This window comes from Scyliorhinus canicula, chromosome 18, assembly GCF_902713615.1.
Source record: "Scyliorhinus canicula chromosome 18, sScyCan1.1, whole genome shotgun sequence".
NCBI lineage: Eukaryota > Metazoa > Chordata > Chondrichthyes > Carcharhiniformes > Scyliorhinidae > Scyliorhinus > Scyliorhinus canicula.
In genome coordinates this window covers 92,890,947-93,035,125 of record NC_052163.1, presented here as the reverse complement: position 1 = coordinate 93,035,125, position 144,179 = coordinate 92,890,947, and the positions used below count along the sequence as shown (strand labels likewise).

Genomic DNA, 144,179 nt, shown 5'->3' with positions numbered 1-144,179 from the left:
TAACATCATTGGGGGGGCCGCCACATCACCAGTGGGTGAGGCGTGATGTAGGGGCCCTGTAAAGAGGGTGAGCTCGGGCCCCCCCCAAGTATAAGTCCACCTCTGCCTCTTCTATGTAACTGAATAGTGATCTAACCCTCCTAGTCAAGATGTGATAGTTCCTGTGTAGGCTCCTTGTTTTGCTGTGTGGCCAACATGCATAAACAGAACCCTGTAGAACATTGCTTGTTGGAAACTAACAGAATCAAACTGTTGGTCCATTTTGCGCCACACTGGAAGAGAGTAAATTGCCAGGATGTAAAATGAATGGCTGATCCCATTCCTGTCTCTATGGATAAGGTTAAAATTAGAACTCTTGCGAATATTGACAGGCAGAGAGATCTGGACATGCATGTCCTCCGATCACTGAAAGTGGCAACGCATGTGGATAAGGTGGTCAAGAAGGCATATGACATGCTGGCCTTCATCGGTCGGGGCACTGAATATAAAAATTGGCAAGTCATGTTGCAGCTGTACAAGAGCTTCGTTAGGCCTCATTTGGAATATTGTGTACAATTCTGGTCGCCACACTACCAGAAGGCTGTGGATGCTTTGGAGAGGATACAGAAGTGGTTTACTAGTATGGAGGGCATTAGCTATGAGGAGAGGTTAGATAAACTTGGTCTGTTCTCATTGGAACGACGGAAGTTGAGAGGTGACCTGTTGGAAGTTGACAAGATTATGAGTGGCATGGACAAAGTGGATAGTCAGATGCTCTTTCCTAGGGTAGGAGAGTGAAGAGTGAAGTACTAGAGGACATAGGTTTAAAGTGCGTGGGGAAAAGTTTAGAACAGATGTGCGAGGCAAGTTTTTTTACACAGAGGTTAGTAAATATATGGAACACTCTGCCTGGGGAGGTGGTGCGAGCAGGTACAATAGTTGCATTTAAGGGGCATCTAGATAAATATACGAATAGGGTGTGAATGGAAGGATAGGATTCCGTAAGTGCATACGAACATAGAACATACAGTGCAGAAGGAGGCCATTCGGCCCATCGAGTCTGCACCGACCCCACTTAAGCCCCCACCTCTACTCTATCCCCGTAACTCAATAACCCCTCCTAACCTTTTTGGTCACTAAGGGAAATTTATCATGGCCAATCCACCTAACCTGCACATCTTTGGACTGTGGGAGGAAAACGGAGCACCTGGAGGAAACCCACGCAGACACGGGGAGAACGTGCAGATTCCGCACAGAAAGTGACCCAGCAGGGAATCGAACCTGGGACCCTGGCGCTGTCAAGCCACAGTGCTAATCACTTGTGCTACTGTGCTGCGGTTTTAGTTTAGGCAGGTACCATGGTCGGTGCAGGTTTGGAGGGCCGAAGGGCCTGTTTCTGTGCTGTATTGTTCCTTGTTCTTTGTTCTACTGTCTATTCCTGAAGCATGCCATACTACTGTACTGGTTAGTGCAATGACACAAACAGTTTAATTGCATTAGAGTATACACGATATCGATGCAAAATGTACAGCACTAACAGGTTAAGGTAAAAGTTTGAAAAATGTGAAGTAAGGCATACTTGAATAAATATGGAAATATGTCACAAGTGATGACTTACTAGAAAGATGGTATGATAAAGGGAGATACTGCTTAAAATGTAATATACTCAAACTAGACAGCTATAGAAATCAGACAAAGACAAGCAAATGCAGATAAGATAGAAAATGACATAAAATTAAATGTTTGAACATTACCAGAAAGAGAAAATAATTTGGATGCCAACAGGAGTACAAAGAAGTAACTCTGAATGCAGCCATAACAGATAACCAGAACAATCCTCAGCAATAGATGAGATAATGACCCAAGACAGCGAACATTTGCAAGCTGACAGATAAAATAGATGTAGGACAAGGAAAGGCAGAAAAAGGCGACAGACACGGCATCATTTCCAGCATTCCAGACAATACATGATGCAAAGTTGAATTGGCACAAAAACTGCCAATTTAACAAATTCATTTGTGCCGTTTTATTTAGCTTAATCTTTCAAAGCATCACTTAAAATGACATACAATACCAATGCATTTTTGAATGAAGACTTTGGCTCAAACCATGAACTGCCCATCAAAATATATTTCAAATAAAACAGATTGGTGAATGAGTGGAGGATGCAAGTGACATCCCAGAAAAGCTGTAAATCAGCAATTGGCCGGGAGGACAGGAGCTCAGGAGAATTACAATCACCGGGGAAGTGGTGTTTCCCGAATTGTTGGATCTGTGGGTTGACGAGCCCTGGGTCCTGATGGATTTCACCAGAGGGTGTCAAAATAAGTGGTTTATTGATGTGTTGGTTTTTAGTTCCAAAGTTCACTAAATTTGGGGACGGTTTCATTAGATTGGAAAATAGCTAATGTAGCTCCTCTACTTGAAAAGGGAGGTAGACCGTAAACAGGAAACTATAGGCTAGTTAGCTTAACATCTGTCACAGGGAAAATGCTAGAAGCTATTATTAAAGATGTTATAGCAAGGTACTTGGCTAAATTCAAGTTCAGGCAGAGTCAACATGGTTTCGTGAAAGGGAAATCATTTCTAACCAATATATTGGAGTTCCTTGAGGAAGGAATATGTACTGTAAATAAAGGGCGACTGGTGGATGCACTGTACTTAGATTTTCAGAAGGTATTTGATAAGGTGCCTCATGAAAGGCTATTGTGGAAAATAAAAGCTTATAGTGTAGGGGGTAACATATTGGCATGGATATAATATTGGCTAGCTCATGGTAGTGCACTAGTTAGCTCTGTTGCTTCACAGCACCAGGGTCCCATGTTCGCTTCTCGGCTTGGGTCACTGTCTGAGGAGTCTACACGTTCTCCCTGTGTCAGCGTGGGTTTCTTCTGGGTGCTCCAGTTTCCTCCCACAAGTCCCGAAAGACGTGTTGTTAGGTAAGTTGGGCATTCTGAATTCTCCCTCAGTATACCCGAATACTCAGTATGCCGGAGTGTGGCAACTAAGGGATTTTCACAGTAATTTCATTGCAGTGTACTGTAAGCTTAATTGTTACACTAATAAAGATGATTATTGTAATAACAGGAAACAGAGAGTAGACATAAGTGGGCGAATTTCTCGTTGGCTAGATGTGACAAGTGAAGTGCCATGGAGAGCAATGCTAGGGCCTCAACGTTCTACAATTTATACAAATGGTTTGGATGAAGGGACCAATGATATGGGTGCTAAGTTTGCCGATGAGACAAAGATAGGTAAGAAAGTAGGTTGTGGATAGTACAGAGGAAGATAGGCTAGGTGAGTGGATAAAGATCTGGCAAATGGAGTTTACTGTGGGATTGTCTATTTTACAGGATGAATAAAGAGGTATATTATCTAAAAGGTGAGAGATTGTATCGCTCTGAGGTGCAGAGGGATCTGGATGTCCTTGTGCATGAATCCTAAAACGTTAGTATGCAAGTGCAATAAGTAATTACCAAAGCTAATTGTTATGATCCCAGGTGATGTTATAACCAGATGGGAAGTTCTCAAAATGGAACCCTGCATCAAAAGACCGTAACTTTTACTTTTTCTGAGAAAACATGGAGCAACATAGTCACAGGCCTTTGATTCGTTTTAACAACAAGAAAAAACAATATTTATTAAACGTAGACAGGTTAGATTAGGCTACAATATGGGTTTACTCCCCCCTGTCTTAGTTAAACAAGATGGGGAGATAGGGGTCCTGGATTCATTCCATATGTTATCTCTCTTCCATGCCCTGTTCCCAGGGAATCAAGCATAGTATTGTGTTATTAGTTTTGGTTAACATCTGTGTTTATTGGTCTTTCTCTCTAAATTCCAATTACCCTTTATGATTGTCACCACGTGTGACTCCCCCATTTTTTTTCAATAATAAATTTTGGAGTGAGACCAGAAATGCAAATCTAAAGTGCAGACGTCAGTGTTCGAGTATCTCACAGCTTGTGTGGTCGATGTTTGGAGTGGGCGGATACTTTCTTCAACCAGTCTCCATCTTAAATCTCAACCATGGGAGATTTTACCAGCCATATCTTAGGGTGGCTGGTTTTATATATTTCTTAGCCGCACTCACATTTGGCTTGGGGTGTAACTAGCATATGGAGTTGGTGTTGTGTAACTGAAGAAGAGAGGAAGAAAGAGAGAAACAAAAATGAAGTGGCATTGCTGAGGTGTCCTTGCCATGGCGGGTAAGCGCTCACAGTGTGCATGGGGCAGCTGGGACCTTCTAGCTGTTGTTCTCTTTCATATCTGGGGGCTGGTCTAGCTGGTAGTGGGGGCCTCCTGCAATCTCGGATGAAGTGTCCTGACTGCCCACAGTTGTAACATGACTCCCATGACGTAAGGTGGAGCAGGCTCTCTGGTGTATTGCTTCCTTGGGTATGGTTCCCTGGGATATTGGACTTCTCCTCTGCCCTCATTTATCCATGCGAGTCCGTGACTAGTCCTAACGGAATGCATGGTAGCTTCCTGGCCATTCTGTTGTATCTGTTCCTGCAGTGACTGTTCCCATGCCCTAGATAAATGTCTCAGTACCCATACTTCATTGTGTGCCTGAACTGTGGGATCAAAGTTTATGCAAGCCTTTTTACCTGCTTCTGTGGCGTGGGAAACTAAAGTGCGGGTCCACTTGGTAGCGTCTTCAGCACCTAGGTTAGCGCGGTTTAAATCCCCAAATATTGCCTTAAAATGTATCCAGAGGCGACCGGCAAAGGCAGTCAGATGTTCCCCTTTCCTCTCTCTACATTTGTTCAAGCCCTCCAGGATCCCCTTTATTGTATCAGATAGCGGCTAGTATGGCGTCCTTCATTTTATCTAGGGTCCCCCACCTACATTTTGGAGTTCTGGCAAAGCTGATCATACCGACTGGCTGAAGCTCATTACAATCAATTTTACTTCCTCCCTCTCATCGAATCTGCACATAACTTTTTGTTGACGCACCTCCTCAAAGAAGCTGCGGTGGGTTGAAATGGAGTAATTTTCCTGCAAGCGTCCCTTAACTAGGTTACCGAAAGTGGGGTGATGTAGGTTATATCTGGACCTACTTGATCCCTTATCCTTCTTTCTGTAGTGACTGGATTCATGGGTGTTGGGGCAGCTGTGGGGGTTGGTGCGACCTGTGCAGCCGGCGTTGCTGGTGTCTTTCTTTTTGGGATGCGTGGCGGTTGCTTCTGACTCTCCGTTCTCCCTACATACATGTGCGGGCTTTCTTATAACTCTTCCCAATCTGCCATCTCTTCTTCATCTGTCTCGTCTGTCCTGGAGGTACACATAAAACCATTCTGAACGAAAAGTAACGACTGGAGCTGATCTATCTTTCGCTGGCATTTAGCGTGGTCAACGGTGCTCTGTCTTTGTTCTTTAGTGGACTGGTGGAGTGCTCGTAAAGCTGTCTGTAAATCGGCGCATTTCTTTGTTAATTGGGTGACCTGGTGTTCAGTCTCCTCTCTTATCAAGACAGCGCGCTGTGTCTCTTGACAGGCTTTGTCGTTTTGGGTCTGGAAGCTGCTAAGGTTTACAATGCAAGACTGGTTGGTGCGTTTAACATCGGCGATTCCCCTTTTGCGGCTAACCTCTCCCGGAGTTCCTCAATACTGTTCTCACTTTCTTTACTGTTTCCCTCATTCTCTTCCTCCTTCTCTACTGACTGTCTGCGGAGCGTCTCGACGACCTCCTCAGTGCCTCGCAACTATGCCAAGCAGCACACTATTGCCATTGGCTTTCTGAACATTTTTCTTATATATCCCACGCAGATTCTCCCACCAAATCTTTCCTATCTTACCTGGACCTATCTCGGTGTTTGTACAAAAATTTGACCAAAGGGGCCATCCTTTCCCCTTTAAATACTTTCTCAACACATCCTCCCATATGGGGCACTGCTCTGATTTGTCGACTACTGCGATCTCAGATTGCTGCTGTGGATTCTTCATTCTCTCTATCATCTGCGCTGCCATCTCTTCTCTACTTAAAATTTGGTACGGGGTGGGGGCGGAAATAAGGAGTCGATCGAACAATGGGTGTGCCTTACGATTATATTCCGGTTCACAATCCCTCTAGATTTGCATGCAAATCTGATGAGTTTACCTCACCCTTCCCTGTTAGTTACGCATGGGGTTAGTGCACATTTCCAAAATTCGGTTATTTGGTCGATATGAAACTTACTCTTATGGTTCGTTCTCTTTCCTCAATTTAATTCAAAGTTGTGAGATTCCTCGGAGTAACTTCTAATTGAGGTCCCGGTGGAGTCGCCAATAAATGTTGCCTTTTTACCCTTTATGTGAACCACAGTTGTTTCTTAGATTGACCAAATGACCATACAACCAGTATGTTAGCTCAAAAACGTTTTTTGATAACACAAGACTTGTATCTCTATGGAACAATACACACGGCTCCGTACGAAACTACACCGAAAAACTAAGATGACCTTTACTTAACTTCGAGTGACCGTGCGAGATAAGGCCTTTTTCCGGGTCCACGTGGTCGGTTGGAAGTTGTTGGGTTCGTCTCGGGTGGCTCGTCCTTCAGGAAATGGTTACGGGTCCTTAAACTTGGTTGTTCTGCTACAGTTGGTTGCGCACAAGCCGGTCCCAAAAGAGACAAAAATCATGGCTACATTGTCTTTTAACTGGCTTGAGTTTCCCCTGCCCCTTTTGTGGGCAGTTTCTGGGTTACTGTCAATCAATTCCTCAGGGTTCCACCATCTGATTGGTCATATCCAATCAGGGGCTGCGACATCACTTTTGCGGTGGGCACTCAGTGGCCAATCCTGGGAGGGTTCTGAGCAAGAGATCGGTGCCACCTAGTCTGGAGAGTGACTTGAATTGCCTTGAATGGCCCAGTTGCATGTGTGAATTCCTGCATACTTCTGGGCTGCCTTTTGCAAAGGTACAAGCTGCAGCTTGTCTATGTCCCAAACCTGACCACAACTCCCATCATTCTTTGCGGGCAGCCATTTTAGATGGCCACAACCCTCAAGTTAAATCACCACCAGTCAGCTCTCGCTCAAAAGGGGAGAGCAGTCTATAGTCCTCGGGGACTACGGTAGCTTTCACTTCACTTCACTGAAAAGGAGCTGTTTAGCACACTGGGCACTAAATCGTTGGCTTTGAAAGCAGACCAAGGCAGGCCAGCAGCACGGTTCAATTCCCGTATCAGCCTCCCCAAACAGGCGCTGGAATGTGGCGACTAGGGGCTTTTCACAGTAACTTCATTTGAAGCCTACTTGTGACAATAAGCGATTTTCATTTCATTTATTTTCATTTCATTTCATTTTTCATTTTCGCACTGTTCACAATTGCTTTAACTCTTCATTTGCAGACTCTATTAAAATAGCATCAAACTTTTAATTTACCTCTGATGTCTGCTTTTCCACTTTAATTCTGGGTACCGCACTGTCCCTTTCACTGGCAACACTTTGCCTGTTTCTCCCTTGAATTCTCCTGAACAATACCTCAGTCTCTGTTCTCTTCACTTCAGTCTTCTTGAGACATTACTTCTGTCTCAATTTCCTGGTTATCTGGTTTGTATTTAATTCTTTGGGAAATCTGCCTCCTTGCAGCTCCCTTGACCTGTCCAACTTCTCCTCGCAGAGATATTCACTCCCTGGTGTCCTGTCTTCAACTGCAAATACATTCAGCTAAAAACTAAAACTCAAAAGCCTTACAACCATAAAGGGCCCCCAGTTGCTAAGCCACAATCACATGCTTCTGCATTTTATTTACTCTTCATGCCATAACCCTCTCTAAGCACAATAGAAGCATGGTTTGAATTGAGCAAACCTCGACACAGACAAACACCTTTGTCCAGCATGAATCTAACTACAGGTTTTACCCTTCCTGCCACAGAAACATTAAATTAAACCCACTTAAAATTATATCTTACTTCTAATGTTTACCCATACAAATATGAATCCCTTACACCTACTTTTGTTTCCCTAACATAATAGAAAGTTATTGTTTATTGTAAACGGATTCGAAAACAAGAGTAGGGAGGTTATGTTGCAGTTATACAGGGCATTGGGAGACCATGGGCAGGATTTTCCGGTCTCTCATCTGCGTGTGTCTCGGCGGCTCACCATTTGCTGATGGAAGGATCCTTTGTTCCCTCCATTTGTCAATGGGATTTCCTATTGAAGGCATTCCAGGCCGCCGGGAAACCCACGGGCGGGGTTGCGCTTCCGGCAAGAACAGAGAATCCGAAGGGATGTAGAATTCCGGCCCACATCTGGAGTACTGGGCGGGTATGCCATGTCAGATTTCTGGTGCGGCATGCCGTCGGGATTCCCATCGGGGGGCGGTAAACGGTAGTCTCCAAGGTACTGGGGGGCTGACTCTGAAAAGACCCGGGGTTGTTTTTAGAGGATAGTGCGGGGCTAGCTGTGAGGAGTATGGGGGGGGGGGGGGAGGAGGTGGGCATTGCCTTGGAGTGGTACTGGGGGAGTCGATTCGGGGGAGACCGGGGTGGGGGGGTGTATGATGACTGCAGGAAGTACCAGGGGAAGACTGTCAAGTGTGAAAAGCATTCCTATGATTGCCTTCTGCTGCGAGGCCATGGGCCTCTTGGAAGAGCCTTAAAAAGAGAAGAGAAGACTGAGGTAGTGGACTGATGGTTCCATTCAAATCTGGCTGGAGCAGAGAGGTTGGTGCCTTTTAGCAAGGCTACTGGAAAAGCATGTAAATGATCATTAGCTTGTTGCAGTTGACACCGTACATCTGTAAGTTAATGGACATATTTGGAGTAAACTAGTCACAAAATTATGCTCACTCAAGCATCATTTATGTGTTTGTGCCACTGATTGCTGCTCAGCATTTAACCCTTGGCACACTGAGTTCCAAAATGGTTGCCAGCCATGTAGAGACTCTGGCTGAAGGAGTAAGCAACTACATTCTCTTGGAGAGTTGGCAATGACACAATGCCCAAGAGGAGAGCACCTATCCTGTGTGGTGTGCTGAGGTGGATACTGACAAGTGCCCAACCATAGACCAAATTGAATGCAAAGACTTTGGAAAGAAGCTTGGGACCTCAGGATGCAGTAGTGTGACTAAAGCTGTGACCACTTGGTCATATGGTGTGGGGAAAGGGTGGTGTGAGGTGTTGCCAAAGCAGAATGCAAAGTAGGGGCTGGCCATCAATGTGGTGGCCAGGACATGAGTCAATGGGTTTGGAGAGACAGCTTCAGGCGAGAGGCAATTAAAAGTCAAATGATGACCATAAAATTAAAAGTCCAATGATGACCATACCATTGTCGATTGTCCTAAAAACCCATCTGGATCATTAATATCCTTTTTGAAAAGAAATCTGCCTGCCATACTTGGTCTTGCCTACATGTGTCTCCAGACCCACAGCAATGTGGTTTACTCTTAAATGCCCTTTGAAGTAGCCTGGCAAGCAATCACTGGAAACAGCAACGGCAAACCCAGCCCTGCCGACCCTGAAAACCCCTCCTTACTAACATCTGGGGGCTTGTGCCAAAGTTGGGAGAGCTGTCTCACAGACTAGTTGAGCAATAGCATGACATAGTCATACTCACAGATTCATACCTTACAGACAATATTCCAGACACCACTATCACCATTCCTGGAAATGTCCTACCTCAGCGGTAGGATAGACTCAGCTGAGGTGGTGGCACAGTGGTAGACACAGTGATACGTGCAAAGACTCGCAAAGACTCGGGAGAGGGTTGCCCTAGGAGTCCTCAACATTGACTCTGAACCCCATGAAGTCTCATGGCTTGAGGTTAAACATGGGCAAGGAAACCTCCTGTTGATTACCATGTACCAGCCACCATCAGCAGATGAATCAGTACTCCTCCATGTTGAACACCACATGGAGGAAGCACTGAGGGTGGCAAGGGCGCATAATATGCTTTGGGTGGGGGACTTCAATGTCCATCATGAAGAGTGGCTCGGTAGTACCACCACAGACCAAGCTGGCCGGGTCCTAATGGACATAGCTGCTAGACCAAGGCTGCATCAGGTGGTGAGGGAACCAACAAGAGAGAAAAGCAGACTTGACCTCATCCTCACCAATCTGCCTGCTGCAGATGCATCTGTCCATGACAGTATCGGTAGAAGTGACTACCGGGAATGTTCCCTTCCAGTCGGGGAAAACTTCAGCCTTCAAGGGCATTCAGCCTCTGATCTTCGGGTAAGCGTTCTCCAAGGCGGCCTTCAGGACGCGGGACAATGCAGAATTGCCGAGCAGAAACTGATAGCCAAGTTCTGCATGCATGAGTACAGCCTCAACCGGGACCTTGGATTTATGTCTCACTACATGTAAACCCCCAACATGTGGCCTGGGCTAGCAAAATCCTACCAACTGTCCTGTCTTGAGACAATTCACACCGCTTTAACCTGTGATTATCCCTCTCTCCAGTCGCACCGTCTGGACCTGTAAAGACTTAATTACGTGCAAAGACTCTCAGTCAATGTATCATCTTGCATCATTGACTTTGTCTATATATGTCCCTGTGGAACCCACCTCTTCACTCAACTGATGAAGGAGCTGTGCTCTAAAAACTAGTGATTCCAAACAAACCTGTTGGACTTTAACCTGGTGTTCTAAGACTTCTTACTGTGCTCACCTAAGTGCAATTATACATAGGCATGCAAGACAATGAGTCTCAGGCTCCTTACATTTACTCTTGGTGGCCTTGCAGGAAGCTCAGTCCTGTTCTTACCCAATGCCCATGTTCAAGCATTTTCCAGCAGGGGTCACTCATGAGAAAATCAGCAGCTGATTTTTCTTCCCTTGTCAGCCCTTGAAATGCTGAAGTCAACTTCAATGTCCTCAGTTGATCCACAGCTCGCCTGGAATCCTCTGGACCCATCAGCTAGACTTTTGGAAAACATTTGCACAGTTCACCCCAGAAGGCAAAAGGATTAAATATCTTCTGAAATATATGATGTTGTATAAATGAGGTGACAAATCTCGATCGCAGTTTAATATGAAGGTGTTAGGTTTTTTAAATCTAATTATATTCATTCCACGCTCTGTTGAAATCTGGTGGGCTTGTAGTAGAATGTGTAAATACGGCAAACCAGTAAACTAGCTTTGTAAATGTTGTCAGATTTGCAGATTCCCTGTTGTGAATTCCAAAAGAGTCGACTTCAACATCAAAGCCAGGACAAAATTTCATTACATAGCCAGTACTCGGCACAAGAGATAACTCTAAAGTCCATTGAGGCCAAGCTCCAGCAGATAGGCGACGTAAAGTTATATTGCTGCAAAGCACACTGAAATAAAATAATTCTATTGTTTGAAGGATAATAAGTAGCTTGAGATAAATGAAAAATGACTGGCGAGTTCAGACGTTTGCAGTGCTCACCCAATTTAAAAAAGGTTTTAAGATTGATGGTGGCCTTATCTGTTGTGCAAAATATTCAGGGACCACAGAAGTCATTTTGATTGAGCGCTTCAACCAAAGGAATTATAAAAGTAGCAAAATCATGTAATTATGACAGCCAGATTACCCAAAACAATTTGGAGTTTCAATAATTTATAATCAGTACGAAGAACAGACAGTTGTCGAGCTCAAAAGGAATTATTAATTCTCTTGCCAATGCACCCTTGTCTGAACATGAAATATCTCTTGTAATCCTCTGAATGTCATCCATGTTTCAACCTTGTGGCCATTCATTTTCTACATTTTCTGTATTGTGGAATAATGTGAAAACTTTGCAACTGAGCCAGGCTCTGTCTCACCTGAATTTCTGATTAAGCTTTCCAATAAACCACTTAGTATGCCATCATAGGACCTAAACTCAGTACTTAAAGCAAGAAAATAAATGCATAAAGCAGAAAACTGGTCACTTTCCCAAACCCTAAAAGGAAAACTATAGGGCGGGATGGTCCAGGCCCTCTACAGGGTTTTTCTGGTGGCGGAAATGGCTCGCTGTTGGCTGTCGGAGGGACCCTCAGTCCCACCAAAGTCCACGGTGCGGTATTATCATAAATGTAAGAACTGCAAGAGATAATGAAATGTCTAGTTCAGCCACTAGAGGGAGCTAGAGTTACAAGTGTATAACACATTGATGCTAAGCCTTGTGGGGAGAGAAGTGAAGGAGTTAGCTGGAGCATAGACTGAAGCAAAGATAGTGTGAGTAAGAGCAGATCATAGTTTTATAATAGTGCAGAGATTAGTTGTAGGTGAATGTAGATCATATGGTAATTATCAACTGCGTATTATTTAGGAGTGTGTATCAAATCCAAATTAGTTGTGTTAATAAATTTATAGCTTTGTTCAAGTTAAAGCTATTTTGTGGTCTTTATGAACATTACGACAACCATCCTGGATTTAGCAACGCAAAGAACACCACAAACGGCATTTTGCGTGGCTTGCCCATCCAACGGCAAGTAACCCACAGTGGGTGGTTGCCTTCGGCGGGACTGGAAGATCCCGCCGGTGGGAGTGGCTGGAAAATCCCCCCTTCTTTTCTTCTGAATATCTCAAAGCAATTCATAACCAATGTTAAAGTACAGCAACCAATCTGCAGATAGAACATAGAACATTACAGCACAGAACAGGCCCTTCAGCCCTCAATGTTGTGCCGAGCCATGATCACCCTACTCAAACCCACGTATCCACCCTATACCCGTAACCCAACAACCCCCCCCCCCCCTTAACCTTACTTTTATTAGGACACTACGGGCAATTTAGCATGGCCAATCCACCTAACCCGCACATCTTTGGACTGTGGGAGGAAACCGGAGCACCCGGAGGAAACCCACGCACACAGGGGGAGGACGTGCAGACTCCACACAGACAATGACCCAGCCGGGAATCAAACCTGGGACCCTGGAGCTGTGAAGCATTTATGCTAACCACCATGCTACCCTGCTGCCCCAGGAAAGCTCCCATAAATAGCAATGTGATCGTGACCAGACAGTGGTTTGGATTTTTGGGAGCTGTAGAGACTGCGTGGTATATCCAAAATGGTGGACCAACACTAGATCTGGAAGTCTCGCAGCCATATCCGTCAGACACCATTTTCCCCAGTGGGAGGAGGAACACGTGGAAAATTCAAACACAGCAGGGCCATTTGAACTCTGAACTCAGTGCTGAGTTCTTGAGTTCAAGCAGATCCCATTTTCACTGCAGCAAAGGCTGTGGGAGTTATGCATCTTTAAATCAGAAATGTTCATTGAGGGTGGTCAAGGTCCACAGAACTGTCAAGCTCTCAAGTTATTTAAATGGCCAGTCCTGTAAGAATGAAATAAAGCTGCTTGCTTGTCAGAGAGTTAGAGAGTTATAGAGTTTTGCAGCACAGAAAGAGGCACTTCAGCCCATTGTGTCTGTGCCAACCATCAAACACATATTATTCTAATCCCATTTTACAGCACTTGGTCCACAGTCAGGTATGCTATTGCATTTCAAGTGCTCCTCTAAATGCTTCCAAAATGTTGTGTGTTCCTGTCTCTATCACCTTTACAGGCAGTGATTTCTATATTCCCACCACTCTCTGGGTGAAAAAGCTTTTCCTCAAATCCCCACTAAATCTCTTGCTCCTTACCTTAAATTTATACCCCCTGATTATTGACCCCCTGCTCAAGGGAAACGTTTCTTTCCATCTACCCTAGCTATATCCCTCATAATTTTATATACTTCAATAAGGTATCCCCACAGCCTTCTCTGCTCTAAGGAAAACAACCCCAGCCTATCCAGTCTCTCTTCATAGCTGAAGCGCTCCAGCCCAGGCAACATCCTGGTGAATCTCCTCTGCATCCTTTCTAGTGTAATCACATCCTGCCTGTGGTGTGGTGACCAGAACTGCGCATAGTACTCTAGTTGTGGCGTAACAATCATTTTGTACAGCTCCATCATAACCTCCCCCCCTTATATTCTATGTCTCAGCTAATAAAGGCAAGTATCTCATATGCCTTCTTAACAACCTTAAGTGGCAGCTGATTGGTGCCATTTCCCCAATTATAGCATTATTAATGTGACTTATAGTGATTTCTGTATATGTATATACATAAAGGGCTAATGTGTAGTCAGTACAGTCAGATGATCACTGGAGGGAAACACGAACAGGGGCTATAAATACAAGCTCAATCTGTTTTCCAGCTCTCATTGGGTGTGTTGTGACTAGAGAACAGAAGTTAGCTCAGAGTGTAAGTATAATATTCATAGTTAATCTAATTCTATCTTGTTTAATTTAACTGCTAGTAAATGTATTGACGAATCAAACTCATAAGTTAATTGATTAGTTACTCAATAAATTATTTGTTATCACTGGACGACTTTGAGTATTCATCATCATCAAAGTTAAGAACTTCTCGGCACCAACAAATGAAGCACATAACATGACTAAAAAGGTCTTGTGGTGCAGTGGATAGCATCCCTGCCTCTGAGCTAGAAACTCTGGATTCAAACTGTATTCCAGGACTTGGTGACCAAAGATGAAGTATTCATAATGTGGTCAAACAGGTATCAACATGCAAATTCTTCCAACACAGAGCAATGATAGGCAGTAAAATTGGGTGAAGTTCTGGTAAGCCATGTCATGGAAAGAAATTAGAGCCCTTACCATCACTATCCATTTCGCCACACTATAACAAGCATGTAAAACTGTATGTTGCCATTGCAACTGAGACTCCTTAGTGAACTCAGTTGGATGGTCTGCTGGTCTGGGCCAGATTAGTATCAACAGCATGTAGTTCGATCCCTGTCCCAGCTGGGGTAGATTTGGGACCTGGTTCCTTGCCCTAACTGTGGTGGAGGTTGTGACCCTATGGGTCAGACCGGCCCTCAGGTAGAGATCCCAAGAATAATGTTTGACTGCTTTACACATGCAGCCTGTCATTATTGCAGTGAAGGTATAAGTTCACAGTTTGATTGATAGCTCAAAGATGTTATTTAAGGATTAGCTTTCTTTGATGTGGGGTTATGGATAAAAATGCGTGTTATATGAGGGGTTAAGTGCTAAGAGGGGATTTAAATGTATTCCGTAGGTTTTCATGAGTGAGAGCATTCTTTTCATATATTGAATTCTGTAATACATACTTCAAACTTTATTTTATTTCATCTTAGCATGACTCCTGAAGTCTGCCTATGGTGGATACTGGGTAAATGGGGATGGAGAGTGTAAGGGAAAGGGGTGATTGGTGGGGTGGCATGAGTTAGTATGAGTTGATACAGGAGCTATAAGAGGTCAAAGGGGTGGACAAGTGGCATGAGTTGGCATGGGGTCAATAAATGTCCTGGGATGGGTGGAGGTCAAGGGTTGACATGAGTTGCCATTTTTGAGCATTGAGAATGAATGGGGGGGGGGGGGGGGTGACAGGGTGTCAAAAGTGAGGGCTAGAAGGCATAATGTTTAAGAAAGCAGCTGCAGCAACAACCCAGTGTACCGAGACTATCCAGTGGCTCCTGCTGGAATGCAATCTGAGGACAACTTTCAGCTCAGCTGTGATGTATCACATGGTGAATATCATGCTGATTCACACTATTTTGATATATGTATGAAAAATGGCAACCAGTGCCTGTTTCATTCTATGCTCATAATGAACAGTGAGAAAACATCCCAGAATAGCTAATACATTCTTTGCATTACACTTTATGGGAATGCTGCAAACCTGGAAGAGAACATAGAATCATACGATCATATAATCCCTGCAATGCAGAAGGCGGCCATTCAGCCCATGGAGTCTGTACCAAACCTCTGAGAGAGCACCCTACAAGGGCCCACTCCCCCGCCCTATCCCGTAACCCCACCTAACGTTTTGGACACTCAGGGGCAATTTCAGCATGGCCAATCCACCTAACCTGCACATCTTTGGACTGTGGGAGGAAACCGGAGCACTCAGAAGAAACCCATGCGACACAGGGAGAATGTGCAAACTCCACACAGACAGTCACCCAAGGCCGGTATTGAACCCGGGTCTCTAGCGCTGTGAGGCAAAAGGAGGAACATAAGGAGGTTTAAATTTAAATATTGAACAAATCCATGGAATCAGAACATTATTAATGCAGAGTAAGAAAATATTAATTCAGGAGATTGAAGCCATCATGGCAGTAAGCAATTTAATTGACCTCGCATACTTTAATGAAGGAAAGCAAAATATGCCAGATTACCTGCTAGAAGTTAGCACGTGTGGACATACATTGAAAATAGGAATTAGCCATGCTGTGATACAGGTTGCAGCTGTAGAGTCAGTCAGCATTCGCTGTCGAGATTTACAGATGAAGAATGACCACTTAGCGAGCTACTGAAGCACCTAGACACATGAAAGCGTATCATAGTTGTGGAGCCATTGCCCTCTGGAGTCCAGGTCAGCAAATGATGAAAAAATGCAGGAGGTGAAGGGGAAAGACTGAGATTAACCGAGACCTTGTTCATTTTACAATTAACACATTTACTTCTACTGTAAAACTCTGGTTGATTTGCTGCATTAGCTGTGCAAATTATTTCTTTATTGTGGAATTGATTTGTGAAGTCGCAACAAACATTGGAACTTATCTTTTGCACCAAAGAGAGCAATCACACGCACTGACCAGATGACCCAGCCTAGAGATTCTCGGCCGGCTCCTTTTGCTGGTGGTGGGATTCTATCTTACTGCTGCTTGTCCATGGGATTTCCCATTGAAACCACCTCACGCCGCTGGGAAACCCACTGACGGGATGCGCTGCCAGCGGGAAAAGTGAATCCCAACGAATGGAGAATTCCGACCATGAGCAGGATTCTCTGTTTGGGAGGCAACGGGCGGGATTCTCCATTTCAGAGCCTTGTGCCGATGCCGGGTCTGAATCATGGGTGCTCTATGGTCCCAATGGAGCCACCAGTCCCGGAGCCATTCAGGACTTGCTAATGGGCCAGCATCAGCGCCAAGTGGAACTGGTGCAAATCCAATGTACATCGGCATGTGATTTTCCAGGGTCAGGGTTGAAACTCGAGTCAGGGGCAGCACAGTGGCACAGTGGATAGCACTGTTGCCTCACGGTGCTGTGGTCCCATATTTGCGTGGATTTCGCCCCCACAACCTAAAGATGTGCAGGGTATATGGATTGGCCACACTAAATTGCTTCTTAATTCGAAAAAAAATTGGGTACTCTAAATTTATTTTAAAAAATAAATTAATTAATTAATTAAAAGGATTGACAGTCGAGAGTTTGCCAAGCGGTAGCTGCATACAAGCACTCTACTTCCCACACACTCTTATTTCAGCCATGGTGATGCCACCCCAAAAGCGGCACTGAGGTTCGCCGATGGAGAGCAGGGGACACTGCTGGATGCCATGGAGGAGAGGTGGGACACCTTGGGCGGGATTCTCTGATCCTGAGGCTAAGTGTTGATGCCGTCGTAAACGCCATCACGTTTCACGACGGCACCAACATGCCCTCAGGAGCAGCGATTCTGACCCCTACAGGGGGCCAGCACGGCACTGGAGCAACCCACGCCGCTCCAGCTGATAATCCCGGTGTCAGATGGGCATCGCGGGTCTGCGCATGCGCAGTAGGACTGGCGTCAACTCGCGCATGCGTAGTGAGACCGACGCGATTGGCCGCCGGTTAAGAGCACACATGGATGCCGCTGGCGGGACTCGGATTTTTTGCGTGGCCGCTCGGCCCATCCCGGGCGGAGAATCGCCTGGGGGGGGGCCTCGTAGAGCGGCCCCCGACTGGCGCCGCGCCGACTGCACCAGAGCCAATGGTGCCGATTCTGCGATCTCCGGAGACTCAGTGGACCGGCGTCGGGGCGTCGTCGCACGATTTTCACCCGTCCTGGCGATTTTCCAACCGAGCCTGGGCTAAGAGAATTCCGCCTTTTATTCCTTGGGGTGGGAAGGAGGCTGCCAACCACCAATGGCAACCGGGCCGCGGTGTAAGTGTCAGAGGCTGTGAGCGCCATGTGCCCCACCACCAGTATCAGGCAGTGGTGCAGGAAGAAGCTGCACAACCTCCTCAGGGTGGCCAGGGTGAGACACCAGCTCCGAGCCCTTGGCACCACTCCGTCCCATACTCCCCACACAGACACATCTGTAGCTACCACCACCCACCTAGAGGGCAATCAAACCCCACCTGCCAGCAGGCCACTCGCATCCCACCCCACACTACATGCCAACAACCATACCATCCACCATGGCCAGGTGCCCTGCACACACAGGCCACTAGCCGCGAACCCCCTGCACTTCCTGCATCTGAGTGTCTCTCATTGTGTATTATCTGTCCCTCCAGGAGAAGCCTGCTCACAACTGCAGGGAATGGAAGAAGACAGGAGGGAGCTGGCTGGATCTGCAGCCCCTCACTGTCACAGAGCAGAGGGCGATGGAACTGATCAGTGGGGTTGGAGAGCAGGTAGTCGCAGAGGCGGAGGTCACCATCGGAGATGCAAGTGAGCCCCCAGTGAGTTATGATGTCCCTATGGCACGTGTGGCACCCCCCCCCTCCCCCCCTGAAAAACAGTAACAAGTATTGTTATTTTGATAATGGTCAGGTTAGTCAGGAATAGTAGTCCATGTAGGGTTGTCCTTACACTACTAAAAGTATTTCTATCTCAACTGGGCAGCACAGTAGCACAGTGGTTAGCACAGTTGCTTCACAGCTCCAGGGTTCCAGGTTCGATTCCTTGCTTGGGTTACTGTCTGTGTGGAGTCCGCACGTTCTCCCCGTGTCTGCGTGGGTTTCTTCCGGTTGCTTCAGTTTCCTCCCACAGTCCAAAGATGTGCAGTTTAGGTGGTTTGGCCATGCTAAATTGCCCTTAGTGTCCAAAAAAGGATGGTTGGGGTTACTGGGTTGTGGGGATAGATTGGAGATATGGGCTTGAATGGGGTGCTCTTTCCAAGGAGCGGTGAAGATTCGATGGGCCGAATGGTCTCCTTCTGCACGGTAAATTCTATGATTCTATGATAAATTTCTTTCCCAGCTCCCCACATCCACTCCCTGAGCTTTGTTTTCTCCTGCTCATCTTAACTTGTATTGCTGAAGGTTTTCTCTGGGTATTGTCCCATTCGCCTTTGAATCTGGCATCATCACCCCTTTCTTCAAAGAAACAATGAACCCTTTCTGTCTTTGCACACTAATATCCCATCTCCAACTTCACTTTCCCCTTTAAAGTCCTTGAATATATTGCTGTCTTCTAAACCTGTGCCAAATAGGAACAACTTATTTCTTCTGGTTTGAAGGTCATTGGTGAGGAGATCATCAATTTAACATTATTACTTAGAAAATTAGAAGAAATATTCGGAACGTAGGAGCAGTAATACATAATTTAGCCCCCTAAGTGTGTTCTGACAGTCAATGAGATTATAGCTGCTCTGTGACCCAACTCCTTATACCAGCCCATATCGCTTAATATCTTTAGTTAAAAAAGATCCATTAATGTCAGTTTCAAAATAAGTTGATCTAGAATCAATGGCAAAATGGGGAAGAATGTTCTAACCTTCTGCCACCCTTCTAATAGCGCTTCTAATTCCAGTCCTGAAATATTTGTATCTAATTTTTACATCTTGCCCCTGAGTCCTAGAGTCATCAACTAATGAATATAATTTCTCCCAATCTGCCCTATCTGTTGCCTGTCATATTTTGGAAACTTTGATCAAATCATTCCTAAATTCTATGGAATAAAAGCCAAGTTAATTTGATCCTTCCTTATCATTCAACCATCGGAATCCAGATATTGTTCTGGGTAAATCGACGCTGCACTCCCTCTAAGGCCAATTCAATCCTTACTATGGTGTGGTGCCCAGGACTGCTCAAAATACTCCAGTCTAACCAGAGCTTTGTATATCCGAAGCATGACTTCTACCGCTTTGTATTCCATTTCCATAGACATAATGGCCAGCATTCTATTAACCGTATGATTATTTTCAGTCCCTGTTCATGACATTTTAATGATCTAAGTAAAGTGCTGTAACCTGCAAAGCTACGGACCAGGTGCTGGAAAGTGGAATTAAAATGAGCGGCTAATTTATTTTTTTCCCTTTTTTGGCCAGCGTAGACATGATAGGTTGAATGGCCTCTTTCTGCAACGTATGGTTCTATGGAGGATGCACTGCATTGATAGAGATGCTGAGCTGGATTCTCCAGGCGGCGGGATCCTCCATTTCGCCGGCAGCATACTCACACCTGTGGATTTCCCAATGGCGTTATGTTATTCTCGAAGTCTGAATAAAGATTGTAGACTTCCAGTTAACACAAATACTTTATTCAGAGGGTTCGTTCTGTTTCCAGAGCTCAACTAGATGTAATACAGTCAAGAGGTATGACCAGTGAAAACTAAGGTAAGCTGCCTATGCTGAGCTGTCTCTGTGTGCTGCTGCTCACTAGCTCTGTGCTTCTAAAAGAGGTGGATCCTCCCTTGGATCGGGCCCTTTATACCCGTCTCTGATGCTGCCCTCTAATGATGCTGTGGCTGTTACATCTGTGCTGTAGTCCCTGGTGTATGTGCAGATGTACAGATCACTACAGGCGTGAGGAGTCCACATTGGAAACCCCATTGGTTAGCTGACGGGAAGGAGGATCCTGCTGCCGGAGGGGGCATGCCGCACCAGAAAATGGTTGAGGCGGGATGGAGAATCCCACTCGTTGTCTTTCCAATGAGTTGGTTTACTCAGTGTAGCAGATTTATCTCCAGGATCCAGGCCAATACTTATCTCTCAATCAACATCACAAGAAACAGATTATCTGGTCATTAGTGCATTGCAAGGGCAGCACGGTGGCACAGTGGGTTAGCCCTGCAGCCTCACGGCGCCGAGGTTCCAGGTTCGATTCTGGCTCTGGGTTACTGTCCGTGTGGAGTTTGCACATTCTCCCCGTGTTTGCGTGGGTTTCGCCCCCATAACCCAAAGATGTGCAGGCTAGGTGGATTGGCCACGCTAAATTGCCCCTTAATTGGAAAAAAATAATTGGGTGCACTAAATCTATTTTAAAAAAATTAGTGCATTGCATTTCTGGGAGTTTGCTATATGCAGATTAGCTGCTGTTTTTCCCGCATTGCAGGAGTGACTACACTTTAAAAGTACGTCGCTGGCCAGAAAGTGCTTTTAGATGTACGCTGTTCAAGGAAAGTGTTACATAAATGTAAGTCTTCTTTTTTTTTGTCTTCAAAGAAAAATCAGCTTTTCTCGATAGAAGAGACATGTCTTTTACAGAGTTGATTGTTGGAGCCAACTTCACCTTTTAAAGTGAAGACATTTGAAGCAGATGCAAAGTACAAGGCTTGGGGAGTAAGAGGAGGGCAATGGGATTGGATCTTGGTTGCCCAAGCAACAAACCAAACCAGACACACTGGGTTCAATGGCTTCCTTCTTCTTATTGTGAAACCAGACTTGAGATTTAAAATATTTTTTTCAAATTTACTGTCTATAAACCCCTCCCAGTAACTTCAGACCACAGTCAAAATAGCTGCATATTTGCATGACTGTCCCTTCTACACTCCAAAAAGCCATCCTGAGTGGATTCTCTTTCTTTCTCTCTCTCTCTCTCCATCCAGCTGGCAGGATATTTTAACCCAGTCTGCTAATTTTGACTGTCCAAGTACCATAGTCAGAGATTTTTCAAAATAACTCAATCCACCACCCTTTTTCTCTCGAGGAACAAATGAATCATCTGCATACATCTTTAAATTACCTAAACAGTGTAAACAACAAGACCATCATCATCCTGAAGTGTATATATGTGTGTGTGCATTGTCTGTTGTGTGTGTATGTCATGTCAGCGAGGGGGAACTCTTGCAATATTTTATGCTCTTCACCATTTGCGAATGCGGGTGCACAATTAGAGTCCAGTAAAATTGTTTTGTCACTTGGCAGGCTTAAGGCTGAACGAAGTACTCCTGTTGCTTTTGGCACGAGGTGTTTTAAATGTGTAAATAGATGATTTATCTGTTCTTCTGGAGACAACGGTGCTGGGTTGAATTATTTAAAAAACTTATTCTACAGTCCCTGAATAGTCAAAATCAGGAGATGGGGTTCAGAAAACTCACAAGGTGGAAGGAGAGAGATAGAGAAAAAAACAAACCAACAAGCCAACTGAGGGATTTGTTGCTTCAGCACCTTAGGTGCTTATCCTATCCTGCAGCTAAACTAGATACTTAAAACACAGATAAGGTTGGTTTGACACATGATCTTCTCTCTTCAACTGCCCAGTGATGCGAATAAAGTCATGGTTAGTGTAATTAAATTGTAACTTGATTAGATCATAGTTGGGAATTCCTATCTCAGCCAGGGTCCCCTGTCCAAGTAATTATGTCTAATGGTTTGTCTCCATCCAGTTGAGTACCCAAATAATTGTCTGGGTGCTATATGAATGAACAGTAGATGGTTCCCATTCACCCTCTTTCAAGGCCATTGCCCCAGGTGAGGATTTGAATCCTTTTGAATGTTTTTTTGCATGTAGAAGGGACAGTGATGCAAATGTACAGCCATCTTTGAACATGATCCCAAGTCATGGGAATGTGGCTTTAGTCTTGAAAGAAAATAATTCATTCAAGATTTCCAGTCAGTAAATACAAAAATCATTATTCAATATGAAGAATGGTTTCTCAAAACCACCACACCAAATGAAATGAAATGCGATGATGTTAGCCTTTCATTGCAAGATTGTTAAAATACATAATCACCCATTCATGCTCAATCTTCTCAATCTTACGATGTCACAGCTCTTCATTGTATGAGGTCAAAATTCTCATTGCCCTCTTTGGATGAGGAACGGTTATAATAAAATCAGTTTTGCTTTTAGAGTCTGGCTTAAGGAAGGCGTTCATTTCAGAAATCTGGTGCCTTCTAGCTTTTTTCCATTTCAGTTCACGTTAAGTATCAACTTGGGGGTTTAGATTTCTCCAACATCTGGTGGTCAAGCTCTGGGTATTTTAATACTAATAGCCATACAGTTTTTTGTAAGTTTTAGATTTAGTGGAAATTCAAGTTTGAGTTTTTGAGGAAGTTGAATCTCTCAATCTGCTGTGGAGACAATCTCTTGACTCCCACGCTTGTGCTCTGCAAGGTTTCATGACTGAATCGTTGCCCTGCCTGGAAATAATATTATTCTGTAATTGTTGTGTCCAAAACCTATGGTTTTAATGCTTCTGTGTCTGGCATATTGAGAAATGTTGAGCGGGATTCTGCTTTTCAGAGACTAAGGGCTGGATTCTCCAATCACCGACGCCGGAGAATACCTTTTTACACTAGAATCGGGGATGGCGCCGTTTTTCGAATGCTCCGCCGCCTCAAAAATGGCGTACTTGAAGAGTACTCCACAGGCCGTCAGGACAGCCTCAGTAAGTCACCTGAGGCCTTCCCCCCGATACTCCGCCCCTGATTGGCCGACTTCCTGATGGCGTGGGACATGTGTCCTCACAACTTTCGGGGCATCGCATGGCGCTGCGGACTGTGTCCAGCGGCGCCGCAGTCATTGGGAGAGCAGTTCTGCTGACAGGGGGTCTTCGGCAGAGGATAGGAGGACTGGTGGGTGGTGTTCGGGGGGTGGCGAGGGGAGTTACAGGGGGGCAGTTTTTGGCAGGCCAGGTCCATGCATAGCAGGCGCCATGTTGTACGGCGTGGCCGCTGCAGGCACCGCTGTGTGCATGCACGGCCATGGACGCGGCCATTCTGCATCCATATCTCAGGTAAAGCTAGGGGCTTTACGCGGTGCAGCTGCTAGCCCCCTACCGGGCGGAACATCGTGTGGGGACGGCGCTGACCTTTTGCTCGTAAGACCAGAAGGATCCTGCGGACATAGCCGCAAGATCGGAGAATCCAGCCCTAAGTGTTGACGCCGGAACAGAATTGGTGGACTTCAACGACAGCAAAATTGGTGTCAGTCCCAGAGAAATTCCGAAACCGTTAATGGGCTATGAGATGCACTACATGGAACATCCAGTGGGAAATGGTGTCGGATTCGCCGGGGTCAGGATTGGCACTCGAAAGCTGACAAGCTGCAGTAGCACATACACATTACAATCTGGAGGCAGAGGGTACCTGTGGGAGTGCCCTCGGGTGATACCCATATGACCCGTGGCCCAAGGTTCACAGTGGGCAGTCAGCGATGTGCGCAGCTACGTGGCTGCCTTGCAGGCTGCGTCAATGAGGTTCCGTGCCCTCCTACCCCGACCTGACGGCCCACCTCCTGGCTTTCCCACTACTCCCTCCTGCCCTGGCAGAAGCACCTAGCCAGCAGCACAACTGTCACCACACCATGGTGATATTGGACACTTTCCGTACCCCTCTCTCTCCCTCAGCAGCCATGGCACCTGTTTCCTGATTTTTGAAACCACAAGTGAAACTTGCCATTGGTAATTCTTCCTGGAGGCCCCAGAGAAAACCAGGTCAGGCCCGCGAATGGTATGCCAAATGACATTCATTGTTCTTGCAGATAGAACGCACTGACTCTGCTGTCGAGGCACAAGAGCATGGCATTCTGTCAGGCTCCTGGTGCCATTCACGATTTTTGTCTCACGCGCTATTTTCCGCCCAATCTTGTTCCCAATTCCAGCATCAGCCAACGGAGAATCTCGCCCATTGTTTCAGGGATGTTATCACACCCTAGGCTAGTGTGCGGTCAATTCCAGCCCCACTTGTCCCGGAACACCACACAAGTGAATTAAACAATAACCTTTAGAAAGATACCCGAAGGCTTTGGCCCTCAGCTGCTCAATAATTACAGTCGCCAGGTTTGTAAATGTAAACACAATTACTCCTTATTTATAGCAAGAAATATATTGAAATACACAGAAAATACAACTGGTTAACTATTAACAGATTCTTGACTACCCACTTTAACTTCCACCCCCCCCCCCCCCCCCTCCCCCCCCCCCACCCACACACACACACACACAAGGCAGACACAACAGACAAACATGGAGGGGAAGAAAGGGGTACAAATGTAAGTAAAAGAGAAAAAATGTATTTGGTTTAAATGGTTGTTTCCAGTACCCTGCTTCTCTTAAACCTTTCTTTAAGTTTAACGTTTTTATTGTAGGTTCATTCAGTTCTCTATAGTTTCATTAATACAGCACCCACAGCTTTTCTGGAGAGAGTGCGAGAGAGAGAAATAGAGAGAGAAGGTCGTGTCTTGGCCTGCAGTCTATAATAATTTTCCTGTAGATTCACTCATTCAGGGTCACTGCAGCCACAGGAATACAGCCTTTCTGGAGGAACACGGAGGGAAAAAGTAGAATCTTGTCTCTATGCTGCCAGGAGTCAACGTGAAACCCTCAGGTCTCTGAGAACAATCCCACTGGGATAAGATCCAATCACCACATGTTACCAGGCAGAGTACAACCTTTTGGGCCAATTAATTGGCCCCAGCCAATCAAAAAAACTGAATCCCAGCCCATCTCTCTGCCAGGTGCCGACAAGTCTGGAGTCTCCTGTTCAAGCCAGCAGGAACTCGTATTCTCTCCTGTAACTTCTGAATTCTGCTGCTTGCCTTAAAAATACATGCCCATTAATCATCCATGAATCAAACATAATAATGGCAAAATAAAATAAAGGGGAAATAAGGAAATAAAGAGGAAGGAACCTTACATGGATGACAGCCTGTCGCTATGCTGTGCTTGGATTTTCAGAAAGTTAATTGTGTGAAATCAAAGCTCATGGTGCAGATGGTAATATATTAGGTGGCAGATTGGCTGGCTGGCAGAAAACAGAGTGTATTCATAAACCTGTATTTTTCTGATTGGTAAGATGCGACGAGTGGAGTCCCTCAGGGGCTGGGGCCTCAACTTTTCACAAATTTATATCAATGACTTAGATGAGGGAAGCAAATGCATGGTAGCTAAATTTGCAGATGACACAAAAATAGGGAGGAAAGTATGTTGTGGCGAGGACATAAGGAGATTGCAGATGGCTAGGTTGAATGAATGGGCAAAAATCTGGTGGATGGAAGATATTGTGGGAAAATGTGAAGTTGTTCACTTTGGCAGGAAGAATAAAAAAAGCAGAGTATTACTTAAGCGAAGAACAACTCCAGAATCCTGAGGTGCAGAGGGATCCAAGTGAGCTGCAAAAAAGTCAGTATGCAGATACAACAAGTAATTAAGAAGCCTGATGGAATGCTATCCTTATTATGAGAGGATTTGAACATAAAAGTAAGGATGTTATGCTTTAGTTATACAGGGCACTGGGAGACAACGGGTGCGATTTAACAACCTCATCACACCTAACTTGGTGATGCGACAAGGCCCTGCCACTCACGCGATTTGTGATGCTTGGAACACCTCATGATATCTAATGAGACCTCATGAGATGTCATGTTCTGGACCTCCCCCTGGCTGCGTGAGATCCAGATTAACATATTTAAAATAGCCAATGAGCTCATTTAAATATCTCAGGGCCCGATTCTCCCAAAGCCCGGGAACAAACAGTCTCGCCTGGGAGACCTCATGATGGCACCGTTTAGCACTGGTCCACACAAACGTGGACCAGTTGTAATGGCACCAGGCCACTGGAGACCTCCTGTGGTTGGGCTCTGGGCAGGGTGGTAGCCTGGCATTCCTGCTGGCAATCAGGCACCTTGGCACTACTGCCCGGGCACCCTGGCAGTGCCACCCTGACACTGCCGTGGTGCCTGGGTAGCACTTACAAGGCTGGCAGGGGTACTGCCAGGGTTCCAGGCTGGCAGTGTCAAGGTGGTTGGGTGCCAGGTTGTCCATGTCAGGGATCGGGTCCATTGGTGTCCTGCCCTTAAGAGATTGGGTGAGGGGTGGCCTAAGGACCCCTTAAGAGGTATGTTGGGTCAGTGGGAGCAGGGGTTCAGAGGCCACGGTGGGTATGCCGAGGAGGGTTCGAAAGATTGGGGTGGTATTTTAAAATAGCTCGTCAGTGCAAGAAAATATGTAATTGTGGCCCGCAGAGGCCAAAAAAAATCCAGCAATGTACCATGAGATACAGGGGCTGTTCTCAGCACTACACCCCGCTATGTGTGCCCAAAACGGGACTCTTTTTTTTTTCATTAAACCGCGTCCGTTCAGTTTTGATCTCCTCGTTTAAGGAAAAATGTTAATGCATTGAAGGCGGTTTCGAGGAAGTTTGCAGGATTGAACTCTGGAATGAGCAGAGAGAGGACGGGAATGTGAAATTAGAAACATTAACAGTTCAGCTACGATCTTAATGAATGGCAGAGCAGGCCCGGGGGGCCAAATGGCCTACTCCTACTCCTATTCCATATGTTTGTACGACAGTGGGTGGTAAACGTTCTTAAATCTCTATAGGTTGTCTGGGTCTCCTCCTGTACATTGTTTTCAATGGCTCGAAATCTGGATTACTAGGATTAGTCAGAACTGAATTTTGGACCTGACTATTTGATTCTGCAGTGCCAATTTCACACTGAATGCACTTGTATTTCTAATGTGGTCTTCCCAAGTGCAGTTGATCTTGTCTTTTTCCATTATTTTAGGGATGGATTTTCTTCCAATCTGTCCCAAATCCCCCTGGGATGCTCATGCCCACGGGTGGTTGGTCATCGTTTGCTGCAATCCAGTGTGACTCCTTGCCTTGTTGAATTGTCACACTGGATTGCAGGATGGGCCGATTTCCCAGGCCTTTACGGCTGTTTTCACAAACTCCAACACACCTGCTCTCACAGTTCGTGAAAACGGCCGCAAAGTGCCGTTCTGGAGAACCATGCCACCGATTGGCACGGCCGCACCACAGCGGGTCCGAACCCCGTGCACCCCTTGGCCTCGTCTGTTGGCCAGTTTGGGAAAATTTATGGCCCTTATTTAAATCCTGGATGAACGTTCCTGTCGACTATGCCTCGGGTGCATTTCCTTGAACCTCTGGTGCTTCGCTTCCAGCATTTCTGCTTTCCTGTGTCTCAATAGGGGTCTTTTAAAATCATATGGGCTCAATCCTGGCCCCTTTAACTCCACAGGCTCTACCCTGGTCCTTTGAAATTCTATTGACTTTCATGAAGCATTTTTTTTTACAAATAAAGAGTACCTAATTATTTTGTTTCGTATTAAGGGGCAATTTAGCATGGTCAATCCACCTACCCTGCACATCTTTGAGTTGTTGGGGTGTACCCCACGCAAACACAGGGAGAATGTTCATGTAACCTTCTTAATCTCTAGAAGATCTCGCTGTTGGCCAATGGCGGCTTGCCTCCCACTGACAAGAAACACGCCACGGAGAGTCCAGAGAATTTTGGCAATTACCTTGACTGTGGCGCCTCCTGTGGGTGTTTTGGCACACCAACAGTTCCATCTTAGGCGTCCAAGCTTCCCACACTGAGAACATACCGGGGGCGCGATTCTCCGCAAATGCGGACAGTCGTGAAGGCTGCCGTGAAACTGGCCGTGTTTCACGGCAGCCTCCGCGCCCCCTCCCGGGACCTGATTCTGCTCCCCGGTCGGGGCTAGCAGCGGGGCCCCGTGAACCTCGGCATCGCAGGCTTAGCGAACTTCGCTAAGCCCGCGCGCCAAGGTTAACGGCGGCTGACGCAAACGATGACGTCAGCCGCGCATGCGCGGATTGGACAGCTGCAATCCGCGCATGCGCGGATGACGTCATCATGCGTATGCGTGAAACCCGCGTATGCGTGGGCCATTATGCCCCTCAGCCGCCCCGCGGACTGATCCAGCGGGGCGGCGGAGGAACAAAGAGTGCGCGGGGTTCGGACCCGCTGTGGTGCGGCCGTGCCAATCGGTGGCATGGTTCTCCAGAACGGCACTTTGCGGCCGTTTTCACGAACTGTGAGAGCAGGTGTGTTGGAGTTTGTGAAAACGGCCGTAAAGGCCTGGGAAATCCGCCCATCGGCTAGGGAAGAATCGCTGCTCGCCGCAAAAAACGGCGAGCAGCGATTCGTGTCGTGGGGCGGCCGTGGGGGGCGGAGAATCGTGCCCAGTTCTTTATTTTGAAAGTAGAATGACCTGTTTTTCCTTCATTGCTCCCCATTTCTATCTGTTCATCTATACATTTTCCATGTCTCCCTCGCCACAGAGAACTACCAATTTTGTGTTTGGGGTCGTTATGTTAGTTGATAGTTGTCTGATCTGATGGCTGCCTGTCTGGCCTTCGGAACGTTTTGTTCTTTCAGGTAAATCTTTACAGGAAGGGGAAGGAAGTTTTTGAACTCCTTGAGGAGAGTCACATCTCTGAGGTTTTCACAGTGTGAATCTATCTATTGGTTGAAAGCAAGTTTCATAATTGTTTGCTACTCGATGTAATTTGTTTGAACCATTTTCAGAAAGTTTGAACTGGTTGGCCGTACGCTTCTAGTACCAACTCAGAGGATTCAGTATTGCATTTTTGCCCATCTCATAGGTTTGATGAACTTTCATTGGACAATAGGGAATAAATCTCATGGGTTTTACTGTTTAAAAAAAAATTTAGATTACCCAATTACCCGCAATTTAGCGTGGCCAATCCACCTACTCTGCACATTTCTGGGTTGTAGGGGCGAAATCCACGCAGACACGGGGAGAATGTGCAAACTCCGCACGGACAGTGACCCAGAGCCGGGATTCGAACCTGGGACCTCAGCGCCGTGAGGCAGCTGTGCTAACCATAGCGCCACCATGCTGCCCCGCGTTTTCACTGTTAAGCAACTTTGCGGTAGAAGGGTCCAGATCTCTGCTGGCTATTTTTGCTGCTTTGCAAGCTTTTCAAATGAGACAAAAAATACATCCATGTTCCCCTCATTAAATTTTGGTAACAGTTATGAGTATTTCAGGAGCTCAACATTTGGTCCAGAGTCAGGGGAAGTTACCTCATTAGTGGTGTCCTTACTGGTACAGTGGACCTTTCCCTATTTGGTCTAAGGTGATTTAATTCCATTTCTTGCTCTTCTCTCTGGAAAGCTCATTTTTTCTCGCATTCGTGAAATTCCATCTCCTCTCTCCATTCCTGTCTCACCTTTTCTTGGAATTTTCCCTTCCTTTCTCTTGTCTCCTGGCTTTGGTTTGGCTATTTGCCACAATGGGCAACTTCTCCATCATTGTTAAAAAGCCAGAAATGGTCAATAATTATATGTTCCATCCCCGGACCTGGCTTCACTGGGGCAGGACTGGAATCAGTCTGGGCTTACATATACATGATTCACGGATGCAGCTGACCATTTAAATCACCAGCTGCCTCCAGGGAAGTCAGATTTTGGAAAAACAAGGGTGTAGAACCTTGAGTGCGCAGATCAAAACAGGTAAGAGGAGGTCTGAACTTGGTGGATTATTGTATATTGCTAGGGTAGCACTTTGGAGAGGTAAGATACCCTTTGGAGTATGAATAGGGATCCCAGACAACATTTTGAGTGGTAAGGCACCTTTCGCAATTGTTAAAATTGAACATGCTTATGCACTTTTTACACACAAACTCTTTGGAACTGGCTAGCTGTGACAGAGATGTTCATTGTCAAGGAACAATCTAGCTTTCAAGGAAACAAGGAAATGTCCAGCTGTTAATAAAATGCCTGGTTGTCAAGGAAATGTTAAGAAGCTGTTCAGCTGTCAAGAAAATGTCCATCTGTCAAGGAGTTATCCAGGAACTGTCCAGCTGCTAATCAAGTATGAAGGAGATGTCCAGCTGCCAAAGATCTCCAGCAAGTGTGAAATCTGTCGAAGGTACCCAGCAAGTGCCACAGATGTCAAGGAATTGTCCAAGTTTACAAAGTGATAGAGGAGGTATAGAGGGTAAAGGCAAAGGTAGTGGGTAGTGATATGGGTTGGCACTAAGTTCGTTTAAGAGGTATAAGGCCCATTTGGGAGGGTGGGGTGAGGAGGTTTACAACAAGTTTTTAAAAATGGGAAGTAGGTGAAGTGAACCCACCAGGTGCACAGGTTAGGGGCTGGTTTAGCACAGGGCTAAAGAGCTGGCTTTAAAGAGCATGGCAGGCCAGCAGCACGGTTCAATTCTCGTACCAGCCTCCCCGAACAGGTGCTGGAATGTGGCGACTAGGGGCTTTTCACAGTAGCTTCATTTGAAGCCTACTTGTGACAATAAGCGATTTTCATTTCATTTTATTTCTTTTCAGGTATAGCACCCGGGAGGAGAGGGACATAGCCGGGCAGTATTCTGATACTGCCCCCTGGCAAATTGGTGCTGCCCTGGATCTTTGGCACTGTGGCCTGGCATCCTAGCAGTGCTGGGGCAGTACCAGGGCAGTGACAAGGGGAAGCCTTTGGGTGTGTGGGGGTTTTCTTCTTGCATGTATGGGAAGGGGTTCCCCTTTGCGTGAGGTGGGAGGTTATAACCCCTTTCCATAGGATGTCCACCCTGTTTGTGGGGGTCCCCTTTGCATGTTGGGAGGGTTTGCCTTGTGTGTGTGTGGGGAGTTTCTCCCTGTGCCCATGGAGAGGATTTCCCTTGTGAATGCAAGGGGGTCCCTTGTGTTTGTGAGGAGGTATCCCGTGTTAATGGAAGTGTTTTCCTTATGTATGTGTTGGGGTGGATTTCTCCTTGTGTTGGTATGGAGAATTGCCCGTGTTCATGGGAATGTCCCCTGTGTCCATGGCAGGTGGGTTTGCTCTTGTGTCTGAAGGGGGGAGCGTGGGGTCAGGGGCAGGGGAGTCTTCATGTGCAGGAGGGGCCGGATTCCTGTTTTTTTCTGTTGGAGATTGGGGCGTCCTTTTTTCTGGCCCACCCCACCAGCGTGATGGTAGATGGTGTGGAACACACCTGCAGTGATTTGCAAAATAAACAAATATGAGATAAAACCTTGTCACACAACGAGAGCTTCAGGTCTGGAATGCACCGTCTGAAAGTGTGGCAGAGGCAGGTTCAATAGAGGCTTTCAGAGGAAATTAGATGATTACTTGAGTAGAAACAATGGGCTGGATTCTCCGACCGCCGACGTCAAAATCGCATTTGGCCGGAAAATAACCAGTCGTGCTGGCTGACGGCGACGAAGGAGGAGGTAGGGGCCGGCGTGGGAAGGGGGGGAAGTCAAAGATGCCCAGATGGCACCCAATGGCAGGGGTGCCATTGTTGGGTGCGTGGGGCCCCCCAGGGCCGGGGGAGTGGGGCAGTGTTGGTGCTGGTGTCCAGGGGGGGGGGAGGGTTGGGCCAGGGATGGGGGTGGGTCAGAGCCGGGGGGGGGGGGGGGGGGGGAGGGTCGGGGCCGGGGACAGGGCTTGGGAGGGTTTGGGGGGGAGTGTTGAGGGGGGAGGGTTGGGTTGGGGGGGGAGGGGCTGGGGTGGGTATGAGGGATGGTCGAGGGGGGGGGGGCATGGGTGGCTAGGCGCCAACTGGTAACAATTGTGACCATGTAGCCCATGGCACATGGTTGTGGAAGGGGGCATGTGAAATGATGACATTTCGTCTACTCCCACCCCCTGCAGACCGCTATGTTTGGCCATCACCCAGCGATGTTGGCCGGCATGGCGGGGGACGCTGCCCTGCACGAAGCCCTATGGGAGCTGGAGCAGGGACATGAAAGGGAGGCGATGGAGACTGCTGCAGAGGAGTGTGCCGCAGAGAGCACGATAATGAGGAGGAGGAGACGGTGCCACGGCGCCAGAGGCGCCCAATGAGGCGCCCAATGAGGCGTCGTGTGTACCAGCTCCGCATGTCCTTCCAGGACCTCATGGACTGGATGTGCAGGAGGAGACTCTAAATGAGCCGGAAAACTGTTGCCCATATCTGCCACCTGATGGCACACATGGCACCGTGTGTAACTGGGGGGTGGATATCCTCTTCTGGTGGCCCTGAACCTCTACGCGACAGGGTCGTTCCAGTTGCCGAGTGGGGACCTCTCCGGCATCTCCCAGGTGTCGGTGCACAGGTGCATCCGTGCAGTGACCAATGCCCTGTACGACATTGTGGACCGCTATATTCGGTTCCTTGTGGACCGTGCCCACCAGGATGCCCGGGCAGCAGGCTTTGCCGCAGTTGCCAGGATTTTCATGGTCCAGGGTGCGATCGATGGGGTGCACATTGCCATGCGGCTGCCATCGGATAACAGGGCCGTGTTCATGAATAGGAAGGGGTCTGATTCCATGAACGTGCAGGTGGTCTGTGACCACCACATGAGAATCCTGCACGTCTGCGCCCGGTACCCAGGCAATGTACATGACTTGTTCATATTTGTTCATCCCGGAATGTTCAAGGGACAACACCCACAGCTGCAGGGTTGGCTGCTGGGTGACAGGGGTTAGCTGTTGCGGTCGTGGCTGATGACGCCGCTCCGGAGGCCACAGAGCGACACGGAGAACCGCTACAATGAGGCCCATGCAGCGACCCGGGGTGTGGTTGAGAAGTGCTTCGGGCTTATGGAGATGCGCTTCAAGTTCCTTGACTGCTCTCGCGAGGCCCTCCAGTACCCGTCGGAGAGGGTCTGCTGCATCCTCCTGGTCTGCTGCATCCTCCACAATATAGCCCAGCAGAGGGGGATTGTGCTGGAGGCAGAGGAGGAGGGGTAGGGAGAGGATCACGATGAAGGGCAGGCCTGCCCAAATGAGGAGGATTTGGAGGGGAGGGGCAATGTAAGGGACAAACGGGCTGGACAGGGACGGGAGGCTGCCCAACGATACCGGCTGGGCCAGCTGGCACGAGACGAGTTGATAGCCGCACGGTTCACAGTCTAGGGGAGGGGGAATTCGCTGAGCATGGGCACAGACGGCACAGTACGGCACCACCCCATCACCCTCACCCCGCCCACCACTAACCACCCGCATGCACACAACCTCTCCATTATACATCGACCCGCGGCACAACGGGCAGGGCTCGCACGGTCGCCAGTGGAAGTGGGTCTATTGCATGCCATGGAGGATGATGACAACCCGCTCTGCGATGTGCTCCGGGCTTTACAACGTTAGACAATGTCTGACTCATGGCCACAGTAACACCCTCCACCTGGGTGGTCCCCGCATGTGGCCTGGACACTGCATCGCACTGCCCTGTCGCCTAGCTGGGGGCGGAGTGGTGTGTGCGACCCAGGGGGGGTGGTGGGCGCACGCCACAGTCACCGGAGCTCAACGTCTCATCACCCCTCACACACATCCCATCCCACCCCCGCACGCATCGGACAGAACACAAAGGCAGCTTCCTGCCGTGACCGTCAATTCACTCGAGACACGAGAGGAAGTAAAGTGTGGCTTTAATAGACTTACAACTGAGCCTGCCTGCGACCAGAAGAACTGAGGGCAGACTCACAAGCACTTTATACTTCTGGTAGTGGGAGGGGCCATGGGCAGAGCCATGGGCAGAGCCAAGGGTGGAGCCCTGTACAAGCTCCTCATCTCCCCCTGTGGGCAGAACCGTGCAACGGCTCACAGACAGAGCCCACAAGGACACAATGATATATAGTGTGAATTAAGCATTATACATTCACCACATTCACCGCCTGTAAAAAAAAATCAAGTCCGGCGGGGGTGACGGATCTACAGATTGAGCTAGTCCGGTGGCCGAGTCGTCCGCTGGGATCGGCAGAGCACTGTGGTTGCAGCCGCTTTGGATGGCTGTGTGCTGACGGGCGGTGTGGATCTGCGGGTGGACTCCGGGGGTGGTTCGTTCAGAGCTGTAGGGAAACCTGTAGGTGTGGGGGCGCAGGGTGTGAGGGGTCGGGTGGGGTGTAGTGTGAGGGGTACCTCGGCGGTAGTGGGAGGGGCCATGGGCGGAGCCAAGGGTGGAGCCCTGTACAAGCTCCTCATCTCCCCCTGTGGGCAGAGCTGCGCAATGGCTCACAGATGGAGCCCATAGGGACACAATGATATATAGTATGAATTAAGCATTATACATTCACCACACTTCCATAGGTGTTAAAGTGTGCTTAATTACAAATGTTGCATACACGTGCACTAGCCCCATAACTAGTCTGTTGCCCTGCACCCGTGCCACTTTACTCAGTGGCTAATTTTCTGGCTTAACGAGCCCGATGATTACGTCTAGGTGGTTCCCCTGACGTTACAGCAAAAGTGGAGGCGGAATCCTGTCATTCCGGCCGTGTGACTAGGGTCCCCTTTGGTGGTCGTTTCCTAGGGCGGGCCGGCCTGGATGGGCCAGGCTGCGCCTCGGGCGACCGGGATGGCGTGCTGCCACCCTGTTCTGCCCATTGCCCACCAGATGCACCTGGGACGGAAGGGGGGGGGGGGGGGGGGGGGGGGGGGGGGAGTCGAAGGTGGCGTGGTGTTCCGGGACATCCCTTGTCCAGAACGGGCCCCAGCACCTCCTCCTCCCTCGGGGTGTCCTATGGCCCCCGGGGCTCTCCATGGATGGAGGTGCGATCGGATCCAACACCCAAGGCACCCCCGGCACCAGGCACTGCCAGTCCTGGAGGCCCGCTCTGGTATCGACCAGGGTCTGCAGGTTTGCAGCCATGGAGCTCAGGGAGTTGGCCATCCCTGTCTGGGTCTGTGTGACGCTGGCCAGCACCTGGGCAATTGCGCTAATTCTCTCAGCGATGGCCTGCTGAGACTAGGCCACGGTGCTGAGCACCGCTGCGATCAGCAGCTGTCTCTGGCTCATAGCTGCCTGTGAGAGGGCAGCCATGTCCTGGGCCACGGCCCCACCTGCACAGAAAGCCCCAGGCCGTGCATACTCCGACTCATGTCCATCACCGTCACCCCCTTTGCCTCCACCGCGGACGCCACCCGTACAGTTTTGTCCTGAGTGGCACGCATGACCGGCACCACTCCCTGCTCCTGCATGCGGTTGGACTCCTCCACCTGCACCTGCAGGTGCTGGAAGCCGGCCGTCACCCCCCTTTACTCGTTCCTGGGTCCCTGACTGCATCGGGTCCATGGGTGGGTATGGGAACTCCTGGAACCCGGGACCCGTCTGGGCGGCAGCAGTTTGCTGAGGCTAGTCTGTCCTCCGACCGTCCGAACCCCTCAGCTGCTTCTACCTCTACCTGCTGTACCGGGACGGCTGTGTGGTGCGCACCAGTGAGTGTCCCAGATGCCTCATCACTAAAGTACCCAATTGAGGTGACAGTCTCTGCGATGGTGGAGGGTATAAGAGACAGCAGTGGCGTTATGTCAATGTCCTCATCGGACCAGAAGTCCTGGATCCCTGGCGTGGTGTCTCCTGTCTGTCCGTCCCCTGTGTGGGTGCCCTGACTGTCTGTCCCCTGTGTGTGGGTGTCCTGACTGTCTGTCCACTGTGTGTGGGTGTCCTGTCTGTCTGTTCCCTGTGTGTGGGTGTCCTGACTGTCTGTCCCCTGTGTGTGGGTGTCCTGTCTGTCTGTCCCCTGTGTGTGGGTGTCCTGACTGTCTGTCCCCTGTGTGTGGGTGTCCTGTCTGTCTGACCCCTGTGTGTGGATGCCCTGACTCTCTGTCCCCTGAGTGTAGATGCCCTGACTGTCTGTCCCCTGTGTATGGCTGTCCTGTCTGTCTGTCCCCTGTGTGTGGCTGTCCTGTCTGTCTGTCCCCTGTGTGTGGGTGTCCTGTCTGTCTGTCCCCTGTGTGTGGGTGTCCTGTCTGTCTGTCCCCTGTGTGTGGCTGTCCTGTCTGTCTGTCCCCTATGAGTGTGGATGTCCTGACTGTCCGTCCCCTGTGTGTGGCTGTCCTGACTGTCTGTCCCCTGTGTGTGGGTGTCCTGACTGTCTGTCCCCTGTGTGCTGGTGTCCTGGGTTGTTGTGTCCTGTCTCTCTGTGTCCTCGCTGTAGGTCCCCTGTGTCTCCGTCCCCTGGGTTGTGGCATCGTGACTCGACTAGGCCGGAGGGCTCTTGCTGTGGTTGCCCTCCCCGTCGCGGGATGAGTCCCTGGGCTGTTGCCGCCCTGGCACTGGCAGGAGGCGGGCTATGCCTGATGGGCCGGGTCAGTCCCTGGGCTGTTGCCGCCCTGGCACTGGCAGGAGGTGGGCTGCAGCTGTTGGACCGGGTCGGTCCCTGGGCTGTTGCTGCCCTGGCACTGGCAGGAGGCGGGTTATGCCTGATGGGCCGGGTCAGTCCCTGGGCTGTTGCCGCCCTGGCACTGGCAGGAGGCGGCTATGCCTGATGGGCCGGTTCGGTCCATGGGCTGTTGCCGCCCTGGCACTGGCAGGAGGCGGCTATGCCTGATGGGCCGGTTCGGTCCCTGGGCTGTTGCCGCCCTGGCACTGGCAGGAGGTGGGCTGCAGCTGTTGGACCGGGTCAGTCCCTGGGCTGTTGCCGCCCTGGCACTGGCAGGAGGCGGCTATGCCTGATAGGCCGGTTCGGTCCCTGGGCTGTTGCTGCCCTGGCACTGGCAGGAGGCGGGCTATGCCTGATGGGCCGGGTCAGTCCCTGGGCTGTTGCCGCCCTGGCACTGGCAGGAGGCGGGCTATGCCTGATGGGCCGGGTCGGTCCCTGGGCTGTTGCTGCCCTGGCACTGGCAGGAGGCGGCTATGCCTGATGGGCCGGGTCAGTCCCTGGGCTGTTGCCGCCCTGGCACTGGCAGGAGGTAGGCTATGCCTGATGGGCCGGTTCGGTCCCTGGGCTGTTGCCGCCCTGGCACTGGCAGGAGGCGGGCTATGCCTGATGGGCCGGGTCAGTCCCTGGGCTGTTGCCGCCCTGGCACTGGCAGGAGGTGGGCTGCAGCTGTTGGGCCAGGTCGGTCCCTGGGCTGTTGCTGCCCTGGCACTGGCAGGAGGCGGCTATGCCTGATGGGCCGGGTCAGTCCTTGGGCTGTTGCTGCCCTGGCACTGGCAGGAGGCGGGCTATGCCTGATGGGCCGGGTCGTTCCCTGGGCTATTGCCGCCCTGGCACTGGCAGGAGGTGGGCTGCAGCTGTTGGGCCAGGTCGATTGTCATGTGGTCCTGCAAGACACAATACAGCATGCATAGTTAGACACACAAATAGGGCTGAAGGGGTCGGTCGAGGAGGTGGGTGAAGACGGAAGGGGAGGGCTGAGGGGGTGGGGGAAGGGGTGGGGTGTGGTGGGGGAAGGGGTGGGGGATAAGGTGGGGGAAGGAGTGGTGGGCGGAGGTGGGGGGAGGGGTGGGGGGAGAAGGTGGGGGCCAGGCAGTGGGGTGTCTCACTTGGTGGTGAGCCCCGATCTCGGCATCGGCAACCTCCGGTCTTCGGGTCCGCCTGCACTGTCCAGTGCACTCTGTTCATGCACAGTGAGAGGGCGCAATTCAGATGGTTCCCTCCGGTCCTGGCACGCTCCCGGTTGTAATGGGAACGCTTCTCTTGGGGGTGGAGCACAAAAAGATCAGCAGTGTTTGGCGGACAAATACATGCAGCCCAGCGGTTGGGTCTATGTTGGCATAGGTTCACAGGCCATCCTGTCAATGCAGCTGGCATGGGTGGGTGCAGCCATGTGGGTCACAGCTGGGGTTGTACCGTCCCCCATGCAGGGGAGGGGGCAGTGCCACATGTGGGGGGGGGGGGGTAGGAGGATTGGTGCCATGGGCACAGTGCTGTTTACCCACCCTGGCTGCCCTTACTAGGTCATTGAGCTTTTTATGGCACTGGCTGCCTGTCCTGGGTGTAATCCGTATTGTGCTGACTGCTTCACCGACCTCCCTTCACAGACGCTGGGGCATGTTGGTTGCTGCCCTGCGGCTGTGACTAGGGTACAGGGCCTCCCTCCTCTGCTCTACGGCGTCCAAGAGCGTCTCCATATCTCGGTCCTGGTACCTCAGCGATGCCCGGCGGGCGGCCATCTTGCAGCGTCGGCCTGTGTGTGTGCGGGTTGCGCCTATTTGACTGCAGCGCCGCGTCGATTATGCTGCGCGTGTCTGTGACGCCGTTCTAGGCTGCACCATCGCGCTTCCTATCACGCCTGTGCTAGTCCCTCCCGTTGTGCAGAATAGGCGCACTTTTTTACCCATCGACGCCGGCGAGGGTCGCTCCAGTTTTTACACCAGCGCCAACACTTGGAGAATCAATATTGGAGAACCCCGGCCCACAACATTTTTCCTAATTTCCTTTAGGCTGGGTTAAGTACACGAGAAGCTAGCCTCTTTTCTTTCTTCAATAAAACCTGTCTGATTGTGGGAGGAATTCTCTGGCCATTGGGATTCTTTTGTGGTCGCAGCATGTAAACAGTTAAACGTTCAAGAAATTAGAAAATATAGCAATTTTTTTTGTCAAGTGTTGTGGTCAAACAAGGGAAAGAAAAGCGGGGAACTATTTGGCACCTTAACTGATTATAACATTCTGTAAATGTCTGCAGTTCTGTGAGAATCAAATGATATCTCTAAAATTAATCATCTCCACGCTGCTTATCAATACGTCAGCATTTTGTTTATCCAACCAGAATCATTTAACACAATTTTTCTGCATTTATGAAGCTTCAGAGCTAAAAGATATTACAGTCCCTTCATGACAAATGGGAAGATATAACTGACAACAAGCATGAAGTGATGAGTCATGAACTGCAATCTTGTGCATGAGCAAAATAATTGAGAAATTGGCACATATATTTCAATCTTAGTGAATGCAAATCATACAGTTTGATCAGGGCAAAATTAATACGAATCAAGTTAGTCAATGTTGGTTTGTTTAATTCCAGGATTTATTTCAATATTCTGAGTGACTGGAACACTACCACTGAACAGAAACAAACTGAAATTGAACCATAGTCTTCTGATCTTAAAGATACTTGGCCGGTGGCTTCGAGCAGGCAGCAAACACGTGTTTTACAATAGCCTTCCGGGAATGAATACAAGGACAAATTATAGCTGAGTGCTTTAATAAATAATTTTGCAAGGTCCTTCCTGAAGTAAGGCAGGTTTCCTTTGGTTGAAATTATCTTTTGAGTCTGTATTTCAAAACAAGGTGACAAGATGCAAAATGGCTTTCACTGTTTCATGTGTGTAATGGACAATTGACTCCTCTACCTCAAGATAGTTCCATAGTTGAGGAAGTGTAGCATTGCCTGAAATGGCAGAGATTGAATTGAAATTTGTCTGGACTTAATGCTGGCTTCTCATTTCAGCTGCTCAGTGCCGGCTGAAATGGAGAATTCCTGGGCGTTTTAGAATGGTGAAATCGGTGCCGAACCTTCACCGATTCTGGGACCGGTGAGGGGCTAGCTACGGTGCCGGATAAAACTCCCAGCTCCCATGCCAAAAACAGCCAGAGAATGGCTGGGTCTGTGGCCGCACATGCGCATGGCGATGACTTGCAGCGGTCATGCCATACAATATGGTGCCAGCTTTGCGCGGACACAACCTGCCAAATACGGCTCCACAGGCCACCCCCTGGCCACCATTCACCAGCCCCCCCTACCCCTCGTGGACGCCGCCCCAGCCAGCGTCACGGCTCCTGGCTGACCGCGGCGGCGCAAAACACAGTCCGCGGCCGGCACGCGGGTTCCCGACCGCTCAGACCACACGTCAACTGCACGGTCGGGAACTCGGCCCATCAGGGGCAGAGCATCAGGGGACGGCCTTCTGATGATGCGCCAATGTCGTTCCAACGGCGTGCTGCGCACGACACGTGACGTGGTGATGCCATTTTTCAGGGGGCGGAGACTCAAAAATTGGCGTCAAAGCACGTCGCCCCCGATTTGGGCATCAGAAGGGATTCTCCGCCCAATCACCGATTACGATATCGGCGTCAGGTTTTGGAGAATCCCGCCAATATATTTGAAACAACAGGTTGCTTTAGATTTAAATTTAAATTTAGACTGAGATTTGTTGTCACATGTACCGAGGTACAGTGAAAAGTATTGTTCTGCGTACAGTCCAGTCAGATCATTCCATGCATTAAAAAAACATACGATAAATACACAATGTAAATACATCGAGATAGACATCGGGTGAAGCATACAGAGTTCAATGCTACACAATAGAAAAGATGCGTAGAGAGATCAGTTCTGTCCATAACAGACTCATTCAGGACTCTGGTAACAGAGGGGAAGAAGATGTTTTTGTGTTTTTGAACCTGTTAGTGCGTGTCCTCAGACTTATGTAAGTTCTGCCCGATGGAAGAGGTTGGAAGAGTGAATCAGCGGGTGGGAGGGGTGTTTGATTATGCTGTCCGTTTTCCCAAGGCAGCTGGAGATGCAGACAGAGTCAATGGATGGGAGGCGGGTTCGGGTGATGGACTGGGCTGTGTTTACTGCTCTCTGTAGTTTCTTCTCCTTTATTTTGTTACAATTGGCCTGTTTCTCTATTAAATGTTGATCACTTTGTGTCCCCCTAAAACCTGCTGTAATATCCCACATGGGACGTATGGGGTGGGAATAATGATCTTGCCCGTGGCCCTCTTGAGCTCCCGTGCTGAGGGGCGGGGAACTCTATTCACCATTGTGTAAAAGGTCAACCTAGTTGTTATTGTACTCGGTGTGGACTCCCCTTGCCCTTATTAAACCTGCCACTGATCGTTCATATTTTTGATTGAGGTTTGAATTAGTAACAACTGTCTCCAAGGTGATTGGGTAGCCCCCGCCACAAATTTTCAATAAAATTAAGGTTGTTCACCCCCCAGCATCGAAGATTCGGCTTACATTTGATAGGCGTGTTCATATTTACGAAAGGTTTTGATAGAATATATAAATAGAATTGTTTCCAGTGGAGGAAGGTTGGGCAACCAGAAGACACAGGTATAAAGTAATTAGCAAAAGAACCGGAGGCAAAATGGAGAGGTTTATTTCCATTCAGTAAGTTGTTAGGATCAGGAATATGTCTGAAAGAATTGTGGAAGCACGTTCAAAAGGGAATTTCATACATTTTTGAAGGTATAAATTTTTTCTGAAGGCTGTGAAGAAAGGGCAGGAAAATGGAACAACAAGCCCTTTCATTGAGCTGGTGCAGTCAGGATGGGCCAAATGGCCTCCTTCTGTGCTGTATCATTCTATAGTTGTAACGCAAGTCCAGCTGAATACATTTATTTAATAATTTATTACTTGTGAAGCGACCTGGAATACTGTCAACAACTTTGGTCTCCTCATTTAAGGAAAGATGTACCGGCATTGGAGGCAGTCCAGAGAAGGTCACTTGTTTGACCCTGGGTACGGAGGGATTTTCTTATGAGGAGAGGTTGAGTAGGTTGGGCCTGTACTTATTGGTCTAGAAGAATGAGAGGCGACCTTATTGAGACATATCGGATTCTCAGGGGGCTTGACAGGAGTTGTTTCCCTTTGTGGGAGAGTCTAAGATCAGAGGACATAATTTCAGGTTGAGAGGTCGCCCATTTAAGTCAGGGATTAGGAGGAATTTCTTCTCTAAGATGGCAATGAATCTGTGGAATTCTTTACTGCGGAAGGCTGTAGAGGCTGGGTTGTTACGTTTGTTCAAGACAGATTTTTAATCAGTAAGGGAATCAAGGGTTATAGAATCAGAGAATCATACAATCACTACAATGCAGAAGAAGACCATCGAATCTCACCAACCCTCTGAAAGAGCACCCTACCTAGGCCCATGCCTGCACCCTATCCCCGTGGTTATGGGGATAAGGCAGGAAATTGGAGTTAAGGGTTATCATATCAGATCAGTCATGACCTCATTGAATGCTCCTAAGCCTTAATAATAATAATCTTTATTAGTGTCACAAGTAGGGTTACATTAAAACGGCAATGAAGTTATTGTGATAATCCCCTAGTTGCCACATTCCGGTGCCTGTTCGGGTATACAGAGGGAGAATTCAGAATGTCCAAATCACCTAACAGCATATCTTTCAGGACTTGTGGGAGGAAACCAGAGCACCTGGCGGAAGCTAATGCAGACACGGGGAGAACGTGCAGACTCCACACAGACAAGTAATCCAAGCCGGGAATTGAATCTGGGTCCCTGGCGCTGTGAAGCAACAGCGCAAACCAATATATCACCGTGCCGCCCACAAACATTTTGAATCACAGTGGCTGCGAGCAGGGTTCGAACCTGCGCTGGGAAACCCCATTGGAGTTCAAGTCCAACGCCTTAACCACTTGCCATCACAGCTGGTATTCGTGGTCTTGAGATCAATGTCCATAGTGCAGGACAAAACCGAGATCAAAGTGTTTGCTATAAGAGAAATTAGATCAGGAAACAATGGTTAAGTGACATACAGTTTGGCATTTAAAAACTTGCATTGTCGGACGAAAGGTGGTGGATGGAGGGAAGGAGTGACACAGGTTTGAAGTCTCTGAAGTAACGAGCAGGTGATGGTTGTGGTGGTATGATTAGCATAGCTGCCTGCCATTGGTGCAGAACACCGGCTTACCATTGGCCCTGGTCGGTCATGTGCCTCTTGACCGGTTGGTTGAGACCAGTCATGTGACGGCTCCCCGATTGGTCGAGAGGCTGAGTTAACCCCGCCTCCAGGGTGGGGTATAAATGCCCAGTACTCCCGGCGGTCGTCCTTCTACTGTAATCGACCGCAGGGTTAACATCTAGCAGATTAAAGCCATACTTTTGTTCAGCAACTCGTCTCGCGTTCAATTGATGGTACTTCAATGGTGTGATGAATTGAGAAAGGATTTAAATGTAAGGAAGAAGATTTCGGACATAAATTTGGAATCAGTGAAGGGCAAGGGTGAAACGTTTAGAGGAGCAAAGGCCCCAGCGGTATCAATAAAACTACATGAAATCTTGCATGAGCAGAGATTTTTATTCCTTGACTTGGGGAATGCAACAGAAGAGTTGACCCAGATACAGGAGCAGTATTCAAGGCTTGGGGGTATGGAGAGTTGAGGGATAATGTTTGGCATGAATGAAGAAATGACGTTGTCTGGAGGGAATATAAAATACTTGATTTCTGAGCTGCCACCATGTTCTGAGATTGTGTCATGGATTCTAGATTAGGATTTGGTTCTGCGACAGACTGTGGATATACTCTGGCATCATGTGGCTCTCAGGCATGATTCCAATCTCTCTTTTCAAAGTCTAACACACAGTGTCAGCGGTACATCTTCATCTACGTCATACATTAACATATCCCGTCTGTTAACGCTTTATACTACAACAAAAACATCATTTGGGATTAATGGAGATTAAGGTGTGGAAAATGACTGTATTTCCTTCATTACTGTTTAATTACAGGCTCGTTAGATTAGATATTGCCTAGGTCGTGAAGCATAATGATGCTTATTGAATTGGGTCCAGACATGCCAAACAGTAGTCAGTACTGAGCCAGGGAGAAGTCAGAATGATAACACTAACAAAGAAAAAAAATGATAATATATTAGTGCTGAAAGCAAGGCCACATACATTGCTGTGGTAACAGTGATCACAAGAATTGTGATCTTTAATATTCATAGAATTAACTCACATAAATAATAAAATAGGGGCATAAATAATGGAACAAATGTTCAGACTTATGTCACTGATAGGGGGACCTCTAGTGCATGGGGAACCTGGTTGCCGCTGGAGCCAATTTTGCCACTCTCCACTTCTAGGTTTCTTGAATAGTCCAATGATGGTTGGGGGGGGGGGGGGGGGGGGGGTGGTTGGAGAGGAAGCTAATTCCAAGAAGGATTTCCAGTTAACCGGATCCAGGCAGGTATCAGAAAGACTCACCTTGGATTCTTAATGCTGCAACAATCACAGTACTCGAGAGGATCTCTCACTCTTACCTCAGTGTTCTGCTGCTGTTTCTGAAGGACTGCAGTGAGGTAATCTTTCCCAAGGATGGGTGGAATAGACTAGACTCTCCAATCCAGCAGGTGTGTATGGAAAAGACCAAGCAGGCCAGTAACAGGAACAAGGCCCATCCAGTGCAGTAAGTGGAGAGACAGTGAATCAAGAGGATCAAGAAGCCCAGGGTCAGATGGTGAGGCACATATTTTGACGTGTGAAGCCCCAACAACTGCCTTTCCCAGCATTCCTCTCTGAACTGATCACTTTGCAGCTCCATTCATTCTTCTCCCTCTTGAAGCATCTCCTCACATTCCAAATTGGACAGCCAAAGTTCAAACTCACCATCATCGTATTGCCCTCTCATAACCACTCCTTCGGCCTTGTGGTGCAATGGGTCATGTTTCTGCCTCTGAGTCAGAAGCTTTGGGTTCAAGTCCCACTCCAGAACTTAATGGCCAAGGAAGGTACGTTCCTTTTGGGCAGCACGGTAGCATGGTGGTTAGCATAAATGCTTCACAGCTCCAGGGTCCCAGGTTCGATTCCCGGCTGGGCCACTGTCTGTGCGGAGTCTGCACGTCCTCCCCCTGTGTGCGTGGGTTTCCTCCGGGTGCTCCGGTTTCCTCCCACAGTCCAAAGATGTGCGGGTTAGGTGGATTGGCCATGCTAAATTGCCCGTAGTGTCCTAATAAAGTAAGGTTAAGGGGGGGGGGGGTTGTTGGGTTACGGGTATAGGGTGGATACGTGGGTTTGAGTAGGGTGATCATGGCTCGGCACAACATCGAGGGCCGAAGGGCCTGTTCTGTGCTGTACTGTTCTATTCTATTCATACCACAGCCTAACTGATTAAATATCAACCTCTCATCCTGAGTGGCACAATGGCGCATAGATTAGCATTGCTACCTCATGGCGCTGAGGACCCAGGTTCGATCCCAGCCCCTGGTCACAGTCCGTGTGGAGTTTCCACATTCTCCCCGTGTCTGCGTGGGTCTCACCCCTACAATCCAAAGATGTGCAGGGTAGGTGAATTGGCTATGCTAAATTGCCCCTCAATTGGAAAAAAATTAATTGGGTTCTTTAAATTTCAGGAAAAAAATCCACCTCTAATCCTTCCAACACCCGCCAATGGTAGGCAGTAAGAATGGCACAGGTTGCTGGCCAGCCATATGATGCAAGAAAGTTGGAGCCTCTACCATCACTATCCGCATGCTTGGAAAAGTGCATGTTGCTTCAACAACCCGGACTCCCTAAGTAACACACCCACACCTTACAGTCAACCTCCACAAATACAACCTCCACCCCTCCTCACGCAATCCACTTCTGATATTCATAACTCTCTGTCTTCTCTTCTTTTTGAAGACAGTGCGTGCTTGGGGAAGGCAGAGCCCTGGGGAGTGGAGGGAGGAGATAGGTAACTTTTCAACAATAAGCATCTTGACAACTAATGGCAATGTGTGACCACCTGTCTACTTGCACACGAAGGCCACCGATGTCAGCAATGACCTGCCATGGGAGTCAGAACCCCTTGAGGTACTGGTGTCGAGAGAGCTGATGAGGTAGACTGAGCTGGGGATGTTGCTTCCTTGGAGTTGGGTTTCTGTACTATACCCTCTGCTCTATAGAATGGCTCGGGGCTGAGGAGAAGGCAGCTGGTGCTCCTGCTGCTGTTTCCAATGGTGTTGCTGCTCCTCTTGTCTTGTCTCTCATCAGAGCTGCAGTGTAGAACTGCGTAAGCTCCTCCCATATCCTGGTGAAGGCTGACAGCAGAGAAATGTAGTTTGAGGTGAGTGAAACGCACAAGAGGTGAATTAGTTCCGAAGAAGTTGGCAACACCCGTCAAGCAGTGAAAGCACAATCTCAAAGTAATGCTTTCACCTGGAATGACTGGAGCTCTTCAGTTCCATTGCCTGAAGGTTTCCTAACCAGCCAGTTTCACTGGAGAAACACTCCTCGTTGTGAAGTTGCCTCAGTGATGCTAATGGGCGTCTGACAACTCAGGAAATAGGTTGTTAAATCCAGAATGGTTGAGTGAGACAGGAGATAATGAACTACCTGCAAATGACTCGCCAGCTTCAAGCGGACCCTCACTCACTGCAAACCCACCCAAATGAAACCCGAATGACCTCGGCCTCCCAACCGGACATTGAAATAATTCAGAGGGGGCTCAAATGGGAAGAGGCTGTGAGATCTTTTCAACCAGTTGGGGATTCTAAAATTCAGGGGTCGGGGGGGTCGAGGGGGACAGGGGTGGGGGTGGGGGTGGGGGGGAGTCATTCCCTGGAGAAGGGATGAATTATTTAAGGCTAAGATGAGGTGAAATCACTTCAGTCAAAGGGTTGTGAATCTTCAGAATTCTCTATCCCAGGGGTTGTTTTTGCTCTATCATTGGATATATTTAAGGCTGGGATAGACAGGTGTCTGGGGCGGGATTCTGCATTTGCTGACTCCAAAATCGTGAAATGCGATTGGGCAGAGAATAGGTTCCGATGCTAAAATTGAGGCAGGTGCCAAATAGCAATTCTCTGTCACTTGATAGCAGCGTCCATGCGGTTTGGAACACACGTACAGTAAACACCATTTGCATATCATTAGCGGGCCCAACCCGGTATTCTCCGAGGCCTCAGCGATGCTCCGTCTCCGATGGGCTGAGCTCCCAATGGCGTGGCTCACTTGTGCTTTTAAACATCATGAAACCGTTGTTGTGGCTGCTGATGAAGAGAGAGGTGTTATGGAAAGAGTCCAACATTGCCATAGTTTGCTGACAGTTGTACCGCTGGCCGGGGGGGGGCTCCGGGCTTCTGCTAGGGCCAGGGGGAGAAGTGCGGGGTGGCCATAAGGTGGGCTGTGTGGTCGGGGTGGACAGGCATGGAACACCATTGCCGCAGCCGGCAAGCAGCCATGCAGCTGCACATGCCGCTAACAGCCCACTGTCAACGTGTGATCACGGGTTTAAAAGGTGTGTCCCCCCCCCCCCAGGGCACCGCCCTAGGTGCCCCGTGACCCCAGCCAACCCATCAGCTATATGAGCGCGCTCCTGCATAACCAGTGACACCTTGTTGGCGGGTATGATTGTCTGTGGGGATTGTAATGTGTCTATGCGGCTGCAGCTTGTCGGCCTCCTGAATGTTAATCAAGGACCCGCGAATCCTGCACCATGTTTCATTGGCATTGATTCTGTTCCATGTGGCGCCAGTACAAGCCCCTCCACAGTTCCTGAATCAGTCCAGGTTCAGCTCCAGTTTTCCTGTTGTGAAAGTCCACAAAATCTGCGTCTGTGTCAACACTTAGGCGCGATTTTCCGTTGCCCGACGGCATATCGTAATCACCGATTTGGCGGAGAATTCCTATTTATGACCGAATTGTGGGCGGTGCCTGTTTTCAGATGCTCCGCCACCACTAAAACGGCGTCATTGAGGAGTACGTGGGACACGTGTGCTTTCAGTTTTCGTGAACCCGGCTTAGTGGCTGCAGCATGTGTCCAGTCAGGGGGTGGGGGGGGGGGGGGGGGGGGGGTGGAGCCGTGATGCTGGCCGGGGCGGGAGGAGCCGTGATGCTGGCCGCCGGCGGGGGCGGGGGGGTTTAGGTGAGGGCTGGAGGGTCCGGTGGCTGTGGCCCCAGGGTGATGAGGGGATGCCCAGGGAGGAACTATCTGGCAGGTCGGGTCCGCGCATGACTGCTGCAGGTGGTCGCCGTGCGCATGCGCGGCCACGGACCTGGCAATTCTTCAGGCGTTTATATCGGGAAGTTTGTGCGTTTTATGTGTTGCGGCTGCAAGCCCCTCACCAGCCAGAGGATCAGTGCTAGGGCCTCGCCGATTTTTTCATCGTAAAACCAGACGCTTCCTCGGGACGTAGTCTCAAAATCAGAGAATCCAGTCCCCCATTTTTAACTTTGCAGTCTTTCAGAAGTGAATGTTATTGAATAATTGCGTGTTTGGTTTCATAAACATCCTGCAGGCCGATTCAAAAAATACTTAAATTTTGTACCATTCATTTGTCCGAAAATAAATTACTCTACATTTCCAGCAGTTTATCATAGCAGCACAGGTTCAGATGCCGGGCTGTCTTTGCTTTAAATAAATTCCTTCACTATCAGCAGTTCTCTTAAGTAAACTTTAATTAAATGCAAATGGCTGGTTTGAAGATTTGATATGACAAACCCACACCATACCACTGCTGAAAAGCGAATTAAATGAAAGACTTCACTTTGTGTTTCTCTGTGGGTTTCTGGTTGATAAACCAAAACTGATTAAGTGCTGGAACCATTATTCCAACATAAATGTGTTGTATCTACCACTATTAACCTGATTATCAGTGACTCGCCCACGATCAATTTCAAGGTTTATGATTAGTTTAGTTTTGAGATAAGACGCTCCTTGTGAATTGAGCAGATAAACAAAGTTCATGGAAGATCAATATTGGCCTGGATTTTGCGGCGTCCCTACAAGCGGGACCAGCCATAAAATATCAGCCGATGAATTTGAAGCTCAGAATGTCCTGTTCTGTAAGGTTCACTTAGAGACAGGCTTTGCTCCCTTGAAGATATCCTGGGCGGGATTCTATCAGCCCACGCCCGTTCGGAGAATCGGCGGGCCGGGCACGATTCATGCACCGCCACCGTGACGCGGGTCCGCCGATTCTCCAGTCACTGGAGAATCGGTTTCATTGGCCCCCCTGAGTGGCGGCCAAAAAAGCCTGAGTCCCGCCGGCGCCGTTCACATCTGGACTTACCTGGCGGGACTTCGGCATCCATCCTGATGGGGGTGGCCTGGTGGCGGGGGTGGGGGGGGATGGAGAGGGAGTCCGGACTCGGGGGGAGTCCTCCACCGTGGTCTGGCCCGCAATCATAGTCTATCGATCAGCGGGCCAGCCACTCCTGGTGGGGGCCTCTTTTACTCCGCGCTAGCCCCTGTAGCCCTACGCCATGTTGCATTGAGGCCATGCAGAGAATGAAGCTACCGCGCATGCGCACATGCCCGCCGGTTCCAGTGTCCACGTGCGAATTCACGCCGGTTGCAGCTCGCATGCACAGACCCCGGCGTCCATTTGACATCAGTATCGGCCGCTGGAGCGGCGTGGGTCGCTCCAGTGCCGTGCTGGCCTCCCTTCGGGCAGAGGATCGCTACACTTAGCGATCCGATGATGCCATTGTTAAACTCTCCAGTTTTCACAACGGCGTCAACACTCTGCCGTCAGATGGGAGAATCACGGCTCCTGTTTCTTCCTGGTGTCATGGGTTGGGTAGTGGTGATTTCCCATGGGTTATGGCCTTGGATCGCAACCTTGATGTGATCGGGTTTTATTATCGGAAATATTACAGTTACTTTTCAGGGAAGGCTAATTACAATTTGGGAGAGGCCAATTCCTTTGTCCAGCAACTTGAGCACATAATGAGGAACACAGGCAAGTGAGTGAAAGTGAGATGTGAACTGTACAGTATGAAATTGTTTATCAAATATTTATTTCTATAAAGAAATAAAATTGCATTTTACACTCGTAATTTATCTATTATAATAATTTTATATAATTTAATACATTTAAGTATTAGAAAAATATCAACAATGGAATGAAATATGCTTTACACTTTATGCAACTGGCTGACTTTGTTATAGTCAGACCCAATCATTTTTCTGATTAATCTTTCATGTGGCACCAGGTAATAAAATCAATGAAACATGCAAACTAGTGCAAATCTTCGACCAACTTTACTAGCCAAATTTATGTCACTTTCGGCATTATTCAGCATTGTCCTCCTTTGAGGAGCTGATGCTTGCTACAATGTTGCTCCTCAGGAAATGGCACAAAAGCTATCATGACTCAATATGAGTGGACACACAAATATCTATCTGGGAGGCTGGATAGTGATCTGGAGCTACCGTAGCTGACTTTTGTCCTCCTTATATTGGAGAGGCTTAGGTCAAGTGTATTATCTCTGCTGCCACCCCAGTATGGTTCAGTGCCAGATCAGGCAGTGCAGACAACCAATTTCATTGTCATTTGGTCAGTCACCATAACGATTAAACTCAAACAATAGTGAGGCTTTTTACTTGCTGATGCGTTAGTTGAAAGGGTTGGTGGAAAGTCTATGTAGGTGAGACACCATCTGCTGGTGACGGAATTCTCTACTCCCACTGCTTGTCAATGGGATTTCCCATTGAAGCCCGTGGGCTGCTGGCAGGACCAGAGAATCCCAATGGCTGGAGAATCCCAGCCACGGTTTTAACTCCACCGCTTGTGATGTTTTGCTCTGACATTTTCCAAGCCCATGTGTCAGCTTGACTGATGGGTTTGGTTTTGGGCTGGGCACAGATCACTTTGGAGGGGGCCACAGGACTGGGTAGGGCTGATCTCCAAGCACAATGAGGGGGTTTGGTCTCAAAGAGGATCTGATACTTGATCCCAGAGGGAGTGACCAATCCCAGGAGGGAGGCTCCCAGTTCTAGCTGCCAGTTCTTTCTACAGCTTTGTTTACTTTTCTCTGGGTCCACACTCATGCTTAACCAATCAAGCACAGTGAGTATAAATAGTAAACAGCCTCACATCAAACACAGAACAATTGAACCATTGAACGTTACAGGTTGGAGTGTGTGATCAAGGGGGAGTTTGGGGGCAGGTAGCGATTGGGATGGGGGGGAGAGCAATTGACTCGCTTGGCCCATAAGAAGTACTGTGGGAGTGCTTGCCGCTTCCCTGGGCTGCCTTCACCCTGCTGCAGTGTTGGTTCTTCAAACCTGTCCAGCCACATTTAAACTTGCAAAGCAGGTTAAATCTGAAGCTTCCGGTCTGATTAATGTTCAAAGTGCCAATCTGCCTCCTGAGGGTGCGATGGCTGCCTGCAGCTTGTCCCACCTCAGTAAAACTTAGAAATCAACATGTTGGAGCTGATTTCCTAACACACTGAGCATTTTATTCATATACCCCTTCCCTAACTGCGCCCAATCCCACCTGCTCATCCATATTAATATTTGCTCCACTGTGTCAAATATGTTTTTCATTCGAAACAATTGATATTGAGCAGGATCATCGCATCATCTTTAAACATAATATTCATACATGTCTCAATAACTATTATTTCTATTAATAGAGAAATCAAAATGTGCTGAAAGTATTTCCTTTATTAGTAAACAGTCAAGAAGCATCTGTTTCATTTTGTGAGATCGAATTTTGACAGTAACTAAAAAAGAATGTGACAGAGCAGTAATAATTAGCCCAAGCTCAATGCACATATAACAATGAAAGGACAGTTTTGTGTCGGAGGATTGGAAACAAGCTGAACGGGTGAAAGTTAAGTTGGCAATGTTACATGTTCAGCTACTTAATGGAATACAGACATTGATGCTATCATGTGGGACCTGTCTGATTATGCAAACTACACAAGTGAAATAGGATTCTTAAATTCTCAAGAGAACGCACCTGTAAAATTGTGCTACCGCTATCCTTTTGAATTATTTTCTTTCAAATAGCTTTATAGCTTTGCCAGTCATCCATTCCAGGTCCTGGGAGCACAAAATTGTCCTTTGGGTTTTCAGGTCCTTGACACAAGTAAGATCCACATTTTTGAGAGCATTAACATATGATAACTGTAGTAATATGTAGGACATAGTAGCTTCAAATATCCCTGACTCCAGCAATTTCTGAAGCATTATCAGTCAGATTTAATTAGGTCTGTGGGATTTTAGAAATAGTGATTGAAAGGCCGTCGGTGTGGTCTGCAGGAAATGTATTAGTTTGAGTCCATTTATGGGCCAAAGTTCTGCAGCCATTGCAATTCACTTTTCCCAGAGAAGCGCTCCCCAGCCTGTGGGTTCCCTGGCAGCGTGGGGTGGTTATAATGGGAAATTCCATTGACAAGCTGTGTGAGTATAGAATCCCGCTTCCAGCGAATGGCGCGCTGCCGAGAAACACGCGACTGGGGAATCCATTCAGTCCATGAAATGTTAAAGGAACAGAACAATGCTATTTAATTATCTTTTTATGAAACTATAAGCCAGACTACCTGGCAAAGTGTTTTGCAACCACTGTACAGAAAGCAAAAGTAGATTTGTTTCTTTCTCTATCTTGCTGTTTTCTGTCAAAACTTGTGATATGGGCCAGAGTTCAGAAAACTTTGCAGTATATCATGGAGTTCACTTCACCTACAACTGTTTATTAATTTTGGTTATGAAGAGCACCAGGGCCTATCTTTCAGGTGTTATTCAACAGAGGCCTGAAGCACCTTTAATCAAAAACAAAGTTTATTCTATGAATTTAGTTAACATTTTTGTAACACACACAGTAAGCATTTTTATCAACTACCAACATAAATACCCCTCACAGCTGCAGTACTCTATGTATAACCCTTAATACATTTCCCCTTTTAAACTGTTCCAATTTAGTAACAAGATCCCATAAACCAGAAAGACCTATTCAAAGGTATGGCCCAGCACCCAGCACTCAAGACCTGGGCCGGGATTCTCCCCTACCCGGTGGGGCTGGGGGTCCCGGTGTGATGGAGTGGAAGTCTCCGCACCTTTAGAGGCCAAGCCCTAACATTGAGGGGCTAGGCCCGCGCCGGTGGGGGCTGCCGACCGGCGCCGAGCGATTCCCACCCCAGCCAAATCTCCGGTGCCGGAGAATTTGGGACATGGCGGGGGCGGGATTGACGCCAGCCCCCGGCGATTCTCCGACCCGGCGGGGAGTCGGAGAATCCCGTCCCTGGTATACACTCTTGTTTCCTTTACAAAACATCAGGCTTTTTGTTCAATCAAACAAAGGTAATTGTTTATTTAAGCACTCACCCCAAACATTCTTGCATCGCTCCCACAATCACGCACACACACACACGCACACAAACACACACATAAGGCAAGTACAGTGAGAGAAAATAGTGCACTTTTATTTGATCAAAGTCATATACAGACTTCAATTGAATGAAAGTTTGTTTCCTTGTTTTCCATTAATTCCCCAGACTGACTCACTGACGGGCCCAAACTAGCTTTAGTTACACTTTTCTGATTTAAATACATGTAGAAACTCTTACTATCTGTTTTTAAATTGCTAGCTAGTTTTCTCTCATACTCCACTTTCTCATTCTTTGGGCGGGATCTTCCGGCTGTTCAAGCTGGCGGAGTCTTTGGGTCCCGCTGATGGCGCAACTTGGGATGGATTCAATGGGAAATCCCATTGACAGCAGTGGGACCAGAAGAACTCGGTGCTGGCCAACGGAGAGCTGCCTCCCTCCACCGAGAATCACACTGGGGGGGAGGCAAGAGAATCTCACCCCTCATTTTGTGTTGCCATTTTTGCTGGTTCTTGAAATTGCACCAAACTTCTGACTTAGGTAAGACCTGGCTTCTCAATGGCTGACCAGGCCACCCGACCACCTGCAGTATGTGGTGAATGTGTAACTGGTAATTCACACTGTAACCTTACTGTTGTCCCTGTGAGCCCCATCTGTGAGCCACTGTGCGGCTCTGCCCACAGGGGGAGATGAGGAGCATGTACAGGGGTCCGCCCGAGGCTCTGCCCCCCTTTAGGGAGTATAAGTGCTGCAGTCCTGCAAGACCGCCCTCAGTATCGTGCAGTGGCAGGTAGGCTCAGTTGTAAGCCAATTAAAGCCACAGTTTACTCCAACTCGTGTCTCAGAGTGAATTGATGGTCGCATCACAGTAATAATGTCCATGAGGTTTGTTTCTTTATGCAACTTCCTGTCCTTTGCCTTTGGTTTATAAGGCAATATCTTCAATCAGACCATCCAATTGAATTATTTTTTATTTTAAAAATAAATTTAGAGTACCCAATTCATTTTTTCCAATTAAGGGGCAATTTAGCGTGGCCAATCCACCTAGCCTGCGCATCTTTGGGCTGTGGGGCGAAACCCACACAAACAAGGGGAGAATGTGCAAACTCCACACGGACAGTGACCCAGAGCCGGGATCGGACCTGGGACCTCGGCACCGTGAGGCAGCAGGGCTAACCCACTGCGCTGCCGTGCTGCCTCCAATTGAATTATTAGCCCCACCATGGTCATCTAGGATCACCATTACATGATCATATCCTACCCTCAGCAGGACAGTTTTGCCAGGTACATACCAACAATGGGTGCGGTCACTGCATCTTGGCACAGGAAGAAGGTCATTCGTACCTTCCCGAGAGGCCATTCTAGTTCAGATTCTGTAGATGAAGGGTGGGATTCTCTGAGCCTCCGCGCCGAAATCGCGATCGGCGCGGGGGCGCAGAATGGGCGTCAAACCCGAGACCGGGTCTGATGCCGCTCCCGCCATACTCCGGTCCCCGAAGAAACGCCACCAATCGGGCGAGCGCGGTCGACGTGGCACCAGTTGAGGGCCATTGAAAGAGGCCCCCGTGGCGATTCACCGAGTGCAGCTAGCTGCGTTACCGACGGCGTGGTTCTCTCATGGTACCACCCGGCGGGAACTCGGCGTGGAGGCTGCGGACTCAGTCCGCGGCCACCCTGGTGGGGGACGGGGGGGGAATCATTCGCGTGTGTGGGCCCTCCAGGATGGCCAGGCTACCGATTGGGAGCCACCAATCCGCTGGCACGCGCAAACTGGGGGGAGGGCCTATCTTCTTGGTGCCGGTCCGTGGTGTGGGTCCGCCATGTCTCGCGGGATGTAGGCCGCCGCCATGCGCATGCGCAGATCCCCGACCGGGAGCGCAGGGCCCCATATCAGCAGCCGGAGCTGTGAGGACTACCCGGGGCCCTGCTAGCCCCCTGCAAATCGGAGAATCACCCTGGACTTTCTCCAGGTTAGTATAGAGTGATTTGCGTGCGTTTTTTTGTTTGCGTGGGGACATAGCCCCATTATTGGAGAATCCCGCCCGAGCTGTCTGTGGAAAATCACCACCTCAGGGACATGCTGTGTGTGTGTGTGTGCCTGTGTGTGTGTGCCTGTTTACAGATGAATTTGTTTATTGTCACGTGTACCAAGCTACAGTAAAAAGTATTGCTCTGCGTACAGTCCAGATAGATTATTCGATACATTAAAAAAAAGCATAGGGCATACATAAATGCACAATGTAAATACATAGACATAGGCATCGGGTAAAGCATACAGGAGTGTAGTACTACTCAGTAGAGAAGATGTGTGAAGAGATTAGAATAGTGCAATGAGGGTCAATCAGGAGTCTGGTAACAGTGGGGAAGAAGCTGTCTTTGAGTCTGTTCGTGCGTGTTTTCAGACATTTGTATCTCCTCCCCGATGGAAGAAGTTGGAAGTGTGAATAAGCCGAGTGGGAAGGCTCTTTGATTATGCTGCTCACTTTCCCCAGGCAGCAGGAGGCGTAGACAGAGTCAATGGATGGGCAGCGTGTTCGCATGATGGACTGAGCTGTGTTCACGTCTCTCTGTAGTTTCTTATGGTCTTGGGCCACGCAGTTGCCATACCAGTCTGTGACGCAGCAAGATAGGATGCTTTCCATGGTGGATCTGTAAAAGTTGTTAAGAGTCAATGTGGACACGCCCAATTTCCTTAGTTCCCTGACGAAGTATAGGCGCCGTTGTGCTTTCTTGATCGTAGCGTCAACGTGGGTGGACCAGGACAGATTGTTGGTGATGTGCACACCTATGAATTTGAAGCTGCCAACCATCTCCACCTCGGCACCATTCACGCAGACAGGGGTGTGTACGATACTTTGCTTCCTGAAGTCAATGACCAGGGGCAGGATTCTTCGACCCCCCCCCCCTCCCCCCCGCCGGGTCGGAGAATCGCTGGGGGCCGGCGTGAATCCCGCCCCTGCCGTCTCCCGATGTCTCCGGCACCAGAGATTGGCGGGGGCAGGAATCGCACGGCACCTGTCGCCCCCCCCCCCCCCCTCCACGATTCTCCGGCCTGTGATGGGCCGAAGTCCCGCTGCTGTCATGCCAGTCCCGCCGGCGTATATCAAACCACCCACCTTACCGGCAGGACCAGGCGGCGCGGGCGGGCTCCGGGGTCTTGGGGGGAGGGGGGGCGCTGGGCGATCTGGCCCCGGGGGGTGCCCCCCACGGTGGCCTGGCCTGCGATCGGGGCCCACCGATCAGCGGGCGGGCCTGTGCCATGGGGACACACTTTTCCTTCCGCGTTCGCCATAGTCTTCACGATGGCGGACGCGGAAGTTACCCCCTCCCCTGTGCATGACGTCAGCAGGCGCTGACACTCTGGCGCATGCGCGGACTTGCGCTGGCCGGCGAAATCCCTTTGGCCCCAGCTGGCATGCGCCAAAGGCCTTTCCCGCCGGCCAGTGGGACGCCAACCACTCCGGCGCGGGCCTAGCCTCTCAAGGTTAGGGCTTGGCCCCGAAGGTGCGGAGAAATCCACACCTTTGGGGCGGCCCAACGCCGGAGTGAGTCACGCCACTCCATCCCGCCGGGACCTCCCGCCCCACCGGGTAGGGGAGCATCCCGGCCCAGCTCTTTAGTTTTGCTGACATTAAGGGAGAGATTATTTTCATTACACCACTCCACTGGGTTCGCTATCAGTATTAAAAGTTCAATATGAACCTCAGCGATATCTTCCATCAAAAAACTCTACTCCATCATTTCATCTTCTTGCCACAATGTGACAACTCTGCCCACAGGACTCCACCACAGTAAATTTACATGAATTAATGTGAAAAAAGCAAAAACACGGCTACATGAGAAGGAGGAGGGACCAGTGTAGATTGGCACAGGACCAGAGGGGAGCAACGACCTGAGCAGCAAGTGGCAGCAGGGCATCAAGAGTGTCAGGGTATTGGCAAACAGGGCCCACTGTAATGCCAAGCATGGGCCCGGCCACAGGCATATCATCAGAGAAGATTTTTACAGATGGGGGAAAGGCAATGCCAGAGTGCCTCCTAAAGTCCTGGAATGTGGTGGCACACATCTGCCAGCTTGTCCACAACAACCTGCGGCCCCAAGGAGTTGGAGGAAATCCCATGCCAATGGCTTTAAAGGTCACAGCTGCCCTGAATCTTTTTGCCAGTGGCTCCTTCCAAGGCTTCAATGGGGACCTATGTGGCATCTCACAGCCAGTGATGCACAAGTGCATCTGGGCAGTGACAGATGTCCGGTTCAGGAGAGCACACCAATTTGTCCAATTCTTCCTGGATCCTGAAATCTAGGCTGCACGAGCACATGGAGCTTGTAGCAATCTCAGGTTTCCTGCAAGTGCAAGGGACTATTAATTGTACAGATGCGTGCTGGCAACAGTCCGTTACATTCAGCAACAGAAAAAGGTTTCCACTATTTGCATGGGAGGCTGCTATTTGATCACACAAGACAAATCCTGCCTGTTTGCGCTTGGTTATCAGGGAGCTCTCACGATGCCCACATCTCACGATGCCCTTCGCGCGCCCCGCGATTCCCCCCCCCCCCCGCTCGGAAGAATTGCCCCTTGCCTGAGTGTGGTGATCCTCAGGTTAAATCACCATAGGTCAGCCCTTTCAAAGGGGAAGGCAGCCTATGGTCACCTGGAATTATGGTGACTTTACCTTTGGGAAACATACATTTCAATTTGGAAAAGCCTTCCGCAGGGAGAAGAGAGTTAAAAATCTTTGTTGTGACCAATTGAGGCAGCTGAATAGAGGGGAGCGAGTTCACTCTTCCTCACCTTATCACACCTGGTCGCTGCCGTCATGAAACGGGTGTGGAGATGCCCATTTGGGGCTTGTAGGGGCCTGGTGGGGAATGAGCACCACGACTGTGCTCGGGAGGGGACAGGCCCGCGATCGGTGCCCACCGATCGTCGGGCCGGCGTCTCAATCGGACGCACTATTTCCCCTCCGCCGCCCCGCAAGATCAAGCCGCCACGTCTTGCGGGGTGGCTGAGGGGAAAGACGGCCACCGCGCATGCGCGGGTTCGAGCTGTCAGCGTTATGCCATCAGCCGCGCATGCGCGGGTTGGAGCCGCTCAACCTGCGCATGCGCGGCTGACGTCATTAGGCGCGCCAGCTGCGTCATTCTTGGCGCGATGCCCCCGCGGCCGAGAGTTACGGAGCGCCGCTCCTAGCGCCGCCGGGAGGGGAGAAAAGGGGGCGAGAAGCGGCCTCTGAGGCCGTCGTGAAACTTGGCCGCGTTCATGACAGCCCTCCCGATTTTTCCCGGGAGCGGAGAATTCCACCCATTGTCATAAATTCACAGCTCTTTATTTTGCGAAACAAAAACCCTCAACGAGACAGCTTTAAAAATGCTATCAGATTCCAGGCAGAGCTGCCCAGGTGTTTCTTTTACTTTTTGGTTTTCCGTCTTCTGCTGGCTGGAAAGCCCCAGTTGCATTTTGGTACCAAACATTACACTTTGCTCTAATTCCGTAATTTATAATAATAAATTGAATTACATTATCTGCTGGTGGTTTGATCCTTTGCATGCACCAAAATGCTTTGGATTTGATTTATTATTGTCACATGTATTACTAAACAGTGAAAAGTATTGTTTCTTGCATGCTGTTCAAAAAATGCATACCGTACATAGGGAAGGAAAGAGAGACTGCAGAATATAATGTTCCAGTTATAGCAAGGCGTTGAGAAAAGATCAACTTAATATGAGGTAGGTCCATTAAAAAGTCTGATGGCAGTAGGGAAGAAGCTGTTCTTGAGTCGGTTGGTACGCGACCTCAAACTTTGGTACCTTTTTCCTGACGAAAGAAGGTGGAAGAGATTATGTTCGGGGTGCGTGGGGTCCTTAATTATGCTGGCTGCCTTTCTGAGGCAGCGGGAATTATAGATGGAGTCAATGGATGGGAGGCTGGTGTGCGTGATGGACTGGGCTACATTCACAACCGTTGGGCAGCACGGTAGCATGGTGGTTAGCATAAATGCTTCACAGCTCCAGGTTCAATTCCCAGCTGGGTTACTGTCTGTGTGGAGTCTGCACATCCTCCCCGTGTGTGCGTGGGTTTCCTCCGGGTGCTCCGGTTTCCTCCCACAGTCCAAAGATGTGCAGGTGAGGTGGATTGGCCATGCTAAATTGCCCTTAGTGTCCTAAAGAATAAGGTTAATGGGGGGGTTGTTGGGTTAAGGGTATGGGGTGAATATGTGGGTTTGAGTGGGGTGATCATTGCTCGGCACAACATCGAGGGCCGAAGGGCCTGTTCTGTGCTGTACTGTTCTAAACTCTAAATCTTCTAACCTTTTGTAGTTTCCTGCGGTCTTGGGCAGAGCAGGCTACATACCAAGCTTTCTTTCTATGGTGCATCTGTAGATATTGGTGAGGGCCGTAGCTGACATGCCAAATTTCCTTAGTGCACTGAGCACGAATGCACTAATATACAAGGTCCTGGTGGGCGTCAGGGTAGCATAGTGGTTAGCACTGTTGTTTCTCAGCGCCAGGGTCCCAAGTTTGATTCCTGGCTTGGGTCACTGTCTGTGCGGAGTTTGCACGTTCACCCCGTGTCTGCGTGGGTTTACTCCGGGTGCTCCAGTTTCCTCCCACAAATTTCGAAAGACATGCTGTTAGGTGTTAGGTAATTTGGACATTCTGAATTCTCCCTCTGTTTACCCAGCTGCTGGTGACTGCTGCAAACCAAACTCCTGCGTGACATCTGTGTGCGCTCACACACTTAGACCGACTGATGACCTTATGAGGGGCAGTTTGCAGTGAGCAAATAGTGTTACTTACCCTGGTGGAGAACAGCAGATCATTCACCATCTTCCTGCATTGTTGGGTAATTCTTTGGTGGGCCCCATGTGTGCTGACCTTCACTGCGACCTCTTCCCCAGCTGCCATAGTCAGGCAAGAGGACCTTCTCCTGTCACCTCGGGGAAACACGACTTCTCATCTTCCCTCAACAGCCTGGAGGAGAATCTCCAGGGGGGTTAGCTGAAGTCACACACTATTGTCTTCTCTGTGACATTCTACTTGCTGCAGAATGGCAATGTCCAGATGCCTTTTAAATATGGCACCCTAACGTCCAACGCCATGAAATAATGGCATGAATGGCAACTTCCTTCCTATGCTCACCATAGAATTCAGTGAACTCTTCTTAGATACATAAATAATGAGCTGAACAGCACAAAACTGCACAGGGTCAGCTGTTCCACCCCATGGCAGGAATCGTTCCCACACTCGCAACACCACCAACCCGAGATTCCAGAATGGAAGATTCTGGACTCTTTAATGGATATCTGGTCATTCATATTTATTTCTACTTGTGCTCACCATTCAAAATTCCATCCATTTTGTTCAGAATTCTGGAGCATTCAGATTCAGAGCCTTTAACTCTGTTATATTTTTTATTAGTTTTGCAATCTCTGACCTTATCCACTGACACAAACTTAACTTTGTGCATTTTATCCTTTCCTGAGACACTCTGGTTATCATTATCGAAATTGCTGCCTTTCTCTATTACCTCAGAACTTTAAAAAGTGGGGTAGAAAACCCCCAGTGAAGCTACAAAAGAAGAAAATACATTACCCAAGTAAACCACATGAGGGAGTGAGAGAGGGAAAGAACTTTCCGGAAGACCCCAAAATACATATTTTTGGACACCGTGACCCATTACGCAAACTGAAGCAGCAGGTAGTAGTGCAGAGTGGGAAGTTGACTGAATGAAGGAAAGCTATCTGATGAGGTGCAAAAGGAAAAATAAATAAGGTTGGAAAAAGTTTGCATCAAAGCTGAGTTGGAAGATTTGAAACACAAAATTCAAGCTGAGTGCATACCTTTGAAAATGCATGATAAGCTAAAGTCTTCAATGAACCAAACTCTTTGAATCTGAACAAATGCTCTCAGGAGGAAATAACATCTCTGAATTCCATTGTTAGAAAATTAAAGCGGAGTCGAGAAAGCTCAACCTGAGATACAGCTGGGCACAACTTCAGGCAGAAAATGCACTCACAGAAATTGAGGTCTCGAAGGAACTGAAGAACCAGTCGGCAGTGAAGACTCACGAATGCCCTACATTCCAAGAAGAAGTCAAATTGGACAAGAAAGAGACTACAGAGCTGAAGAAAACGGTTAGGCATTTGGAAGAAAACTTGTGAAAACCTTCTATATTTTTTGAAAATGTAAGGTTTTCACAAATTTTCTTCCAAATGTCTGACCGTTTTCTTCAGCTCTGTCGTCTCTTTCTTGTCCTATATGAAGAGATAAAATTAAAATCCTAAAATAGGAAGAACAAGAAGAATTTCTCACAAACAGCGTGACGAGTCCCGGAAACCAATGGCCAAAGTACAATTACAGAATGTGAGCAGAGGAATTAAGCTCTGCTAGGGACAGCATGGTAGCACACTGGGTAGCACTATTGCTTCACAACTCCACGGTCCCTGGTTCGATTCCGTGCTTGGGTTGGAGTGGATTGGATTTGTTTATTGTCACGTGTACCGAGGTACAGTGAAAAGTATTTTTCTGTGAGCAGCTCAACAGATCATTCAGTACATGGAAGAAAAGGGAATTAAACAAAATTCAAGAAAATACTAGAAAATACATGAGAATACATAATAGGGCAACACAAGATATACAATGTAACTATATAAGCATTGGCATCGGTTGAAGCATACAGGGTGTAGTGTTAATGAGGTCAATCAATAAGAGGGTCATTTAGGAGTCTGGTGACAGTGGGGAAGAAGCTGTTCTTGAGTCTGTTTGTGCGTGTTCTCTGACTTCTGTATCTCCTGCCTGATGGAAGAAGTTGGAAAAGTGAGTAAGCCGGGTGGGAGGGATCCTTGATTATGCTGCCCGTTGGGCAGCACGGTGGCTCAGTGGGTTAGCACTGCAGTCTCACGGCGCTGAGGTCCCAGGTTCGATCCCGGCTCTGGTTCACTGTCCGTGTGGAGTTTGAACATTCTCCCCGTGTTTGCGTGGGTTTCGCCCCCACAACCCAAAGATGTGCAAGGTAGGTGGATTGAACACGCTAAATTGCCCCATAATTGGAAAAAGTTAATTGGGTACTCTAAATTTAAAAAAAAAGATTACGCTGTCCGCTTTCCCCCGGCAGCGGGAGGTGTAGATGGACTGGGCAGAATTCACGACTCTCTGAAGTTCCTTGCGGTCCTGGGCCGAGCAGTTGCCATAACAGGCTGTGATGCAGCCCAATAGGATGCTTTCTATAGTGCATCTGTAAAAGTTGGTAAGGGTTAACGTAGACATGCCGAATTTCCTTAGTTTCCTGAGGAAGTACAGGCGCTGTTGTGCTTTCTTGGTGATAGCGTTGACGTGAGTGGACCAGGACAGATTTTTGGTGATGTGCACCCCTAGGAATTTGAAACTGCTCACCATCTCCACCTCGGCCCCGTTGATGCTGACAGGGGTGTGTACAGTACTTTGCTTCCTGAAGTCGATGACCAACTCTTTAGTTTTGCTAGCATTGAGGGAGAGATTGTTGTCGTTACACCACTCCACTAGGTTCTCTATCTCCCTCCTGTATTCGGACTCGTCGTTATTCGAGATCCGGCCCACTATGTTCGTATGGTCAGCAAACGTGTAGATGGAGTTCGAACCAAGTTTTCCATGCAGTCGTGTGTGTACAGGGAGTAGAGTAAGGAGTAGGGAGTAGAGTAGGGTGACTGCCTGTGTGAAGTCTGCACGTTCTCCCTGTATCTGCGTGGGTTTCCTCCGGGTGCTCTGGTTTACTCCCACAAGTCCCGAAAGACGTGCTGTTAGGTGAATTGGATATTCTAAATTCTCCCTCAGTGTACCCAAACAGGCACCGGAATGTGGCGACTGGGGGCTTTCCACAGTAATTTCATTGCCGTCTTAATGTAAGCTTACTTGTGACAATAAAGATTATTATTATTAAAGAAAAAAACGATCCGTGCAGAGAACCAACGTTCACGCATGATAGATGAGTGTGTATTGGAAAAACGAGAACTGAGGAGAACATTGCACCGTTGCTTATTTGAAACATTGTTGAGCATAAACAAGAGGACTTGTGATGCTTAAATGATAAAGTTGCAGAAGCAAATTCAAGAAAAATAGATCTTCAATTAAAACCTGATGGACCTCAAGCATCAGGGGCCTCTATTAAGCAAAGCGCCAAATGCCTGGGACAGGAAAAAAGATCACTGAACAGTTGTTTGAAACCAGAATTAACAACCAAAACTGGCAACTTCTTAAACTTTAGTCCAATCTGAACAGCGTGAAAGTTGAGATACGTAATATAAAAGCGTCAATCCAGACTTTAAAAGCAGATAAGGGAAATTCTACAAAACATATTGACAATCTAATCATAGAATCGTAGAATTTACATTGCAGAAGGAGGCCAATCGGCCCATTGAGTCCGTACCAGTTCTTGGAAAGAGCACCCTATTCAAGCCCACGCCTCCACAGTTATCCCACTTAACCTTTTTGGACACTAAGTGTAGTTTAGCATGGCCAATCCACCTAATCTGCACATCTTTGGATGTGAAGGGAAACCGGAGCACCCGGAGGAAACCCACGCAGACACAGAGAGAACGTGCCGACTCCGCACAGACAGTGGCCCAAGCCGGGAATCGAACCTGGGACCCTGGAGCTGTGAAAAAAACTGTGCTAACCACTATGCTACCATGCTGCCCAATGAGTGAAATGAAAGAGTCGGAGGAGCAGTCAATGACCATGGAAGATCGATTCTGAACAGAAAGGAATGTCCAGTTGAAGTCGCCAAACCTACAGGAGAGCTTCACAGATAACTCTGAAGCTAAGAGTCGTTCCTGGGCTAAATTAATAGATTCATAAGCTTGAAAAACAACCGGAAAAGAAGGAAGTGTTCAAAGGTTAGGTAAAATTGTGAAGCAATTGGGAAGGAGGGTTCCATTTTTGAAATACAAATGTCCACATACATCGTGACAGTCCACACGATGACAGAGGAAGCGAAAAAAAGCGTTGAGGTAATGAGCAAAATGGTCACCCATCCCACAAGAAAGGAGTTGGGGTGACAACTACCGATCAGCATAACAGGCTGACCAAGTACGGTTTAACATTAAAGAATGAAAGAAAAGGACAAAAAGGTACCCAGATGACAAAACAACCTCCAAACTAACCGACAGAACCTACCACTCCTGCAATAGTCGTGCAAATGAAATGCGGATGGCTATAAGGTCTCCAGATCGCTTGAAGCTTTGAAATCAAGGACATGAAAAGGGAGATGGTGTAGTGATAATATAATAATTATAATCTTTATTAGTGTCACAAATAGGCTTACATTAATACTGCAATGAAGTTACTGTGAAAATCTCCTAGTCGCCACATTCCAGTGCCTGTTCGGGTATACTGAGGGAGAATTCAGAATGTCCAATTCACCTAACAAGCATGTCTTTCAGGACTTGTGGGAGGAAACCGGAGCACCCGGAGGAAACCCACACAGACACAGGGAGAACATGCAGGCTCTACTCAGACAGTGACCTAAGCCGGGAATCAAACCCGGGTCCCTGACGTTGTGAACTAACAGTGCTAACCACTGTGCTAACAATGACAATGCAAGCATATGATTGGAACAACAATGTAAGATGGACGGTATATTATAATCACAAATTTCATTGGATAAATACTTGCAGGAGAGGAATAGTATAAGAATCTAGCACACCTGGGGTTAAAGTGAAACTGAGCACTCAGTAATGACAGAGGTACATGATCCACACCTAGTGTCGGTTTGGTGCTGAATAGAACCATGCATATCAGCAACATGGAGACAGCCCCTAGCTTGTACACTTTACTGTATATTGTAGCTAGCTCTAGGAATCAATAAACAGTTCCAGTTTACCTATGTATGACTACAGAGATGTTTGCAGACATAGAAAACTGCTTCCAACACCCCAGAGTGGACCACAACTATTGGATCATCTCTCCTCCCACTGCAAGTTCCTTTCCAGCCCCCAGCAGATATCTTGAACCCTGGCACCGGGCAGACAATAGAGCCATCTGGACTCTCGCTCTAGGCTGCACCAAACTGTGTCTATCTCTCTTGACTATCCTTTTCCCTACCACCACTATATTCAGAAGTGGGCACAAACCATGAATTGGAATTCATGTACCAGAAGGGGCTAAAAAAATTGCATCAAAAAGGTGACATGAAGAAAAGTACCAGGGCAAATCTGATAAACGAAGGCATGCTTAGATGGTAGTCCACTACACATGTACAAAATTATTTCTATGTTTAAAATCAGCAACAGATGTCAGGCATTTTAGCTTGAATAACGCCGTGTGAGAGATCAACATTTTATCGTGCATCACACTGTAAAATGCCTCATTTGTCTTGTAACCTCACGCAGAAAAAAAATTGTGAAATTAAAATGGACTTCAGGGCACTGTAGCTGAAGTGTCTGCTGATGTCTACATCTCCATGGGGATCCAACTGAGCTGGCGAACCATGTATCCTTCACTTCCTAATTCAAGCAAGGTTGTCGGCAAAGAAATGTGACAAAACCTGCTCTTTTTAATTGTTCTGCGATTCAAAGGGGCATATATGGTTACACTTCCAGATTGTAAAGAGTTTGCTCGTCGGTTTTTGCAACACTTAAAAGCTTTTTAAAAATTTGTTTCATACTCAAGCTGAAATTTCAAATATACATTGTTCGGCAGGTGTCATGAGCAAGCATCTGGGAGGGCAGCCAAGGGACTGGATTTCATACCCTATCCACTCAAATTGTAACACTCAAATGGCTAATCACCTGCATGCTGGGAAGAAACCTATTTGATCTGCTCTGTTGAAATATGCTTTTTGAACTGTATATGCACGATTAGTTTTCCTGGTATTTCCAATTCCTTATTTGATTTATCTGTTTCCTACTCTGTAGCTGCTACATTGGCTACTCTGGTGGGAATTCCAGAAGAGTAGGTGACTGAATTGTGCAGGACACAAAGTTTTGATTCTCCTGTGGTGGGTTGAGATTGTTTCGGCTGAGGCGGGAGGAGTGCAGAGTTTCTGCAGCCCCACTGCCACGCAGGTCACACCATAAGTGCCAATGTTTCATTCACTCACCAAAATGGTATTTGTTTACTTTCACTATTGTTTGACCCAGGACAAAATGATTTTAACCAGGCTTCTTTCAATAAACTCAGGACGGTTGATTGAGTATGAAACAAATTTTTAAAAAGCTTTTAAGTGTTGCAAAAACCGACGAGCAAACTCTTTACAATCTGGAAGTGTAACCATATATGCCCCTTTGAATCACAACACATCCATTTATATAGATGCAAAGGACAAAACAAATAGGGTTACTGCGGAGTTTGGTGCTTAAGGGAAAAAAATGCCTTTTGGTCAATGGGAAAACTTTATGAAAAAGGATAAAGTTTGAAGTGTTTTGACACTGTTGATCTGGTGTGCCTGAGTGCGAGGGCGGATCACTGGTCACACTAATTTTCTGGAGGCTCTTTCCAAAGGAGCTTTGGTGAATCAATGTCCTTGGATTCCCTCTCTCGTCTCAGCTTCTCATCTTTCCAAGTGCAGACACGTTATAATATGAGGTGAGTTTTCTGTCTGGATGTTGATAGCTACACTGAATTTCAGAAAAGACAGGGAGAGAGATGGTTGGGCAACCTTGCTTTTCAGCATATTCTCAAAACTGAGTCCAAAATAACAAGTTCAAACAAAACAGCTTTTCACAGTCAGGATGTTTTCCAGTAAACCACCAGCATAGCTCTGAAACAGAAGTCTATTTTTTTCTCAAGCAAGTTCCAATAAACACATAGTTCTTATCTCTTTAGGTGTGTCACTGAAGTCACATAACTGCTTGGAAAAGGCAACTTGCTCCCAATCCAAAGTGAACATATAACTTTAAAAGAAAATCTAGGTCATTCCCAAGGAAGTGTCCAAGTCATTCAATATCTTTCCAATGTTTCAAAAACTTACAGGGTGCAATGGATGAATCGTGCGTGAGCCCCAAATCTCACGTGAGCCTCCAAATACATGCTGGGTTGATTGCGAATCTGTCTGCCTGGCACGATCTGATGGCTCAATTAAATACCTGGAAGCTGATTCACTCTGCACCCAGGACTCACCTGCCATGCCTGGCAGACCTGATCAGGGCACCATTAGTATTGGTCCACATAAAGTAAACCCATCGCAACAGCACCTGGGGGGGGGGGGGGGGGGGGTGGTCTCCCAGGCTATTGGAGACCGCTGGATGGTCTCGGATTAGGGCAGTGTGGCACCCTGATACTCCCCATGGCACCAGGGTACCGTGGCACTGCTAGCCTGGCCCCTCCGGGCATCCTGGAGGTTAGCACTGCCTGGAACTGGGCCCCGGGGGCCCCTGCCAAGTAGAGGAGGGGGGGGGGGGGGGGGCAAGGAGTATCAAAAGAACGGGGCGGGCTGAAAAGGGGTAGGGGATTGATCACGGCTGCCAGACCAAATGGCGGCCCAATCGGCAAGGAGACTTTCCCAGGAAATCGCTCTCAGTGCGGCTTCGGCGGAGAGAATCTCCTGAGGCCATAAAAGACGGCAAAGTACCGTTGGATAGCAGAATGTTTCCCGGTGCTGCAGCCATCGAGAAACTCCCCATTAAACATGCCATTCAGTGGACTTTAATTTGAGTCCACTGAATCACACCATAGTTCATAGAAATATGTATTCGTATCCTGATCCCAATATTCAGTCAACAATGTGTTTGTGGCATTTAGGGCCTCACATCAACCTGTGGTAGATTTGTATTTTGCATTAGTATTGTATACTTGTTTGTACAAAAGCATGGCATGAATATTCATGGGCACATATATTTTTTAATTTACATCCTATCTTCATGGTCCTACCTTTGGAAGGAATAATTGACAGGTAGAAGCCAATAAATGGCAGGACACAAGGAAGCTCAGAGGAACAGAGGGATCTTGGAGTGCTTATCTACAGATCCCTGAAGGCGGCAGGACAGGTTAATAGGATAGTTAAGAAGGCATGCAACGGGCAGCACGGTGGCTTAGTGGTTAGCACAACCGCCTCACGGCGCTGAGGTCCCAGGTTCGATCCCGGCTCTGGGTCACTGTCCGTGTGGAGTTTGCACATTCTCCCCGTGTCTGCATGGGTTTCGCCCCCACAACCCAAAAATGTGCAGAGTAGGTGGATTGGCCACGCTAAATTGCCCCTTAATTGGAAAAAATAATTGGGTAATCTAAATTTAAAAAAAAAATTTTAAAAAATAAAATAAAGAAGGCATGCAGGGTACTTGCCTTGATCAGTCATGGCATTATAAGAGCAGGGAGGTTATGTTAGAGCTTTACAGGAATTTGGTCAGACAACAGTTGGAGTATTGTATGCAGTTCTGGTCACTGCACCATAGGTAAGAGGCGATTATGCATTAGAGGGTGCAAAGGTGATTCACCAGGATGTTGCCTGGGATGGAGTATGGCAATAAAATTTAAGAAAGGCTGGATAGACTCGGGTTGTTTTCTTTAAAGTAGAGAAGGCTGAGAGGGGATCTGACTGAGGTGTATAAGATTATGAGGGTCATGGACAGGGTGGATAGAACGCAGCTATTTCCCTTAGTTGAAGGGTCAATATCAAGGGGGTATAATTTAAAGGTGAAAGCGAGAAGGTTTAGAGGGGATCTGAGGAAAATCTTTTCACCCAGAGGGTGGTGGGAATCTGGAATGCACTGCCTGGGAGGATAGTTGAGGAAGGAAGCCTCACAATCTTTAAAAAGTATTTGGATGAGCACTCAAAACGCCATAACATTCATGGATATGGGCCAAGTGCTGGGAAGTGGGATTAATGTGGGTTAGAGTCAGGGTTTTTTTGTCAGTGCAGACTTGATGGGCCAACGGGCCTTTTCTGTACCGTGCGAGTCTATGATTCTATAACAACAGCAATGCATGAAAATCTTGTGGCACTGAGTTCATGTTCGTTTAAAGGTGAAATGCCATAGTTGGCTTTGCAAAGTTGTGTCTAAAGTCGGTGGTTTTCTTTTCTCAACCTTGCTGCACACGGGAGGGATGGAAGATAATAGCAACATGCACGGAGACTTGGGACTGGCGAGGGCGAATCAGAGGGGAAGCGGTGGGGGTGGGGTTCGGGGGTGGATCGTCGGGAATTGGAAGAGGCAAGAGCCTGTCATCCTGGGTGTGGTGGGTGGAGCTTTGTTTGTGGACAACGGAAGGCGTTCACTGCTCAGGTTAAATTCCAGGACAGACACATTCTCGTAACCTGCCTTCTTCACACAGTTCAATGGCTGGAAAAGCTACAGGTCTCATATTCCTGCAACCTCGGGAGCAGTAGGAGAGGGTGCGACAGCGGAGGCCTCTTGCCAGTCAACAACTGAGGCCGCCATGCCAGCAGTAGGTGGCAGCGGAGCGGGAGGCAAGTCAGGATGCGGCTATCCAGGGAAAATGGCGTGTCGCATTTTGTGACACGCCGCTCGGAGAATCGCGGCTCGCCATGCGATTCCCCAGCCCGGATGGGCCGAGCGGCCTGCCGTTCCCGACCTGTTCATGCCGGCGGCAACCACACCTGGTCGCTGCCGACGTGAACACAGCACAGCAGGTGAGTATGGGGCCTGTGGGGGGCGGAGAGGGGAGCGAGCACCACGGCCGTGCTTGGGAGGGGACTGGCCCGCGATCGGTTCCCACCGATCGTCGGGCTGGCGTCTCCAAGAGACGCACTCTTTCCCCTCTGCCGCCCCTTAAGATCAAGCCACCACGTCTTGCGGGGCAGCGGAGGGGAAGACGGCAACCGCACATGCGCGGGTTGGAGCCGGCCAACCTGCACATGCGCGGCTGACGTCATTAGGCGCCGCCGGCTGTGTCATTCTCGGCGCGCCGCCTTGACGCCAGCGTCAAGGCCCGGTGGCCGAGATTTACGGAACGCCGCTCCTAGCCCCCTTGGGGGGGGGAAGAGAATAGGGGGCGAGGAGCGGCCTCCGACGCCGTCGTAAAACACTCCGGGTTTCACAACGGCGTCGGCCTTTGTGGAGAATTCCGCCCACAACATATAGCCTTATACATTGGCTCGATCAGCTGGTGGTGCAGAGCCTGAAGCACAACAGTGATCCAGCCATAGGTGAATACACACGCATGAGCATACATCTTTGTTTACAAAATACCAGCATAATCACTAAAATATTTGGAAAAATGAAATCAATCATTACAACAACCATAATATCATTGAATGGCAGAGCAGGCTTGTGATATTGGATTGCCTACTCCTCTTCAATATGCAATACTGCCAGACAAACTCACTCATCGCTGTTTAATCCAATACTAAGGCAATCAAGGTAGCCAAAGGGGAGCCATGAGGCTGACTCCTTCTTGAGGGCGCTGACTGAAAAAGGCCACTTCCCTTTCACCAGCCAGCTCCTTCAGTCAAAGAGGCAGTTCACATACCTTGGCACATTGAGAGAGAGGGGGGTGGGGTTCAGGGATTGGATACGATACGCCACTGGTGAGCAGTCTGTCGAAACTCAGCGTGTGCGCACAGACACACACCACACACACCTGAACAACAGTCACTCGAGTAAACTATCGGAGGGCGTTGCATACTTGTCGAATCCCCCCCCCCCTCCTCTACCCGCACCCATCGATATCACATGTTAAAAAAGGAGGGTGAAAAGTGAAGGTAATTAAAAGAAGAGAAAGTGTCCCTTTTAGTCTTAATCAAAGCCTTTTTTTCAGTTTTTTTATCTGCTTCGATTTGAGAAAGATTGTATGAAACAAGAAAATAGTAATGTAGCACTTTGACAGCACTATGAGTCTCCACGGAATGTTAACAGCTGGGTAAAAAGGGAAAGAGCAGATGTACTATTAAAGCCATTGCACATGGCAATAAAATTACTGCACCACTGGGTAAAAGTTTGCAATTTAAATTTGGTCTTTTAAGGGGAAGATCAGTACACTGGCAATATTTCTATTTAGTACAGCTGGGGGTCACCCAGAGGAGGCTCGCTTCATCTAGCAAAAACCTCAAGACTGCCATTAAATGGAAAAAGCTATAAGAGCTTTTTTATTGCATTCTGTCTGCAAAATTTGTACTCATCAAGGTGAGGGACATTTGTGCTGGGAAATGGATTATTTTCCATTATTAACACTTAATACTGGTACAAAGCAGCTTGATGTCAGACACGGTGCAGTTAGATTCAAGTTAACACTCGTACAATGTTGGGAGTAGGAGAGATGTGGTCAAAGGGCCATCCCATATATAGATAAAGAAACAAATTTAAGTATAGTTAAATTGAAAATGATATCATAGAATCATTTACAGTGCAGAAGGAGGCCACTCGGCCCATCAACTCTGCACCGGCCCTTGGAAACAGCACCCTACCCCTGTAACCCAAGCCCACACCTCCACCCTATCCCCGTAACCCCAACTAATCTTTTTTTTTGGAAACTAAGAGCAATTTAGCACAGCCAATCCACCTAACCTGCACATCTTTGGTCTGTGGGAGGAAACCGGAGCACCCGGAGGAAACCAATGCAGACACGGGGAGAACATGCAGACTCCGGACAGACAGTGACCCAAGCCGGGAATCGAACCTGGGATCCTGGAGCGGTGAAACAATTGTGCTAACCACTGTGCTACCATGCTGCCCTTCAAGTAAGTAATACCATGAAGTAATATTACAGAGTATTCAAGTCATTCTTAACATCATAAATTTCAGGTTCCACCCTCAACAGAACTCAATGTGAAATGCACAATAGCTACTTCTTGACTGCACTGTATGCAGTGGTAAGGTGTACAGACCAGAAGGTGATGTATTTGAGTAAACTGATCTCAGCTAAGGTGGCAGTGAATCATTAGAGTTGGCTGTGGTAAAGATGAAGCAAAGGAAGCCACGGGTCCTACTCCCAATTGTTATCCTGTGACTCCGCTTTGGGTGTCACAGTAGCAGCAGTGTGTACCATCTACAAGATGAACTGCAGGAACTTATCAAGGCTCCTTAGACAGCACCTTCCAAACCCATGATGGTTACCATCTAATAGGACAAGGGCAGCTGATGTATGGGAACGCCACCAGCTGAAAGTTCCCCTCCAAGGCACTCACCACCCTGACTTGCATATGTATTGTCGTTTCTTCACTGTTGCTGGGTCAAAATCCTTAAACTTCCTCCCGAACAATGCTATGGATGTACCTACACCATGAGGACTGCAGCAGTTCAAGAAGGAAGTTCACCACCACCTTCTCAAGGGAAATTAGGGATGGGCTTGCATAGCCAGGGAAGCCCACATCCCTGGAATTAATTTAACGAATATGATTGTGTCCTGTTGGCATTTGTTAAGACGGAATTGTTGGTGCTCTGTGCTGGTGGGTCAGGAAATGAGGGAAGAAAATCTATTTCAAAAATTCTGAGTGTTTGAAATGAAATAATTTTAGTTGCAATGAATGAAAAATTCATGATGGTTGCAAGTCCTTTGGGATTTACGATAGTTGTATTATGAAAATCTTGCCAGGTTTCACACTGATGATTTTTAAAAAGATATTTTCTTTCACTTTTGTCATAACTGATTTATTTCGAAAGGAGGGACTCGTTAGTACTTCATAAAGTAAATAACTTTTTGTCAACAAGAATTCATAGGTCGGGATGTTCCAGTCCCCTCCGACTCAGGAGTGGAGATTCCTGCCGAGGTAAATGGACGTTCAATGGAAATTTACCCCATTGTCTTTTAATAGAACAGTTGAGAAGTTTAGATATAAATTCATGATTATTTAATTGGAGCTTATATTAAAGTCTTGAGCGCTTACAGAAAGGCATGGGGTACATCTCAAATACCTCTTGCTAATGCCTTCCCATGATGTATTTGTCTTTATTGCTCAGTAAACCTGACTCTGTACGGTTTTGGATATAGTAGCATAATGGCAATGTTACTGGACTAATCATCCAGAGATCCAGACTGATGCTCGAGAGACATGAGCTCCAATCCAACTATGGTAGCTAGTGGAATTTAATTTCAACTAATACATTTGTGACAAGATTTTAGTCTCATTAATAATGTTATAGAAACCCATATGGTTCAGTAATGGCCTTTGGGGGAGGGAATGTCCCATCCTTACCCAATCTTGCCTCCCTGTGACTCTTATCTGCCATGTGAGGTAGCGTAGCAAGCAATGTGGTTGTACCAAGCCATTATAGTCAAAAGCACTGTGGTCGTACCTACACCATATGGACCATAATGATTAAAGAAGGTGGCTCACCTCCATCATCTCAAAGTCATGTATTGTGTCCACAGAAGAGTCCACATGAGAGGCTTAAAGAAACTGGTTATTGATTGAACAAGACACTATTTCCACGTTGTACACAGGTCTGGGCAGGACTTCTCTGCTTGGCTCCTACTCAGGCCGAGCTTTTATACATCGTGTCCAGGTCCTGTTTTCCCTCATCGGGGAAGCTCGTACTCAATGAGACTCATGGGGAGACATGAGTCGGTCTCGTGCGGGTTATAACATCCCTCCCCCCCCAAACTCCGAAGACACCCCCGAGGAAGGTGGAGTAGGGGAGAGCTTGCTCTTCTTTGCCTGCAGCTGCGCCTCGTGCACACAAAGCTGGATAGGTGGTATTTTTCAAGACGGCGAATGCCGTTTCCTTGCTCAGCATCGTGGTTGGATGACCACCAGTGGCTGCATGCTGGTCTGTTCAGCGTCAGAAACCTCCGATACCTAGGTCTCCATGTCAGAATCGGAATTGTCGACCTGTTTCATTTCTTCATCGGGTCCCCTTGGGGTAATGCCCTCGAAGCTGCTGGCGCCAGGGTTGTCTGAGCCGAAGCTGGCTCCTCCCAATTAGTTTTGCACATCACAGGCCTCCTGGTGTGGAGATGATCGAGGTGCCTCTTCATTCCGTGTTCCTCTGCCCGGACCTGGTACGATATCGATCCTGTTTGGTGAACTACTGAGCCTGGAACACACTTGGCACCCTCACCAAAGTTACTAACGTTGACTGCGCCATCCGGTACAAACTGTCTGGTGTGTTTATGCTTGGCTGTGCAACACCCTTGTTGCTCTTGACTGCGGCATATTTTCCCACCAATATCTGGGAGAGCAAGGGTGAGGCGGGTCCAAATTCTATGGCCCATTAAAAGATCTGCTGGCGTTACGCTCGGTGGCGGTGACAGAGGGGCTCGGTGGCGGTGACAGAGGGGCTCGGCAGCGCCGACAGAGGGGCTCGGTGGCGGTGACAGAGGGGCTCGGCGGCGGCGGCGACGGGGCTCGGCGGCGGTGACAGAGGGGCTTGGCGGCAGCGACAGAGGGGCTCGGCGGCGGCGACAGAGGGGCTCGGCGGCAGCGACAGAGGGGCTCGGCGGCAGCGACAGAGGGGCTCGGCAGCGGCGACAGAGGGGCTTGGCGGCAGCGACAGAGGGGCTCGGCGGCAGCGACAGAGGGGCTCGGCAGCGGCGACAGAGGGGCTCGGTGGCGGCGACAGAGGGGCTTGGTGGCGGCGGCAGAGGGGCTCGGCGGCGGCGACAGAGGGGCTCGGTGGCGGCGACAGAGGGGCTCGGCGGCGGCGGCGACGGGGCCGGCAGCGGTGACAGAGGGGCTCGGCGGCGGCGGCGACGGGGCTCGGCGGCGGTGACAGAGGGGCTTGGCGGCAGCGACAGAGGGGCTTGGCGGCAGCGACAGAGGGGCTCAGCGGCGGCGACAGAGGGGCTCGGCGGCAGCGACAGAGGGGCTCGGCGGCAGCGACAGAGGGGCTCGGCAGCGGCGACAGAGGGGCTTGGTGGCGGCGGCAGAGGGGTTCGGCGGCGGCGACAGAGGGGCTCGGCGGCAGCGACAGAGGGGCTCGGCAGCGGCGACAGAGGGGCTCGGTGGCGGCGACAGAGGGGCTTGGCGGCAGCGGCGGCGGCAGCGGGGCTTGGCGGCAGCGGCGGGGCTTGACGGCAGGGGCGGTAGCAGAGGGGCTCGGCAGCGGCAGGTCCAACCCGGTCCAACCCCCCCCCCCCCCCCCCCACCCTCCCCAACGCAGGTCCGGATCGGTGCGGCAGCGGCAGGTCCAAACCCCCCCCCAACGCAGGCCAGGAGCGGTGCGGGACCGAAGGGGGGGCCAAGCCGGAGGCAGCGACCAGGAGGTCGCGGGGTGCGAAGTGTGGCCCTTTGGGGGAGGGAATGTCCCATCCTTACCCAATCTTGCCTCCCTGTGACTCTTATCTGCCATGTGAGGTAGCGTAGCAAGCAATGTGGTTGTACCAAGCCATTATAGACAAAAGCACCGTGGTCGTACCTACACCATATGGACCATAATGATTAAAGAAGGTGGTTCACCTGCATCATCTCAAAGTCATGTATTGTGTCCACAGAAGAGTCCACATGAGAGGCTTAAAGAAACTGGTTATTGATTGAACAAGACACTATTTTCACGTTGTACATAGGTCTGGGCAGGACTTCTCTGCTTGGCTCCTACTCAGGCCGAGCTTTTATACATCGTGTCCAGGTCCTGCTTTCCCTCATCGGGGAAGCTCGTACTCAATGAGACTCATGGGGAGACATGAGTCGGTCTCGTGCGGGTTATAACATCCCTCCCCCCCCAAACTCCGAAGACACCCCCGAGGAAGGTGGAGTAGGGGAGAGCTTGCTCTTCTTTGCCTGCAGCTGCGCCTCGTGCACACAAAGCTGGATAGGTGGTATTTTTCAAGACGGCGAATGCCGTTTCCTTGCTCAGCATCGTGGTTGGATGACCACCAGTGGCTGCATGCTGGTCTGTTCAGCGTCAGAAACCTCCGATACCTAGGTCTCCATGTCAGAATCGGAATTGTCGACCTGTTTCATTTCTTCATCGGGTCCCCTTGGGGTAATGCCCTCGAAGCTGCTGGCGCCAGGGTTGTCTGAGCCGAAGCTGGCTCCTCCCAATTAGTTTTGCACATCACAGGCCTCCTGGTGTGGAGATGATCGAGGTGCCTCTTCATTCCGTGTTCCTCTGCCCGGAACTGGTACGATATCGATCCTGTTTGGTGAACTACTGAGCCTGGAACACACTTGGCACCCTCACCAAAGTTACTAACGTTGACTGCGCCATCCGGTACAAACTGTCTGGTGTGTTTATGCTTGGCTGTGCAACACCCTTGTTGCTCTTGACTGCGGCATATTTTCCCACCAATATCTGGGAAAGCAAGGGTGAGGCGGGTCCAAATTCTATGGCCCATTAAAAGATCTGCTGGCGTTACGCCGGCCGTGGCATGTGGAGTGGTTCAATGACAAATTAGGAATCTGGTGAGGCTTGTGTCGAGGGGACCTGAGGTCTGCTTTTTCAATTCTCTCATAAACAATTGCATGGAAGGGCAACAAACACTGACATTGTCAGCAATACTAACTCGGGGTAGATGGTGGCATTGTGGAACTGCCACGGCATGGGAATCCAAAGTCTCACCTGATGATCTGAGGACATTGGTTCAAATCCTACCATGGCAGCTGAATTCACTTAATAAATCTGGAACAGGATTCGACTTCCGGTCGGCGAGCAAAGCGGTCGCAGGGAGAGGGGCTCCCGCAAGCGGCAGAGAGCAGGGAAGGGACCCCCCCGGGCAGGCCGGTCGGCGGAGGATCATCGGCGGCGGCAGCGGCGACGGGGCTTGACGGCAGCGGCGGCAGCAGAGGGGCTCGGCAGCGGCAGGTCCAACCCGGTCCAACCCCCACCCCCACCCCCCAACGCAGGCCAGGAGCGGTGCGGCAGCGGCAGGCCCCCCCCCCCAAACGCAGGCCAGGAGCGGTGCGGGACCGAAGGGGGGGCCAAGCCGGAGGCAGCGACCAGGAGGTCGCGGGGTGCGAAGTGCGGCAGCGGGGACCGCCCCCACCCCCCCCCCCCCCCAAAACGGCAGCGACCACCACGTGGCAAGAACAAAGGGACTGGGCAAAAGCCTCTCTCTCTCTCTCTCTCCTGGGTGAGTGAGGAGAAAGGAAGGGGGAGAGAAAACAAAAAAGGACTTATATTTCTGTTTTAAAAAAAAACCCAAAAGAAAACTGGTAAAGAGAAAGGGGGGAGTATATACTATTTTTTCTCTTTTTACACTCGCTCCCAGCAAAAGTAAGCCCATCTGAGAGGAGTTGCATAAAAGCGGGGAGGAGGAGAGAAAATAATTAAGAAATAAATAAATAAAATAAAGGGGTAAAGGAAAGAAGGGGGGGGGGAAATAAATAAAAAAAAATAATAATAAATAAAATAAAAATAGGGTGCGGAAAAGGGAGGAAAAGAAAAACAAGGGGAGAAGAAAAGATGAAAGGGAAGGGAGCCAAGAGAAGGGGGGCACCAGAAGTAGACGGGGCAAAGGGCAAGCCAGCTCGGGCGAACGAATCAGCACACAAAGCGGCGGGAAGGATGTATCGCCGCATCAAAAAGAGCTGGACACACAGGCACCCTCTCCCCTGGGGTTAGAGGGGGGCGTGAATTGGAAGGCAGCCTTTGCCGAGGTGATGAGGGAGCAGCTGCAGGCAATCAAGGCAGAGTTGAAAGCGGACGGAGAGGCCGCAGTACAGACAGCAGTGGCCAGGGCCATGTCAGGAGTGCAGCAGGCTCTGGCCAGATTGGAGGAGAAAGTGGATGCCCAAGGGGAAAAACTGGAAGCCCATGAGGCAACCATTAAAGAGCTGGAGAAAGCAGCGACCGACATGAGCGACCGGGTCACGGCCCTGGAGAGGGAAGTGGCGAGACTGGGTGCAACACAAGGGAGCCTGAAGGGCAAGGTAGACGACCAGGAAAACAGCTCGAGAAGGCAAAATGTTAGGATAGTGGGCCTGCCAGAGGGGACCGAGGGCTGAAACCCCACAACATTCGTGGCTGCAATGCAGGGCTCCTTAGTGGGGGGGGACACTTTTCCCACCCCACCAGAAATGGACAGAGCTCATCGGTCACTGCGCCCGAAGCCCAAGGCAGTGGAACAACCGAGAGCAGTCATAGCCAAACTGCACCGGTACCGGGATAGGGAGACAATCCTGCGCTGGGCCAAGGCAAATAGAGCCTGCAAATGGAAAGGGCACGCCATCCGAGTCTACGAGGATCTTGGAGCGGACATAACTAAGAGACGGGCTGAGTTCAACAGAGCGAAAGCAGCTCTCTACAAGAGCAAAGTGCGTTTTGGTATGCTGTACCCAGCAAAACTCTGGGTCACATACCAAAACAAGGAATATTTCTTTACAGCCCCTGCTGAGGCGAATAGGTTCGTCGAGGAGCACGGGCTGGAAAAACACCATGGGAGGTAGGGACGAGGGGCCCATGGCAAGGAGAAACGACATGCCGACGGGGGGGTGGGGAGGGGCGAGGCAAAGCCAGCCCTCTCCGCCCCGGCAGGAACACCCAGAACAAAAAACAACCCACTGCCCAAGGGACCGCTCCAGGTGGGAGGCCAGGCCCCAGCACGAGGGAACGGGAGTATTGGAGAAGGGAGAGGAGAAGCGGGACAGCAACCTCCGAGAGGGGAGCCACTGTGCTAGCAGGAAAGCTAGCGACGGGGGCACGCAACAAAGCTGGGCCGCAGCGCACCCCCAACAGGGGGGAAGGCGCCAGGCAGGGGAGAGGGGGGATCACCCATCAAAGTCGGGAGAGAAAATGGGGACAGGAATAGGGGATAGAGGGACAAAGGAGGGGTATACAGGGGAGGGGGGAAAAGGGAGAGAGCGGGGGGCACTCGGGGTGCGAGAGACCAGGGAGGGGAAATGCAGGGACAAAGGGACAAAAGAGGCCAGAAAAGGAACAGGGCAACAAAGTGCCACAACCAAGGGCTCGAAACAGGGAACCGCTGCAAGCACCCACCCAGTACGGTCTGTGAGCGAAGGGGCCCCCCGGAGTGCAGGGGACTACCCGCGTGGCGGACACACAGTGGACGGCCATGGCGGGTGCCCCCGGGACAAGGGAAAACCCCGGAGCGCAGAGACCCGACCGCATGGGGAGAGAAGTGATAGTGGCCATCCTGGACGGCCCCCTAACAAAGGGAAACCCCAGAGGGCAGGGGCGCGTCCACCGGACAAATATGGTTAATCCCACAGGAGCGAGGGGGCAGAAGCCCCCCACCAGGATAGTCACCTGGAACGTAAGGGGACTTAACGGCCCAGTGAAGAGATTTAGAGTCCTCACCCACCTCAGAAACATGAGGGCCGACATAGTCTTCCTCCAAGAGACGCACCTGAGGAAGCAGGACCAACTGCGGGTAAGAAAGGGCTGGGTGGGACAAACCTATCATTCCTGTTATGGGACAAGGGCCAGGGGGGTGGCGATCCTGATTGGCAAGAGGACAATGTTTAGGGCGACAAAGACGGTTACAGACCCAGGGGGGCGGTATGTCATGGTCAGCGGGGCCCTGGATGGGGCGCCGGTAGTTCTAGTCAACGTGTACGCGCCCAACTGGGACGACACGAGCTTCATCCAAAAGACCATGTCAGAAATCCCGGACATAGCGATGCACCGACTAATCATGGGGGGGGACTTCAACTGTGTACAGGATCCAAAGACGGACAGATCAAACCCCAAAACGGGGAAAACCTCAAACATGGCAAGGGAACTCAGTCACTATATGGAGCAGATGGGAGCAGTGGACCCCTGGAGATTCGCCCACCCGGGGGAGAAAGAATTCTCTTTCTTCTCCCCAGTACACAACGTGTACACCAGAATTGACTTCTTTGTGGTGGGGAAAACGGTGCTTCCAGGGATAGACAAGGTGGAATACTCCGCAATTGTGATATCAGACCACGCCCCACACTACATGGACGTGTGGCTGGAGACGGGAAGGGCCCAGCGCCCCACATGGAGGTTGGACGGTGCCTTACTAGCTGACAAGGCCTTCAGCGAAAGGATAGCGCGGGCCATAGCGGAATACACGGAGAACAACCAAAACGGGGAGGTCTCATCCTCCACGTTCTGGGAAGCGCTTAAGGCCGTACTAAGAGGGGAAATCATTGCCTACAAAGCGCAAAGAGATAGGGAGGAAAGGGTGGCTAGGCAGAAGCTGGTCGACTCCATACTGGAGGTAGACCGTAAATACTCCGAGGCCCCGACCGTAGAGCTCCTGGAGGAGAGAAAAGAATTACAAAGGAACTTTGACCTGCTCTCCACCAGGAAAGCAGTACACCAACTCCGCCAGGCACGCGGGGCCCTGTACGAACATGGAGACAAAGCCAGCCGCCTGTTGGCACACCAGCTGAGAAAGCAGGCAGCCAGCAGAGAAATTGCGCAAATCAGAGGTACCAGAGGCACGTTGGAAACAGAACCAGAGAGGATTAACGAAACCTTCAAGGCTTTCTACCAAGAGCTGTACACCTCAGAGCCCCCAACGGGGAAGGCTGGGATGAACCGGTTTCTTGATGGACTGGACATATCAGTCGTGGGAGAGGGCAGAAAACGGGATCTGGAAGCACCACTAGCACTGGGAGAGATCATGGAGAGCATTAGCTCCATGCAGACGGGGAAGGCGCCGGGACCGGATGGATTCCCGGCGGACTTCTACAAAAGATTCGCGACAGCGCTGGCCCCGCACCTGCGGGAGAAGTTCACAGACTCGCTAGCTAGGGGCACACTGCCACCCACATTAGCACAGGCCTCAATCTCGCTGATACCTAAGAAAGACAAAGACCCAACGGAATGTGGGTCATACAGACCCATATCTCTGCTGAACGCAGACGCCAAAATACTGGCCAAAATCCTAGCCAAAAGGCTAGAAGACTGTGTACCTGAGGTGGTCACAGAGGACAAGACGGGCTTCGTCAAAGGTAGACAGCTTACCGCGAACATCAGGCGCCTGCTGAACGTGATAATGACCCCCTCCGGGGAGAGAACACAAGAGGTGATCATCTCCCTGGACGCAGAAAAGGCCTTCGACAGAGTCGAATGGAAATACCTCATAGAGGTACTGGAGCGGTTTGGGCTTGGAACAGGGTTCACCGCTTGGGTAAAGCTCCTATACAACGCTCCCATGGCGAGTGCACGGACCAACAATACCAACTCCCAATACTTCCAGCTGCACAGGGGCACCAGACAAGGATGCCCACTGTCCCTGCTGCTGTTCGCACTAGCAATCGAACCGCTAGCAATCGCGCTCAGGGCAGCAAAAAATTGGAGGGGGATCCGAAGGGGAGGTAGAGAGCACAGAGTCTCACTCTATGCGGATGATCTACTCCTCTATATCTCGGACCCACAAAGCAGCATGGACAGAATCATCGTGCTCCTGAAAGAGTTTGGAGCCTTCTCGGGCTACAAACTCAACATGAGCAAAAGTGAGATCTTCCCAGTACACCCGCAGGGGGGGGGGGGGGGGGGGGGGGGGGGGGGGGGGCAGCACTAAAGGGGCTGCCGTTCAAACAAGCCCAACATAAATTCCGCTACCTGGGGATCCAAATAGCCCATGACTGGAAAGGGATCCACAAATGGAACCCCACCAGCCTGACGGAGGAAGTTAAAAAGGACCTGCAAAGATGGAACACACTCCCGCTCTCCCTCGCGGGGAGAGTCCAGACGATCAAAATGAACGTACTGCCCAGGTTCCTCTTCCTGTTTAGATCCATTCCGATCTACATCCCCAAGGCCTTTTTCAAAGCGCTGGACAAACTTATCATGGCGTTCGTATGGGGGGGTAAAAATGCTAGGATCCCAAAGAAGGTCCTACAAAAAACAAAATCCAGGGGGGGGCTAGCCCTCCCGAATCTACAATTCTACCACTGGGCGGCAACAGCCGAGCGAGTAAGGGGATGGATCCAGGAGCCAGAAGCCGAGTGGGTGCGTGCGGAGGAGGCATCCTGCATGGGAACCTCCCTCCGGGCCCTCGCCATGGCAGCACTCCCATTCCCACCCAAAAAACACTCCAGCAGCCCAGTGGTGACAGCCACCCTCCAATCCTGGAACCAACTGCGGCAGCAATTTGGCCTGTACAAAATGTCGGACAAGGCTCCCATCTGCAACAACCATAGGTTCAAACCAGCACTGACTGACGCCACCTTCAAAAGGTGGAGGCAGGACGGGGGGACACTGACAGTCAGGGACCTATACACGGATGACAGGATCGCAACACTGGACGAACTGACAGAGAAATTTCAGCTAGCTGGGGGGAACGAGCTACGGTACCTGCAGCTCAAAAACTTCCTACGAAAGGAGACAAGGACGTACCCACAACCGCCACGACAGACACTATTGGAAGACCTACTGGACGCAAGTATCCTAGAGAAAGGGAACTGTAGTGACATGTATGACCGACTGGTAGATAGGGACGACACCGTACTGGACGCAACAAGAAGGAAATGGGAGGACGACCTGGGGATGGAGATAGGGTGGGGACTCTGGAGCGAAGCACTGCATAGGGTCAACTCCACCTCCACGTGCGCAAGGCTCAGCCTGACGCAACTAAAAGTGGTACATAGAGCCCACTTAACGAGAAACCGTATGAGTAGGTTCTTCCCGGAGGTGGAGGACAGATGTGAGCGGTGCCAAAGAGGCCCGGCCAACCACGCCCACATGTTCTGGTCTTGCCCCAGACTTGTGGAGTACTGGACAGCCTTCTTCGAGGCTATGTCCAAAGTGGTGGGGGTGAGGGTGGAGCCATGCCCGATAGTGGCGGTCTTCGGGGTTTCAGACCAGCCAGATCTATTCCTGGGGAGGAGGGCGGACGCCCTTGCCTTTGCCTCCCTGATCGCCCGCCGTAGAATCCTGTTTGGCTGGCGGTCAGCAGCACCGCCCAGAGCTGCAGACTGGCTGTCCGACCTCTCGGAATCTCTCCAAATGGAGAAAATCAAATTCGCCATCCGAGGGTCGGACGATGGCTTCCACAGAACGTGGGAGCCATTCATGCAATTGTTCCGGGACCTGTTTGTGGCCAACGTACAAGAGGAAGAATAGTCGGGTGGCCAAGAATCAGGGGAAAATGGACGGGAATCGGGGGAAGGTGGGGGGGTGGGGTGGTTACGGGCTCGTTATGGGGGTTTGATGGCAAGCTAAGGCCCAAAACCAAACTATAAATAAATGCCTATTAACATGTGCCTCGGCCATATTGGGGAATGTAAAATATGTATGCTGGCTAAAGGAGGGCGGCCACAGTTGTTATTACGAAGATGCTTACCTGTAAATTTTTGTGTTTTCTTTTTTTTTCTCTCTAATAATTTGTAATTTGTCATATATAAAATATGAAAACTCAATAAAAAACATTTATAAAAAAAAATAAATCTGGAACATAATACTAATCATGGTAATAGTGACCATGAAACTATCATCGATTGTTGTGAAAACCCATCGGGTTCACTGATGTCTTTTCGGGAGGGAAATCTGTCATCCTTACGTGGCCTAACTCCAGATCTACATCAATGTGGTTGACTCTAAATTGCCATCTGAAATGGCTCTAGCAAACCATTCAGTTCAGGGGCAATTAAGGGCGGGCTTCAGACGCTGGCCTTGCCATTGGCATGCACAACTCATGAAAAAATAAAGGAAAAAAAAACAAGACTGAATAAAGAAAATCTCCATACAACTTGAACAACAATTTCAACACACTTATTTTGGGAAGCATATTCCTAGGATCTTAGATGAGGGTGAACAAAAGGAGGTCTCCTCCATTTTCTCTGGATTTAATAAGTTTAATGGAGATTTGGGCCGGAGTTCTCCGATCAATACGATTCATCTTTTCCATGGCAGCGCACCTCCAATGGGTTTCACGGCAGCATGGGGTGATTACAATGGAAAATTCCATTGTCAATCGGCAGGAGGATAAAATCCCACCGCCAGCGAATGGCACATGGCTGAGAAACACACGGCTGATGGACTGGAGAATCTTGCCCTTGGTTTCCTGTCTCTCTCTGCTACCCTTTAAATTGCAATGATTCCATTGTGTGGCTTACTTCCAGCAGTGTTTACAACTGTACAAAAAAACTACACAAAGATTGTAATATAATTAATGGCACCTAACCTTTGTAATATAAACTGTAAATTTCCCAGCTAACTCATTGTCCTGTTCTAAAAATATCCAAATTTCACTCACAATTTGTTCCTCAGTGGTTTAAAAACTAAATATTATGGGCTGGATTCTCCAATCTCCAACGCCAAAATCGCGCTCAGCGATCGGCCGGAGAATCCACTTTATTGCTGGAATCGGGGGCAGCGCTGTTTTTCTGATGCTCCACCCCCTCAAAAGTGGCGTATTTGAGGAGTACGCCACACGTCGTCGGGATGGCCTCAGGATGTCACTTGAGGCCCTCCACCGAAGCTCTGTCCCCGATGGGAATCCCCGACGGCGTGTGACATGTGTCCTCACAACTTTCAGGGACCTCGCGTGGCGGATGTGGACTGTGTCCAGCGCTGCCACAGTTTGGGCGGGGGAGGAGCTGTTTAGCTGTCAATGGGGGCTTCAGCAGGGGCTGGGGGGACTGGTGGGGGGTGGTCTGGGGGTGACAAGGGGGTTTACAGGGGGCAGTTTTTGGCGTGCGACTGGCCCCATGCGTGCGGCACGTTCTGCGGCCGTTTCGGCAGGTGAAGCCTTTACGCGACGCGACTGCTAGCCCCCATATCGGGCGGAGGATCTGCCACACACTCCCGTCTGTATCAATGGCTCCAAAGTGGAGATAGTCGATAGATTTAAGTTCCTGGGGGTCACCATCACCAACAGTCTGTCCTGGTCCACTCACGTTGATGCAACAGTCAAGAAAGCCCAACAATGTCTCTACTTCCTACGGAAGCTAAAGAAATTGGCATGTCTGCATCGACTCTCACAACGTCTACAGATGTGTGATGGAGAGCATCCTATCTAACTGCATCACAGCTTGGTATGGCAACTGCTCAGTCCAAGATCGCACATTGATTTAGGAAGGCAGACAGCATTATCAGAGACCCCTCCCACCCAGGCGTTGCCTCTTCTTGACACTTCCATCAGGCAGAAGGTACAGAAGTCTGAAGACCCGCACATCCAGACATAGGAACAGCTTCTTCCCCACAGCTACAAGACTCCTCAATGACTCCCCCTTGGACTGATCGATTCCCTGTAAGAACACTATTCGCAATGCCCTGTGCTGCTCTTGCTCAAGTATTTGTTTAGTTTGGCCCCTTGTTCCGCACCGTAACCAATCACTGTTTGTCGATGTACTATTTGTCAATGTTCTCTGCTGATTATTCTCTTTCTCTACTATGTACGTACTGTGTACGTTCCTTTGGCCGCAGAAAAGTACTTTTTACTGTACTTCGGTATATGTGACAATAAATCAAATCAAAATCAAATCGGTGAGGGGGGCGGCGCCGACTTTTTGGTCATAAGACCAGACAGATCCTGCGGATATAGCAGCAGAATTGGAGAATCTAGCCCCATGTACCTGTATCATATTTAAAAATAAACGGCAGCATGGTGGCTCAATAATTAGCACTGCTGCCTCACGGCGCCGAGGTCCCAGGTTCAATCCGGGCTCTGGGTCACTGTCCATGTGGAGTTTGCACATTCTCCCCGTGTTTGCATGGGTTTCGCCCCCACAACCCAAAAGATGTGCAGGGTAGGTAGATTGGCCACGCTAAAATTGCTCCTTAATTGGGAAAAATGAATAGGGCACACTAAATTTTTTTTTTAATGTTTTTATTCTCCATTTTCACATTTTCCTCCAAACGTCACACCCCACCCACAAACAGTAAACGGAAACAATTACAAAATCAATCCCCTTAACAATAACAACGATCCCATCCTCCCACCACCCCAAACCACGGCCTACCTGTCAATATATGCATCCAATAAAACAAACCCTCCCACGGTGAAAACAAAAAACAAAGGGAAAAAAAAGGAGTCCTGGACCACCCATGGTCACCCTAGAGTCCACTCCCCCCCCCCCCCCCCCCACAATCAACGCCGTCCAACCTCTGAAAGAGTACCGTACGTGATACCCCAGAGTTGTAACCCCCCCCCGCCCCTCCAACTCCTCCTGCCCACTGCCTCTTGCAAAACTCCTCCCCCCAACCTCGGTTCCTTCCCCCAAACTTTCCACCTCGGCTAGACCACTTGGGCCCTGTTCCGCCAGGCTCCGATGGCCGCAGCCCCTCCCCCCCACCTCACTCCCGTTCACTGGCCGGCTTAAACCAGCCAGCGTGGAGGCCCCCGCCCGGGTCCCTTTCCCCCTTGCCCGGCCCTAGGAAAGCCCAAAAATCCCCTTTTACCACACAAACCCCGCATATCCACCTACACCCCAAAGAGTTCTCGCTTCGAGTGCAAGTCCCATCACTTCCCTTGTCCAAATATATACAACATTGGCTTCTTTAGCCCGTACACCCCACGTAGTGAAACACAAAGAAGAGACAAAAAAGAAGAAAATACAGTCCTGAAGTTACATCGGCACATGGCCATATCTCAATTTCTCAGTTCTACCACAGTCCTTCTGCCTTCGCAAACTCCTCTGCTGCTTCCGCCGTTCCAAAATAAAAGTCCTTGAGCTTATAGGTCACCCTCAGCTTCGCTGGATATACAATGCTGCACTGCATCTTGCTGATGTACAGTGCCCTCTTCACCCGGTTGAAAGCAGCCCGCCTCCTCGCCAGCTCCACCGTAAAGTCCTGGTATACACGTATACCAGCTCCAGCCCACAGCACCATCCGCTTCTGCTTGGCCCAGCACAGGACCTTCTCCTTCACACTACTACGGAAGCACAAAGTCACTACTCTTGGCGGCTCACCCACCTTTGGTACAGGCCTCCATGACCGATGCGCCTGATCCAGTTCATATCGGGAGGGATCCTCCCCCTGCCCCAATAGCTTCACCAGCATCGCGGCAAAATATTCCGTCGGCCTCGGCCCTTCAACTCCTTCAGGCAGCCCCATAATCCTCAAATTCTGTCGCCTGGATCTGTTTTCCAGGTCTTCCAATTTTCCTCGCCGAACCTTGTTCACCTCCATCCCCTTCCTCATCTCCTTCCCCATCGAGGTAAGTTGATCGCCGTGCTGCAACACCGTCTCCTCCACTTCCTTCAGCACCTCCCCTTGCGCCCGCACCTCCGCCACTGCGCTCGCCACCACAGTCGTCACCGGGGAAATCGCCTCCTCCACTAGCACACGCAAAACCTCCCTCATCTCCTTCCTCATCGCCTCCAAGTGCTTTGTAAACTGCCTTTCGAATTCTGCAGCCATCACCTTGGTTATTTCTTCAGCCTTAAGTAATGCGGTCTCCCCTGGTGCTCCAGCCTCCTTTTTCCCTGGAGACCCCGTGGTGACCTCTCCTCTCCCCAATGGGCTCTCAGCTGCTTTTTTGACGGCCATTTTCTTACTGACCCTTGACATCTTCTGCTGTGCCTCCTCTGTATCTTCTCCGTGCCTTCGACACCTCTGTGGACCCTGGGACCGGGTTTAAAACCCCGAAAATGCCGTTCCGAACGGGAGCCCTCCGTTGCTCGGCCGCCTCCCGCTCGCCGTCACTGGAAGTCGGGCACTCGAAATTTTTTTTTAAATATTTAAAAATAAAATGAAACAGGACCATTTTAACATCCCAAAAGGTTTTAAGTCATGGGAATAAATGTGTAACATTTCTGCCCAAGTGCCATCTTGGCGAGTCAGATGAAAATGAAATGGAAAGGAAAGTCATTTGTTTTGAAGCAGAGAACACAAGGAAATTAGGGAAGCATTCTGGACATTCACTGGTCCCATTGGCAGTGCACTCCGCTGGCGGGGCTCCCAGCGATGTGGGGTGGCTTCAATGGCAATTCCTGCAGACGGCGGTGGGAAATGATTGATGCACTGCCTCTCATTGTCGGGAAGGACGTGGCTGGGATGCCGGAGAATCCCGGCCTGACTGTTTGGAATTCTTTGAAGTCATACGTCACAGAGTGGATAGAGGATGGTGAGATGTATTTGAAGATTCAGTCAAATTTAATTGGAGAAATACTGAAGTCTAAATATGCTCCAGGCATACCAAACCAGACATCCCTGAAGACTTTGAGTTGAAATATTGTTGGCGAAAGAAATATTCTTTTCATCTTGTCTTCAAGATTAATGAGGAAATTTGGTCAGTAGTTACCTGTAAATCTTGTAGAGCAAGTGTCGTGAGAGGAGATTACACTGTGTAGCTGAATACAGATAATCGGCGTAATTCCCCCTTGCTGACCCCGGGGCAGGATTCGCGGACTTACACGACAGCAAAACTGGGCCGACTCAGTGACACGTGGAACACAATCGATTCCAATGGAAAATGGTGCAGGATTCGCCGCGTAGATGATTGACACTCGAAATGCGCAGCCATGGATAGACACTACACTCCGCACACACATTCATCTCAGCCAACAATATGGCACTGGTTGCGCTGGAGCAGGCCCATCCCGCTGATGGGTCGGCTGGGGCTTGAGTCCTAAGGGGGTGGTCTGTGGGGGGGGGGGGGGAGAGCCATACGACCTGTGGCCCTGAGTACCCGGAGGAAACCCACGCAGTCACGGGGAGGATTTGCAGACTCCACACAGACAGTGACCCAAGTCGAAATCGAACTTGGGACCCTGGAGCTGTGAAGCAATTGTGCTATCCACAATGTTACCGTGCTGCCCTTAAGAAGTTAACCTACACTCCATTATTCTACCCTAATCCATGTACCTATCCAATAGCCACTTGAAGGTCCCTAACGTTTCCGACTCAACTACTTCCACAGGCAGTGCATTCCATGCCCCCATTACTCTCTAGGTAAAGAACCTACCTCTGACATCCCCTCTATATCTTCCACCATTTATCTTAAATTTATGTCCCCTTGTAATGGCATGTTCCACCCGGGGAAAAAGTCTCTGACTGTCTACTCTATCTATTCCCCTAATCATCTTATAAACCTCGATCAAGTCGCCCCTCATCCTTCTCCGTTCTAATGAGAAAAGGCCTAGCACCCTCAACCTTTCCTTGTATGACCTACTCTCCATTCCAGGCAACATCCTGGTAAATCTCCTTTGCACCTTTTCCAAAACTTCCACATCCTTCCTAAAATGAGGCGACCAGAACTGCACACAGCACTCCAAATGTGGCCTGACCAAGGTTTTGTACAGCTGTATCATCACCTCACGGCTCTTAAATTCAATCCCTCTGCTAATAAACGCTAGCACACCATAGGCCTTCTTCACAGCTCTATCCACTTGAGTGGCAACTTTCAAAGATCTATGAACATAGACCCCAAGGTCTCTCTGCTCCTCTACATTGCCAAGAACCCTACCATTAACCCTGTATTCCGCATTCATATTTGGCCTTCCAAAATGGACAACCTCACGCTTGTCAGGGTTAAACTCCATCTGCCACTTCTCAGCCCAGCTCTGCATTCTATCTATGTCTCTTTGAAGCCGACAACTGCCCTCCTCACTATCCACAACTCCATCAATCTTCGTATCATCTGCAAATTTACTGACCCACCCTTCAACTCCCTCATCCAAGTCGTTAATGAAAATCACAAACAGCAGAGGACCCAGAACTGATCCCTGCGGTACGCCACTGATAACTGGGCTCCAGGCTGAATATTTGCCATCCACCACCACTCTCTGTCTTCTATCGGTTAGCCAGTTTGTTATCCAACTGGCCAAATTTCCCACTATCCCATGCCTCCTTACTTTCTGCACAAGCCTACAATGGGGAACCTTATCGAATGCCTTACTAAAATCCATATACATTACATCCACTGCTTTACCTTCATCCACATGCTTGGTCACTTCCTCAAAGAAGTCAATAAGACTTGTAAGGCAAGACCTACCCCTCACAAATCCGTGCTGACTATCCCTAATCAAGCAGTGTCTTTCCAGATGCTCAGAAATCCTATCCCTCAGTACCCTTTCCATTATTTTGCCTACCACCGAAGTAAGACTAACTGGCCTGTAATTCCCAGGGTTATCCCTATTCCCTTTTTTGAACAGGGGCACGACATTCGCCACTCTCCAATCCTCTGGTACCACCCCTGTTGACAGCGAGGATGAAAAGATTATTGCCAACGGCTATGCAATTTCATTTCTTGCTTCCCATAGAATCCTTGGATATATCCCGTCAGGACCGGGGGACTTGTCTATCCTCAAGTTTTTCAAAACGCGCAACACATCTTCCTTCCTGAAAAGTATCTCTTCGAGCTTATCAGTCTGTTTCACACTGTCCTCTCCAACAATATGGCCTCTCTCGTTTGTAAATACTGAAGAAAAATACTTGTTCAAGATCTCTCCTATCTCTTCAGACTCAATACACAATCTCCCGCTACTGTCCTTGATCGGACCTACCCTCACTCTAGTCATTCTCATATTTCTCACATATGTGTAAAAGGCCTTGGGGTTTTCCTTGATCCTACCTGCCAAAGATTTTTCATGCCCTCTCTTAGCTCTCCTAATCCCTTGCTTCAGTTCCCTCCTGGCTATCTTGTATCCCTCCAGCGCCCTGTCCTAACCTTGTTTCTTCAGCCTTACATAAGTCTCCTTCTTCCTCTTAACAAGACATTCAACCTCTCTTGTCAACCATGGTTCCCTCACTCGACCATCTCTTCCCTGCCTGACAGAGACATACATATCAAAGACACGCAGTACCTGTTCCTTGAACAAGTTCCACATTTCACTTATGTTGCAGCCCACATGACTGTGGGTCACATATCAGGACGGTCACCACTATTTTGATACGCCGGACGAGGCGTGGACCTTTATCAAAAATGAGAAGCCGGACTCAAATTAGTGGTCTGTAGCATGTTTGGGGGATGTTGTGGAGTGGGAGAGGATGATATTTGTGTTTCTTTTTTTTTCTGTGCGGGCGCTGATCTGGGAGGGATTGTTCCCCGCGTTCGGTGGGGGGAGAGGGGCCGGGAACCCTGGGCCTCTGGGGATGGGGGTGAGGTTGTAGGAGAATGGAGCTGCGCCATAGCGGGCGGGGTCAGCCCGGACTGGGAGCGCGGATGTTCTTTTCCCGCGGAAAAGGCGGTATTGGACTGGAGTCCGCATTGGTTTGCAGGGGGTGTGGAGGGAGGGGACTTGTGTTATAGGAGGGAATTCTGCGGGGATCGGTGGCAGAGGCGGGAGCGGCCGGGGTCAGCAGGAGTCAGCTGACTGACTGGAGTGCAATGGTTGGAGTAGGGGGGGTCAAGCAATTGCTTGGCCGGGGGAGGGGGGGTTGGGAGGGGAGGTACTGGGTTGCTGTTGTATTGACCGAGGGGGAGCTGGAAATAATAGGGAGAGTCAGGGCGGGGAGCCTCCGCGTGGGGGGCTGGAAGGAGCGGGAGACGTGTGCACGTGGCTGGCCCAGAAAAGGAGATGGCTAGTTGGCCGGGGGGGGGGTGGGGGGGGGGTGGGGAATCCCTCAGTCCAGCTGATCATGTGGAATGTGAGAGGCCTTAATGGGGCCGGTCAAGGGGGCCTGGGTATTTGCGCACTTAAAGGGACTGAAGGCAGACGTAGCCATGCTACAGGAGACGCACCTGAAAGTTGCGGATCAGACCAGGCTGAAGAAGGGATGGATAGGGGAGGTCTGTCACTCCGGGTTGGATGCGAAGAACAGGGGGGTAGCAATTTTGGTGAGCAAGCGGGTGACTTTCGAGGCGGTGGGCATTGTGGCGGATAAAGGGGGCCGATATGTGATGGTGAGTGGAAGGCTGCAGGGCGCCCGAATGGCCCAAATTGGGATGGTGCAGGGTTCATGAAGCGGATGCTAAGTTGGATCCCGGATTTGGAGGTGGGGAACCTAATTATTGGGGGAGATTTCAACACCGTACTGGACCCGGCAATGGATCGGTCTAGGTCTAGACCAGGTAAGAGGCCAGCTGCGGCCAAGGTCCTGAGGGGGTTTACGGATCAGATGGGGGGAGTGGATCCATGGAGGTTTGCTAGGCCACGGGTGAGTGAGATTTCCTTCTTTTCCCACGTGCACAAGGCCTATTCACGGATAGAAATAGTGAGCAGGGCACTGATCCCGAGAGTAGAGGAGACAGAGGACTCGGCCATCACGATTTCGGATCACGCCCCCCATTGGGTGGAGCTGGAGTTGGGAGAAGAGAGGGGCCAGTGCCCGTTGTGGCGCTTGGACATGGGATTATTGGCGGATGAGGAGGTATGTGGGCGGATCCGGGGTGTATACAGAGGTATATGGAGGCCAATGACAATGGGGAGGTCTCGGTGAGTGTGGTCTGGGAGGCGCTGAAGGCGGTGGTCAGAGGGGAGCTGATCTCCATCAGGGCTCACAGAGTAGAGGGAGAGGAGGGAGGGGGTAGATTGGTAGGAGAGATACTTAGACTGGATAGGACATATGCGGAATCCCCCGAGGAAGGGCTGTTGAAGGAGTGCCGGAGCCTCCAAACGGAGTTTGACTTGTTGACGACGGGGAAAGCTGAGGCCCAGTGGAGGAAGGTACAAGGAGCAGCGTATGAATATGGGGAGAAGGCGAGTCGGATGCTGGCGCATCAGCTGCGGAAGAAGGAGGCGGCTAGGGAAATTGGGGGAGTCAGGGACAAGAGAGGGAATACGGTGTGGAGTCCAGTCAGAATAAATGAGGTCTTTAGAGATTTATATGCGAACTTGTACAAATCAGAGCCCCCGGAGGGGGAGAGGATGCGGCGGTTCCTGGACCAATTGAGGTTTCCAAGGGTGGAGGAGGAGCAGGTAGAGGGCTTGGGGGCCCCGATTGGGATGGAGGAGCTGGTTAAGGGGTTGGGGAGGATGCAGGGGGGCAAGGCCCTGGGCCCGGATGGGTTCCCGATTGAATTTTATAGGAAGTTTTCGGAACTGTTGGCTCCGTTGCTGTTGAGAACTTTTAACGAGGCGAGAGAAAAAGGAAGTCTTCCCCCAACGATGTCGAGAGCTCTGATCTCGCTTATTCTTAAGTGGGACAAAGACCCGCTGCATTGTGGCTCGTATAGGCCGATTTCACTCCTTAATGTAGATGCCAAGTTGTTGGCGAAGGTCCTGGTCACTAGGATTGAGGATTATGTCCCGTGAGTGATACATGAGGATCAGACGGGATTTGTGAAGGGCAGGCAGTTAAATGCAAATGTGCGGAGGCTTCTGAATGTGATTATTATGCCCTCGGAGGGGGGAGATGCAGAGGTGGTGGCGGCTATGGACGCGGAGAAGGCCTTTGACCGGGTGGAGTGGGAGTACCTGTGGGAGGTGCTGGGTAGGTTTGGGTTTGGGGAGGGGTTCATAGGGTGGGTTAAATTGTTATACCAGGCCCCAGTGGCGAGTGTATCGGCGAACCGGTTGAGGTCAGAGTACTTTAGACTATATTGTGGAACGAGGCAGGGGTGCCCTCTGTCGACCCTACTGTTTGATTTGGCAATTGAGCCATTGGCCATGGCGCTGAGGGGTTTGGTCCGTGGGGGAGAGGAGCACTGCGTCTCACTATATGCGGATGATTTGCTTTTGTATATTACGGACCCAGTAGAGGGGATGGGAGAGGTTATGCAGACCCTCAAAGAGTTTGGAGACTTCTCAGAGTATAAGCTTAATGTTGGGAAGAGCGAGCTCTTTGTGGTGCATGCGCGGGGCCAGGAAGAGGTTGGAGGAGCTACCGCTCAAGATGGTGGAGAGGAGTTTTCGGTATGTGGTAGTATGACTAGGGGTATTACGGTACCTGGAAATGAGCTGCTATTGGTGCAGAGGACTCGCTGCCCATTGGCCCAGGTAGGTCATGTACCTCTCAGCCGATTGACTGAGAGGTAGGTAGCTCCGCCTACGAGGCGGGATATAAGAACCCGTGCTTCCCGGCAGTCGGCCTTTCTTCTGTACGTCTGCTGCCGGGCACACATTTTGTGTATTAAAGCCTTTCGTTTGGATCTCAGCTACGTTTTGTGTCCATTGATTGTGCATCAATTTAATGCACAAGATTTTAAAGGATGGAGCTTCATATCAAGCCAGAGTGTCTTCGACTCAGCCCGCACGCAGCAAATGCAACAGCAGCATTTAAACACTGGCTGGCGTGTTTCAATAGTTACTTGAGCACAGCCGAAAACATCCCGACGAGGGAACAAAAACTGCACATCCTCCACTCGTGCGTTGGCACTGCTGTGTATACGCTCATAGAGGACACAACAGACTACGACGCGGCCATGGACTTGCTTAAGGGACATTTCATCCGGCCGGTGAACCAAGTCTATGCTCGGCACTTACTGGCCACTAGACAGGAATTCCCTGGTGAGTCTTTAGACGAATTCTACCGAGCCCTCCTTGTTCTGGGGAGAAACTGCGCCTGCCACAAGTTTCTGCAGCCGAGCACACCAAACTTTTAATCAGAGACGCTTTAGTTGCGGGTATGCAATCTTCCCAGATCCACCAGAGACTCTTAGAGAAAGAAACTTTAAGCCTCGCCAAAGCATGGGACCTCGCCTCCTCCCTAGATGTTGCTAATCTCAATGCCCGCGCGTACGCTCCCGACGGCGTGGCGGCCCCCTGGGCAGCATGGAACGCGTCCCCCCCTCACCTCCGCAGACTCGGACTCCCCTCAGGCCTGCACCGCAGGGCGCCCCGATAAACCGACGGGGCTCCGCTGCTACTTTTGCGGCCAGTCAAAGCACCCCCGCCAGCGCTGCCCAGTCCGCACCGCAACCTGTAAAGGCTGCGGCAAGAAGGGCCACTTTGCGGCCATTTGTCAATCCAAGACGGTCGCTGCAGTCCAGAGCAGCGACCACGGGTCCCCCCTCCTCAGGGGCCCCGTGCGACCCGCGGACGTTGCTGCCCCCACCCCCCATCGCCACGAGTGATCCCTGGATGCCGCCATTTTGGGCCCCATACACCACGTGCGATCCCCAGGCGCCGCCATTTTGGACCCCGACTCCACGTGCGATCCCCGGGCGCTGCCATTTTGTTCACCCCCCACCATATGCTGCCGACAGGCGCCGCCATCTTGGATCGGCACCGAGGACCCCGCAGGTACCTGCTCTCTGCCAGATGACGGCTCGGAGTTCCTGCCACGACTCGCCTCAGTAACATTGGACCAGTCGCGGCCCCGCACGCTGTCCACGGCAACCACGAAGATCCTTCTCAATGGCCACGAGACGAGCTGCCTGCTGGACTCCGGGAGCACAGAGAGTTTCGTCCACCCCACCACGGTAGGACACTGCGCACTTCCCGTTTACCCGGTAAAATAAATAACCGCTCTGGCCTCCGGTTCGCACTCGGTCCAGATCACAGGGTGCTGCATAGCAGACCTCACGGTCCAGGGGAGCGAGTTTAAAAACTATAAGTTCTTCATCCTTCCCCACCTCTGCACAGCAGCACTTCTGTGGTTAGATTCCCAGTGCAACCTCCAGAGTTTAACGTTCAAATTTGGCGGCCCTATGCCCCCCCTTACTGTCTGCAGCCTCGCGTCCCTCAAGGTCGATGCCCCATCCTTGTTTGCAAACCTCACCCCGGATTGCAAACCCATCGCCACCAGGAGCAGACGGTACAGTGCCCAGGATCGGACCTGCATCGGGTCCGAAGTCCAAAGGCTTCTGAAGGAAGGGGTTATCGAGGCTAGCAACAGCCCCTAGCGAGCACAAGTGCTGGTGGTTAAGACCGGGGAGAAAAATCGCATGGTCATTGACTACAGTCAGACCATCAACAGGTTTACGCAGCTGGACGCGTATCCTCTCCCACGTATCTCCGACCTGGTCAACAGGATCGCACAGTACAAGGTTTTTTCCACGGTGGACCTTAAGTCCGCCTACCACCAGCTCCCCATCCGCGCGAGTGACCTGAAGCGGATGGGCGACTCTACCACTTTTTAAGGGTTCCTTTCAGTGTCACAAACGGGATCTCGGTCTTCCAAAGGGAGATGGACCGAATGGTCGACCAATGCAATTTACGGGCAACTTTCCCGTATCTCGATAATGTCACCATCTGCAGCCACGACCAGCAGGACCACGACACCAACCTCCGCAAATTCTTCCATACCGCAAAACTCCTTAACCTGACCTACAATAAGAATAAATGCGTGTTTAGCACCGACCGTCTAGCCATCCTCGGCTACGTAGTGCGTAACGGAGTGATAGGCCCCAACCCCGAACGCATGCGCCCCCTGATGGAGCTCCCCCTCCCCCACTCCCTCAAAGCCCTCAAGCGCTGTTTGGGCTTCTTTTCATATTACGCCCAGTGGGTCCCCAATTTCGCCGACAAAGCTCGCCCACTCATCCAGTCCACCACGTTTCCCCTGTCAATGGAGGCTGCCATGCCTTTAGCCGGATCAAAGCTGATATTGCAAAGGCCACGATGCGTGCTATCGATGAGTCCCTCCCCTTTCAAATCGAGAGCGACGCGACTAATGTTGCTCTGGCGGCCACCCTCAATCAAGCGGGCAGACCCGTGGCCTTCTTCTCCTGTACCCTCCACGCTTCTGAAATCCACCATTCCTCGGTCGAGAAGGAAGCACAGGCCATAGTCGAAGCTGTGCGACATTGGAGGCACTATCTGGCCGGCAGAAGGTTTATCCTCCTCACAGACCAACGGTCAGTGGCTTTCATGTTCGATAATGCACAGAGGGGCAAGATAAAGAACAATAAGATCTTGCAATGGAGGATCGAGTTGTCCATGTACAACTACGACATCTTGTATCGTTCTGGGAAGCTAAACGAGCCTCCCGATGCCCTGTCCCACGGCACCTGTGCCAAAGCACATGTGGACCACCTCCGAACCCTCCACGCGGACCTGTCACCCGGGGGTCACCCGCTTTTTCCATTTTATAAAGACCCGCAACCTGCCCTACTACATCGAGGAGGTCAGGACAGTGACCAGGGAATGCCACATCTGCGCGGAGTGCAAGCCGCACTTCTACCGCCCTGAACAAGCGCATCTAATTGAGGCTTCCCGCTCCTTTGAACGCCTCAGCATGGACTTCAAAGGTCCCCTCCCCTCCACCAACCGCAACACGTACTTCCTCAACGTTGTTGACGAGTACTCCCTTTTCCCTTTTGCCATCCAGTGCCCCGACATGACCACAACTACCATTATCAAAGCCCTGCGTACCATCTTCTCCCTGTTTGGTTACCCCGCATACATCCATAGCGATCAGGGATCCTCATTTATGAGTGATGAGCTGCGTCAATTCCTGCTCAGCAGGGGCACTGCCTCCAGCAGGACGACCAGTTACAACCCCCGGGGTAACGGACAGGTCGAAAGGGAGAACGGTACGGTCTGGAAGACCGTCCTGCCGGCCCTACGGTCCAGATATCTCCCAGTCTCCCACTGGGAGACCCTCCCAGACACCCTCCACTCAATCCGGTCACTTCTCTGTACCTCCACTAACCAAACGCCTCACGAACGTCTTCTTGTTTTTCCCAGGAAGTCTTCCTCAGGGACCCCGCTCCCGCCCTGGCTGGCTACCCCCGGGCCCATTCTGCTCCGGAAGCACGTGCGGGTGCACAAGTCGGACCCGTTGGTCGAAAAAGTCTAGCTACTCCACGCAAACCCGCAATACACGTATGCGGAGTATCCCAACAGCCGACAGGACACGGTCTCCCTCCGGGACCTGGCACCCACCGGATCTCGGCCACACCCCCCAGCACCAGCACCCCCCCCCCAACCCCAACTGCCCCCAGCAACACCCCCCCCGCCCCACCGACACCCCCACGGCCCAGTGGACAGGACACCCTTCCCCCGGCCAGGCCCCCGCGAGCTCCGACCGGGGGTACGGACACAGGAACAGGATCATCGCTCCCGGAGTCACGGACGACCACCGCCCCGACGTCGCCGGCACAGCTACGCAGGTCAAGCAGGACATCGAAGGTGCCCAATCGACTAATTGAATCGATGTGACCTACTGGTGGACTCTGCCTGCGGATGGACTCTTGTTTCTTTTCCTTGCCTGTTCTCCATTTCCCCCCCCCCCCCCAATTTTATACACTATACATAGTTGCTGTATTTTGCACATAAGTTGCGGGCCAGTGGGCAGCCATTGATGCAACAGTACGACCTAAACATCTCTAGTCATACTACCAGTCTCACGTACTCACGGGAGGGGGGGTGGGGGCCTCATGTCCACGTTTCCCGTACCACCCCCCCCCCGCTTCTTTTTCAACAAGGGGTGAATGTGGTAGTATGACTAGGGGTATTACGGTCCCTGGACGTGAGCTGCTATTGGTGCAGAGGACTCTGCCCATTGGCCCGGGTAAGTCATGTGCCTCTCAGCCAATCGGCTGAGAGGTTGGTAGCTCCGCCTACGAGGGGGGATATAAGAACCCGTGCTACCCGGCAGGCGGCCTTTCTTCTGTACGTCTGCTGCCCTGCACACATCTTGTGCATTAAAGCCTATCATTTGGATCTCATCTACATTTCCTGTCCATTGATTGTGCATCACGGTATTTGGGTATACAGGTGGCGAAGAGTTGGGGGGTCTAGCATAGGCTCAATCTGGTGCGGCTGGTGGACTAGATGGAGGAGGACTTTAAGTGGTGAGACATGCTTCTGCTCTCCCTAGCGGGTAGGGTGCAGTCTGTCAAGGTGACGGTCCTCCCTAGGTTTTTGTTTGTGTTTCAGTGCCTGCCCATCCTCATCCCTAAGGCCTTTTTCAAGCGAGTGAGGAAGAGTATCACAGGATTTTTGTGGGCCAATAAGACCCGGAGGGTTAAAAGACTGTTCTTGGAGCGCAGTCGGGGCGGGGGGGGGGGGGGTTTGGCGCTGCTGAATCTGTATAGTTACTACTGGGCAGCAAACGTGTCGATGATTCGGAAGTGGATGATGGAGGGAGAGGGGGCGGCATGGAAATGACTAGAGGTGGTGTCTTGTGTAGGTAGTAGCCTGGGGGCACCATTGCCGCTTCCGCCGACGCGGTATACCACGAGCCCGGTGGTGACGGCGGCGCTGAAGATTTGGGGGCAATGGAGGTGGCACAGGGGGGAGACGGGGGCCTTAGTTTGGTCCCCGATACGGAATAATCATAGGTTTGCCCCGGGCAAGATAGATGGCGAGTTCCGAAGCTGGCACTGGGCGGGAATTAGAAGGCTGGGGGATCTATTCATTGACGGGACTTTTGCCAGCTTAAGGGCACTGGAGGAGAAATTTGGGTTACCCCCAGGAAATGCCTTCAGGTACATGCAGGTTCGGGCATTTGTCAGGAAGCAGGTAGGAGAATTTCCATTGCTGCCTGCCCGAAGGATACAGGACAGGGTGATTTCGGGTGTGTGGGTCGGAGAGGGTAAGATCTCGGAGATATACCAGGAGCTGCAGGAGGCGGAGGAAGCCTCGGTTGAAGGGAAGTTGAAGGGAAAATCGGAGGAGGAGCTGGATGAGGGCCTGTCGGCTGATGCCCTGGGCAGGGTCAATTCCTCCTCAACTTGCACCAGGCTCAGCCTGATCCAGTTTAAAGTATTACATAGGGCGCATATGACAGGGGCGAGGATGAGTAAGTGTTTTGGGATGGAGGACAGATGTGTGCGGAGTTCGGGGAGCCCAGCAAACCACGCCCATATGTTCTGGGCGTGCCTGGTGCTTGCAGAGTTTTGGAAGGGCTTTGCAAAGGTTATGTCCAAGGTCTTGGATACTCGGGTAAAACCAAGTTGGGGGATAGAGTTATTTGGGGTATCGGAGGATCCGGGAGTGCAGGAGTCGAAAGAGGCCGGTGTTCTGGCCTTTGCCTCCTTGGTAGCCCGGAGAAGGCTCTTGTTATTGTGGAGGGACGCAAAGCCCCCCAGTGTGGAGGCTAGGGTCAATGACATGGCAGGGTTTCTTAGGTTGGAGAAGATAAAGTTTGCCTTGCGAGGGTCCTTACAGGGGTTCTCAGGGTGGTGGGAACCGTTCCTTGACTTTCTCGCGGAACATTAGGTGGAGGTCAGCAGCAGCAGCAACCCGGGGGGTGGGGGATGGGCTGATTTATTTTCCTTTTTGAAAGGGGCGCTTGCCCTATTTTGTTTTGAGTTGGGTGTTAATTTGTTGAACTGTTTATTGTTTAGAGGGTTAAGTTGTTCTCTTTGGTTGGCATGTTTCCCTTTTCCCTTTGTATTATTTTCCTTTTTGGAGTGTTCTGTAAAACGTTTTGAAAAACTTTGAATAAATACATTTTTTTTAAGGAATTCACACCAGTGGAGGCGGAGCATTGCGGAGGCCCCAGAGAATACCGGGCCCGCTTATAATATGCCAATGGCGTTTACTGTACGTGCGGAGTGGAATGCATTGACGCCGCTGCCGAGGCACCGGAGAATTGCGATTTGGCTCGATACTGGCGGCCATCATGCTTTCAGCATCAAAACTAATTCTCCGCCCAATCGCTTTTCCCGATTCCGGAGTTGGCCAACGGAGAATCCTGCCCAATGAGTTTCTAGTTCATTAACATTGGGCAGCACAGTGGCACAGTGGTTAGAATTGCTGCCTACGGAACTGAGGTTCGAATCCCGGCCCTGGGTCACTGTCCATGTGGGGTTTGCACATTCTCCCCGTGTCTGCGTGGGTTTCGCCCCCACAACCCAAAAAGATGTGCAGGATAGGTGGATTGGCCATGCTAAATTGCTCCTTAATTGGAAATAAAATAATTAGGTACTCTAAATTTATATAAAGATGCATTTGAACATTCAACCCCTTTGGATAATGGATTCATTTAACAGACTATTATCCTGCATTATTTGCTCAGTATACTTTAATAAGATTAAATTCATTTACCCAGTGCCCCATAGTTTGGATTTGATCTGAACTGAACAGCCAATTAATATAATCTGGATTCGACCCAGACATGAAGTGATGAGAATATCGCAGTTCCAAAGCTATTCACAAGCTCTTCCTCTGCAGGATTCCATGAGAACAGTAAGGTGAAGAAACATATTAACAAATTCCATATTGGACACGAAACGTGAACTCTATTCATCTCTACACAAATGCTGCCAGACCTGCTGCATTTTTCAGCAATTTCGGTTTCTATTTCAGATCTCCAGCAGTCACAGTACAATACAAATTTCATTGTAATTCACTGTTGGTACCTTAAGGTAGCGTTGTTCATGTTTTGTCTTTGTGGACCACATGTTATTCCCTGGAACCTCAGTGCCACATATACATTTTAAATCCATGTTTTCATTGATTTGTCCCTTCTCAGGTTGCCGTTGGAAAGTTCTGACTAAGGACTTACCTACCAATGGATGTCAGAAATCTCACTTTCTAAACCAATAAGCATAAAAATAGATTCAAAGAACCAGAAAATAGGAACTAAGAGTATGGGTGGAATCTTTCAGTCCCGGCCGCAGTGGGAATCACCCCGACGTCCCCCACCTACCGCCGAACTTAGACTTCAGGATGGTAGATTCCGCCTTTGATGTGACCGAGGGTGTCAGGGCTGAAATGCCAGGACTTTGGGGCTGACATTTGGGTAATGCCTGAAGTCTACACACCTCTGGTTAATGACAACTGTCCATTGACTGGCAGCTTTAGCACACATTCTGGGCGGGATATTCCGGACGTTCCTGCCTGCTCTGAATGAGTTGAAATCGGCAGCCTAGGCACTACAGTTAGTCTCAATACCTGTAGAGTGGAGAAAGGGGGCAATAAAATAGTCTTTCACAAGGCAAAATGCCCGAAGACACTTCAAAAATTGAAGAGGATTAGACCCAGAATAGGAGAGTTGGGCCTGTTCAGGGAAGTGGTCAAAATGGTGTTGGATATATGGAATTAGAGAAAAGTTTTTAAACTGGGCAGGGATGTGAGGATTTCAGCAAGAGTTGCAATCTGTGGGGCCAAGGTAGTGAAAGGTTCTGCATCAGGCAAATTGAACTGGATACTCTGACAATATGATGTAATCATCTACTGCTCAAGGTTAGCCTTTCCGATCAGTTATGCTTGATTTCCATGCATTAATTGGACATGATGGATTGTGAAATTGGATGAAGACCATTTTGTTACCTCATCCAATTTTATAATTGGACTTTTGATGGCTCCGGGAGACATTCCCCAGTTTGTAGGCTTGCAGAAACTTGTAAATGTGGTTTTAACGATACCATTTGTGTGATTTTTTGTCATTTTCAATCATAATCTAACCAAATAAATTGGGTGTTCAAGGTTGTCGGGTGTTGGGCCCCATATAAAAATTGGTTTAATGTAACGTATATTAAATTTGACACGTTGGGAACCCCTTGACGAGCTATTTTATATTTTCATTTTCCTTTGCTCGAGAGGTTTTTGAAGACCCTTGGGGGTAATTGCTGCAATTTTGTCATATATCGTACAACAATGGGATTTCCACCGGGAATTTACCTGTATTTTGTATTCTGGAAGTACCAATAGCGGGATCACGGATAAGTTCTAGCTCGGAAAATTATAATGATCAACTACGCATGGATAGATGTACATTTTGCTTAAGCCATACAGATTGTATCCTTTCTTACAGATAAGAGAGGATCTTTTTGTGCAGCAACACATTTCTTGAAGATCTAAGGGGTTGGGCATTATCATGTGGCTACATTTGCTCCTTGCACGATGCTAGTATCTAGCTGATGGGCTCTACCTTGACCATCCAGTGTATTTCCCACCACTGACATAAATCAAAACTTGCTTCAATGACAGCTGACTGACTGCCTTCATATTAAGGTTGGGGCTAGGTATAGTGGGATGCATTCATCCACCAGGATAACTATTGAGAACAGCATGGGTAAGATCCGCTGCCTGAATCGATCATGGGTATTTTGGCATTCAGTCTTTGTCGAGTTTTACGAATTGTTGAGGATAATTTTATCTTACCTGACTTTCCTGGAGTGAAGAAGCCTGTAAAGCACCATGAATCTTCACTTTCTCCGCTTCTTATGGAATTTTGGCTGCAATTCTCCAACCGTTAGAATTCTCTTTTCCCACTGACAGGGCACCCCCACCCATGGGTTTCCTAATGTCTTGTGGTGGCTTCTATGGGAAATCCCATTGACAAGCGGCAGGTAGAGAATTCTGCTGTCAGTGAATGGCGCGCCGCAGAGAAACACATGGCTAGGGGACCAGATAATCCCATCCTTTAACTCTCGAGTGTGAGTGAGATGTCACTGACAGACTCCTCACCTTAAAATCAGTCTGATTGGCAGGTTTGGCTTTCTGTCATGCAGGGTGCAGTCCAATGGCGGCCACAGAGCCAGGCCAATCTGCGGACGGTGGGAGGGTTGATCCCTGTAGGGGTGCTTGAGGTTGATCTGGGTAGATCTAATCTGGGAGGTCAAATGATTACAGGGTCCTTGGAGACCTTATGGGGGAATGGGATATGTGAGGCATTGATGGGGTGGTTCATGGTGAAGTCAGAGGCCTTGGTGGAGGAAGAGAAGAGGCTGCTCATGGGGAGGCACAGGGAGAGAACATAGAACATAGTACATAGAACAGTACAGCACAGAACAGGCCCTTCGGCCCTCAATGTTGTGCCGAGCCATGATCACCCTACTCAAACCCACGTATCCACCCTATACCCATAACCCAACAACCCCCCCCTTAACCTTACTTTTATTAGGACACTACGGGCAATTTAGCATGGCCAATCCACCTAACCCGCACATCTTTGGACTGTGGGAGGAAACCGGAGCACCCGGAGGAAACCCACGCACACAGGGGGAGGACGTGCAGACTCCACACAGACAGTGACCCAGCTGGGAATCGAACCTGGGACCCTGGAGCTGTGAAGCATTTATGCTAACCACCATGCCACCATGCTAGAAATTGAAAGGGTCAGGTTTGAGTTTGTGGTGGTGTGAGGTGGGGTTGTTCAATCCCGGGTTGGATCAGGCGGTCGTCCCTCATTTCCATTAAGCTGGTGGGTTTCCTGAAGCTTAGGAAACCAGAATGGCCAAAGTTAAATTTTGAATGGGAAATACAAATGAGACACACAGCCTCATGTTGATATTTAAAGTGCCAACCAACCTACTTGATGCGGATTGGTAGCCAACCTCACTTAATACCATAGGTGGATACGTTTAGTGAGGTCGGTGGCGGGATGCACATGTGTAACGTTAACCTGAACCAAATCCATTTGCTCTTCAGGGTTAAAATTCCTCCTGTTGTCTTTTGCTTTATACTACACAGCTTCACTTCGCAAAGAGATATCAATATAACATCTTCAAAAGGGAAGACATCCAGACACAGATCAAGATGCAGCTATCGCAGCAAGAGCTGCCTGAAGTTATTGCAGCTGCATGAAAAACAAGAGAAATAAAAACATTTGTGAAGGTGAGATTTTTTTTTCCTGAAAAACAGCCTTAGGTGGCCTATTGAATCTTCTGACTCTTCACCATACACAGACGTACATCTAAGGTATCTTCCTTTATTTCAATGCAACTCTCATTTTTCATGTATACCTGAGGGGATCTGTAACCAAGCCTTTTCAAGAACATATTTTTCACAGAGCGCAGCTTTAGTGCTACTACATTTTTAATAAGCTTGCACTGAATACATTGTCTAGTATCTTCCAGTAAAGAGCTTTTCTTTGATAAAAACAAGAGGTAGAATCCCTTCATCTGAGTCCTAGGTGCTATCTGAGGAAGTGTTTGATTGCTGACTGCTGCATATTAACAACACCCTCTAGGAAGTTGCCCATGAGTTGAAATAGTTGAGGCCTGTCATCTATAGACAACATTCCAATTTTGTTTGGTGCTCATATCATACATTATACTTAAATTTGCTTCATCATGAAACTAGCACAGGCTCAGCACTGTGCAGATCAGGTGGGTACAGGTTGCATACCATTTGACTTCCAATCAGACTTGCTCTTAATCAGAGAACCCATAAACTCACATGAAGAAAACCTCTTTGACAAAATACCATACATAGCTTTCAAGCTCCCCCAAAAGGAAAGTTCAGGAAAAAATTGGCAGAGTAGGGGGTCTTCTGAACATGAATATCAATTCCCTTTAACATTGTTAACTGGATCCACACTGGTTGGTGAAGTCAAAATTAAGACAAAAATTTCACCCCCACGAGACCCACGGGGACAATTCAATTAATCTCCCCTTGAGCCCCGTGTAGTATTAGCTCCCCAGCTGAGAGGTGGAGGCCCATTAGCGGGCTAGTTAATTCAGTACCATAAAAACTGTCCCACGTAGGAGCTGAGCTGCAGGGTCGTCCCGACTGGCACTGGGACTTTTACTTGTAAGTACGTTCTTCTACGAACTAAACCATTTTTTCGGCTCTCCTTTCCAGACTCCTCCATGACTACTGAACTTGCCTTGCTGAGAGAGTTTATTGACTTTGTTCAGTGCCACCTCCAACCAGTCCTCACCTCCGACCAGTGTCCCATCTATCCCCTATTTATATGTGTTGAAATACTGCTTACCTGTTTCCCTTAAGATGGAATTTGACATTAACAATCTTTCACAATGTAATTAATAAGACATTGGCAAACATCCTGTAACTTCCAGAGTTAAACCTTTTGTTGATAAAGGGGAATTAATTTCTGGTCAAAGAAGTTCATTCTGCAGGAATTATTTTCTGGTCAATGAAGTGTATTCTGCAGGCAAAGAAGCTTCAGAATACATAGACTGAGTCGGCTCACACAGGCTCCTTTTACATAAGCTGGTAAACATTATGAGATCTCTCCGGTGAATTAATCAAAAACCTCATTCTAAGTCATGACCGAGTATTGGAATTATTCTCAACATAACCGAGATTTTAATATTCAAAGCTACATGTTGTTCAAGGAAAATCTAATTATGAAGAATTGCAGTTTGAACATGAATGTACACATGTGTTGTGGGACCTCATTTGATGAATGAACCTCACATAACTAAAAAGTGAAGATTGAGAAATTCTCAACTTTGGTTTCCAGTGGAGGCTGAGCTTGCTGATGTCAATTAAGGTGACAGAAGGGCAATCACAACTACCCCTGGTCTAAGACAAGGACAAATCAACCAGTGTTCCCACTCCTGGTCATTATCCAGTGAACTATGCCGGATAGTGCTTCAGGGTAATGTCTTGTGAAGACAGGTGCGGAGTGGTTAAAATGTCTCCATAACTGATGAGACAGACAGCACTTAATATTAATGAACAGTCACCTGACCTGCTGAGTGTTTCCAAAAATGTTGTTTTTATTTCAGATTTCGAGGTATTTTGCTTTTGACTCAGGGCATATGTTCAGTCAGAAAGAGCTGTCTCTTGTTTGAGATACTGGAGGGTAGACATTGCCAGCAAACACTGCTCCATCAAAGACACAGGAAGTGATAATGACAATTACCTTAAAAGAACAACTGTGGGATTCTCCATCAGTGGGATTCTCCGCTTTGCCAGCAGCACATCCTTGCCAGGGGGTCTCCCGACAGTGTGGGGATGGTCACAATGGGAAATCCCTTTGGCTGGCTGTGGGAACAGAGAATCCCGCATGCCAGAAAAGGGGGCTAACAAGACGGAGAATCCCGCCTCAAGTTTCTCAAATAATCCTCCTAGGTTCTCTGAGCTGAAGAAAAGCAACAATCATAAAATGTGATGGACAGAAACTTCGGGCACTGCGCAGATATGGGGTGGAATTCTCCGGTCGCCAACACCAAAACTGCGGTCGGCGATCGGCCGGAGAATCAACGTTTGCGCCAAAATTGGGATAATACAGTCCCGAACTTAAATGAAATGTGTGGGGCTGGATTCTCTGATTCTGCAGCTATGTCCGCAGGATTCGTCTGGTTTTACGACCAAAATAAAGATCGCACCGATCCTCCGATCGCACCGATCCTCCGACGGTGGGGGGCTGGCAGCTATGCAGCGTAAAGCCCCTGGCTTTACCTGTGGACACAGCCACAGAATGGCTGGATGCATGGCCACGATGCACGGTGGTGCTTTGTGGTCGTCCGCACCTTACAACATGGCGCCGGCCTGCCAAAAACTGCCCCCCTGTTACTCCCCTTGCCTCCTCCGGACCATCCTACACCAGTCCCACCAGCCCCTGCTGATGCCCCCCCTGCCAGCAGAACGACTTCCCCCCCGAACTGTGGCGGCTCTGGACACAATTGCAGTCGCCACGTGAGGTCCTCAAAAGTTATGAGGACACGCGCCCCATGCCGTCAGCGACTCGGCCCATCGGGGGCCGAGCAATGTGGGAGGGCCTCAGGGGACGTTGCGTTTTTGAGGGGGCGGAGTATCGGATTTTGTCGGTGCCGATCGGAGAATCCAACCCGTGAAGTTGCAACAACTGAAGAAAAACAGGGCAAAATAGACTCAGCCTGTATGCCTCAAGAAATAAAAACATGGAAGGAGAGAGAATCAGAAAAGTTAATATTGCATTGTCATTACAAAAGTGATTTTAAGGTTATTGGGCCAGGTAATGTTGCAATCACACTTCTCATGGCAGGCAATTTTAATTGGACTATTTACCTTGGACTGGATTTTAACACCACTGGAAAATCAAGATGATAAGGAAGACAGTGTTGGAAGCCACACATCTAGCACCTCAGTAATGTTGTATCTAATCGGTCAACTCCTTTCCCAACAAAGGAAAAAGATACAGAATGAAACAGTGATTAAGAGAACGTAAAGTGAATTGCCGTCTAATTAGAGAGTGAATGACAGAAAGGAAAAGTAAAACAGAAATAAATAAAAGACCAGAAAAAGGGGACATTGCCCAGTTGAGAAGCTAATGAATGAATGGCGTGGTGGCTGTGTGAAATGTATCAACAGTCTACACTCATAAAATATAAAACCAATGGCCCCATCATCCATCATCATCATGAAATCACGAGATGAAAGTAAAAGACCAAGAGCCACCGTGTTTGCCTTTTATCATCCTGGCAGACATATGCTACAATTATGTTGAACTTGCTGATTAATCATAGCAATTAATCTCTGCTATCTGTTCTTGTTGTATTTTAGTTCACAGATGTTGGTAATAATCTCACTTTAAGCTTCGCAATATGAGGGTTCTTTATTTGCCATGCTGCTTTGTTCAATAGTAGAATCAGCTTGAACTGGTTCTGCTACACATCACAAGACACTCGAGTTCAGCTGTGAAATGTGGCGTCGAGATACACCCCACTAAATGCACCATGGAACTCTGTTTTTGTCCCATTAAACCACACCCCTAGTCTACAACAGACCCAGAAACGATGCATGAAAAAAACTCAGTGGTGGAGAATTCTGGGTATCAGTGTCTATAGAATCAGTCAAATCCCTGCAGTGCAGAAGGAGGCCATTTGGACCATCGAGTCTGCACCGACCCTCCAAAAGAGCACTCTATCCAGGCCCTACCCTATCCCTGTAACCCCAAGCATTAATCATGGCCAATCCACCAAGTCAACACATCTTTGGACTGTGGGAGGGAATCGGAGCATCCAGAGAAAACCCATGCAGATATGGAGAGAATGTGCAAACTCCACATAGACTGTCACCCAAGGTCAGAATTGAATCTAGGTCCCTGGCTCTGTGATGCAGTAGTGCTAACTACTGTGCCACCTTGCCGCCCGCCTCACGTGATGTCTTTCCCTCAGACCATGCTGCACTTACAATGTCATGTCTCAATTACTCATACCTCCAAGTTATTTTCTGGAAGCTTTTTATCTTATTCACATTTCTCATTGTCGGAACAGTTTTGCATCCTGAATTGTATTGCTTTCCAACACTAACAGGAAACTGGAGAATGGATGGCAAAACTGACACAAAACACAGCCAAGACGGATAGATTTGAAAGGAGATATAGAGACAATTCATTATCTGCTGAAGTGGGAATCAATAATTTCATTGTTCCTCCCACAGACCTTCAGATTTGAGTGGCGTATCAGAACAATACTTTATATGATTAGCAGGGTCCTCGACAACATGAATTCCCAGCTCTAAGTGGTTACAGCAAGGTTCATTCGCACTAATGATATAAATGTAGCAATTTCATTGCATTCAATTCATTTCGATAGAGGGGATTATGGTGAAGTTACAATTGTTTTCGGTGTTATCAAGGCTAATAATGGATTGGTACAAATTATCCAGCAATTTGTGGAGAATCATGGCATATTCATTGCCACAAGTTGTTGAATTTTTGAACCGGTAATGACAAGCGCTATTAAGTGACCATTATCTTTCTGGTCATTTCTGGCCCATTGACTACCATCCTTAATTGAGTCAATATCCTATAATAGTATTATCTCTTAACATTCATGATTAAAATAGACTGTACGTGTTTTGGTTATAAAATTACACAACAAGAGAGCAATCTGTAGCAACTTGGATTTTCTGAATTGTTTTGCCTGAAATATAGCTGTGCAAAGCCAAGCAAAATATGAATGGACAACCATCAAAATTTGTTATCCCTATTTTCAATTTCCTTTCACTTTCTGGTGGTATTCCTTTCTGGCAGCTGCCAGTTTTTCACGTTAAGTTTGCAAATGCACCCACCTGATGTATTCACGTCCTTTGGACCACCTGCTGAGTCATTGCTGATTCTAATATTATTAATTCATCAGTCTGTCCATGTGTATCCAGGGCCCGGGATTTTTTTCACAGAAATGTTTTCAATGGACCTTACCTAAAGATTATAAGAAGAATTCACATCCAAATCCATGTATTTTCCATGTATTCCTTCTTCTTTGCATTTAGTTACTGAGGTAACTCGGTGGCAACTGTTGTGCCAAAATTATCTTCCCCCCCCTTTCCTTGTTATTAAAAACTCACAATAGGTGGAATTTTGAAAAAATTGCAAAGTGTCAGTTCTGGTGAGAAAAATGGTGGCGAATCCCGTTGCCGTTCTGCGCGGAAATTTTGAGCCTCTCAAAGAAAGGTCTTTGCCCCACGTGAATGACGCTACATTCTTAGCCACCTCCCGTTGATTCGTTCGTCCTTGGGAAACTTATCTGAAATCACTGGGGTGCTCCATTTAAAAGCAGCACTCCCCAAAAATTGTTCCAGATCCATTCGAGGTGATGGCTGTCAGGACATCAACGCCGCATTTCTCAGAGGGAGCCCCAACCAGATGGTGTGTAGTAGAGGTGAGATGTCCGGTACCCACAATCCAGGAAGCCATCCACCAGTAAGGTGAGAACCGTTGTCTGGGAGGGCATACCAATTTTAGTGAGCAGAAGAGGACCGAGCAGTAATGCCGTCAAAAAATGAATGCTCTTCTTCGGTAAGTCTGCCGCCTCCAGACTCTCAATGCATCCCCTCACCCACCCCTTGCACCTCCAAGATGATCTCTCACCCAGTCACTTTGCGGGTTGCCCAGCTGTTACGAGGCCACCTTCAACTACCCAACCTGTCCCCTGCAACCACTTTGGTGCCCCCAGTCTCAACTCTGCTCCTCACATCCCTCCTCATGGGGCACCTCAAAGAAGCCCCCCCCCCCCCCCCCACCCCCCCCTCATGACCTGCAATGGGATGAGTGATGATAGGCTTCACCACGAAGCCTTGCATTGCGGTGCACATCAGTATACCCTGTGTGAATTTAACGCTTGTATGCAAAATGGGGTTCATTGCTTGGGACATCATCTATTTTGAATCAAATAAACTAAATTAAATATACTGAGGGAAAAATTAAAGGGACACTGCTTTAAAGAAAAAGAATCACAGATGAAGCTTAAAACAAAAACTAACATGTGATTAAAAGGGTCAATAAAGTACCCCAGACATGCCTCGAAGGTGCCCATGGCACCGTGTGGTCCTTCTCTAGGGTCACCCAGCCATGAATGAAACCAGGATAGAGGGGCAGACAGTGAGGTTGGATGACCCCCTCAGTCACCCACTGGCTGAACCAAGTTTGTCCAGGCCTAGGAGGAGGTTCAATCAGTGGCAGTGAACTTTAGCTCCACATGTTTCATTGGTACTATTGGCATGTCAATGTTGATGAAATTGCATATCAAGCTACTGAGAACCTCTTGTGACAGACAAGGCACCATTGATTAGAATGAATCCTGCAATTAGCATGATAAGCACACATCCAGACGGAACCCTCATTCTCCCATTTCACTGCCCTACACACTTATTCCTAAGAGACAAACTTCTACACAAGTGGAATTGCTATTCAATAAAGCTTAACCCATTGGTCCTCAGAGTTCTGCCTGAGTTTGGGGTTCTACTCGCCCAAGTGAGAGGGTTTTCTTTCCTCATGAGGCAGCGATACATTCCATTCCTGCAAACCCATTCTGTCCTTGAAGTCTGGTCAGTCAAGGAACCCCACCCAGGATCCTCATAATCGTCCCCATTTCCGATCCTCAGTATTCACCACCCCCCACCCACTTTTCAGCTTCCACTTAGGATGGACACTCACTTAATGATGATTGGAGTAGGGGCCCAGCAAAGAAGAAACAGGGAACCATACCTGCATGTCAGCTTCCAGCCCCCTTGTGGGCGCCCCCAAAGTGAATGGAAGGTAAGGCCTGTTAGCAACTCCTTACCCGCCCCTCTCAAGATTGAGAGACTGTACCCCAGCCCTGGCCCAGAGTTGAACTTATCTGTGTGCCCCATGTCTTCTCTGGTGCACCCTGAGGCAGTGAAGAGCCTGGAGAACTATGGATGCCTGAGCGCTCACCTCCGATATCTCCCTTGGAGCTGAGGCTGCCAGGCTCTCGCTATTTTATACCTCTTGGAAAGTCACCCCAGTGCCCGATAAACATTCCATTAGGGGAGAAGGCCTGGAGAGAGTGAAAAATCCAAAACCCAAACATGCCGGAGAGATTTGTGTTTTTCGATTCTCCCTGGATTGTGAGCCAACAGAGTTTCTCACAGACGGAGAGTGCCAGCTCAAAATCATCCCTAGTAGATTTTCCCAAAGGAAGTCCATTTGTATTTTCAAAGGGGACAGAAGTTCATTCATGTCACTCTCAAAGTGCTCTGGTCTCACCGTGCTGGTATGCTTGTGGCATCATTTACAATCTGTGGCTACAAGGTTCAGAATATACAAATTGATTTAAAGGTAATTTGCAGCATATAGTCTTATGAAACTGGTGCTTTTTTCGTTCAAGCAGGTAATCTCGTGTCCGTTCACATAAAGGCTAGCAGAAACTTGGAGCTTTATGGAGCAACTGGATTTTCAATGGTCCAGTGGTTATATATTCTTCATATGTACCCTAGCACTCCATTGCTCAGTGAATATATCCACCCAATTAAAGAAGATTTACCTCTCTGAATGTTTACTTGTTTGTGACCATTGGAATATGAAAGGCAGTGTATTGCGTTCGGCATTCGGCCAGAGAATTTGTTTTTAAGCTGGAATCGGGGGCGGTGCCGTTTTTCCGATGTTCCGCCTCCTCAAAAACGGCATACTCAAGAAGTATGCCGCACGCCGATGGACCGAGTCCCTGTCGGCATGATGCGCGTATCCTCACAATGTTCGGGGACCTTGCGTGGCGGCTTTGGACTGTGTCCAGCGCCGACACAGTCAGGGTGGGGGAGGAGCCGTCTTCGGCGGGGGCTGGGGGGACTGGTGGTGGGTGGTCCGGCGGTTGCGAGGGGGTTTACAGGTGGGCAGTTTTTGGCAGTCCGGGTCCACATGTGGCCGGCGCTATGTTGTACGGCGCGGCCGCCACATGCTGCCAGCCTGCGCATGAGCAGCCACAGACCCGGGCGTCTGTGGCCATATCCACAGGTAAAGCCAAGCTTTACGCAGAGAGGCTGCTCATCCCCCATCAGCCGGAGGATCAGTGCTGGAGTGGCGCCGGCCTTTTGGTTGTAAAACCAGATGGATCCTGCGGACCTGGCCGCAGAATCGGAGGATCCAGCCCCCTATGAAACTGTCACAATGCCTTCATTTTAAGACCGCCCATCAACACTCCATCATCAGACCTGAAAAAGCAAGTGGTAAGGGCAAAGCCAACTTCTAAGCTTATGACAATCCTTATGCCTCCTCAGCCAACTGTACGCCGTCGCTGGCAGCGCAATTCTCCATTCCGTCACATTGTAGCCACCACACGCTGCTGTGAAACCCGTGTGCGGGAGTGAGCTGCCGGCGGAATGGAGAATTTCACCCGCAGAGAATTCACCCCTTGTTTAATTCCCAAGAAAAGAGCTGGTACAATGAGTTGCTTGCATTCACCACAGTAATTACAGAGCACATCATAGTCATGTTCAAATAACATTTCAGATGCTTGGCTATGGGTCTGTGGATTTGGCAGCACAGCACAGTTAAGGAGTTAAAATTGCACTTGGCCAGGTTGAGCAGCATGAACATGTATCGGCCAAGAAGTAGAGTTTGTTGCTAGCTACCAACTGATTCGCCAAGATGCCTTGGCTATTCTCCAGGTGAAAAGTTTTCCTCTGTGTAAACAAGTCCTGTCTACATCCTCTCCATGTCCTCCACTTACTGCACTTTAACTTACCACTTAAACTCCTCAAGCCTCTCAATTCTGCCCACCACTGAAATATGGTTCAATACCTTGGAAAAAACACTCTCACTCCAAAATTGAAAGACAGTACAAGGAACTTTAAAAACAAAGGTTATTTGTAAGAATGCCCAATGTTTCGCTCTTCCATGCTTCGTCTTAGTGTTTCAGGTATGCCTGTGCTATCACGCAGGCAGGTGTGTGTAATGGCTGCTGCATGCCCAGGCAGTCTCTGAGGTTCGAGACGGTGCATGAGTTCTGCCAGCGGCACCGTGAGATGGACCAGCTTCAGCTGCCTGACCTCAGTGACTGCATGGCAATCTGAGCATATTAACTGGCATGCAGTGTTGCTGAAGACAGCAGTGGGGACAACACAGCTGAATGCCCTGCCCAGTGAGTACAATCAATCACACAGGAATCAGTGCAGGTTTCCATAATTGGGCTTTACCAGAAAACAGGCTTCTGCTCACCGAAAGGAAACAAACACCCTCAGTGAACCCATAGAAGCATAGAATTCCTGCAGTACAGAAGGAGGCCATTCAGCCCATCGACTCTGCACCGACCCTCTGAAAGGGTACCGTACCTAGGCGCACCCAGAGGAAACCCACACGGGTACAGGGAAAAAGTGAAAACTCCACACAGGTAGTGACCCAAGACCAGAATTGAACCCGGGTGCCAGGCGCTGTGAGGGAGCAGTGCTAACCACCATGCCACCACAGCCAGGGCGCACACAGCCCATTAAGCTGCTGATTACAGTCCATCACTCCTTCACTATTTGACTTTAAGAAGCAAGTGGTCAGGTGGCTGCTGCAGTAACATCGGGAGAGTTGTAAATATAAGTCAGAAGACACTGCACAACAAGAGAAAAACGCAAGTCCAGATAGGAGGACTTCAGTTCAATGAGGCAGGAACAGCCTGAAGCAGTGCCTGAACAATCCTGCTTGTTGATCTCTGGAAGGAAGAAGTGGGTTGGGGGGGCTATGAGATTTGTGGACCATGGCCTTGGAGATGAGGTCAGTGGCAGAATGTATGCCTGCTTGACAAATTACTCTACAGCTGGCGAGGAATTCAGTTTCACAACCGTCCAGTATTCCTTCTGCTCTTCAAATTGGCCCCTTGTTCTGATTGGATTTCTTCCTCTCCAATGCTTCCTTGCCTCTTTGCGAAGAACATTCTGCCAATATTTTAACTCTTAGCTGTACTCCACTGCAGGATTCATCCACAGGGCAAGCCAAGGATCCGAAAGGCTGCGAAAGGCTGCTTGAACATAGCGGTATTGTACTCTACAATTGGCAAGATGAAAGGCAATGACTCGTTATACCAGCGCCTTTCAGCCAGTATCTTGGGAAGCCAGAGTAGTCATGAGTTCTGGCTCTGGGAGGTAACTTTAATTAACCAGGAGCCACCTGTATGGCAGTTTCCCCAGCCCAACCTTGTGGCTTCAGTATGGTGAGTTTTATCGGGCCTGCTTGCCGCTCTTCAGCTTAGCTGCAAAGTTTGAACAAAGCCAGGACCTAGGGATGCACATCTCCAAAAATCTGTCCTGGTCCACCCATGTCGGCGCTACCACCAAGAAAGCACAACAGCTCCTATACTTCCTCAGGAAACTAAGGAAATTCGGAATTTCCACATTAACCCTTACTAACTTTTACAGATGCACCATAGAAAGCATCCTATCTGGCTGCATCACAGCTTGGTATGCAAATTGTTCAGCCCAAAACCGTAAGAAACTACAGAGAGTCAAGAACACCACCCAGTCCATCACACAAACCTGCCTCACATCCATTGACTCTATTTACACCTTCCGCTGCCTAGGGAAAGCGGGCAGCATAATCAAAGACCCCTCCCACCCGGCTTACTCACTCTTCCAACTTCTTCCATCGGGCAGGAGATACAGAAGTCTGAAAACACGCACGAACAGACTCAAATACAGCATCTTCATCACTGTTACCAGACTCCCAAATGACCCTCTTATGGGCTGACCTCATTAACACTACACCCTGTATGCTTCATCCGATGCCGGTGTTAATGTAGTTACATTGTATACCTTGTGTTGCCCTATTATGTATTTTCTTTTCTTCCCTTTTCTTCCCATGTACTTAATGATCTGTTGAGCTGCTCGCAGAAAAATACTTTTGTACATGTGACAATAGACAAATCCAATTCAATCCGATATTGTGGGACCTTTGTTGCCATTTTGACAGACGTTCAACAACACTCCTCCATTACATTGTCCGAAAGTCAAAATCAACCCCTTTGTGTGATTTCCTGAAATCAGACTTAAATTGTCCTTTCACAATTTGGTCCTCTGTCCATATTCAATACTTTTGCAATTCAGTTCAACGTAGTGTTTGAGAATTTACCATATCAATACTGTTGATCAATGAAGTCCCTGCTACTGTGCCCTTTTTCATGCTGAAATGCCAAGCTTCTTTAATCCGTCCTCGTATCAGAGCTTTGACACTCAGGATCAGCCATGTAATTATTTTCACACCATGTCTAATGTTTGAATGCCACCGTTGTTTTTCAACAACCAGAATTGGACACAACGAGAACATGAGAAATTTAGGAGTAGGAGAAGAACTAGGTAAAGGAGTAGAACTAAGGTAAAGATACACAGTTTTTTGAAGAATAAAGGGATTAAGGGTTATGGTGTTCGGGCCGGAAAGTGGAGCTGAGTCCACAAAAGATCAGCCATGATCTAATTGAATGGCGGAGCAGGCTCGAGGGGCCAGATGGCCTACTCCTGCTCCTAGTTCTTATGTTCTTATGTTCTAGGCCATTCAGCCTCTCGGACTTCCTGCACTATTCAATGTGTTCGCAGCTGACCTTCGACTTCAGCTTCTAGCATTAGCTCCATATTCCATTAAAATCTATTGGCCTCTGACTTAAATATACTTAATGACTGAGAATCCACAGGTCTCTGGGGTGGAGAACTCCAAAGATTCAAAATCCTTTGAGTGAAGATATTTCTCCTCATCTGAGTTCTGATTCTGAGACTGTGACCCAATGTTCTAGATTCCCTAGCCAGTAGAAACATTTGCCGGAATTCTCCCATGTTGAGGCTAAGTGCAATGGTGGGGTAGGAATGTGGAGGGTTTCCCGCTGTGATGGCCAGCAGGACAACACGCCAAATTTTCCAACTCCAACCTCGTTAATTATGCACCATGGGGTGTTTTACACCGTATTCAATGGTGGGCAGGCCCGGATGGCCTGTAGTCTGCCATCATGCCCACTTGCAACATTGGAAATGCGCCAAATATCAAAGACCCACTATCGAAGAACGAACGTGGACAGCCTGAAAATGAAGATAGATCTCTGGGAGAACTCAGAGGCGGTAAGATGGACTTCCTCCAAGTATCTGGAGGGTCTACCTACAGATGCTCCTCCACACCATTACCATGGTGTTCCAGGGTTGTGGCGGCCTCCTTCCTGAACTCCAGAGGCGGCCCCGGCCATTGGTTAGATGAGGCTCAATGTCTACGTACTACATTGTTTTGAAAGTGTTTTATTGCCAGTGCGTTTTCCCACCAGTACCGCAGATAATCTGGTGTGGGGGGGCCGAGCCTTCACCTGTATCCCATGAACTGAATGCAAATAAGGTTCACATTGGCCTCTGGGTTTTCAGACCCACCATGGAGAGCACTAGCAGAAGGTCTGGCTATAAATTCATTGTCAGCGTGAAACTAGGGCGGAATTCTCTGACCCCCCCCGCCGGGTCGGAGGATCGCCGGCGGGCCGCGTGAATCGCACCACACCATCCTGATGCCGCAGAATGGAGATTCAGCGCCACTGGGGCCGGCATGGTCGGCGTGGCGACGGTCGGGGTATGCGTCGACTTTCCGGCCCAGGCCGGCACGCCGATTCTCCGCCCGAATGGGCCAAGCGGCCATCAACAAAAAGCCGAGTCCCGCCGGCGCCGTTATAACATCCTCTGAGCCGGCGCGACCACCGGTGGGACCTCGGCGTTGAAGGGTCCGGGGGCGACCTGTGGGCGGGGAGGGGGTTCTGACCTGGGGGGGTGGGGTGGCCTCCGTTGTGGCATGGCCCGCAATCGGGGCTCACCGATCGCGGACCGGCCTCTCTATCGGGGGGCTTCCTTTCCTCCACGCCAGCTCCTGTTGCCGTGTGCCATTTGGTGTCAGGGCTGGTGCAGGGAAGAAGGCTACTGCGCATGCACTAGTTAGAGCCGGGCCAACTGCGCATGCATGAACCCCATGATGCCGGGTTCAGGCCAGGATCGGCAGCTAGCGCGTCGTGAGCCGCTCCAGCTCCGTGCTAGCCCCCTGTGGGCCGTCGAATGGGGTCCCTGAATGGGCGCCACTGCCGGAGTTAAACACTCCCGCTTTTACACCGTGTTGGCACTTACCCGCCCGTTGGGAGAATCCTGCCCCTGATTTTTTGGTCTCCAACCATATTCTCCCACCATGTCCGCCATGAATTCCCTGCAGGGGGTTTTGGAAAATCCCGCCCATTGTCTCAATTTCAGTCCTGTCAGCATTTCATGAATTTTATGTCTCTAGGGAATATAGGCCTAGTCTACTTAATCTCTCCTCACAGAAGTACCTCATTGTCCCATGGGTCAGTTTACTGAACCTAGTGACACTCACTCTCAGACATAAGAACATAAGAACATAAGAACATATGAACTAGGAGCAGGAGTAGGCCATCTGGCCCCTCGAGCCTGCTCTGCCATTCAATTAGATCATGGCTGATCTTTTGTGGACTCAGCTCCACTTTCCGGCCCGAACACCATAACCCTTAATCCCTTTATTCTTCAAAAAACTATCTATCTTTACCTTAAAAACATGTAATGAAGGAGCCTCAACTGCTTCACTGGTCAAGGAATTCCATAGATTCACAACCCTTTGGGTGAAGAAGTTCCTCCTAAACTCAGTTCTAAATCTACTTCCCCTTATTTTGAGGCTATGCCCCCTAGTTCTGCTGTCACCCACCAGTGGAAACAACCTGCCCGCATCTATCCTATCTATTCCCTTCATAATTTTAAATGTTTCTATAAGATCCCCCTCATCCTTCTAAATTCCAACGAGTACAGTCCCAGTCTACTCAACCTCTCCTCATAATCCAACCCCTTCAGCTCTGGGATTAACCTAGTGAATCTCCTCTGCACACCCTCCAGCGCCAGTACGTCCTTTCTCAAGTAAGGAGACCAAAACTGAACACAATACTCCAGGTGTGGCCGCACTAACACCTTATACAATTGCAACATAACCTCCCTAGTCTTAAACTCCATCCCTCTAGCAATGAAGGACAAAATTCCATTTGCCTTCTTAATCGCCTGTTGCACTTGTAAACCAACCTTCTGTGACTCATGCACTAGCACACCCAAGTCTCTCTGAACAGCGGCATGCTTTAATATTTTATCGTTTAAATAATAATCCCGTTTGCTGTTATTCCTACCAAAATGGATAACCTCACATTTGTCAACATTGTATTCCATCTGCCAGACCCGAGCCCATTCACTTAACCTATTCAAATCCCTCTGCAGACTTCCAGTATCCTCTGCACTTTTCGCTTTACCACTCATCTTAGTGTCATCTGCAAACTTGGACACATTGCCCTTGGTCCCCAACTCCAAATCATCAATGTAAATTGTGAACAATTGTGGGCCTAACACGGATCCCTGAGGGACACCACTAGCTACTGATTGCCAACCAGAGAAACACCCATTTATCCCAACTCTTTGCTTTCTATTAATTAACCAATCCTCTATCCATGCTACTACTTTACCCTTAATGCCATGCATCTTTATCTTATGCAGCAACCTTTTGTGTGGCACCTTGTCAAAGGCTTTCTGGAAATCCAGATATACCACATCCATCGGCTCCCCGTTATCTACTGCACTGGTAATGTCCTCAAAAAATTCCACTAAATTAGTTAGGCATGACCTGCCTTTTACGAACCCATGCTGCGTCTGCCCAATGGGACAATTTCTATCCAGATGCCTCGCAATTTCTTCCTTGATGATAGATTCCAGCATCTTCCCTATTACCGAAGTTAAACTCACTGGCCTATAATTTCCTGCTTTCTGCCTACCTCCTTTTTTAAACAGTGGCGTCACGTTTGCTAATTTCCAATCCACCGGGACCACCCCAGAGTCTAGTGAATTTCGGTAAATTATCACTAGTGCATCTGCAATTTCCCTAGCCATCTCTTTTAGCACTCTGGGATGCATTCCATCAGGACCAGGGGACTTGTCTACCTTTAGCCCCATTAGCTTGCCCATCACTCCCTCCTTAGTGATAACAATCCTCTCAAGGTCCTCACCTGTCATAGCCTCATTTCTATCAGTCGCTGGCATGTTATTTGTGTCTTCCACTGTGAAGACCGACCCAAAAAACCTGTTCAGTTCCTCAGCCATTTCCTCATTTCCCATTATTAAAACTCCCTTCTCATTCTCTAAAGGACCAATATTTACCTTAACCACTCTTTTTTGTCTTATATATTTGTAAAAACTTTTACTGTCTGTTTTTATATTCTGAGCAAGTTTACTCTCATACTCTATCTTTACAGACAAAGACATCTTTACTCTTATATGCTAATCCTCTCATAATAAAGCCTAGCATTTTCTTTCCTAACTGATGCTGGGCTTGTAAGGTCACCCAGATCACTCTAATTGCCACAGTTTTCTTGTCTTGCACCAGGTGAAACATGTTCGGCTTATCTATTTTCCCTACCAAATTGGTTAATTTTAGATCTTCCCACTTAACATTCTATCTTCCATCTTTTTACCCACTCACTTAACGAGCGGGATTCACCCCTACCCGGCGGGGCGGGGGGTCCTGGCAGGACGGAGTGGCGTGAACCACTCTGGCGCCGGGCCGCCACAAAGGTGCGGAATCCTTTGCACCTTCAGGGGCTGGGCCCGCCCCGAAGTGGTTGGCGCCCCCCAGCCGGCAGGAAAGGGGCTTGGTGCCACACCAACTGATGCCGAAGAGCTCCGCCGGCCGGCGCGACTCGGTGCATGCGAGGGAGCACCAGCGCGTGCTGGCATCATCCCCCCACATGCGCAGAGGGATTCGCTTCCGCACCGGGAATGGTGGAGGACCACAGCCTCCGGTGTGGAACAATAGAGTGCCCCCACGGCACAGACCCGCCCACGGATTGGTGGGCCCCGATCGCGGGCCAGGCCACCGTGGGGGCACCTCCCGGGACCAGATCCCCCCGTGACCCCCCAAGAACCCCGGAGCCTGCCCGCACTGCCAGGTCCCGCCGGTAAGGGACTTACTCCAATTTATGCCGACGGGCGGGACTTCGGCCCATCGCGGGCCGGAGATTTCGGGCAGCCCTGGCGCCTATTGAGTTGCGCCGGACCCCGCCATTCTCCGAGGCGGGCGGCCCGACTCACGCCAGGCCTGTTTTTGGGGGGCGGGAGAATTAGGAGGAAGGCGGGGGCGGGATTCACGCTGACCCCGGGCGATTCTCCCACCCGGTGGGGGGTCAGAGAATCCCGCCCAACCTCTCTATATCCCTTTGTGGACGCTTTAGAATCCCTGGAATCCCTACGATGCAGAAGTAGGCCATTCAGTCCAGCAGGTCTGCACCGACACTCCAAAAGGACATCCCACCTGGGCCTACTCCACCGTCCTATCCCCATTACCCACCTAACCTGCACAGCTCTGGACAGTGAGGGCCAATTTAGCATGGCCACTCCACCTTATTGTACCATCCTCACTGTTACTTTTCCACCTAACTTTGTATCATCAAAGGGTCATCTGACTAAAGCACTTTGAGGTATGATTATAAATTCATTCAATTTTTCTTCCCCATTGTTGACTATTTAATTCAACATTCTATTGACATTGTGGATTCTTGTTCTCGAGTACATTGATATGTTTAACATTGTGTGTGCTAAAACTCGTCGGCCTCAATTCGATTTCATCCTTAGCTACTTTAGCTGTTGATGAAATGGCCTGTTGCTACCATTCTCAGAGGGGAGGTGGTGGTGACATAGTGGTAATATCACTGGCCTAGTAGTTGTGACACACAAGCTAATGTTCTGGGACCACGGGTTCAAATCGCATCACAGCAGCTGGTGGGGTGTAAATTTGATTAATTGGCAGTTCTGGAATTGGAAACTACTCTCATTAATAATGGCCATGAAATGATGTGTTGTTTTGTAGCCTCCGCCAATTTCATATCAAAATCAACATTCTACCTTGATTTACTTCATTAATATTCTTTCCTGGGGGACATTAGAACAGGCTTTTCAGAAGTTTAACTACACAATGAAAAGAAATGAAATGAAAATCGCTTATTGTCACAAGTAGGCTTCAAATTAAGTTACTGTGAAAAGCCCCTAGTCGCCACATTCCGGCACCTGTTTGGGGATGCTCGTACGGGAATTGAACCGTGTTGCTGGCCTGCCGTGGTCTGCTTTCAAAGCCAACAATTTAGCCCTGTGCTAAACCAGCCCCTGCAATATCAAAGTGTTTGCCATTATTGACTTGGGTCGTTACTTCCCCAAAGTAAAGCAGCACAGTCAGGCCCGATGTTTCCTGTCTAAACCTTTGTTGACTTCCCTTAACTCAATTGTTGTTATGCAGATGATCCTCAAGTTTGCTCCCGCGACTCAATTCTATTATCTGACACATAAAGAAGGCAAGATTAATGGGGCTGCAGTTCACGCACTCTTTTTGAAGATGGACACTATATTGACCTGCTTCCAATCTACTGGTCGTTTCCAAGTGTTCATCGACTCCGTCATAATAATTCAGTGTCTCGTTAACTTCTCACTGGTCTCTCAGAACTTTGAGATAAATGCACTTTACCGACAGGAATTTATTTGTTTTCATCTATTTAGCAAGCATAGGACATCCATCTCTCGTGCGTTGTAGCCATTAGTTTTGGTTGGTACACTTTATTTGAGGAGGAAATGTTCCTGTTTTCCTTGCAGTCACTTTGACAGAGTAATTATTTGGAATCTTTACATTGTGCTCATTCTCAGTTTCAGCCAAGATTTTCTGTTAACAGCCTGTTTCAGAAGCAGATGAGAGAGTGGTTTATTTCTCATCGCCTGCTGATCTGTACAAGTTACTACTGTACCATCAGGCAAAGAACTTCTGAGGAGATTTACCAGGATGTTGCCTGGTATGGAGGGAAAATCTTATGAGGAAAGGCTGATGGACTTGAGGTTGTTTTCGTTAGAGAGAAGAAGGTTAAGAGGTGACTTAATAGAGGCATACAAAATGATCAGAGGGTTAGATAGGGTGGACAGCGAGAGCCTTCTCCCGCGGATGGGGGTGGCTAGCACGAGGGGACATAGCCTTAAATTGAGGGGTAATAGATATAGGACAGAGGTCAGAGATGGGTTTTTTACGCAAAGAGTGGTGAGGCCGTGGAATGCCCTACCTGCAACAGTAGTGAACTCGCCAACATTGAGGGCATTAAAAGTTTATTGGATAAGCATATGGATGATAAGGGCATAGTGTAGGTTAGATGGCCTTTAGTTTTTTTTTCCATGTCGGTGCAACATCGAGGGCCGAAGGGCCTGTACTGCGCTGTATCGTTCTATGTTCTATGTTCTATGTTCTAATTATCCCTCATTACATATCATCGTGTCTAACTGCCTCTTCCATTAGGTTCTCAACGAAAACCATGTTTTTGCCCAAAAGGTCATGAAAACACAGGCCTTTTATTATGGATCCAATATTTTGTTACGTTTCATGTTTTTAAAATATATCTGTTGTAACATTCATTTAGCTGATAAAACTTCATGTGAACAACATGTTTTCATAATACAATCTTCTTCCAAATGTGTGTCTTTTAATATCAGTGGAAGTGAAACTACACCTTGTGCACCAGCTCGGTGGTAAATGGGATTTAACAGTGTTGACCTTTTGTTAATACATTCATCGGAATACACAACCTGAATCTCTTCATTTCCAGGAAGCTCAGGTGCCGTAAGAAATGCACAAGTCCGTAGCTCTTCAGAGAGCTCCCGCAATAATGTTGCTTAGGTTGCTAAATAGGCATAGAATCAATATAAACAGCAAGATGTGAGCAAGTTTGTGATGTTTGTGAGAAGTAAAGGGAGGCATAACCAATTAACATTTATGAATGGCTATCGTAGATAGAGCCAGCCATTCAAAAAGCCACAGGTCAGGTGACCTGAATAGGAGCACATTGCATAGCAAGTGTCCCAGGGAGCAGGATATGGGGAAATATCAGGGAGAAGGTCCCAAACCAAGAAGAAGGCCTCAAACGAGGGAGTGGGACCAGAAAGGGGTCCAAGAACAAAGCCTCAACTTATGGGACAAGGGCAAGAATCCAAAATAGGTTCTGTTAAGTAAAGTTAAAAGTGGGGAGCAGAGAAGTAGGCTCCAAATTAAGGAGGGAGCTGCAGGAAGTGAAGTGGACTCAGGAAAATCCCAGAACCGAGGACCTAGCCAGTAGTTGGTGTCTCCTCACTGCCTTTTGGAACAATGGGGTTATGCTTGCCACGGCCAAAAGATCCGAAAATGCGCTTGGAAAGTGAAGCTTGAATGTACTCAGAGATCCAGGGAAAAGGAATCTTGGAAGCATACAAGGTTACAGATACACAGTTAAAATTAGTTTTACAAAGGTTTCTCCACAAAACACTCCCTACTTAGTCAGACCAAAAGTAAACACCTTCCAGACAACCCTACCTTGTAGATTTTTAACTATAAAAATACAGTAATATTATCCAAGGAAAAGCTGCTGTCACTTTAAAAGAAGGTATACTACACAACAACCTCTCAATCTCGCTTCCACTCTGCTGTGAAAATCGGAAAAACCTTCAGAAGCAAGGCTGCTTTTTTGCAGCCCCAGCCCTTCCTACCTTGATTGGACGGCTGACTCAAACTTCACATTTTCCCAGCCCAGAGCTGTTTTTAGGAGATCTTCCTCATGTAGCCAACATCAAATCAACTCAACATCTCTGCTTAAATATAATTTTTCCATTTAATCTATGATCCCATTATCCTCAGCACATTGGACTCGACTACTCCACAATACAAAAATCTTTAATGTTTCTATTTTGTTTCTGGTTTTGGGTCAATAATATGTAATATATCTTCTTCAGTTTACCCATGGAACTCCTGTAGGATGCAAAATGTTTCTTGTCACCTCTGACTCCAACCAATTTATTTGAACCTTAAATGCACCATAAAATCTCATTACAAATGCATAAATACCAGTATGTTTTCATGTCTAAACCTTCAAGACAACCTATAACCCGAACAGGCAACAGATTGTGGCGACTTGGGGTTTTTCACAGTAACTTCATTGAAGCCTACTTGTGACAGTAAGCGATTTTCATACCTGTCTCTAGTAACCTTTCCCCATCTTAATTGACTAGTTTGCACAGACACATACACCACACACACATTTATAAACTTGCTGGGTTAAGTACAGCTCCAACAACATTGAAAACGCTCAATACCATCCAGGACAAAGCAGCCCACTTGATTGGCACCCCATCTACAAACATCCTCTCCCGCCACCACTGACACACAGTGGCAGCAATGTGCACCATCTACAAGATTCACTGCAGCAACTCACCAAGATGCCTTTGACAGTGCCTTCCAAACCTATGACCCCTATCTCCTAGAAGGAAAAGGGCAGCAGATAAATGGGAACACCATTCCTACAAGACCCCATGCAAATCACACACCATCCTGACTTAGAAATATGTTGCCGTTCCTTCACTGGGTCAAAATCCTGGAATTCCTTTCCTCACAGCCCTGTGGTTCAAACAGGCAGTGGTTCAAAAAGGCAGCTCTTCATCACCTCCTTAGGGCAATTAGGGATGGGCAACAAATGCTTCCCTCGCCAGTGATGTCCACATCGCATGAATGAATTTGAAAAATCCCGAGACCATCTTGCTTCTTTGCACTTGTTTCAGAAGTGAATAGGGAAGACACTGCTTCCATTTTCTTTGACCAATGTTTGCATTCTGCCATTGTATCAACCTGCATGATCTCACCCATTCAGCTCGTGCCATGTCAATCAAGTGGAGAAGTAGCCAATGGTACCTCCCAACCTGCAGGTAGGTCCCCCAGGAGGTTTAACAGAACAAACTGCTCATCATCTTTGAAGGTGATGTCATAGACAGAGACCCATTGACATGGTACGCAATACAAGTCTTTAAAATTAAAAGAGGAGATTCCCCACAAACTGTTTAATTTAAACTTTGTCGCAAGGCTATATGTGTCTTTATTTTTGAAAATAATATTTCAACTGACTGGAAATTTTAACACTTTTTCTGAGACTGAGCAAATTGTTTACAAATGCAAGACCATATTTCGAGGTGAAGGTGAGAAAGAAACACCCTCAGTGGAGTGTGAAGAGAGAGACATTTCCAACAATCCAGACACTCCTTGAAACCCGTAACTGTCTAAGGAACAGACATTAACAATATTAAGTGCTGAATATTGAAACAATATCTACTACAGACAGACACACCCAAAACCTCTTGGAAATGAGCAACAGATGCAATATTTCCAGGCAAGGCTGCCCTGCCGCTAGAGAGAGAATGCAAGTGGCACAGATGGTATCGAAGTCTTCAGCAGAGGAAACAGGCTGAAGAATACTCTCACTGTCTGTCTTTTGGAGTAGGTTTGTCAGCCTGTTCAAGAAGCTAACTCTACTAGAAATCTAACAGTAAAATGAGATCTTAAAAGAATTAAAACATCTTCTTCATCTAACAGTATCCAAGAAACCAGCTAACCTACATCAACCACAGCATTTAAAATATATACCTCAATGACAATCAAAGGACACTTAACCGTGTATTATTTTATATTTTTTATTGGACTCTAATTCTCTTATATCTGATACCTGATTTGTGTGTGTGTCTGTATGCGCGTGTGTGGGCTCGAATAACTGTGTGAGGGCCAAAGGCTTGACATTGAATTTGTATTATTTTTCTCAGGTTCAGTGGTGAACAAATTGGCTCTTTCTTTGGCTCCTTACAGAAAGATGCCTACGGCGCAGGTTCAATTCCCATATCGGCTGAGGTTATTCATGAAGGCCCCACCTTCTCAACCTTGTCCCTCGCCTGAAGTGAGGTGATCCTCAGGTTAATTCACCACCAGTCAGCTGTCCCCTTCAAAGGGGAAAGCAGCCTATGGTCATCTGGAACTATGGTGACTTTACTTTCATTGTTCACAATGTAAATACATTCTGATTTGGAAAAGTCACATCCTCATGAAAAAGAAACTGAAACCTTTGCTATGACCAACCGAGGAGGTTGAACAGAGGGGAGATAGTTTACCTCTTCTCCACTGGTTGTAAAAATGTCTTGGCTTTAACTGCTGGAGGATAGCTGTCCTGCTGCTCACTGGACTGGCTGTTCCCAAGTTTCTGTGGCCAGCTGATTTGAATGATTATTCACAGTTGTCTGTCAGCTTTTGCCTTATGCAAGCAGCAAGCTGAATAGTAAGAAAACAAATGGATTGCCAAAAGCTTTTTGCACTCGAGGATGGAGATTAGCTAGCCCCTTGCAGCCGTTGAAGTTTAGTCAATGTTGGAAGTGTAGCAAAATGTGGCAGCCAGTTTGTGAACAGCAAGGCTCCATAAACAACTGAGGGGAATGATTGGATGATCACTTTCGCAATGCTGGTTGGGGGATTATAAAACTGGGCATAATACCCAGAAAACACCTTCACTCTTCTTTAAACAGTTCCCTGGGCTCGAGAGGGCAGACTGGGCCTTCATTTAACATCTCGTCCAGATTACAACAGTGTTGCACTCTCTCAGGTCTGCACTGAAGAGACATTTTGTGCTCAAGTCTCTGGCGTGAGGCTCGCCGTGACCTCATGAGTCAAGAGGCAAGAGCCCTGCTACTAAGAGAAAGCTGTCACCATTGACCAATATTATTGGCTAAAACCAATAGTCAGATTTATTTATAAGTAAGCTATAGACACAGTACGACTTATAAGAGTGACCAATAATAGAGCAACTCGCAGGTCTTACTCCACTGGCAGCCACGCTGTCTTTTTTTTAAAAGCCAGTATTGAGAATGGCAACTTACACAGGTAGGTTGTGGGAAATGGTAAACTTGCTGCTGAAGCACGGTCTAAAGTTGATGGATATTCTTGTCGCGCAAGCTACCAGGATGTGTCCAGAGGCATCTCTGCAAATTTCAGTTTCAGTGTGTACGATTTATCCTGAGGACTGCAAATTCCACTTGTTCATTTGAAAACAATTTTGTTTATGATTCAAAAGTAAGTGAACTAAATGGATCGCGTGTGCAGTCAAAATCTTACACAGTCACGGGCAGAGCCCCCCCCCCCCCAAAAAAAAAGGCTTCTAAGATGGGGGGAAGCATAAAATTACATGTATGGGATTCTCTCCAGGCTCCTGCTAGCACAAACCAGATGCAATTTCATGGTGGGCGGGGCAAGACTTTAGACAGGAATCCCTCCCTGCCCCTATAAAGTCCTTAAGTAGCCAGTTAATGGCCACTTAAGTACCTTTTTGCTCCCAGCCTCAATTTTCTGGCTGGCGTTGGATCAGGGTGTCAAACAGAAAAAGTCTTCACCCTTGATTCTGAGCAGGAAGGAAGGGGTGCCTCAATCAGAGGGCACCTTCAGTCTTGGGGCTCCCTCCCCTCAGGGACCTGGGAGCTCTCTCCCCCCCACCACATACACCCCGCCACCCACCCACCAGTTTACCCTTCTCGACAATCAGTCTGTCCCCCTCCTGACCCCCATGGCATACACTACACTCCAGCCCCTGCAACCCCTGGTGCTTGCCTAAAATGCGATCCCAGGACTTCAGTTCAGCCATGGAGGTGTAATACCTCTTCCAACCACTGCATCACTGTGTCTGGAGGGGCTAAAGAGCTGTCGGCCAATTGACAAGGCAGGCTTCAGTCCAAGGGCGGACAGAAATCTCGCTTGCTGCCAATCGATGCTTAATTGAGTGTAAAATGGCAGTGGGCTTGTCGGAGCCAACGGGGACCCGTTCTCTGCCGACTCTCAGAATGGCAAGCGCCGAGTACTTGCCATCCTAAATATTCAGGCCATGGAGGGAAAGTAGCAATTGAACTTCGTTAGTAGTATTTAAGATGTGTGAAGATGACGTTGGATACAGTTCTGACAGCAGAATTTGCTGATGCCAGCCTGAATATATCAATCGACCCACTTGCCACTTTTCCCTGCCAGAGGGCCAGTTTTGACTTGATGCTTTGAAGTTTATCTCTGGCAGTCAGAAAGTACTCATTATTCCTCCACGTTTCAATATTCAGCTCATTTAGATGGCTGAATATATCTGAAAGAAATGCAAGCTTAGCACACCAAGAATAATCACATTAAATCTTTGTGTACGTGAAAATCCATGCAGAACCGAAAGCTCTTTCAGCATGATCCAGAGTTCATAAATAAGAGAGAACGTTTTCCTGAGACAGCCATTGCACACGTGCGCGTGAGTAAACTCTGGCACTCGGCCCCCATCCCTTCACACAAAGTAGTAAACAAGTGTGATCTCAAAGGGCGTGATTTGACATAATTCACGATTTCCACGGTTTGGCCTCGGGGCTGGTTTAGCACAGGGCTAAATCGTTGGCTTTTAAAGCAGACCAAGGCAGGCCAGCAGCATGGTTCAATTCCCATACCAGTCTCCCTGAACAGGTGCCGGAATGTGGCGACTAGGGGCTTTTCACGGTTACTTCATTTGAAGCCGACTTGTGACAATAAGCGATTTTCATTTCATAATGCTGCAGTTAACTCAGCTGGCATTGTTTTAGCACAAAGCCTTTACAGTGCAGGATGCAGTGGCTGACCAAGATGTCAGGATTCTGTCCTTACTCATGAACCCTTTGACATTTCCTATCATGCAAGCTGTGTCATCAATGCAGGTGTACTTGGTCCAGTTAAGATGTTCTTCCACCAGATAATCAGCTATGACTTGAAAGATTTCCTCTCCGATTGTATGACCAGACAATTCTTTGCAAAAGGAGAAATTCTCTTTGATAGAATCCCCGTCGACATACCTGGCATATGGCAAGAGCTGGAAGCGTCCGCCATTATCTGTGGAGCCATCAGTCTGCCGGGCAAATTTTTCACTCGTTTCTAATTTCTCCCGAAGTGCATGTTCAACATCAACTGCCATTTTGTTGCTGAGAGGAATTTTGCCAGTTTCTTTGGGAGCATTAGCTCCCAACATTACATTCACAGTACTTCTGCATCTTGGCAGAATTAGTGTTTCATCAATGGTGTGTGGCTTCTTTGATTTCATTTTGATCTTAGCCACGAGGTAACTTGCCTCCTGAACATTATCTGAAACCTGCACACACTCCACCGTATGCTGATTTTTCTTGTGTTTTGTTCTCTCAGGCATTTGAAGTACTGTATGTCCTTGCTGGAGACTGAATGATGTTTTGTATTAAAATGTCACTTCAACTTACTTGGCACCGCTGCGGCATTTGAAATCCTCACCTCGCAAATAAGAGATGCTGGGACATTGCAAGAGGCATCGCCAGTCCACAAATAGCAAAACGCTAAGTAGCCGTTGCTGTACTGTCTGTGTATGGAGCACACTATTTCCGCTGAGCTTCTGTTCTTGCAGCCACATGTAATTCAAAGCGGGATTCTTCACTTCTCTGGAAGAACTTACCCAAGGCAGATTGCAGTCAAACACACCACACTACACAATAAATGACCTCAAGCATCATCTTACAATATCTGTGGTCGCGAGCGAGAATCCCGGAAGGTATGTTGCCTCCCGGGTGCCAGGGCCAGGGATGTCTCGGATCGTGTCTTCAGGATCCTGAAGGGGGAGGGTGAGCAGCCAGAAGTCGTGGTGCACATTGGTACCGACGACGTAGGTAGGGCAAGGGGTGTGGAGATAATAAACAAGTTTAGGGAGTGAGGCTGGAAGTTAAAGGCCAGGACAGACAGAGTTGTCATCTCTGGTTTGTTGCCAGTGCCACGTGATAGCGAGGCTAGGAATAGGGAGAGAGTGCAGTTGAACACGTGGCTGCAGGAATGGTGTAGGAAGGAGGGCTTCAGGTATTTGGATAATTGGAGCGCATTCTGGGGAAGGTGGGACCTGTACAAGCAGGACGGTTTGCATCTGAACCAGAGTGGCACCAATATCCTGGGGGGGAGGTTTTCTAGTAGTCTTCGGGAGGATTTAAACTAATTTGGCTGGGGAATGGGAACCGGATTTGTAGTCCAGCAACTAAGGAAGCCGATATTCAGGACGCCAAAGCATGTAGAGATACAGTGGGGAAGGTAACACTGACAAAGGAGAGTACTTGCAGGCAAGGAGATGGGTTGAAGTGTGTATACTTCAATGCAAGAAGCATCAGGAATAAGGTGGGTGAACCTAAGGCATGGATCGGTACTTGGGACTACGATGTGGTGGCCATCATGGAAACTTGGGTAGAAGAGGGGCAGAAACGGTTATTGGAGGTCCCTGGTTATAGATGTTTCAACAAGATTAGGGAGGATGGTAAAAGAGGTGGGGGGATGGTATTGTTAATTAGAAATAGCATAACAGCTGCAGAAAGGCAGTTTGAGGGGGATCTGCCTACTGAGGTAATATGGGTTGAAGTCAGAAATAGGAAAGGAGCAGTCACCTTGTTGGGAGTTTTCTATAGGCCCCCCAATAGCAGCAGAGATGTGGAGGAACAGATTGGGAAACAGATTTTGGAAAGGTGCAGAAGTCACAGGGTAGTAGTCATGGGTGACTTCAACTTCCCAAACATTGAGTGGAAACTCTTTAGATCAAATAGTTTGGATGGGGTAGTGTTTGTGCAGTGTGTCCAGGAAGCTTTTCTAACACAGTATGTAGATTGCCCAACCAGAGGGGAGGCCATATTGGATTTAGTACTTGGTAATGAACCAGGGCAGGTGATAGATTTGTTAGTGGGGGAGCATTTTGGAGGTAGTGACCACAATTCTGTGACTTTCACTTTAGTAATGGAGAGGGATAGATGCGTGCAACAGGACAAGGTTTACAATTGGGGGAAGGGTAGATACAATGCTGTCAGACAAGAATTGAAGTGCATAAGTTGGGAACATAGGCTGTCAGGGAAGGACACAAGTGAAATGTGGAACTTGTTCAAGGAACAGGTACTGCGTGTTTTATATATCTATGTCCCTGTCAGGCAGGGAAGAGATGGTCAAGTGAGGTTGACAAGAGAGGTTGAATGTCTTGTTAAGAGGAAGAAAGAGACTTATGTAAGGCTGAGGAAACAAGGTTCAGACAGGGCGCTGGAGGGATACAAGACAGCAAGGAGGGAACTGAAGAAAGGGATTAGGAGAGCTAAGAGAGGGCATGAAAAATCTTTGGCGGGTAGGATCAAGGAAAACCCCAAGGCCTTTTACACATATGTGAGAAGTATGAGAATGACTAGAGCGAGGGTAGGTCCGACCAAGGACAGTAGCGGGAGATTGTGTATTGAGTCTGAAGAGATAGGAGAGGTCTTGAACAAGTATTTTTCTTCAGTATTTACAAACGAGAAGGACCATATTGTTGGAGAGGACAGTGTGAAACAGACTGGTAAGCTCAAGGAGATACTTTTTAAGAAGGAAGATGTGTTGGGCATTTTGAAAAACTTGAGGATAGACAAGTTCTCCGGGCCTGACGGGATATATCCAAGGATTCTATGGGAAGCAAGAAATTAAATTGCAGAGCCGTTGGCAATGATCTTTTCGTCCTCGCTGTCAACAGGGGTGGTACCAGAGGATTGGAGAGTGGCGAATGTCGTGCCCCTGTTCAAAAAAGGGAATAGGGATAACCCTGGGAATTACAGGCCAGTTAGTCTTACTTCGGTGCTAGGCAAAGTAATGGAAAGGGTACTGAGGGATAGGATTTCTGAGCATCTGGAAAGACACTGCTTGATTAGGGATAGTCAGCACGGATTTGTGAGGGGTAGGTCTTGCCTTACAAGTCTTATTGACTTCTTTGAGGGGGTGAATGTAGTGTACATGGATTTTAGTAAGGCATTTGATAAGGTTCCCCATGGTAGGCTTTTGCAGAAAGTAAGGAGGCATGGGATAGTGGGAAATTTGGCCAGTTGGATAACGAACTGGCTAACCGATAGAAGACAGAGAGTGGTGGTCGATGGCAAATATTCAGCCTGGAGCCCAGTTACCAGTGGTGTACCGCAGGGATCAGTTCTGGGTCCTCTGCTGTTTGTGATTTTCATTAACAACTTGGATGAGGGAGTTGAAGGGTGGGTCAGTAAATTTGCAGATGATATGAAGATTGGTGGAGTTGTGGATAGTGAGGAGGGCAGTTGTCGGCTTCAAAGAGAGATAGATAGGATGCAGAGCTGGGCTGAGAAGTGGCAGATGGATTTTAACCCTGACAAGTGTGAGGTTGTCCATTTTGGAAGGCCAAATATGAATGCGGAATACAGGGTGAACGGTAGGGTTCTTGGCAATGTGGAGGAGCAGAGAGATCTTGGGGTCTATGTTCATAGATCTTTGAAAGTTGCCACTCAAGTGGATAGAGCTGTGAAGATGGCCTATGGTGTGCTAGCGTTTATTAGCAGAGGGATTGAATTTAAGAGCCATGAGGTGATGATGCAGCTGTACAAAACCTTGGTCAGGCCACATTTGGAGTACTGTGTACAGTTCTGGTCACCTCATTTTAGGAAGGATGTGGAAGCTTTGGAAAAGGTGCAAAGGAGATTTACCAGGATGTTGCCTGGAATGGAGAGTAGGTCTTACGAGGAAAGGTTGAGGGTGCTAGGCCTTTTCTCATTAGAACGGAGAAGGATGAGAGGCGACTTGATCGAGGTTTATAAGATGATTAGGGGAATAGATAGAGTAGACAGTCAGGGGCTTTTTCCCCGGGTGGAATTCGGCGGGAGCTGGGATACTTCAGCTGGTGAGTAGATTTGTCAATTTCAAATTGCAGCAGCCAGCCATTGGATACCGGCAGGGGCTGAGCCTATCGGGAGGTGAGTGGTAAGTTTAAATTACTTACCTTTGCAGGGGTTGCAGTCAGTTGGATTTCGGCGGGAGCTGGGATACTTCAGCTGGTGAGTAGATTTGTCAATTTCAAATTGCAGCAGCCAGCCATTGGATACCGGCAGGGGCTGAGCCTATCGGGAGGTGAGTGGTAAGTTTAAATTACTTACCTTTGCAGGGGTTGCAGTCAGTTGGATTTCGGCGGGAGCTGGGATACTTCAGCTGGTGAGTAGATTTGTCAATTTCAAATTGCAGCAGCCAGCCATTGGATACCGGCAGGGGCTGAGCCTATCGGGAGGTGAGTGGTAAGTTTAAATTACTTACCTTTGCAGGGGTTGCAGTCAGTTGGATTTCGGCGGGAGCTGGGATACTTCAGCTGGTGAGTAGATTTGTCAATTTCAAATTGCAGCAGCCAGCCATTGGATACCGGCAGGGGCTGAGCCTATCGGGAGGTGAGTGGTAAGTTTAAATTACTTACCTTTGCAGGGGTTGCAGTCAGTTGGATTTCGGCGGGAGCTGGGATACTTCAGCTGGTGAGTAGATTTGTCAATTTCAAATTGCAGCAGCCAGCCATTGGATACCGGCAGGGGCTGAGCCTATCGGGAGGTGAGTGGTAAGTTTAAATTACTTACCTTTGCAGGGGTTGCAGTCAGTTGGATTTCGGCGGGAGCTGGGATACTTCAGCTGGTGAGTAGATTTGTCAATTTCAAATTGCAGCAGCCAGCCATTGGATACCGGCAGGGGCTGAGCCTATCGGGAGGTGAGTGGTAAGTTTAAATTACTTACCTTTGCAGGGGTTGCAGTCAGTTGGATTTCGGCGGGAGCTGGGATACTTCAGCTGGTGAGTAGATTTGTCAATTTCAAATTGCAGCAGCCAGCCATTGGATACCGGCAGGGGCTGAGCCTATCGGGAGGTGAGTGGTAAGTTTAAATTACTTACCTTTGCAGGGGTTGCAGTCAGTTGGATTTCGGCGGGAGCTGGGATACTTCAGCTGGTGAGTAGATTTGTCAATTTCAAATTGCAGCAGCCAGCCATTGGATACCGGCAGGGGCTGAGCCTATCGGGAGGTGAGTGGTAAGTTTAAATTACTTACCTTTGCAGGGGTTGCAGTCAGTTGGATTTCGGCGGGAGCTGGGATACTTCAGCTGGTGAGTAGATTTGTCAATTTCAAATTGCAGCAGCCAGCCATTGGATACCGGCAGGGGCTGAGCCTATCGGGAGGTGAGTGGTAAGTTTAAATTACTTACCTTTGCAGGGGTTGCAGTCAGTTGGATTTCGGCGGGAGCTGGGATACTTCAGCTGGTGAGTAGATTTGTCAATTTCAAATTGCAGCAGCCAGCCATTGGATACCGGCAGGGGCTGAGCCTATCGGGAGGTGAGTGGTAAGTTTAAATTACTTACCTTTGCAGGGGTTGCAGTCAGTTGGATTTCGGCGGGAGCTGGGATACTTCAGCTGGTGAGTAGATTTGTCAATTTCAAATTGCAGCAGCCAGCCATTGGATACCGGCAGGGGCTGAGCCTATCGGGAGGTGAGTGGTAAGTTTAAATTACTTACCTTTGCAGGGGTTGCAGTCAGTTGGATTTCGGCGGGAGCTGGGATACTTCAGCTGGTGAGTAGATTTGTCAATTTCAAATTGCAGCAGCCAGCCATTGGATACCGGCAGGGGCTGAGCCTATCGGGAGGTGAGTGGTAAGTTTAAATTACTTACCTTTGCAGGGGTTGCAGTCAGTTGGATTTCGGCGGGAGCTGGGATACTTCAGCTGGTGAGTAGATTTGTCAATTTCAAATTGCAGCAGCCAGCCATTGGATACCGGCAGGGGCTGAGCCTATCGGGAGGTGAGTGGTAAGTTTAAATTACTTACCTTTGCAGGGGTTGCAGTCAGTTGGATTTCGGCGGGAGCTGGGATACTTCAGCTGGTGAGTAGATTTGTCAATTTCAAATTGCAGCAGCCAGCCATTGGATACCGGCAGGGGCTGAGCCTATCGGGAGGTGAGTGGTAAGTTTAAATTACTTACCTTTGCAGGGGTTGCAGTCAGTTGGATTTCGGCGGGAGCTGGGATACTTCAGCTGGTGAGTAGATTTGTCAATTTCAAATTGCAGCAGCCAGCCATTGGATACCGGCAGGGGCTGAGCCTATCGGGAGGTGAGTGGTAAGTTTAAATTACTTACCTTTGCAGGGGTTGCAGTCAGTTGGATTTCGGCGGGAGCTGGGATACTTCAGCTGGTGAGTAGATTTGTCAATTTCAAATTGCAGCAGCCAGCCATTGGATACCGGCAGGGGCTGAGCCTATCGGGAGGTGAGTGGTAAGTTTAAATTACTTACCTTTGCAGGGGTTGCAGTCAGTTGGATTTCGGCGGGAGCTGGGATACTTCAGCTGGTGAGTAGATTTGTCAATTTCAAATTGCAGCAGCCAGCCATTGGATACCGGCAGGGGCTGAGCCTATCGGGAGGTGAGTGGTAAGTTTAAATTACTTACCTTTGCAGGGGTTGCAGTCAGTTGGATTTCGGCGGGAGCTGGGATACTTCAGCTGGTGAGTAGATTTGTCAATTTCAAATTGCAGCAGCCAGCCATTGGATACCGGCAGGGGCTGAGCCTATCGGGAGGTGAGTGGTAAGTTTAAATTACTTACCTTTGCAGGGGTTGCAGTCAGTTGGATTTCGGCGGGAGCTGGGATACTTCAGCTGGTGAGTAGATTTGTCAATTTCAAATTGCAGCAGCCAGCCATTGGATACCGGCAGGGGCTGAGCCTATCGGGAGGTGAGTGGTAAGTTTAAATTACTTACCTTTGCAGGGGTTGCAGTCAGTTGGATTTCGGCGGGAGCTGGGATACTTCAGCTGGTGAGTAGATTTGTCAATTTCAAATTGCAGCAGCCAGCCATTGGATACCGGCAGGGGCTGAGCCTATCGGGAGGTGAGTGGTAAGTTTAAATTACTTACCTTTGCAGGGGTTGCAGTCAGTTGGATTTCGGCGGGAGCTGGGATATTTCAGCTGGTGAGTAGATTTGTCAATTTCAAATTGCAGCAGCCAGCCATTGGATACCGGCAGGGGCTGAGCCTATCGGGAGGTGAGTGGTAAGTTTAAATTACTTACCTTTGCAGGGGTTGCAGTCAGTTGGATTTCGGCGGGAGCTGGGATACTTCAGCTGGTGAGTAGATTTGTCAATTTCAAATTGCAGCAGCCAGCCATTGGATACCGGCAGGGGCTGAGCCTATCGGGAGGTGAGTGGTAAGTTTAAATTACTTACCTTTGCAGGGGTTGCAGTCAGTTGGATTTCGGCGGGAGCTGGGATACTTCAGCTGGTGAGTAGATTTGTCAATTTCAAATTGCAGCAGCCAGCCATTGGATACCGGCAGGGGCTGAGCCTATCGGGAGGTGAGTGGTAAGTTTAAATTACTTACCTTTGCAGGGGTTGCAGTCAGTTGGATTTCGGCGGGAGCTGGGATACTTCAGCTGGTGAGTAGATTTGTCAATTTCAAATTGCAGCAGCCAGCCATTGGATACCGGCAGGGGCTGAGCCTATCGGGAGGTGAGTGGTAAGTTTAAATTACTTACCTTTGCAGGGGTTGCAGTCAGTTGGATTTCGGCGGGAGCTGGGATACTTCAGCTGGTGAGTAGATTTGTCAATTTCAAATTGCAGCAGCCAGCCATTGGATACCGGCAGGGGCTGAGCCTATCGGGAGGTGAGTGGTAAGTTTAAATTACTTACCTTTGCAGGGGTTGCAGTCAGTTGGATTTCGGCGGGAGCTGGGATACTTCAGCTGGTGAGTAGATTTGTCAATTTCAAATTGCAGCAGCCAGCCATTGGATACCGGCAGGGGCTGAGCCTATCGGGAGGTGAGTGGTAAGTTTAAATTACTTACCTTTGCAGGGGTTGCAGTCAGTTGGATTTCGGCGGGAGCTGGGATACTTCAGCTGGTGAGTAGATTTGTCAATTTCAAATTGCAGCAGCCAGCCATTGGATACCGGCAGGGGCTGAGCCTATCGGGAGGTGAGTGGTAAGTTTAAATTACTTACCTTTGCAGGGGTTGCAGTCAGTTGGATTTCGGCGGGAGCTGGGATATTTCAGCTGGTGAGTAGATTTGTCAATTTCAAATTGCAGCAGCCAGCCATTGGATACCGGCAGGGGCTGAGCCTATCGGGAGGTGAGTGGTAAGTTTAAATTACTTACCTTTGCAGGGGTTGCAGTCAGTTGGATTTCGGCGGGAGCTGGGATACTTCAGCTGGTGAGTAGATTTGTCAATTTCAAATTGCAGCAGCCAGCCATTGGATACCGGCAGGGGCTGAGCCTATCGGGAGGTGAGTGGTAAGTTTAAATTACTTACCTTTGCAGGGGTTGCAGTCAGTTGGATTTCGGCGGGAGCTGGGATACTTCAGCTGGTGAGTAGATTTGTCAATTTCAAATTGCAGCAGCCAGCCATTGGATACCGGCAGGGGCTGAGCCTATCGGGAGGTGAGTGGTAAGTTTAAATTACTTACCTTTGCAGGGGTTGCAGTCAGTTGGATTTCGGCGGGAGCTGGGATACTTCAGCTGGTGAGTAGATTTGTCAATTTCAAATTGCAGCAGCCAGCCATTGGATACCGGCAGGGGCTGAGCCTATCGGGAGGTGAGTGGTAAGTTTAAATTACTTACCTTTGCAGGGGTTGCAGTCAGTTGGATTTCGGCGGGAGCTGGGATACTTCAGCTGGTGAGTAGATTTGTCAATTTCAAATTGCAGCAGCCAGCCATTGGATACCGGCAGGGGCTGAGCCTATCGGGAGGTGAGTGGTAAGTTTAAATTACTTACCTTTGCAGGGGTTGCAGTCAGTTGGATTTCGGCGGGAGCTGGGATACTTCAGCTGGTGAGTAGATTTGTCAATTTCAAATTGCAGCAGCCAGCCATTGGATACCGGCAGGGGCTGAGCCTATCGGGAGGTGAGTGGTAAGTTTAAATTACTTACCTTTGCAGGGGTTGCAGTCAGTTGGATTTTGGCGGGAGCTGGGATACTTCAGCTGGTGAGTAGATTTGTCAATTTCAAATTGCAGCAGCCAGCCATTGGATACCGGCAGGGGCTGAGCCTATCGGGAGGTGAGTGGTAAGTTTAAATTACTTACCTTTGCAGGGAACAGGAAGTTTGTCCCGTGGACTTCTGGGAAGGTTTACCCCTCCCTAGTTAATAAATTCTGGTGGAGAGGAAACCCGAGACACTACACGTGTAGTGTCTCCCACCCGCCCTCCTCCTCTAACCTAATAATAAGACCCATTGGGGTGAGCAGGTGAGTGCCTTATTACATTATTATTTCTCTTTTTCTTATTTGTTAACCAGAACTAGGTTGGAAAAGACTATAGCAGAGGTCTCCAAGTTTTTTTAACTGAAATTTATACAAAGTAATAAATTAATTAACTAATCAGAGATGGCTGGGCAGGTGATGTGCTGTAGCTGTATGATGTGGGAGCTGGCTGTTCCCCTTGTGAATGGCAATGACCACATCTGCAGCAAGTGTTGGTTGCTGGAAAATCTCCGGCTCAGAATTGATGATCTGGAATCTGAGCTTCAAACACTGCGGCACATCCGGGAGGGGGAGAGTTACCTGGACACTTTGTTTCAGGAGGCAGTCACACCTGGGAGATTAAGTAATTCACATTCAGTAACTGATCAGGGACATCAGAGTGTGACTGTAAGTGAGGCAGGCAGAGGGAACCTGAGTTCAGGAGTGCAGGAGCCTCAGCCCTTGACCTTGTCCAACAGGTATGAGACTCTTGCTCCCTGTATGGATGAGGAAAGGGGCTCTGGACAGGATGAGCCAACTGACCACGGTACCATGGTGCAGAAGGCCATTCAAGAGGGGGGAGTAAAAAGACAAGTAGTTGTTATAGGGGATTCTATCATTAGGGGGACAGATAGTATCCTATGCAAGCCGGATCGGGAGTCTCGCATGGTGTGTTGCCTGCCCGGTGCCAGGGTGCGGGACATCTCTGACCGGCTTGAAAGGATACTGGAGCGGGAGGGGGAGGATCCAGTTGTTGTGGTCCACGTTGGGACTAACAACATAGGTAAAGCTAGGGTGGAGGACCTGTTCGGGGACTATCAAGCACTAGGAAGAAAATTGAAGTACAGGTCCTCAAGGGTCATAATCTCTGGATTACTGCCCGAGCCACGTGCCAATTGGCATAGGGATAGGAAAATTAGGGAAGTAAACACGTGGCTAAGGGATTGGTGTGGGAAAGAGGGATTCCACTTCATGGGACATTGGCATCAGTTTTGGAACCGGGGGGATCTGTACCGTTGGGACGGTCTCCACCTGAACCGATCTGGAACCAGTGTTCTAGCGAAGAGGATAAATAGGGTGGTCAGTAGGACTTTAAACTTCTGAGTTGGGGGGAAGGGAAAGTGAAAGCGACAGGGAGCAGGGAGTTAAATGGCAAGATACGCAGGAGGATAACATGTAGGCAGGTGGATTTAAGCTTGAGGCAGACTAGGAATGCAACAAAAAGGAAGGATAACTTTGGACATCTTAGGACTTCCAATATCTGTACTGATAAGAAAGTTAACATTAAGGCACTTTACCTGAATGCTCGTAGCATTTGTAACAAAGTAGATGAACTAATGGCACAGATCATCGTGAATGATTATGATGTGGTAGGCATCACAGAGACATGGCTGCAGGGGGTTCAGGACTGGCAGTTAAACATCCAAGGATATACAACCTATCGAAAAGACAGGGAGGTGGGCCGAGGGGGTGGGGTTGCCTTGTTAGTTAAGAACAAAATTAAATCTATGGCACTAAACGACATAGGGTCGGATGATGTGGAGTCTGTGTGGGTAGAATTGAGGAACCACAAAGGCAAAAAAACCATAATGGGAGTTATGTACAGACCGCCTAACAGTGGTCAGGACCAGGGGCGCAACATGTACCGGGAAATAGAAAAGGCATGTCAGAAAGGCAAGGTCACAGTGATCATGGGGGACTTCAATATGCAGGTGGATTGGGTAAATAATGTAGCCAGTGGATCCAAAGAAAAGGAATTCATGGAATGCTTACAAGATGGCTTTTTGGAACAGCTTGTCATGGAGCCCACAAGGGAGCAGGCTATTCTGGACCTAGTGCTATGTAATGAACCAGACTTTATTAAAGATCTTAAAGTAAGGGAACACTTAGGAAGCAGCGATCATAATATGGTTGAGTTCAGTCTGCAGTTTGAAAGAGAGAAGGCAAAATCGGATGTAATGGTGTTACAGTTAAATAAAGGTAATTACGAGGGCATGAGAGAGGAACTGGTGAAAATCAACTGGAAGCAGACCCTAGCAGGGAAGACAGTAGAGCAAAAATGGCAGGAGTTTGTATGCATAATTGAGGACACTGTACAGAGGTTCATCCCCAAGAAAAGAAAGATTATCCAGGGAGGGATTAGACAGCCATGGCTGACAAAGGAGGTCAGGAAATGTATCAAAGAAAAAGAGAGATCCTATAAAGTGGCCAAAAGCACCGGGAAATCAGAAGATTGGGAAGGCTACAAAAACAAACAGAGGTTAACAAAGAGACAAATAAGGAAGGAGAGGATCAAATATGAAGGCAGGCTAGCCAGTAATATAAGAAATGATAGTAAAAGTTTCTTTCAATACATAAGAAACAAACGTCAGGCCAAAGTAGACATTGGGCCAATTCAAACTGATTCTGGAAGGCTAGTGATGGGAGATGAGGAAATGGCTGGAGAACTTAATAAGTACTTTGCGTCTGTCTTCACAGTGGAAGACGTTAGTAATATCCCAAAAATTATGAAGGGTCAGGGGGCTGAGTTGAGTATGGTTGCCATTACAAAAGAGATGGTGCTAAAAAAGCTAAAAGGTCTTAAAATTGACAAATCTCCTGGCCCCGATGGGCTACATCCTAGAGTTCTGAGGGAGGTGGCTGAAGAAATAGCGGAAGCGTTGGTTGAGATCTTTCAAAAATCACTGGAGTCAGGGAAAGTCCCGGACGATTGGAAGATCGCTGTTGTAACCCCCTTGTTCAAGAAAGGATCAAGACAAAAGATGGAAAATTATAGGCCAATTAGCCTAACCTCGGTTGTTGGTAAAATTCTAGAATCGATCGTTAAGGATGAGATTTCTAATTTCTTGGAAGAGCAGGGTTGGATTAGAACAAGTCAACATGGATTTAGTAAGGGGAGGTCGTGCCTGACGAACCTGTTAGAATTCTTTGAGGAGGTGACAAGTAGGTTAGACCAGGGAAACCCAGTGGATGTGGTCTATCTGGATTTCCAAAAGGCCTTTGATAAGGTGCCACACAGGAGGCTGCTGAGTAAGGTGAGGGCCCATGGTGTTCGAGGTGAGCTACTGGCATGGGTTGAGGATTGGCTGTCTGACAGAAGGCAGAGAGTTGGGATAAAAGGTTCTTTTTCGGAATGGCAGCCGGTGACCAGCGGTGTCCCACAGGGTTCAGTGTTGGGGCCGCAGCTGTTCACCATATATATTAATGATCTGGATGAAGGGACTGGGGGCATTCTAGTGAAGTTTGCTGATGATACGAAGTTAGGTGGTCAGGCAGGTAGTGCTGAGGAAGTGGGGAGGCTGCAGAAGGATCTAGACAGTTTGGGAGAGTGGTGCAGGAAATGGCTGATGCATTTCAACGTGAGAAAATGTGAGGTCTTGCACTTTGGAAAAAAGAATCCAAGCATAGACTACTTTCTAAACGGTGAGAAAATTCATAATGCCAAAGTACAAAGGGATCTGGGAGTGCTAGTCGAGGATTCCCTAAAGGTAAACATGCAGGTTGAATCCGTGATTAAGAAAGCGAATGCTATGTTGTCATTTATCTCAAGAGGGTTGGAATATAAAAGCAGCGATGTGCTACTGAGCCTTTATAAGGCTCTGGTTAGGCCCCATTTGGAGTACTGTGTCCAGTTTTGGGCCCCACATCTCAGGAAGGACATACTGGCACTGGAGCGTGTCCAGCGGAGATTCACACGGATGATCCCTGGAATGGCGGGTCTAGCATATGAGGAACGGCTGGCGTTCCTGGGATTGTATTCATTGGAGTTCAGAAGGTTAAGGGGAGATCTAATAGAAACTTACAAGATAATACATGGCTTAGAAAGGATGGACGCAAAGAAACTGTTTCCGTTAGGCGAGGAGTCGAGGACCCGTGGGCACAGCCTTAGAATTAGAGGGGGTAAATTCAAAACAGAAATGCGGAGACATTTCTTCAGCCAGAGAGTGGTGGGCCTGTGGAATTCATTGCCGCAGAGTGCAGTGGAGGCCGGGACGCTAAATGGCTTCAAGGCAGAGATAGATAAATTCTTGATGTCGCGAGGAATTAAGGGCTATGGGGAGAATGCTGGGAGGTGGAGTTGAAATGCCCATCAGCCATGATTGAATGGCGGAGTGGACTCGATGGGCCGAATGGCCTTACTTCCACTCCTATGTCTTATGGTCTTATGGTCTTATGGAACAAACCATTACAAGGGGACATAAATTTAAGGTAAATGGTGGAAGATATAGAGGGGATGTCAGAGATAGGTTCTTTACCCAGAGAGTAGTGGGGGCATGGAATGCACTGCCTGTGGAAGTAGTTGAGTCGGAAACGTTAGGGAACTTCAAACGGCTATTGGATAGGTACATGGATTAGGGTAGAATAATGGAGTGTAAATTAATTTCTTCTTAAGGGCAGCACGGTAGCATTGTGGATAGCACAATTGCTTCACAGCTCCAGGGTCCCAAGTTCGATTTCGACTTGGGTCACTGTCTGTGTGGAGTCTGCACATCCTCCCCGTGTGTGCATGGGTTTCCTCTGGGTACTCTGGTTTCCTCCCACAGTCCAAAGATGTGCAGGTTGGGTAGATTGGGTGGATTGGCCATGATAAATTGCCCTTAGTGTCCAAAATTCTATGATTAACCTAGGACAAAAGTTCGGCACAACATCGTGGGCCGAAGGGCCTGTTCTGTGCTGTATTTCTCTATATTCTACAAACACAATTTCAGCTCCTCGGCCATACCAAGCTGAAAACTACTCCTCCAAAAGTGTAGCCTTTTCCCAACACTCCACAACACAAATTTATCAACCTTCAGCTGCTTGCTCAGATCTTTGTGGTTTCTTTTGGGGACTTTTTTTCTCCACGGGCTTCCACCCAAGCCCATCTCACTTAAGGTCTCCTTCGTGTAGCCATTTGTCTAATTGGGGCCTGCTTCTCCTTTTCTTAGCTTTGTTGATTCCTTTCTTACCCCTGTCTTCTTCCCTTACTGGGAATGTTGCTTTTAGTATGGGCATGATTCAGCGGACTCAGGTTACAGTCCACTGAATGGCATGGTTAGCGGGGAGTTTCTCAGTGGTTGCAGCACCAAAATACACTCCATAATCCAATGGCATTCTGTTTATGGCCTTGAAGAGTTTCTCCCTGCCAAGGCCGTACTTCAGCTCGCCAACGGGAAAGTCTTCTTGCCGATCGGGCTGTCTTTTTGTCTGGTAGTCCCGATCTTATCTCCCCCCGCTTTGAGGCTCCTCCCCTGCTCTTTTGACCCCCCCTCAATCTGGAGGAGACCCCCAGAGACCCTGCTCGCCCCGCTCTACTTGACTAAGACTCCCCCGGCCCACTGCTGGCAATGCCAACCTGGCACCTGGGCACCCTGGCACTGCAAGCCTGGCACTCCTATAGTGCCTCTGGCACCCTGGAAGTGCCACTGGGCATTGTGTCAATGCCAGGGTGGCACTGCTGGGGTGCCCAGGTGCTAGGAGAGTGCCAGGGTGCCACCATGCCTGCGAACGACAACCTGGCAGCCTATAATGACTTAGGAGACTCCCTCTGTTGCCATTGCAACTGGTCCACATTGCAACTGGTCCCACAGGGCTCTCATGTGATTCACCCATTGTGCCGGGATCTATGTTGGGTGCAACAGGATCGTTGAATCACATCATTTACTTCTCCCTGTCTTCTCTCCTGTTTTGTTTTCAACTTCTCCCTGTCTCTCTCACTTCTCCCAGGCTTTTCGCATCCTCTATGGGTTCTTGCACACGGTGCCTTCATCTTTAGCTCCATGGTCAGCACCTGAAAGTGCTTATGAAATGAAAATGAAAATCGCTTATTGTCACGAGTAGACTTCAATGAAGTTACTGTGAAAAGCCCCTAGTCGCCACATTCCGGCGCCTGTTCGGGGAGGCCCAATCCAAAAAATTGGAACTTTCGTGGCCTTTTCCCAGCCAACACTTCCGCAGGATTTCC

General features: G+C 48.8%; 1 non-coding gene across 1 annotated transcript; it reads right to left on the bottom strand.

Annotated features, from left to right (window-relative positions):
- Window positions 1-42,577: 42,577 nt before the first annotated feature.
- Window positions 42,578-42,658, bottom strand: trnas-uga. Its single transcript has one exon. It is a non-coding gene; the product is annotated as a tRNA-Ser (tRNA).
- Window positions 42,659-144,179: the final 101,521 nt, after the last annotated feature.